This window comes from Acinonyx jubatus, chromosome B1, assembly GCF_027475565.1.
Source record: "Acinonyx jubatus isolate Ajub_Pintada_27869175 chromosome B1, VMU_Ajub_asm_v1.0, whole genome shotgun sequence".
In the NCBI taxonomy this organism is placed as follows: Eukaryota; Metazoa; Chordata; class Mammalia; order Carnivora; family Felidae; genus Acinonyx; species Acinonyx jubatus.
Window position 1 is genome coordinate 110,265,562 of NC_069382.1, and position 144,179 is coordinate 110,409,740.

Genomic DNA, 144,179 nt, shown 5'->3' on the forward strand with positions numbered 1-144,179 from the left:
AGACCGAGGAGGTCGAGTCACACGCCGGGAAGACGTGCCAGGCTCCCCACGTTCCCAGAAGTAGAGCCTGATGACAGTCCGGGGAGGCGATGAGATGTGAAGCTGCGTGCGTGGCCTCTCTCGGGGAGCGACTTGTGTCTTCCTCGCAGCCCGCAGTTTGTGTTAACGGCTCTCGGTGATTTTCCCAATTCCCTGGCGATGTCTTTCGTGGGAATTTAAAAAATGCCTACCCCTGGATGTTCGCAGGGTTTCTGACGGTTCCTGTAGACAGTGCGCGGTGTTGAGCGTTGTTAACCCCAAAGCAGTAAAGCTAGCCATAGGGGCAAAACCTCACATCCCAGCACCACTCCAAAGGTAGTATTTCCTCCAAAGGTAATATCGGTGTCTTTGTAGCAGTAACTGATGAGGAAGTACAGTTTATTCGTTCGTTTATTTTTTAACTTTAGAAGTGGTGAGAAACCAAGGCTTGGATGAGTAGATTCGAGTTCCAAGGACAGAGAGGTGCAGGGAAGAAAACATTTATTTGGCCCATTCCCAGCCTTTCTCTTGCACTGTCGGAGAGAGGGGTCCCCTTTGAGAAGATGACATGAGATTTGTTTCTCAGGTGGAAGACATACTTCTCTTTTCCTCTGAGAGTATTTCTGTTTGGGGTCACTCCTGACGTGGAGAGAGAAGGCTAAGTGAGAACTGGACTGCAGTTCATCAAACCTATCTGTCTTCGTTCAGGTTTTTGTCCGTGGTTTCATTCCTTACAATAAAATACTGCCTTAGATAATTCCTAAAGCAGCTTAACAAACTTTGGCTCTGAACTCCCGCAGGTTCCTTGGATGAAATGTATTTTCTGCTCGGAGCAAATAGTAAAAGAAATAGATATTTGGTTTCTGCAAGGTCACTTTGTAAAATCCTTAACCTGCCACTAGAGGCTGCTCTTCATTCTTACTATGTGAGGACTAACGTAGTGAAGAGGTTATTTTTTTCCCCACAGCAAGTGAGAAAAGTGGAAATTACTTTGGAAATTGCATTGTTTTCCCATTCACATTTTGAGGTCTTCCCCCCCCCCCGCCCATCACAGTTCTTTTCTTTCTATGAAAAACTTTATTATTGTTATTAGGTTTGGTTCCTATCAGTTGTGTTTGATGGTTTATTTTTGGTATCCAAATAGAGGATGAAGGCACTCTTGCTTTTGGCTTATGCTTCTGTATTTCAGCACAGTATGTGGTCCTGGGCTGCCTTAGGTCGCTGTCACTGAATTTCCTTTTTGCAGTTAGAAAACTCACTTTTATTAAGGCACAATTCATGACTAAAATGCATTGTGTCTATTGCTTTTCTTATTAGCCGTTATAGTGAATTAAATGGTTGTTCTCTTTACCTACTCTCTTTTTAATAAAATAAGGGATGTTCAGAAAGGACTTTTCAAATAGGCAAGATATAATTAGATCTCAAGCAAATACTGAATGAGTACAAGGAGAAGATTTATGAAAAGTTCTAACAGCTGATACAGGCTTTATCCCTCATCAAAGGCATATTGCGTCAAAAATATTTTAATTTCTGACAAGTGATACCAACCCCTTAAGTGTCAGATGGCAAAGTATTAATCTGCAACATGAGACTCAAAGTAAACATTCAGCCTTCCTACGTAATATACAAGACCTGCCCTTTTTGACTTCCAAATATTGTAATTTGCAAAAGGGACAAATTTTAGTGTTTATTGAGCTCCCGCTATGTGCCAGTACTTTGCTAGGTATCTTATGTGTCATTATCTCATTTATCCTTACAACAGTCTTATGAAGAGATATTAGCACCTTTTTTAAAAATGAGGAAATAGGCATAGTGAGAAGTAACTTGTTCAGAATTCAACAGCTATCCAGGGGTGAAGCTGAGATCAGATCTGGTCTGATGCCAAAGCCCATCCTCTTTCAACTCATCACAGTCCAAGAAGTGGAGCAAGAACAAAGGTGGTATTAAGAAATCACTCACAGTTTTCATAAATAATTACAGAATTTTATTTTCATTAGCTAACTTCCGTACTTTATTCAGATATCCTTAGTTTTTATCCAATGCCCTTTTCCTGTTCCATGATCCCATCCAGGATACCACATTACATTTAGTTGTTGTATGTCCTCAGACTCCTCTCGATTGTAACAATTTCTCAGACTCTCATTGTTTTTGAATTTTTAAATTCATTTTTTGTCATTATTTTTGACAGTTTTGAGTACTGGTCAGGTATTTTGTAGAATGTCCTTCTATTACAATTTGATGTTTTTCTCATGATTAGCCTGGGATTATGGGTTTTGGGAGGATGACCACAGAGGTGAAGTGCCGTCTCATCACATCATGTCAAAAGTACATACTGTCAGTATGACTTATCACTGATGTTGACGGGGAACACCTGGCTGAGATAGTGTTTGTCAAGTTCGCCCCTTAAAGTTGCCTTTTCTCTACCTTAACCTGCTGTACTCTTTGGAAGGAAGCCATTGTGCATAGCCTGCATTTAAGGAGGTGGGGAGCCATGCACCACTTCCCTGAGGGCAGAGTATCCACATCAATTATGTTGGCTTCTGCACAGGAGATTTGTTACTCTTCCTCCGTTGTCAATTTAGTTAATCAGTTATTCATATCAGTGTGGATTTGTGGATATTACTTTTATACTTTCGGTTATAATTCATTATGGCTTCATTTATCAAATTAGTACATCTTTAGCCATTGGGAGGCCTTCCACTTGGCTCCTGTGTCCCTCTGACATTCCCACACGCCGTGAGGTTTTTTGTTTTGTTTTTGAGCATTTCTTTACTTGCTGGCACTAGAAGATTCTCCATGCTAATCTTGTATATTTTCTGCCCTAGGCCTAAAATCAACCATTTTTCCAAGAAGCCCTGGTTTCTTTTATTAGAAAATAGTATTAGAAACCAAGATATGGATGCTAAGGTGCTCAGTACCACTGAGCTGTCATTGCTTCTAGTCTTTGTCAGCTGACAGGTAAAAGAAAGAATGTGTATATACTGACTTTTCTATATACACACATCTATAAATATCTTTATTTGTAACCATCTGTATCTATATTAAGCTAAACATGAGTTCATACTGATGCCTGAAACTCTTATTCCTTATTGCCTCAAAATAAAGACCTTCCCTTCCCCAACACCAACATGAAATATGAAAATAAAAATATCCATGTGAGAAAATCTAAGTACGACAGAACCTGAATTTAGGGTAGATTCTGGGGCATAGTTACATGAAGCATGAATTTGGTGAATACGAATAGATCAGATACCAGTTGAGCACTGAGACTTTTCTCAGCTTTGTGAATCAAGGCCAGCCGCTCTAAATCTACATTTCATGTTGATCCATTCTACTCTTGTTTTATGACTGCATATTTGATTTAAAAGTTTAAACTATCATACTTTATATACAGTCATTGACTAATCCTACTGGGTCCAGAGTATATTCTATCACTTCATATTTCTTAAAAAGGAGGGAAACAAGCATAGCGCTTTACTTACCCCAAATTAAGCATTTATTAGTTTACCAGACATTTTGTCCAATTTTTTATAGCTTTCTTCTTGATGAACTTTATGTTTAGACTTTTATAAAAAATCAGAGCTTATATTCTCTTTATTATTATGTTGTGGATAAATCTTTTAGGAAAAACATACATTTATTTGAGTTTTTATTGATCCTTCGACCTAGACCTTTAATTCCTTAGATAGGAATCAGTTGCACCCCTCAGGGATAATATTCGTTATAATGTTGACATCTATCCTTCCAATTATAATACATCTGCAATTTATCTTAAAGTATTAATTGCAAAGATCTATTGATTAAAACTATAGATTTTACAATGCTTTATCAAGAGTTGGGTGTTTTTTTTTGTTTGTTTGTTTTTTTCCTCCCTAAAAGGACATGGCTGAGGAGGAAGCTTGCCAGTATTTTCTTTAAACCTTTTACAGGCTTAAACAGCTGGAGCTATGTTCTACATCCTGTAATTTGGGGACCTTAATAATTAGCCTAGGTATAGAGTAGATAGATGCAAAATTATTTATTTGGGAAAATCTCATCTTTGCACAATGGTTCTAATTTTGGAGTAGACTTCTATTCAGACAGCTGGTTCTCAGCTATCATAAGAATATGTCACCATTTCCTTCAGTTCATCTGACAAAGTAACAAAAGAAAAATCTGTACTCAGACTCAGTACTGTTTTTTTTTTTCAGACTCACTACTATTTTGGTAAAACATCAAAACTCAGTTGAAAATAGTGTTTCTGAAATTAAGTGAAGAATATGGCCCATTTCATTTGTCTAGAAGTTCTAAAATTCCAGATTAAGCCAGATATAAATTAGCTGTCTACTGGATGGACACTATTATTTCTGCTTTCTGTAGAATAGAATTGTTTTAATTGAGAACTGACTTTTGAATTTAGCAAGGTGACCTCAACAAGCACAGTTTTAGTGGAAAGCCCTACTAAAATGGGCTCAAGGGAGAAATTTTAGATGAACCTACATAACTCTGTTTTGTTTTTGTCTTTTATTCTCTGATAAAAGAAGCCATGCCAGTTTTTAGCACAGACCTTGGACATAAGAAATGTTCTATAATATTGGTTGAACCAATAAAATGTCTCTAAGAGAACAAGTATAAGGATTTATCTAAAGGGGACCCTAGTAGTACAATTGCTAGGTCTATGGCATAACCATTTAAAATCCAATACTTTCTGCTAACTTCTCTAAAATAGCTAGCATAGACAATCTTCAGAGAAATTTTGCAATAAATAGGAGAGATCTGGAAAGAGAAATGGGGCCAGTGTGTGTGTGTGTGTGTGTGTGTGTGTGTGTGTGTGTGTGTGTGTGTGTGTATTTTTTTTTTAACTTTTTGGGGAATATTAGCATGTTTCTCTGCTAATGTAAGAGCCCATTAGAGAAGAAGACACTGATGGTGTGAAAAAAAAATGGAGATTTAGTAGTGCAATGCTTTATAAAGTTGAGACCTAGTGCATTGGCCCTGGCCCTGGCCCTGGCCCTAGCTAGGAGTTCATCCATAATAGAAGATATGTTCTATCTTCTTTATGGGGGGGGGGGTATTTTTTAAAGTTTTTATTTGAATTCCAGTTAGTTAACATACAGTGTTATATTCGTTTCAGGTGTACAATACGGTGATTTATCACTTACATACAATGCTTGGTGCTCATCGCAACAAGTGCCTTCCTTAATCCCATCACCATTTAACCCATGGATATACTGTATTTTATATCAGTTGTTTCCATATTTTGACTATTATGAATACTACTACTATCAACATTTGTGTACAAGTGTTTGTGTGGGCATATGTTTTCATTTCTTTTGGATATATACCTAGGAGTAAAATTGCTGGGTCATATAACAACTCTATGTCTAATATTTTGAAGAACTGCCAAACTGCTTTCCAAAGCAGCTGCAACATTTTACGTTCCCACTAGTGAGGTATGAAGGTTCCAATTTCTCCATATACTTGCCAACAGTTGTTATTGTCTGTCTGTTTTATTAGTGCCATCCTAGTGGGTGTGAAGTGGTGTCTCATCATGGTTTTAATTTGTATTTCACTAGTGGCATATGATGTTGAGTATCTTTTCATGTGCTTATTGGATATCTGTATATTTTTAGAGAAGTGTCTATTCAAATCTTTAGCCCATTTTTAATTGGGTGACTTGTCTTTTTATTATTGAGTTGTAAGAGTTCTTTATACATTCTGTATGCCAGTCCCTAATCAGATATATAATTTGCAAATATCTTCCTTGAGGCTGTAGGTTGTCTTTTCACTTTCTTGATGGTATCATTTGCAGCGGAAATTTTTGAATTTTGATGCAGTCCAATTTATTTTTTCTTTTATTACTTGTGCTTTTGGTGTCGTATCTAAGAAATCATTGCCAATCCAAAATCACAAAGATTTACTCCTATGTGTTCTTCTAGCAGTTTTGTAGTTTTAGCGCTTAGGTCTGTGATGCTTTTTGAGTTAATTTTTGTATATGATGGAAGAAATGGGTCCTACTTCATTTTTTAATGTATATCCAGGTATCCCAACACCATTTTATGAGAAGGCTATTTTTTTCCCCATTGAGGTGTCTTGGCACCCTTCTCAAAAATCAAATGGCCATAAATGTAAGGATTTATTTCTGGACTGTCAATTCTATTCTGTTGACCTATATTTCTATCTTTATGGCAGTACCACATTGTATTGATACTGTAGCTATGTATTAAGTTTTAAAATTGAGAAATCTGGGGCAGCTGGCTGGCTCAGTAAGAAGAGCATCTGACTCTTAATCTCAGGGTTGTAGTTCAAGCCACACGATGGGTGTAGAGATTGCTTAAAAATAAAATCTTTAAAAAAATAAAATTGAGAAATGTGAGCTCTTCAAATTTCTTTTTATTTTTGAGGATTATTTTGGCTATTTTGTGTCCTTTGTATTTCCATACGAATTTTATGATCATGTTGTTAATTTCTGCCAAAAAAAAATAGGCTGGGATTTAATAGAGATCATGTTGAATCTGTAGGTCAGTTTGAGGAGGATTGCCATTGTAAAAATATTAAGTCTTCTGGTTTATGAGCCTGAGATGTCTTTCCATTCATTTAGATCTTTAGTTTTTTTCAACAGTGTTTTATAGTTTGAGGTGTAAAAGTTTAGACCTCTGTTACCAAATTTATTCCCAAGTGTTTTATCCTTTTAGATGGTCTTAGAATGACATTGATTTTAATTTCATTTTCAGATTTTTATTGCTAGTATATAAAAATGCAATTAATTTTTATATATTTACCTTGGATCCTGCAGGCTCTCTGAACTCATTTAGCAGTAAATGTGTGTGCATGTGTATTCCTTACAATTTTTTATATACAAGACCATGTCATCTGATAATGGAGATCATTTTAGTTTTTCCCTTTCCAATCTGAATGCTTTTTATTTCTTTTTCTTTCTCAATTCCACTTGCTAGAACCTCCACTACAATGTTAAGTAAAGTGGCAAAAGAGAACATTTTGGCACTGCTACTGACCACTGGGGGAAAGCATTTAGTCTTTTACCTGTAAGTGTGATTGTAGCTGTGATGTTTCACAGATGCCTTATATCAGGTGGGGGAAGTTCCCTTTAATTCCTAGCTTGTTGAATATTTTATTATGAAGGGGTGTTGGATTTTGTCAAATGTTTCTTTGGTGTCTATGGAGATGATTATGTGTATTTTGTTAACATGGCATGTTACACTGATTGATTTTCATAAGTCGGAACAACCTTACTTCCCTGGATAAGGTTCACTTGGCACTGGTCATGATCTTTAATTTTTTTATGTTGCTGCTAGATTTGGTTTGCTAGTAGTTTGTTGAGAATCTTTTTTTTTTTTTTAAATATATGAAATTTGTTGTCAAATTGGTTTCCATACAACACCCAGTGCTCATCCCAAAAGGTGCCCTCCTCGATACCCTTCACCCACCCTCCCCTCCCTCCCACCCCCCATCAACCCTCAGTTTGTTCTCAGTTTTTAAGAGTCTCTTATGCTTTGGCTGTCTCCCACTCTAACCTCTTTTTTTTTTTTTTCCTTCCCCTCCCCCATGGGTTTCTGTTAAGTTTCTCAGGATCCACATAAGAGTGAAAACATATGGTATCTGTCTTTCTCTGTATGGCTTATTTCACTTAGCATCACACTCTCCAGTTCCATCCACGTTGCTACAAAAGGCCATATTTCATTTTTTCTCATTGCCATGTAGTATTCCATTGTGTATATAAACCACAATTTCTTTATCCATTCATCAGTTGATGGACATTTAGGCTCTTTCCATAATTTGGCTATTGTTGAGAGTGCTGCTATAAACATTGGGGTACAAGTGCCCCTATGCATCAGTACTCCTGTATCCCTTGGATAAATTCCTAGCAGTACTATTGCTGGGTCATAGGGTAGGTCTATTTTTAATTTTCTGAGGAACCTCCACACTGCTTTCCAGAGCGGCTGCACCAATTTGCATTCCCACCAACAGTGCAAGAGGGTTCCCGTTTCTCCACATCCTCTCCAGCATCTATAGTCTCCTGATTTGTTCATTTTGGCCACCCTGACTGGCCAAAGGTGGTGACTGGCGTGAGGTGATATCTGAGTGTGGTTTTGATTTGTATTTCCCTGATAAGGAGCGACATTGAACATCTTTTCATGTGCCTGTTGGCCATCCGGATGTCTTCTTTAGAGAAGTGTCTATTCATGTTTTCTGCCCATTTCTTCACTGGGTTATTTGTTTTTTGGGTGTGGAGTTTGGTGAGCTCTTTATAGATTTTGGATACTAGCCCTTTGTCCGATATGTCATTTGCAAATATCTTTTCCCATTCCGTTGGTTGCCTTTTACTTTTGTTGGTTGTTTCCTTTGCTGTGCAGAAGCTTTTTATCTTCATAAGGTCCCAGTAATTCACTTTTGCTTTTAATTCCCTTGCCTTTGGGGATGTGGCGAGTAAGAGATTGCTACGGCTGAGGTCAGAGAGGTCTTTTCCTGCTTTCTCCTCTAGGGTTTTGATGGTTTCCTGTCTCACATTCAGGTCCTTTATCCATTTTGAGTTTATTTTTGTGAATGGTGTGAGAAAGTGGTCTAGTTTCAACCTTCTGCATGTTGCTGTCCAGTTCTCCCAGCACCATTTGTTAAAGAGACTGTCTTTTTTCCATTGGATGTTCTTTCCTGCTTTGTCAAAGATGAGTTGGCCATACGTTTGTGGGTCTAGTTCTGGGGTTTCTATCCTATTCCATTGGTCTAGGTGTCTGTTTTTGTGCCAATACCATGCTGTCTTGATGATGACAGCTTTGTAGTAGAGGCTAAAGTCTGGGATTGTGATGCCTCCTGCTTTGGTCTTCTTCTTCAAAATTACTTTGGCTATTTGGGGCCTTTTGTGGTTCCATATGAATTTTAGGATTGCTTGTTCTAGTTTCGAGAAGAATGCTGGTGCAATTTTGATTGGGATTGCATTGAATGTGTAGATAGCTTTGGGTAGTATTGACATTTTGACAATATTTATTCTTCCAATCCATGAGCAGGGAATGTCTTTCCATTTCTTTAAATCTTCTTCAATTTCCTTCATAAGCTTTCTATAGTTTTCAGCATACAGATCCTTTACATCTTTGGTCAGGTTTATTCCTAGGTATTTTATGCTTCTTGGTGCAATTGTGAATGGGATCAGTTTCTTTATTTGTCTTTCTGTTGCTTCATTGTTAGTGTATAAGAATGCAACTGATTTCTGTACATTGATTTTGTATCCTGCAACTTTGCTGAATTCATGTATCAGTTCTAGCAGACTTTTGGTGGAGTCTATCGGATTTTCCATGTATAATATCATGTCATCTGCAAAAAGCGAAAGCTTGACTTCATCTTTGCCAATTTTGATGCCTTTGATTTCCTTTTGTTGTCTGATTGCTGATGCTAGAACTTCCAGCACTATGTTAAACAACAGCGGTGAGAGTGGGCATCCCTGTCGTGTTCCTGATCTCAGGGAAAAAACTCTCAGTTTTTCCCCGTTGAGGATGATGTTAGCTGTGGGCTTTTCATAAATGGCTTTTATGATCTTTAAGTATGTTCCTTCTATCCCGACTTTCTCAAGGGTTTTTATTAAGAAAGGGTGCTGGATTTTGTCAAAGGCCTTTTCTGCATCGATTGACAGGATCATATGGTTCTTCTCTTTTTTGTTGTTAATGTGATGTATCACGTTGATTGATTTGCGAATGTTGAACCAGCCCTGCATCCCAGGAATGAATCCCACTTGATCATGGTGAATAATTCTTTTTATATGCCGTTGAATTCTATTTGCTAGTATCTTATTGAGAATTTTTCCATCCATATTCATCAGGGATATTGGCCTGTAGTTCTCTTTTTTTACTGGGTCTCTGTCTGGTTTAGGAATCAAAGTAATACTGGCTTCATAGAATGAGTCTGGAAGTTTTCCTTCCCTTTCTATTTCTTGGAATAGCTTGAGAAGGATAGGTATTATCTCTGCTTTAAACGTCTGGTAGAACTCCCCTGGGAAGCCATCTGGTCCTGGAGTCTTATTTGTTGGGAGATTTTTGATAACCGATTCAATTTCTTCGCTGGTTATGGGTCTGTTCAAGCTTTCTATTTCCTCCTGATTGAGTTTTGGAAGAGTGTGGGTGTTCAGGAATTTGTCCATTTCTTCCAGGTTGTCCAATTTGTTGGCATATAATTTTTCATAGTATTCCCTGATAATTGTTTGTATCTCTGAGGGATTGGTTGTAATAATTCCATTTTCATTCATGATTTTATCTATTTGGGTCATCTCCCTTTTCTTTTTGAGAAGCCTGGCTAGAGGTTTGTCAATTTTGTTTATTTTTTCAAAAAACCAACTCTTGGTTTCGTTGATCTGCTCTACAGTTTTTTTAGATTCTATATTGTTTATTTCTGCTCTGATCTCTATTATTTCTCTTCTTCTGCTGGGTTTAGGCTGCCTTTGCTGTTCTGTTTCTATTTCCTTTAGGTGTGCTGTTAGATTTTGTATTTGGGATTTTTCTTGTTTCTTGAGATAGGCCTGGATTGCAATGTACTTTCCTCTCAGGACTGCCTTCGCTGCGTCCCAAAGCGTTTGGATTGTTGTATTTTCATTTTCGTTTGTTTCCATATATTTTTTAATTTCTTCTCTAATTGCCTGGTTGACCCACTCATTCGTTAGTAGGGTGTTCTTTAACCTCCATGTTTTTGGAGGTTTTCCAGACTTTTTCCTGTGGTTGATTTCAAGCTTCATAGCATTGTGGTCTGAAAGTATGCATGGTATGATTTCAATTCTTGTAAACTTATGAAGGGCTGTTTTGTGACCCAGTATGTGATCTATCTTGGAGAATATTCCATGTGCACTCGAGAAGAAAGTATATTCTGTTGCTTTGGGATGCAGAGTTCTAAATATATCTGTCAAGTCCATCTGATCCAATGTCTCATTCAGGGCCCTTGTTTCTTTATTGACCGTGTGTCTAGATGATCTATCCATTTCTGTAAGTGGGGTGTTAAAGTCCCCTGCAATTACCACATTCTTCTCAATAAGGTTGCTTATGTTTATGAGTAATTGTTTTATATATTTGGGGGCTCCGGTATTCGGCGCATAGACATTTATAATTGTTAGCTCTTCCTGATGGATAGACCCTGTAACTATTATATAATGTCCTTCTTCATCTCTTGTTACAGCCTTTAATTTAAAGTCTAGTTTGTCTGATAGAAGTATGGCTACTCCAGCTTTCTTTTGGCTTCCAGTAGCATGATAAATAGTTCTCCATCCCCTCACTCTCAATCTAAAGGTGTCCTCAGGTCTAAAATGAGTCTCTTGTAGACAGCAAATAGATGGGTCTTGTTTTTTTATCCATTCTGATACCCTATGTCTTTTGGTTGGCGCATTTAATCCATTTACATTCAGTGTTATTATAGAAAGATACGGGTTTAGAGTCATTGTGATGTCTGTAGGTTTTATGCTTGTAGTGATGTCTCTGGTACTTTGTCTCACAGGATCCCCCTTAGGATCTCTTGTAGGACTGGTTTAGTGGTGACAAATTCCTTCCGTTTTTGTTTGTTTGGGAAGACCTTTATCTCTCCTTCTATTCTAAATGACAGACTTGCTGGATAAAGGATTCTCGGCTGCATATTTTTTCTGTCTAGCACACTGAAAATCTCGTGCCAATTCTTTCTGGCCTGCCAAGTTTCAAAAGAGAGATCAGTCACGAGTCTTATAGGTCTCCCTTTATATGTGAGGGCACGTTTACCCCTTGCTGCTTTCAGAATTTTCTGTTTATCCTTGTATTTTGCCAGTTTCACTATGATATGTCGTGCAGAAGATCGATTCAAGTTACGTCTGAAGGGAGTTCTCTGTGCCTCTTGGATTTCAATGCCTTTTTCCTTCCCCAGTTCAGGGAAGTTCTCAGCTATTATTTCTTCAAGTACCCCTTCAGCACCTTTCCCTCTCTCTTCCTCCTCTGGGATACCAATTATGCGTATATTATTTCTTTTTAGTGTATCACTTAGTTCTCTAATTTTCCCCTCATACTCCTGGATTTTTTTTATCTCTCTTTTTCTCTGCTTCCTGTTTTTCCATAACTTTATCTTCTAGTTCACCTATTCTCTCCTCTGCCTCTTCAATCCGAGCCGTGGTGGTTTCCATTTTGTTATGCATTTCGTTTAAAGCGTTTTTCAGCTCCTCGTGACTGTTCCTTAGTCCCTTGATCTCTGTAGCAAGAGATTCTCTGCTGTCCTCTATACTGTTTTCAAGCCCAGCGATTAATTTTATGACTATTATTCTAAATTCACTTTCTGTTATATTATTTAAATCCTTTTTGATCAGCTCATTAGCTGTTGTTATTTCCTGGAGATTCTTCTGAGGGGAATTCTTCCGCTTGGTCATTTTGGATAGTCCCTGGCGTGGTGAGGACCTGCAGGGCACTTCCCCTGTGCTGTGGTGTATAACTGGAGTTGGTGGGCGGGGCCGCAGTCCGACCTGATGTCTGCCCCCAGCCCACCGCTGGGGCCACAGTCAGACTGGTGTGTGCCTTCTCTTCCCCTCTCCTAGGGGCGGGATTCACTGTGGGGTGGCGTGGCCCGTCTGGGCTACTTGCACACTGCCAGGCTTGTGATGCTGGGGATCTGGCGTATTAGCTGGGGTGGGTAGGCAAGGTGCACGGGGGCAGGAGGGGCAGGCTTAGCTCGCTTCTCCTTAGGTGATCCACTTCAGGAGGGGCCCTGTGGCAGTGGGAGGGAGTCAGATCCGCTGCCGGAGGGTTGGCTCCGCAGAAGCGCAGAGTTAGGTGTGTGCGTGGAGCGAGCAAGTTCCCTGGCAGGAACTGGTTCCCTTTGGGATTTTGGCTGGGGGATGGGTGGGGGAGATGGCACTGGCGAGCGCCTTTGTTCCCCACCAAACTGAGCTCTGTCGTCCGGGGGCTCAGCAGCTCTCCCTCCCTTTGTCCTCCAGCCTTCCCGCTTTCCGAGCAGAGCTGTTAACTTATGACCTCCCAGAGGCTAAGTCGCGCTTGCTGTCGGAACACAGTCCATCAGGCCCCTCCGCTTTTGCAAGCCAGACTCGGGGACTCTGCTTGCCCGGGGAGCCGCCCCTCCACCCCGGCTCCCTCCCGCCAGTCCGTGGAGCGCGCACCACCTCGCCGCCCTTCCTACCCTCTTCCGTGGGCCTCTCGTCTGCGCTTGGCTCCGGCGACTCCATTCTGCTAGTCTTCTGGCGGTTTTCTGGGTTATTTAGGCAGGTGTAGGTGGCATCTAAGTGATCAGCAGGACGCGCGGTGAGCCCAGCGTCCTCCTACGCCGCCATCTTCCCCTGATATTCCTGTTGAGAATCTTTGTGTCTAGATTTAAAAGGGATATTGATTGGTCTGTAGTTTGGGGGGTTTTTTCTTGTCAGGTCTTTGACTGGTTTTAGTGTCAGAGTAATAATGATGTCATAGAATGAATTGAGAAGTGTTCCCTCCTCTTCTATTTTTTTGCCAGAGTTTGTGAAGGATTGGTGCTAATCTTTCTTTAAAATGTTTGGTAGAATTCACTAGGAAACCATCTTATACTGGGCTTTTTTTTCGTGGAAACTGTTTTATTGCTAAATCAATCTCTTGTTATAGGTCTATTCAGATTTTCTATTTCTTCTTGAGTCAGTTTCATAGTTTGTGTTTTTCTGGGAATTTTTGTATTTCATCTAAGTTATCTGATTTATTGGCACACAGTCGTATATAGTGTTCTCTTCAATCCTTTTTATCTCTGCAAAATTGGTAAGTAGTGTGGCCCCTCTTTCATTCCTGATTTTGGTCATTTAAGTGTTCTCACTTTTTTTCTTGGTCAGTCTGGCTAAAGATTGTCAATTTTGTTCTTTTCAAAGAATCAACTTTTTGTTTTATTGATTTCTTCTATTGTTTTCTATTCTTTGTTTTGTCAAACATAAATAGCTGAAGTAAAACCAGTGAATCACCAAGGTATTAAGTACAATGTATTGTGTGTCTACCAAAAGACAGTTTGCAAACTGGGCCACTGAAACCAAAGCATGGAATGAGGTTCACGGGTGTATTGTTACAAAGCAGCTTATATAATAAGAAGACAGTGGCTGTTTATTCTTCACAGTGATTGGTTATAATATTAGAATTTTTTTAAATGATAGGGGGTTGGTCAGTAGTTACCTCATATGAACCTTGGGAAACAGTTTAAATTTTGCTTATGATTTTCAGAGGCATAGGCAAGAAATGGCCCAGGTCAAGTTAGTCTTTTAAAATAAGCTAAATTAAGCTTTATTTGTACAACTTAACTGGTTTTGTCTGCTCAGGGAATTTTCAAGGCTGCTCTGTTTGTTTTTCATTTTAACAACCGCCTGCTTTTGGTCATTCTATCCACAGGCTGAGAGTATGACCAAGCAGTATAGTGTTATTCCCATTTACCACCAGTCAGGCTGGAGAATCACATATCTCCTATTTCTGTTAGTTGAGTTGTCAGGCTGGAGGACCATGTAGTGATCATTTATGTGGCTGTTATTGATTTCATCCAGTTGTCTGATCCTAATGGATACCATTTGGCATGTAAAGGACTGCCAACAGACTTTTAAAAACCTCAAGAGTATACACATTAGAGAAGTTAATATGGTAAGTACACAAAAAACAATAGCCAAGGATTGAAAAATCTCCTGAAGCACAGATTTCCAGGAGCCAAGATTTAACCAATTAAATAACTCAAATTGGTTCTAATTTTTTAAAGTTGGCATTTTTATGGAAACAAAAGAAAAACAAAACTAACAGTTTGAGCAAATTATAAATTCAGTTTCTGAATTTAGAGAGTGGTCAGTTGAGAAAACTTCTAGGTGTCAGGTTCTCTAAGCATCTTTAGATGGAGTGACGTCAAGCAGTGACAATCTGATAGGTTTTCCTGGTTTGCAGTTTGAATTGCCCTGGTGATCTTTCTTTTTCTTTCTTTATTTCTTTATAAGTTTATTTATTTATTTTGAGAGAGAGAAAGAACAAACCAGTGGGGAGGGGGAGAGAGAGGGAGAGAGAGAGAATCCCAAGCAGGCTCCTGGCCATCAGCACAGAACAGGGTTCAAACTCACAAACCTAACTGTGAGATCACGACCTGAGCCAAAGTCAAGAGTCAGATGCTTAACCAACTGAGCCACCTGGGTGCCCATTCCCTGGTGATCTTTCTGAGTGCTACTAGCAACAGACATGAAGTTTGTCCACACATGAGCTATTGTGATGATTTCTCTGAAGGTTATATCAAGTGTCCAGCATTAATTGCATGGCTTTGAGAAAAGAGCAGTTTTAGTTTCCTGGAGATTCCAAATGGAAAGAGTGGGAGAAAATGGGAAATGTTAGTTTGCAGAGTTCTAGCCTATTATCCAGTCCAGTTTTCCAGTTACAAAACAAAACCTCAATTAACAGCACTAGAATCTGATATCAACAAAGGTGTATGACTGAAACCTAATTTTTCTATAATCATTCCCATTTCTTTCAAAGGCAACCATAGTAAGACTAATTTGTTTACAAATTGAGTCTGGTTTCAATAAACTTGGCCTTATTACTTATATTAGTACAACAAATAAAGTGATAAACTGTAAGCTCTTTTAAATCTGTGTTGCTGGAATTTTTCATAAGGAATTTCAGATTGGACTTTTTAAAGCCTCCTGAGGCTAGGAATCCAAGCCAAGGACTTGTCTAGTTGTGTCCTGTTGCAAAGAGAACAAATTCTTACTGAACTTATGCAAATACATATATTGTCATGAAAAATAATATTTATTTAAAAATTTTTTAATTTAAATTCTAATTAGTTAATATACAGTGCAATATTGGTTTCAGGAGTAGAATTTAGTGATTTATCACTTACATACAACATCCAGTGCTCATCACAAGTGCCCTCCTTAGTACCAATCACCCATCTAGCCCATCCCCCACCCACCTGCCTCCATCAAGCCTCAGTTTGGTCTCTATTGTTAAGAGTCTCTCCCTCTCTCTCTTTTGAAAAATAAGAATGTTTAATAGAGTTTCTAAATACTCTATTAGAATAGAATCAGGCAGGGAGAAAAGGATAAATATTTCAACCTTCGTTGCAAAGATCCACTTTCCCAAATTTCTATGAGTTACACATAGCTTAAAAGAGAGGAGAAAAGAGAGTCCTTTAAATCTGGAAAACAGAACATTTAAAAATTAGCAACATTTTAAATAAAGTCATAAAAATTATAATTATCTTTCTCAGTTCATTCAGTCTTATTAATTCTTGTTTTGCTCAGTCTTGGGTTAGCAGCTTTATGAGTCAATCAGTTTTCCATTAAAGTTTTAGAAATTCTTACCCAGCTTCAGTGTCACAATCTTCAAGTTATCAGAAACCTGCATTTTAGAGTGCCTGTCTGGGTCTTTTCCATGAATCTCTTTGAAGATAAAGCATTTTTGCTGGAACCCTTTTGCAAAAACATCAGAGTAAAACAATAACTGTATGTAAATGACAAAAGACTTAAATAGCCGTGGTTAAAGATATGGTGAGGGTTCACATACACATACACACAAAAAATGATGCAGTTGATAAGTAAATTTGGTTATTTTTGCGATATACAATATTTTAAGATGATTAGAATTATGACTGATAACATTTACCAAGACATATCAAATTTTTAAGAATTTCATGTAATTTCGGGCCGCCTGGGTGGCTCAGTCGGTTAAGCGTCCGACTTCGGCTCAGGTCACGATCTCGCGGTCCGTGAGTTCGAGCCCTGCGTCAGGCTCTGGGCTGATGGCTCAGAGCCTGGAGCCTGCTTCCGGTTCTGTGTCTTCCTCTCTCTCTGCCCCTCCCCCATTCATGCTCTGTCTCTCTCTGTCCCAAAAATAAATAAACGTTAAAAAAAATAAATAAATAAAAAGAATTTCATGTAATTTCTAAAACATTTTTATTAATGATATATACTTATGTTACTATAACCCACGAAAGTTAAACATTACTTTTTATTTGACAGTGTTTCCCATTCAATTTAACACATCAAATACACCTAAATAAACATTTCTGTTTCTACTTCATGCAGAATTTGATTTGGGGAAGTTAAAAACGTCAAAAGATTAAAAACACTTAGTCAAATAGGATATAAACAGGTCATCATGAAACAATACTAAGTAATCCATTCAACCAAAGTGACAATAAAAGATTTCAAAGGCAAGTGTAGAAAGCTACATAGTTGTAAAAAAGCATAGTTCTTTTAATAGAGAAGAATCGGTTATTTTTTTAAGTGATCACAGACTTGATAAAAACAATGTGAAGCACAGGAAATATTTTCATAAGACACAGAATCTTTGTTTCCTAGGCAGATTATATTAAAGGTAAAGAATTTCTTATTAACAGCAGACCAATAATCTAAAAAAACCTGTGATTTTAACAGAGAGAACACCAAATTCTAATTTTGCCCTAGTGTACTTTTAATATTAAAACTCTCCTTTTTAAAAAAAAACTTAAATAAATCTATTACAATTTTATTTAGCTTGACTACACATAAAGTTCCTTTTTCACAAACCATCTGCAAATTACTATGTCCATTCAGGTTTTGTCCTTTTTCTTTCTTCTTCTGGAACAACCATTTTACCTTTACCAAAACAAAAACAAACACAAAAACACCTGGAACAAAAAACTATGTCCTTCATACCTTTACTTATCCGAAAACACATTCTATTTTCCTGACCCATGTCTTTTATTCAGTTATTTTCTTTCACCCTTATTATTTTTGGTAGCTTTAATTACATTTATTAATTAGAATTTTTAACCCTTAGAATCCTTAATTCCTAATGAAAACTAAAAAATAAGAAACTGCAAACTGACAAATATATAAACATATTTTATAATTTCTAAAAGTACACTCTTCCTCATAGTACATTTTCCAGTGTAGTACAAAACATGTTTAGTTATAGACCCAAATATCTTTTGTTTCTCTGAAAAAATTAAAAAGTCAGAAGTAGATAAACTTATGTTTAGCATTTAATGTTTATCTCATTTGGAAATGATTTAGTTATGCAATGAATATCCATTATTCAAAATCTTTATTTTATTTACATTTATTTAAATTACTTGTAGGGCACATGGGTGGCTCAGTGGGTTGAGCATCCCACTTCTGTTGGGGTCATAATCTCACAGTTGGTGGATTCAAGCCCCATGTAGTGCTCTGTGCTGACAGCTAGGAGCCTGGAGCCTGCTTCGGATTCTGTGTCTCTCTCTCTCTGCCCCTCTCCCACTCATGCTCAGTCTCTCTCTCAAAAATAAATAAACATTAGAAAACTTAAATTACTTGCTTTTAGCAATTATTCGTGGATTAGACATTAAACAGCTAATCATTATCTTAAATTATTTTTCTTGTTGACAAATTTTGAAGGTATAGAGACAGGATGAGCTTATTTGATTAGTAAACCTAGGTAGAAAAGTTGTATGTGTGCATTACATTTTAATATTGACAACTTTAAACACATTCCTGTTTTTATTAAACCAACAAACTTATACTAGCTTTTATTTATCAAAGATTATCCCAGATCATGTAAACTTGAAAAACATTTGGGTTAGTTTCTATGTTTCTGAGACTATACTTGATTTATGTAAACGCTTAACTTTTCTTTAAGCCAATTAAGTAGAGCTCTTTACAAATTAATTTTGGCAATACTATTCAGAAGTAGAAAAATATCACATATCTGTAACATACATACATAGACATACATAAACATATAGACAAACAGAGATCTTATAGCTTTTGTTTTAAAATTTCTAGCCATGTCTCAAGTACAAAACTCAAAAGAATAGTTGGATCCAAATTGTGTTTCTGGTGGATGGACCAAATAAGGTTATGCTCAGATGGCCAAAGAGTTTTTACTAAAGATTTTTTATTTGCATGCTGTAAGGATCCTTTTAGAGATGTTTTTTGAAATCATTTTGTTTTTTAGAAGCTTCTGCATACCAAAGAATGCATTCCATTGTCTCTGAGATGTTTGGTATCCTTTCTTTTAAGGGTGCCCTTTAAGGTGGACTTACCTAAGTTAAAGATTCCCCATAGCGGCCACTACAATTCCAAAAGTTCACCCATTTTCCAAAAAGGCCCAAGATCCTGGTCCATAGACCAGGTAGAATCCAACTTTGCCTTCAGATTCCCTAAGACCTTTTAACTATGAGTGGCTCTGTTTACCAACAACTGTTCTGAAACACGTTTTCCCCTCTTTTGAACAAAATAGGGGGACTTACCAAGAAGCTTCAACAAACAAAACATAGGCATGCATAATAAAGTTGGAATGCTCAAAATGCAGAGAGAACAGAGCTCAGATCCAAGAGAGATCCTCAGATTCCAGAGTCAGCGAGAAAGTAGTGAGAGTTCAGCGGCTCTGTGGGTACCAGCACTCTTTGCTCACTGGGCTTGGAGTCATTTGGGGTCTTCTTTGTATCTCACTTCCGATGCCATGAAATGTCCAAAATTCATAAGTAGCAGAAATAAAACCAATGAATTACTGAAGTAGCAATTAGTAAAAGTTTATTGTGCACACATCAATAAGACAATTTGTAAACCGGGAGCACTCAAATCAAAACATAGAATGAGACTTGGGTACAGTATTACAAAGCAGCTTACATAGAAAGCAGTAACTGTTTATTCTGCACAGTGATTGATTATAATATTAGAATTTTCTTAAGTGATAGGCAATTGGTCAATGGTTACCTCATATCAACTTTGGGAAGCAATTTAAATTTTACTTTTCATGATTTTCAGAGGCATAGGCAAGAAATGACCCAGGTCAAGTTAGTCTGGCAAAATAAGCTTTGTCTGACTAAATTGGTTTTGTCTGTTCACCGAATTTTCAAGGCTGGTCTTTGTTTTGTTTTTTTTTTTTATTTTTTTAAATTTTAATAGTTTCGTTTATTACTGTTGTAATTTTTACTATTTCCTTTCCTCTAGTGGCTTTAGTTTACTCTCTTTTTCTAGTTTTTCAAAGTGGAAGCTTGAGTTATTGATTTGAGAGCTTTCTTGTTTTTAATATACATGTTCATAGTTATGAATTTCTCTCTGAGAACCTCCTATACTGCATCCCGTAAGTTTTAGTGTGTTGTGTTTTTGCTTTCATTCACCTCAAGGTATCTTTTAATTTCTTTTGTGATTTCTCTTTTGATCTATGTTATTTAGGAGGTGTGCTGTATAATTTCCGCATACTTCTGAATTCCCCAAATTTCCTTTTGTTTTTGATTTCCAAGATAATTTCATTGTGATTGGAGAACACACTTTCTGTGATTTCAGTTCTTCTAGATTTATTGAAGCTTGTTTTATGTCCTCACATGTGGTCAGTCCTCGAGAATGTTGCCTATGCACTTATGAAGAATGTATATTAAACAGTAGTTGGGTGCAATGTTCTATCCATGTCTGTTAGGCGCATTCATTTTTAATAACTACCATTTTTGTTGTAGGACAGGAAGCTTTAGACTTTGAAAAATAAAGACAGCAGCTCTTTGGTTGAGAGGAACACTGACTATATAAGTTACATGTATAGAAAATAAGAAAAGCATTATGAGTTACTCTCTAAAAAAATATGTTGCCTTCATTTCCATTTCTGGGCTTTATCCCTTCTTAGGGTATAGGATCACATTCTTTTAATTAGACAAGTAGGCAAGGATTCAAAGATACAGAACGAGGCTTTGCAGTTGACAACTCTTTTCCTTCTTATGGAAAAATAACACACTATAAAATTAAAAAAAATTAAATTGATATCTGTCATAAAAATTAAAATTCTCCCTAGGCATTTGAAAACATAATATGAGGGGCACCTGGGTAGCTCAGTCGGTTAAATGCCCGACTTCAGTTCAGGTCATGATCTCACAGTTCCTGAGGTCAAGCCCCACTTCCAGCTTTGTGCTGACAGCTCAGAGCCTGGGACCTGTTTCAGATTCTGTCTCCGTGTCTCTCTGATGCTCCCCAGCTTGTGTGCACGCGCGCTCTCTCTCTCTCTCTCTCTCTCTCTCTCAAAAAATAAACATTAAAAAAATATTAAAAAAATAAAACACGTAACATGCTTGAATTAACAAACAAGTATCTTATAAGCTGTGGGCTTTATCCTGCTTCATTAAACAGTTTTTTTCCTTCTTCATGTATTTTTTTAGCTTTTTCCCTCAGTTTCTCCTTTCAGTTTATTTGCAGGAAGGGGAAGTGGTTATTTTACTTGTTTTTCTCATGACCTTGGAAGTTCAATGATTGATTGCTAAGTATAATATTGGTCTTAGTTAATAGGGCTGTTATTTAATTTTTCTAACTCTGAGTTTTCAAGTGGAGAAAAAAATCGTTATGGGAATATCAGAAAACAAATTAGAGACTTTCTTCCATTTACATGCTGATATGTGATGATAATTTATGACAGTTTTCTTACTTTCCCTTCCTTTTCAATTAAAGTGCTTCCTTCCTCTCTCTGTATCTCCCTTCTTCCCTTAATTTTGCCTCCCTCCTTCCCTTCCTTCTTTCCTTGCTTTCTTCCATCCGGTAACAATTGTTGACCCTTTCTATTAGGCTTAACAATGTTTATTTCCTTAACATTCTCTTGTAGCTATATAACTTTTCTTGAGAGAATGTGAGGGAACTCTTTTCATTGAAAGTAAGAGAAACTCAATTTAAACTAGTTCAAATGTAGAGAAAATTTATAGGTTAATTTTTTCTTCAAAGAACTAGGGGATGCCTAAATACAGACAGATTCAGAGGCTCAAATAATGTAGGCAGGATTCTGTCTCTTTCCTCTCCTGCTCTGCTATTTCTGCTTGGCTTCTCTCCATGTGGTAGCAAGATGGCCAAGAATGGCCAGGAATCTTCTGGCTTGGAAACCCCAGCAGAAAGAGGACCTCTCTGATATTCATGTATCATAACCCCAGAATATGTTAATCTGCTCTGCTGTGGTCAAGTGGCCACTCCTGAGCTTACCATTGGTCATTGGGATGGGGCACCAAGGTGGGAAGGGTGGGAGGTGGGGGAAATGAGGCACTGTGATTTTTAGTTCTGTCAAGATCACATGGAATCCTGATGATGAAAAATGCAACTTAAGAACCAGCTTCATCTTTGAATGAAAATATAAGGATCTTTTGGAATTAATGATGCAAATTCTTAAATCTGGAAATAGAAGCAATTTTAAGGAGACAAAAGCACTTGGTGGAATGAGCATTGTCAGTACCCATTGCAGAGAATATAGGACTTTCTCATGAGCCAGTACTACTGTTTAGTGGGTTTACTGAAGCTCCAAAAAGGGAAGACAACTTTTTTGGTAAAGCATTATTGAGATATAGTTCATATATCATAAAATTCAACCTTGTAAATAGTATTACAATTCAGTGGTTTTCAGTATATTCACAGACTTGGGCATCCATCACTTTATCTAATTCTATTTATTTTAAATTTTTAAGTAGGTTCCACAGCCTACGTGGGACTTGACCCTGAGACTGAGTCCCATGCTCTGTGGATGAGCTAGCCAGGTGCCCCACCATTATCTAATTTTGGAACATCCTCATCATCTCAAAACAAACAAACAAACAACAACAACAAAAAACCATTACCAATCACTTCCCATGTCCTCCTCCTGAGCCCCTGGCAACTACTTATCTACTTTCTGTCTCTACAGATTTACCTATTTAGGACATTTCATAAAAATAGAATTATACAACATGTGGCATTTTGTGACTAGCTTCTCTCATTTAGCATAAAGTTTTCAAGTTTCATCCTTGTTAAGGTATATATCATAATACTTCATCCCTCCTTGTGGTATAGTCACACCACCTTTTGTTTATCCATTGGTTATGAATGATTCTGTGAATATTCACGTATCAGTTTTTGTGTGCACATACATCATCAATGCTCTTGGGGATGTTATTAGTAGTGGAATTGTTGGAACATTTGGTAACTCTGTTTAACATTTGAGGAACTGGGGAGGTCAAGTTTGATGCTTTCTCAGTGATGCATTCTAATATGCCTATGTATCCCAACACAAAAGGAAAATACACTGCTCCAATTTTTCCCCCTTTATTACAGATATGAATCTGTTTCAAATACTGCCTATCATGATTTTTTCCATGTTCTAAAACTCCTCAAGGCTAGAGTGGTCTCTTACAGGGTCAATCCAGTCCACTAGTCTGTGTCAGACAAAGGACCCAGCTTAGAGCTTTTTATATATGAAGGACAGTGGGCAGAAAAAAGAACACTGGGTAAAATGGAAATACAAACCAAAACAAAATCTGTAGTCCACTTGTATCACTCAGGGCTCAGTTCAGAAAGCAGAAAAAGATTGAATACAAAGAATTAGACACTCATACATCACTAAAAGGGCAGGAGGAATAGAAGTTAGAGGGTCAGTGCTAGGCTTCTGGTTTCAGGGTTGCATATCACCACCTCTCTGACCCAGAGATCAGAAACTGCTAGTATCACCCAGAAGTGAGAAAACTATGAATGTCTCATCAGTGCTTCCCTGCATCACAGCGATGGTAAATACACAGGGACATGGAGTTCAGAAGCTGCCAACTCACATCTACCCCAGAAACTTCTTTCCCCTGCACTCTCTTGGAAACAGCCTCTTCTCTCTTTTCCTTCCAAGCCTCATAGAAGTGTATATCACTGGCAGAACGTAAATCATGCAGAAGCCAGGGAAGTACAATTTGTGGCATCCCAGCTTGGTAATAGAGGGGGATGAGGACGGAAAAGATGATAGAAATGAAGGCACAGTGACAATAGACAATGTCTTTTTCTTCCAGTTGTCTTCTAAATCCATTCCTGAACCTAGGACAACCAGTACCTAAAACAAGGCTTCTCATACAATAGATATTTTGTAATTAGTTATTTTTTAAATGTTTTTATTTATTTTTGAGAGAGAGAAACAGAGTATGAGTGGGGGAGGGGCAGAGAGAGAGAGGGAGACACAGAATTGGAAGCAAGCTCTAGGCTCCCAGCTGTCAGCACAGAGCCTGACGTGGGGCTTGAACCCATGAACTGCGAGATCATGACCGGAATCGAAGTTTGATGCTTAACCAACTGAGCCACCCAGGCGCCCCTAAATATTAGTTATTTGAATGAATATATGAATGAATGAATACTTTATTCAGCCTTCTCTTCATCATCAAGACTTTCCTCTTAACGGTCTTTGAATGTCTGTAGTCTCCTTACCTGTCATTTAAGGTGGCTAAATAATGCCCATAGCATTTATTCGCAAGTTTAATGTTGGGCAGTAATTCTCAACTGGGGAGATCTGGCCTCTTACAGGACATTTGGTCATGTCTAGAGACATGTGGGCTTGGGGGATACACTACTGGCAACTAGAGGCTAAAGGCCAGGGATGCTGCTAAACATTTCACGGAGTACAGATCGCCCTCTGCAACAAAGTATTAACAGGCTCAAAAAGGCAATAGTGCTAGTGTTGAGAAACACTGGGTTGGAGTACAGAATAGAGGGGAGAAAGGGGGAAAATAATTGAATGCAAAAGGAGGGAAGAACTAAATATAAGATTAGGGGCCAGCAAACTTTTTTGGTAAGGGACACAGAGGTAACTACTTTAGGCTTTTTGTGGGCCATAAGATCTCTGGTGGCAACCACTCAGCACTGCGGTTGCAACAGGAAAGCAGCCATACTCAATATGTAAATGAATGCCTGAACTTGTGTTTCAATAAAACTTTAAGGGCACTGACATTTAAACTTCATACAATGTTCACATACCACAAACTATTATTTGTATTTTTCCCAACCATTTAAAAATGTAAAAACTATTTTTAACTGTAAGTCTTACAAAGATGAAAAGGCAGAAGTTTTCTAACCCCTGATAGAGGAAGGACAAGGTGAGAGAACTGGAACAAAAATAACTATGGGAGAGTATCACATTAGTTTAGTGTTCATACTAGACAGATTAGGCTAGCTTATGCTGAGGTACAGACAACCTCAAAATCTTAATGGTTTACAATAACAAAGGGCATTTCTCACTCACAATGCAGGTGCACTGTGTGCCGGCTACATTCTGCTCCGTGTTGTTTTCATTCTGGAATTCAGACTAATAGAGGTGCCTTTATCTGGGACATCACTGGATCTGGTGGCAGAAGAGAAATGGAGGAGGGGAAACCATGTGCCAGCTTTGGACATTTTTGACTAAAATCAACATCGTTCTTACTCATATTTCAGCCAAAGTAGGTCACACACCCACGCTGGACCATGCTAGAGATAATGAGATCCTCTTTAGGGAGGGGCAGTGACTGTGAACGACAGCATAGTTTGACACACTGCGTCTCCTTAGTGCCTTCAGTTGCTTAGGTTTGGTTATTTTTGAACCCAAGTTGACTGTGTTATGCAAACTAGTGTCTTAAGTGGGGACTAGGAGATACCATAATAATGACAATAAAAGTGTCTAGTGTTTGTTTATCCAGTGATTATTTCCCATACGTTCATCCTTTACATGCATTTTTGCATTTAATCCTCACAATAACCCGTTGAGATAGTCATTATTTTTATCCCTTTATAGATGAGGAAACTGAGCAATAGAGAGATTGAAGGTACTTGACTACCAAGTAGCTGAAATTCAAATCCAGAGCACTCCAGTTATAAAGCACATGTTGCTTTTCTAACACTGGGGTTGAGGACAAAGGTTCTGATGATAAATTGGCAAGATTCAAATTCTGGCTGGTGCCAGACACTACTTTAATGACTTGAGCAAGTTCTCCAACTTCTCTTAGTGTTTCCATCTATAACATAGGACATTAACAGTATCTACCTCATGGGGTTTTTATAAATTTAAATATAGAAATTAATGTATGTGGAGTGCTAGTATTTAAAACAGTGCTTGGTTAAAAGAAAAACTTTGCTACTGTTATTAGTAATGTTTTGAAAAGCTCCACTGGTCATTCTATTCCCCTACTTCTGTTCCCTCCTTATTCTCAATTTCCTTTGAGAATTGTGGCACTGAATTTTTGTTGCCACCTTATGTTTATTTTTCGACTTACACTTTACCAACATGGAGGGTAAACTATAGGAATACCATTGCCATCAACCTAGCTGTATACCTCTGCTTCCCAGACCTTCTCCATCTATCACTTTTATGTTTATTATTTGAATTCCTAGTTTATATTCATGTGGGTACATAGCAGTGATCTGGGATACAGTAGACTGCCTAGGTCAAAGGTACTAATACCGGCCCTGCCCCTTGCTACATGACCTTGCTGATCACTTCTTCCAGTTAATTTTTTTAAAGTTGATGGTTTACTGTGTTTTAATTTTGGAAACATACTAATTTTCCTCCCTTGTGAAAATCATGACAAACCAAGCAAGCAGAGTAGTAAATTGTTCTTGGCATAGGTCTATCGGTCGTCAGCCTTTTAAAAACCAGATGCTTATTGGAAGGGCCCAAAGGGCTAGTGGAGTTATTATGACGGAGGTGTACACATTTCTTTTTCACGTGGGGTAAAGAAAGCTAAGCAATTGATTCTCCATTGTGGTGCTTAAAGTGGAAGGACACAGAATAACTTCTAGGCAAGTTGGAATTTATTTACCATCGCCCTCAAACTTACATTTTTCTTTAAAAAATTATTTATTACATAAAGCAGGAGGATAAACCATTCCACTCCTTATTTGTCCACTTGAAACAATACATAGACTTGAACTGCTGGTTTTGATTATGATTAATCTGAAGTTAGGGTGTTAAGCCTCATGAGGATAGTGGGACTTTCCTGATGATTTATGGTGTTAATGTGTCTTTTCTTCTTTTCTTCTTCTTTAAATATTTTTAAAGTTCTGGTCTGGAAATTTCTTTTTTTTTTTTAATCTTTTTTCCCCCAGTCCACATTTGAATTTGCCAGTTTAGCTGCGTAGATTGAGAAGCAATAATTATGAAAGAGCAGTAGGAAAGTTTACAAAATTTGGGAGTATTAATGGAGGCACATTATTATGTAAGTAAAGTCAAAGCTAAGATTTTCATTGTTCTTATATGCTTGAATTATCATCAGACCAATCTTAAATTATTTTATATTTCTGAAGGTCCCAAATAAATTTAGATTTTCTAGATATAGCAGACTGGAACATAGTCATTTACCTTCTTTTCTGCCTATTGGACTTACATTGTGGGTCCACTAGGCACCAAGTGCCATATTAAACATATTCCTGCCACCGGCTTCTACAAAATTGATGTCTTTAATCAAGTCACGAGCATAAATTTGATCGGTGCTATTCTGTATGGATTAGGATCTAAGGGCTTATACATAAAAGTTGTAAGAAGAAATATCCTCAGATATGCAGAGTCATGCTGGAGATATACATGGGTTTCCTCATTTTCACACTTAGATTGCTAGGTTAGATCAAAGCTAAATTCTAATTCCATTTAGTTTTATGGAATAATCAGCCTTCTCTCTTTCCTGACCAGTTTCCAATTATTTAGCCTTTTTCCTCTAAAATCCATGGAGCAAAGTTAAGCACTATCTTCCCTCTAATTTCATAGCATATTTGAAGGAGCTTTGTAGGGAATGGAACAGGATGACAGAGTACCAAGCATGAAAAAGGCTAGGTTCTTGAATCATATTTGCCTCATGCTAAATTATTTGGGGAACGCTACAATCATTATTATTCGAGAGTAAAGTGACACTGGAAAACAATATATTTTTTCAAGTTAATCATTCAGATTTATTTTAGAAAGGCAAAGAGAGTTCACTTGTTGATTTTATAGTGAAGGCAAAAGCCATTTATTTGGCTAATTCATGCAATCCTTGAGTAAAATTTAAACCTGGGTTACTTTTTAGGATTTAAAGGAGTAGGACACATGTGAATATAATGATATTAGATATGTGTAATTCTGAATAATAAAATAAAGATTAAGATGGTAATTTTGGTCCCTCAAGTACTGGTATTTAAACTTTAAAAATCAATCAAGAGAGAAGATTAAGTGGTGTTTCTTTGGTACTAAAAATGTAAAGCTAAGACCAAATTGTTCTATTTTCACAGATTTAAGATATAAAGAATGATATTTAAAGACATTAAAATGGCTATTAAATTCTCTTCAGTTTGCAAAGAATCTCCTATGAAGTACACTTAGAAGAAATCCCTGAGTACATTAACTACTCTATTAGTATCTTCCTCATAAACAAAGAAGAACAATTTAAAAGTTTTGCAAGACATATAAACACACTACTTAGCAAAAGCAGTATCTGGGTATAAGACTCCCTCCATGGTGCTTCTAAATTAGGCCACCAAATGTTTAACAGGAAAAACAACAGATTCACAAAATTAAAACATGATATTTGAACACATTAACCATTCTTAGGTAAATCCAAAAACCATTGTCTTATGGTGTTTCTATTTTGTTTTAACCACTCAATATTGTTCTTCACTGTTTCCAGCACTTGCTGCCTAGGTTTTTCTCCTGCTCCAGCTTCTGGATATTTTTTGAAAAAGCTTTCCATCTAGAAAAGAAAGGGAAATAATGAAGAAAGTCATTTTAAGCCCAACTAGTCTTCAAGACTTTTACTTACAAACTGGATTGGTTTCTTTCTTCCCTGGAAATTCATTCTTATTGTACAACACTGAGGTACAGTCTTGGTGCATCGTTTAGATTAAGCCCATCTCTTACATTAGCAGTCATTACTGTACTTCTGGCACCATGTCAAGTCAAAGGAGGCTCTGCCATATTGGAGAAGGAGAAGCACACTAAATTGCTGGCATGTCCTGCTGTGCTTCTGGGGCTTTCTCTGTTTCCTATGCATTCCCCAGGCATTCCCTGGAAAACCTGGTCTGTGGAATGATGGCTTTCCTTATTAGCCTTTCACTTCAGGAGTCTGGAATATGTTAATATACTCTCAATTCACTTATTAAGGACTTCCAATAACATCTCTTTTAACCTTCGTTCTATTTTCCCTCTTCCTTCCAAAGTCTTTCCCCAAATTCAATTATAGTGTTGTTTGCTACTTACAAAAATGAGAATTCTTTTGTTTCTTTCTAAATTAATTAATTAATTAACTAATTAGTTTTTGAGGTGGGGAAGGTGCAGAGAGAGAGGGAGCAGGCTCTGCACTGGTCCATGAACCATGAGATCATGACCTAAGCTGAAATCAAGAGCTGGACACCCAACTGACTAAGCCATCCAGGTGCCTGAATTTTGTTTCTTAATACACAGAATATTATCATTCCAACATATAATATGCAGATACTGAAAATTCATACGATCTCTATTTGTCCAACATTAATAAATGTTTTTCCTTCTGGGAACTGAGATAATTTGAAACCTAAAAAGTCTTTAAACTCCAAAACTATAAAGGGGTGCCTGGGTGGCTCAGTCAGTTAAGTGTTGGACTTCAGCTCAGGTCATGATCTCATGGTTTGTGGGTTCAAGCCCCACGTTGGGCTCTGTGCTGACAGCCTGGAGCCTGCTTCAGGTTCTGTGTCTCCCTCTCTCTCTGGCCCTGCCCCACTCACACACATTCTCTCCCTCTCTAAAAAATAAATAAACATTTAAAAAAGTTTAATTCCAAAACTGTGAATTTTAAGAGGAATCAAATCTTGACCATCTTATTCCAGGCTACATTTACTAGGGGACACATACTATCCAAGCTTTGGTAAGCCAAAAGGTAGCCTTCTAAGCCTCCCAAGGTCTCAGCTTTCTCCACTTTTAAACTTTGTTTCTTGATTATTTGAATGCTTTTCAGTTTAGAAAAAAATAGGTACACATTTAATTAGATATAAGAATTATTTCTTTCTCCCTGTCTTCTGAGACCCGAATAGAGAAAATGCCATTTCTGTTTGAAACAAAGAAAACAGTTAAATTCTTTCTTCCTGGACAAGTCCAGAGGGATTTATGTTCATACCTGCCAGAGCTGCAGTTCGGTGTTGAATGGTTCTGCTATGGTGACAATTCTGCCAAGGTTTCTGTCATTGAGTGTGTATCTAAAGAGAAGTTTAAGGAAGTAAAAGGGAATATAAGTGCCTAGAACTTTAAATCATTTCTCTGGATGTAGACATCTGCTTTTGATTTGTGCGTGTGTGTGTGTGTGTGTGCGTGTGTGTGTGTTAAAGTAATTTGCAGAGTAAGTAAAACATAGAAACACATTTAATTTAATATTTCTATTCAGGAAACATTCTTAGTAAATCCTTCACTTTTTTTGTAGACAGATCCACAACACTATCCCGGATGTGGTAGACTGCTTGCTGTATTCCCCAAATCTGTTCTTCTTTCCTGCACTGTGAGAACCCGGATAGAGATTACATTTGTCAGCCTCCCTCATAGCGAGGTGCAGATGGGTGGCTCAGTTCGTATCAGTGGAACACGAGCAGAAGCGGTATGTTCAACCACTGCCTCCTTGCTTCGGTGAAGGAAAATCGCTTGCCTCGGACTTCTTTTTCTCCCCTCCTCCAACCTTCAACCACACCAATCGGATAAGGTCCTATGTCTCATAGAGTAGAACTACTTCAACAACTTAGAATGCTCACTTCAGCAGACTAACGTGAGAAGTAATTACGCATATCCTTTAACCTGCTGCATGTCTGTATTTTCTATACAGCAGGGTAGCTCTAGTCACCTTTATTCTGACAAATACTCCGTGCATCTTCCCGCAGGTGCAGAAATTTGAATATAAGCTATTTCTTCTTTCAAAAAGCTCTATTAGCTACTTGCATACCATATTGGTCTATATTAGCCTATATGATCTATATTAGACTAAGCAAAGACACTTACAGCTAAGTGCAAAGATAGGATTTTAGAGATGATACTCGATTCCTTTCCCTTTTGCACTTTTTCTCTTAAAGAGCAAGGATCAGAAATTTCCTTACAGACCGTAATATGAATAATTATGATACAGGTAAAAATCTCATCACAACTAGTCACAGTGTAAGAAAAACAACCACAAGAATTATGTATTAACTTTGAACCACTGGAATGCCAGAGAAGAATAAAAGAAAATATATCACTATATAGAGAGGTAAACAAATGGTAGGAGAAATTCTACACTTAAAAATTATCACATAACAGAAGCAGAAACCATGGAGATAAAAACTAAGATTGTTACACACATCTTAAAAATTGTTTATACTAAAATTCAACCTCATAAAATTAAGTCAAAATTTGTTGTTTTGATGTGAAAAGAGCAAATATTTTCACTATGTAAATATTTCACTATACAGTTCTTCACTATACAAATACATTTCACTATATAAATTGGTAAAAGGGAGAAATATACCAACGTGAAATTATCAAGGAAATGAATCCACAGTTTGCAGAAGAAACATAAAGACAAAATATGCCAATGGGAAAAAACATGAAATGTTCTAATAACTAACCATTGTCAGTGTACCAGGTCCAGTGCCACCAGACCATCAGATCTTCCTTTTCCTTGCACTTATTTTCTTATATAGTTTTGATTCCTTGGTCTACCATTTTCAACAACATTTGTTTTCCTAAGCCCTAAACTCCCTTATAGTTTAATAATTTATTTCCAGCAGAAATCCAGCTTTGGAGAAAATCAACTGCCCATTTCCTCTGTGTTTGCACCAGGTGGCTAATCTGTCAAGGACGGTCACCCAACTTTCTTCATAATGTTTCACTAAAAATTCATGAATATCAATCTTAAATGGACCCTCCACATTGACAGTCCTCCTACATTACCCTGCTCAATTCATTCTCTTTATCCTTGAATTACTTTTTTCAAGTGTTGTCACTCTCTTCCAACCTCCAGACATTCTCCTGCTTTCCTCCCTCTCCAACAAAGATGACCTTGTCTTCTAATCCACAGAGAAAATGTATAGTAACTCCTACATCTTTTAGTTTGCAAATGTACAAAGATACCTAGTTTTCTTCTACCATCTGTGCATTGGCTCCGACTTCTCTCTACTTAAAAACTTTATTTTTGAAAGAATCTTTTCTGGGGGCGCCTGGGTGGCTCAGTCGGTTAAGCGTCCCACTTCGGCTCAGGTCATGATCTCGCGGTCCCTGAGTTCGAGCCCCGCGTTGGGCTCTGTGCTGACAGCTCAGAGCTGGGGGCCTGTTTCAGATTCTGTGTCTCCCTCTCTCTCTGGCCCTCCCCCGTTCATTCTCTGTCTCTCTCTGTCTCAAAAATAAATAAACGTTAAAAAAAATTTTTTAAAGAATCTTTTCTGTACTACATGTTAAAGCTCTCATTCTTCACTGGGTCTTTCTCATCAGCTTTAAAATATATTAAACATATTAAAATGATCTTCCACATAAAGAAAGAAAAAACTCCTCTTCCTTGATCTGGCATCTCTCTCTTAATATCCTTTTTTCTCACCTCCACATCCAGAGTTAACTTATTTTTTTAAAGAATTTATTGTTATTTTTCTTTAAAAAAAATTTTTTTTAACGTTTTATTTATTTTTGAGACAGAGAGAGACAGAGCATGAATGGGGGAGGGTCAGAGAGAGAGGGAGACACAGAATCCGAATTTTTGAGACAGAGAGAGACAGAGCATGAATGGGGGAGGGTCAGAGAGAGAGGGAGACACAGAATCCGAAACAGGCACCAGGCTCTGAGCTGTCAGCAGAGAGCCTGACGCGGGGCTCGAACTCACGGACCGTGAGATCATGACCTGAGCCGAAGTCGAACGCTTAACTGACTGAGCCACCCAGGCGCCCCAAGAATTTATTGTTATTTTTGATAAATTTTTTAATGTCTATTTATTTTTGAGAGACAGAGTGTGAGTGGGGGAGGGGCAGAGAGAGAGGGAGACACAGAATCTGAAGCAGGCTCCAGGCTCCGAGCTATCAGCACACAGCCGGATGCAAGGTTTAAACCTGTGAACTGTGAGATCATGACTTGAGCCAAAGTCGGACGCTTAACTGACTAGGCCACGCAGGCGCCCCCAGAATCAAACTTTTCAAAGAGTCCTCTACATTTCTTGTCTTCATTTTTTCACCATTGACTGTTTTATTAACTTGCTTGAATTTAGGTTCTGCCCTCATCACTCCACTGAGAAAGTAGATCTCTAGAGTTACTAATAGCTCTTATGCCAGTAAATATAATGGGCATTTTTTGATCTTGGATTTACTTTAAACTTAAATATTTAAGCATTTGACAAGGAACTATAACTTCCTTGAAACCATCTCTACTTCAACATGTCAAAAGAGACTCAAAGGCATCATAAATAGCAAACTGAAGCCATTGTTCTCCTTCTACAAGCCTTATGTTTTCTAGAAATCTAGGCACTATCTTTGTCCCCTCACGACGGTCCTGTTTCTAATTCACCAAGTTCTAAATGTTGTTCCTATCTCTTCATCTTCATCATTACATCCATCGTCCAATCTGCCACTACCTTTTGCTGGGACTGTTCTAGTAGCTCTCTGACTGCTTCTCTCAAACCCACTCTGGCCCCTATCTAGGTCTGTGACTTACTACCAGAGCTTTCTTTTTAAAGTAAAATCAATCATTTCACTTTCTTACTTAAAACCCTTTAGTGGCTTATCATTGCTCTTATAACAACAGCCCAAATATTAACCTAACCCTGCAAAGGTTGGCCATTATCTTTTTACTTTTCTGATAGTAGGCATCCAGCCAAGAGTGCTTCACCTCCTGTTCACATAAGTCACTCCCACTTTTCCTTTAGAATTCAGCTCAATTGTCACTTCCTTGGGGAAGCCCTTAAAGTCCAACTTCCCCTGACTTGGTCAGTTTCCCTTTTACATTCTTTCAGTGTACATAGAACCTCTCCTATTTGTAGTTATTACAGGTTTAAGTATACATGTATTAGTGTGGTTCTTTAATTAATATTGGACTCCATCACCAGATTCTCAGCTCCATGAGGACAGAGAACCAGGTATGTTTCTACTATCGTATCTTCAATGCCAGGCACAGTGCCTAGCACATAATGGATGTTACACAGTATTTACTGGGTGAAAGAATTATATTTAAAATGAGATATCAGTTTTTATATACTCAATTAGCAAGGATAGGAGTAATTTTTTTTCTGGGTGACAGTTCTGCCACATTCATCACAAAGTTTGGAACAATTTTATGATCCAACATATGGAGATTAGCCAAATAAACTAAGATGTATCTACACATTGAAATATGATTGAGCATTAGAAATAACATTGAAGAGGGGTGCCTGGGTGGCTCAGTCGGTTAAGCAGCCGACTTCGGCTAAGGTCATGATCTCGCGGTCCGTGAGTTCAAGCCCCGCGTCGGGCTCTGTGCTGACAGCTCAGAGCCTGGAGCCTGTTTCAGATTCTGTGTATCCCTCTCTCTCTGACCCTCCCCCATTCATGCTCTGTCTCTCTCTGTCTCAAAAATAAATAAACGTTAAAAAAAATTAAAAAAAAAAAAAGAAATAACATTGAAGAAGCATACTTAAAGACATGAAAAGACATCCATGATATAGGATGATGCAGGGGAAACAGCAGGTTATAAAATCATGTGTATAATATGATTCCATTTTTATAAATAAACAGCCATAGGAAAATAACTCAAGGAAACAGTGGTGTGACAATAAGGGTTATTTCTAAATGGTAGAATTATGAGTGATTTTTGCATCCTTATTTTTGCTTATCTGTATTTTGTGCAATAAAATACATACTCATTTTATAATAAGAAAATGGGGATTTAAAAAAGGAAAATCACACAAAAAATAAAAATGATAAAAATAAAAAAGGAGAATCACACTAAGTTGCTGTAATGATATTCTATAGATTCAAAGAAAGTCTGTTAATTAGAGATAAGAACACAATTTTTCTCAGTGACTTTCTATAACTCCTATAATATTCCTCTTCTGCTTTGTTCCTAGTGACTATAAATTAAAGAATATTTTGGGGAACTAGCAATGGAGAGATTGAGTAAAGACTGAAACTACTTGTATAAATACTAAAAATGTCAGAACAAAATATGTTTATCCCAATAAACCAACATCACATAGCCTGTAGCATTTAAAGGGAAATATGCTGTATATTTATCCTATTAATTACTTTTAAAACTAAAATAAAGATTTATCTTAAATATTTTGAAAATAATATTATGTAACAATCCTCTTCTTGGATTTAATATTTACATAAGTTTTATCATATAATTCAAAAGAAATTATTTCATGTTCATAAAACTTTTAATTAAATTCTAATTAATTTTTTTTTGTTTGAGGCAGTCTTTAAATAGTTACAATCATGTCTCTACTGACTTAATTTTCATCCATAGTCATAAATTAAAATCAAACTCTAACACACCACACTACTGACTTACTAAGTTCATTCCCCTTCACAGTTTCATCTAAGACCTTACTGGGATAAACAAAATCAAAGAATAATTGCTGAAGTATCCTTGGAACTTTTTGGTTAAGTCTCAAACTAGAAAGGGCATTAGTGATGTGGCCATCAGTTGTCATAAAAGTCATATGACAAACCCTTTATAAAAAAGCAGCTTATTTATTTTAGGATGACAATAAATTGTTCAGGATCTTAGGCAGGAAAACCACTCATTCGAATTCTGGAAAATATTCAAGTTTGAACATATTTGTATATAGCTTGCTCATTTTTGTTTAATTTATCCTATCCAATTTTAGTGGGAAAATTCTATTTATTCAAACTAACCATAATTAATATTGGGTGTTATTTTTGTGTTCACCATGTGGTTGTAATATAATTTTATGTTTGAGTCTATGTGAAATAATGCCCCATGAGAATTAGATCATTAGACTATGAAGAAATATTAAAAGCCCTGGGCAAGGGTTTTGGAAGTAGCACTGGAAATAGTTTATCATTTTTTTTTTAATTTCAGGATTAGGTCTAATTTACTTTAGGACCAGATGGTTATGACTTTTATGACAAAGTAACACCTGTTTTTTTCTAGTTCTTAATTATTAAGAGGAATGACAGTGAACTAATTTTTTAAATGAAATATGCATTATTTGAAATCAATCACACTAGAACTATTCAAATAGGCCTTGAGAAGTATTATATTTAATAAACAATAAGGGAATGGCCACTGTATTATGCAAAATGGAACATTATTTACTTATTTTTTTATAATAATTCAAAAGTAAGCACTTTTTATCTGCATAGGTTTCTTGCAGCAAATGCCAAAAAAAAATGATTTATGGTCTTTTTGATTAAAACAAAAAACTCAGTACACATCACTAGGCATATAGTAAGCAAATGGAAGGTACTAGCTTGCATAATATGAAGTGTTATCTCCAGATAACAACATGTTCCCAATAGGTAGATTTATTAATTCCATCATGCCTTTCATTGAAATGGTTATACACAGATGGACAGGCATCACAGGCACATGCACACGCATCAGTCAAACTTCATAGAGATGGAGCAGTTCCATTCAATAATTACAAGAACAGAAAGGGGAAAAATTCATCACAAATAGGCAAAAGCAATGTAGGGTATTGGGGCTGAAACATACAGATACAATCTGGATCTCAGAAGGATAAGAAATGTGAAGGAACCTAATGGCAGTCTGATGAATGATGGGGCAAAAAAGAGAACAGAAAATTTTCTTCATAGTTAGTATCTCTGATAAGTCATTGTCAACTAGGTAGTGCTGATGGGAAAACAGGAGAGATTAGGAGAGGATAACGGCCCATTTCCCACCGTGGGGATTGCACACAGTAAAGGTCTTTTGGTCAATGTTTGCACATTTATTTGGGATCTATTTTTTAATGGGAGTAAGCATTAAATTTAGAAGATTAGCACCAAGAATGGCAACATTTCTTCTACGTGGGGCTGAAGAAATAAATTTGGGAAAGCATCCCTTTAGTTTGACTTGTTCTCTTGTCCTTTCTATTTCCCATCTTAAGATTGCTATTGCCTGGGAAATATAGGTCCCTTTTTAAGAAGTTTTCAAAATACCTAAAGTTTAATTATCTGGTCAAGGGAGATAAAAATTATCATCCATATAAGCTCAGTAAGATATAGAGCTACAATGTGAACCTAGGTCCAGAAGTTCTCACTTCGTTTTCATTAAATATTAATCGAGAATAAATATGTGTCTGCAATTATACTAAGTGCTAACACAACAGGGAGATTTATATTAACTTATTTTAACCAAACTAAAAATAATACAATTTAGGCATCTCTCCAGATTTCAGAACTCTGTAGATCAGTTAAAACAATAACTTCCAGAAAAGGAATTAGGCCTAAAATTAACTAGTATATTGCTTCCTTAGGAGGAAACTACCATGATTCTTTACTTCTAATAATATGCCATTCCAGATAGTGTATAGATGTCAGAGAAAGCACAGCAAAAAGAAACAGAATATGTAGATGATACCAAACAAAGAGAACAACAGACCATTAGCTGATTATCCCACCTGTTGACTAGATAGTCCCAGTTGAGTTGAATCCAATTCCAGGCCATGGTCTTCCCATAGCTGTTATATGAGATATATCGGATGACTGTAAACACATCCTGAGTTTTAATAAGATTTGGGTCCTTGAGAAAATCCAAATATCTAAGAAAATCCAAAGAGAAAAACAATTCAAATTTTAGCTATTAACTTTTAAAAATTAACTGCATTTATTGAATAAAAGCACTTCACCCACTTTTTATCCCACTGGGGGAAAAAAAAGGGAGCCAGTAAATTAAGGGAAAGTATTTATACTTTTATTTTCTAGAGGATAATAGTCACATCTTATTTGTTCTTCTTTAGATTGTAGGAAACAACCTTTTAACGTAACCTATATGGTTAGATTAATTACCTATAATTATAGTATAATGCAAATAAGTCCAAGATAAATTAAGCGACCAAATCAATAGATTTTTTATTAACTTTATGCCATGGCTGTACCTAGAGGGCATACCTTGACATACTCTAGACCAGTGAACTTCCAGAAACTGCACTTTAGTGGTGGTCCTGAATTTTTGTGTAACTTATCTTTTATCCTCTAATTCATAAGAGTTTTAGTAAGGCATGTAAGCACTTGCTAATTTTCTCATCAGATAGAACAATGCCATCAAAATAATGGATCAATATCATGTTTTATGGACTGGCAAAACGATCAAGTTCTTGATAGACTATTTTAGGGCAGCGAGAAGGAGAATTGGCATCTACTTTGAGATAAGATGGTGAAAAAGTATTATTGGCTCTGCCAGGTGGATACAAGGCGTTGCCAATAGTCCTTACAAATTGGGTATTGCATTGTAATTTCCCATTTATACTGTGCCTCTCTCATGAGCTATAAGCTTCTCAAGGATAGATATCACATCTTATTCATTTTTATTCCCACAGTTTATAGACCTATATATAGAAAGGACATCCTCAGTGTTGGTTAAATGAATGAAGTAAATAACTCAGAAACCATAACTATACAACAAATGAATGAAGACAGATGTTAGTTGATTTGGAGGCATAGGTGTAATGGGAGAAGATTCATAGATGGTCTTCAAGCAGTCTTTCTGAGTGGAATATAAATGTGTGTGTGTGTGTGTGTGTGTGTGTGCGCGCGCATATTGTGGCAGATACTCCTTCTCTGCTGACAGAAACAATTTTGTTCTGGGCTTGGATCAAGGTATCCTTAATCCTAGGGAAGTAGGTAGGCTCCTACCCCAGCCTCAGAGTATGACGATGGCCCAAATCAGTCAAAGGAATTCAAGTTCTTCCTAGTCAGCAAATGATCAAGTGGTAGACCTAAAGTACAACCCAGAATGATCAAGTGTGATCCAGTTCTAGTTATGAGGGGAAGTGGAGATAATTCAACTTTAGCATAAAAGAAACTTGTGAGGAGAAACTCTTTGCTCTTGTTCTGCTTTCACTTAACATATTTGTGTGAAGACAAAATACTTGCAGCTCTAGAAGTTATGAGACATCCAATATGTTGAGGATGGCAGAATAGAAAGAGAAACACCCCAGGTCCTGGATGAAAATATTGAACCACTGCTCACAACTAGAAACTGCCTACTTCCAGCATGTTTTCATGTGAGGTTACACTTCTTTATTCCACTCTTACATGGATATTTTGTTTCTTGCTGGGAAAATATGTTTTAATAGATGTTCTCGGAAATGTATCTTACTTTAATTAGCATCTTAAAGTGACACATAAGCCATCAAATGCCATTCATATAAGTGAAGAAAAAAGTTACCTGGATAGAAGAGTAACATTCTTCACTGATGCTAATCCATACAGTAGTTTTTCTTTTTCCTGAGCTAATGAAGTTTTCTGGTATTGATCAAGAGTATAGTTCCATGAAGTCTCATTACCAGAGTTCTGCATTCCATACCGATATACCAGAAGCCTGAGGTTTACAGGAAGCCTAGAAGAAGAAACAGTGTTTCAGAGGTTTAAAGTCTTCATTTCTAAGTTTGAAGGCCTCTAGAAATGAACACATGCTGGACAGTCACCTTACAGTCCCACTCAGCCACTGCTGAAATAATTGGGTAGCATTGTCCAAAGCTTCTCGATCTCCCATCTTGCACGCAAGCCCTAATACGGAAGCACGTAGTAACCTTAAAAAACAAACACACACAAAGCTGGGGCCTTGAGCACTTTTTAACATGTTTTAACATACACTGACAAATAATTAAGTGAAAATTTAAAAATGTAAGAAATAACTTTGTAAGGTGGTCTCCAACATCATTCCATCCCAGGAAATCTCCAATGGGCTTCACTTGACTCTGGAAGTATTCCTGAAATAAAAGCACCATGTACAGTGAGTAAGAATTTACTGTTTATCAAGTTTCTTAATAATTATAATATAAAGCCCCTGTTGTAATCTTCTTTCATACTAGTCCAAAGAACTTTGGGTCTCTCCTTAGGGAAGGGACGTATTCAGTTCTATCACATTGCAAATTTGCTTCAGTCCTGAAGATAAGAACATCCTGGGTGATTCTCTAATGTTTTGTAAAACGTTGGGTAAGCCCCTTTTAAGCTCTACTTTTTAGTAAACATTTGTGATAAGTAGAGTAACACCTGACCTACCTACTGCACTAAGAAGATTAATCAAGTACTGATGACATTAAAATAGTGATAACTAATGTATGTATATTGCTTTTGGATTTACAAAGGGTTTTTATTTTATATGGTCTGCACTATCCCATTGCCATGGACAGTGAAGTGCTGACATTCCTATTGTATGAAGGAAATGAAGATTCACAAATATTAAAACATTTGTCCAAGTTATTGCATTTAGTAAGTAGAAGAGCTACAGATTTGAATCCAGAATTTCCTTAAAATCGCAAGTGACCTAGCAAAGTGTGTCAGAAATCACAAAACAAAGTAATCAGAATGACTAGCCCATCATAAACTCTCAACGTGGAAATAACAGCAGTAAGAATAAGGAAATATAATGTTATATTTTGGTAAGAATAAATTCATTTTAACATTGACAGGTCCATTAAAAATAAGATCTAGTTAGTATCTTGTCTATTTTAACTAAAATATTAATTCTTGTATTCTTTCCAACACTAAAATATATCATTATGTGGTATACTGAACCAGCAAAACGGACATACTTCAAGTTGGAAAAAAACAGAGATAGCATCTCTTTGGTTTGACTAGTCATGTCATTGTACTTTCCTTTCATTTCACTTGGCAGGTCGATGTGCTTTGGAAGCTCCTTCTCTCAGAAATCTCCCTACTCTTCTAATTGCTACACATTTACTTTCATAAGATCTAGCATTAACATCACCTCAATCACAGGGTAAAGCTCTTTATCATCTTCAAACATGCTAATGATATAGGTTACGGCTGAAATTGCTCTCTGCCATGGTAAAAAATCTTCTTCCATTCTGAGATACTTGGTCAAGTTTAGAGCCATCTTATAATCCAGAAGTTGAGCTCTAAGGAAGAGAAAAAAAAAAACAGTTAATTTAAAACCATAGACTAGTACTCATTTGACTGAAAGTACTCATATGGAAATCACAGAATTCAACATTAATGAGAATCCTTCTATTAAACAATTAAGAAAATGGATTTATTTGGGGGGGGGCAAGTCAAAGAGGTTTGTTCACATGATGCATTAGTGCTTTCATACTTTCAGTAGTAAAGTGGAAGACAGAATATTGAAAAGTACATTTGAAAAATTGCTGAGGTAAAATTTTGGATAAAAGCCATTTAGCTATGGCTAATATTGATGGATAGACATAAGCTGATTGTAATATACATATGTACCGTGATAAATATATCTTATGGAAATTACATTTGATGTGAAGAAGCATGAATGATAACACTCATGAATTATGAATACTTAAAACATTCCAATTTAACTTATATTGCCCATTAAAACATCTTTTTCATATACTTCCAAGTAACACTAATAAATATAGATTTTGTTCTTCCACAAAATCTGAAGTTTCTATTGACATTTCAAAGTTTAAAGAATCCAATTTCTTCCTCCTTAAAAGGGATTCTAGAGTCTTTTGAAATACTGTTCTCAGAAATCTGTTATGCCTCATATTTTAGACTAGGTTTTAAAAAAGAACCTTAGATGGGAATCCTGTCTTTTCAAATTACATTTTGAAAGTTTAAGTTAAATAATAAATGTTAAATTATTGAATTAGTAATATTGATGTGTTGGTTATTATGTTTGAAATTATTTTGTGAATGAATAAGACAGTAAATATATCTTGATTTCTTCCCAAGAGTTTGATTACAGGATGTACTAATATTGGACAGATAGAGAAGAATACAAATCTTTGATATCATTTGATTTACATAATGAGATATGATACACAGCTTGTTTTCAGTTCAGAGAGTTGATTTCCCCTATTTTCTCAGTTCCTGATCTTATTTAGAAGGAATTATATTTTGAAGCTTTCAACCTCCCTTAATAATAGTATAAATAATATGGAGAAATGGTGTGTTTTATTCAGAATGTTGGTTAAGTAAAAAAAAAAAAATGTAGAATTTTGTGTTGATACTTGAAACTTGAGAATTTTCTAATTTTAATGATTCTCTATTTTCCCTGGTGGATAGAGCAACAACCATGTCCAGTTGGTGATTTTTTAAGGTGGTTATGAAGAATAGTTGTTGCTCTGAGGATCAATTTAGCGAAGAGGACAATGAAAGTTTAGGAAGGATGACAGATTGTTTGGTCAGAAGCCAAGTGGTCTGTACATTTCAGATAGGTGAAGATTGGAAGGAATGAGTCTTGGTTACTAAGGCCAGAAGAATTGGCTAATTAGGTAGCATAAGTAGAAGTAAGAAGGGAATACTATGTATTCAAATGTTGAAAATCAATATCCTATCCCATTGCCTTATATTTTCCAACATGCTTGATAGCTACGCAACAGTTCCATTTTGGTATCACTTGTTTTCTTTAAGTCTGAGTCATATGGTTAGAACGCTGGACTGGGAGTGAATTTTTGCTGATTATTATAGGGATGACATTTTGAGAAATTAGCCGATGCACCTTTCTTTTTCCACAAATTATGTTACTCCACAGCTCCTACTGGTATTTGATAACTCCAGAGGAAGAGCAGCATCATTTAACGTTTATTTATTTTTGAGAGACAGACTGAGACAGAGTGTGAGCGGGGGTAGGGCAGAGGGGGACACAGAATCCGAAGCAGGCTCCAGGCTCTGAGCTGTCAGCACAGAGTCCGACACAGGGCTTGAACTCATGAGCCCCGAGATCATGACCTCAGCTGAAGTCGGACTCTTAACCTAGGTGCCCTGAAGAGCAGTATCATTTAGAACTATGATTCTCAAATTTGAGCATACATCAGCAACACCTGGAAAGTTCATTCAATCACATACTCCTGATTTAGCAGGGGTTCTGATTTGGCAGATTTGGAGTAGAGCCTAAGAATCTGAATTTCTCACAAGCTCCTAGGTAGTATTGATACTGCTGGGACCACATGTGAAGACCTGCTTTTGAGAACAAAGTCATCTCTAGTGCCCTTCTCACATCCCCTTACAGTCCTGTGTTGGCTCACAGCTGCCACCTTCTTCAGAGACTAGCCCTTGGCCAAATACAGCCATCCTACCTAAAAGGTTATGCAATCCCCGCCCCTGGCCATTGATTTTAGGATTCAGGAATAAAATAAGCCAACTTGTTTCCCTCAAGTTGGACCCACTCTTCAGCACAATTCATAGCTTTCTAGTGGAATCTAGCAAAGTGGAATCGAACATTCAACTGACTGAGTCACCCAGGTGCCCCTGGATGATTTTTGAATAAAGAAAATTCTTAACCACATCTGGCTTTCAGAAATGCTGTATGTCTATGGATTTAACTAATGGAATTTGAGACTCAAATTTGCATAAGAATGATATCCTAGGTTGAGTTCCCTTTCTAGAAATAGAGTATGAAATGTGGGTTAATGTATGTGTAGTTTATTGAGAGAGAACTCTCATGAGATAGGGAGTATGAGAAACAGAATGGGACAGGGATAAAAAGCTAAGCCATAATATGGTCTCAGGTCATGATCTCAGGTTCATGAGATGGAGCCATGCGTTGGGATTTGCACTGAAAGTGTGGAGCCTGCTTGGGATTCTCTCTCTCTCCCTCTCCCTCTGCCCTTCCTCTGCTCACATTCTCTCTCTCTCTCAAAATCAATAAACATTAAAAAAAAAATCTTCCATCAATCTAGCAGAAGCCTAGCTTGATGGACTTAAACTGTCCTATAATCCAGAGAAGAGGGAAGCTAAAACTTAAAGTTTCCACCAAACTCAATGGCCAAGAGGACAAGCAGGTCTAATGAGAGAATTCTTGCTCTCCTATCTTTGGCTAGGGCAGCCAGGAAGTTTGGGGAATCCTGTAACAAAGGGTTTGTTTTTGCTTCCCTGGATGTGACCTGGAAAGACAGCATAGTCCTCAGAGAAGCTGAGGTAAGCATAGTGTCTTGCCAAACATTACTCTTTACTGGGACATTAGAAACAGTTCAGAGAGGTGCCTGGGTGGAAGGAACTGACCTCATGTGCTGATGTTCCCCCGCAAAGCCTTGGGTGGTGTGGAGAATTTCAAAAGTTCCCATGTGTCTGATCTCTCAGGGTTCACTTGCCAATTAAATTCTAATTTCTGGCTTAAAACAGTCTCTTTGCAAACAAATAGATCCTTTTTGGAGTCTTAGTTGATTACTTCTCCTTCTTTAAAAGGGAGTCCATGGGCGGTGTTGGGGTGGGGGGGAGATTGGGAGGGTGAGGTTGCTTATCCAGGTCTGTGTTGTGCTCTGGTCACCTCTCAAACACCTATAAAATGGTAAAACTAGTGACCTAGAGATCTGTAACCTGGCATAGCTGATGTTCACTGGCTGTCTTTATTTGCTAACCTGCTCCTCACTTCGGATGTCACAGGAGCCACTGCTCTGTGAAGCCTGGCTGAAATTCTGTCCACATCATTAGCTTAGGTGGCCCTTTAAGCCATCCTTTCTGCCCTTCTTCACCTAGAGACCCCTGCTCCCGCCCACTGGCTAGCTAGCCAGTACTCTCTGCTTTCCCTTATGTTACTCTTCACCCCTCTCCTGGCTGTAGCACAGAGTGGGCCACAGAGCACAATATAAGCTACTGAAAAGGAAAAACCTACGGTAACAGGTGGACAAAAAAAAAAAAAAAGGATTCTTTCTGTCTCAGTTTTGGCAAGGCCCTTGCCTCACCCCCCTTGGCCTAAATCCCAAAGTAAGATTCAGGCCCACCAAATTGGAACTAACATGGTCAGGATAGATTTTTGTGATTCTTAGCTGATAACCCACCACTAGCCTATTACAGGCATTGGAGAGGCTAGGGGGAGAGAGGCATTTTAAAAGAAGCCTTTAGGGGGCCACCTAGGTGGCTCAGTCGATTAAGCATCCAACTTCAGCTCAGGTCATGATCTCACGGTGTGTGGGTTTGAGCCCCGTGTCGGGCTCTGTGCTGACAGCTCAGAGCCTGAAGCCTGCTTCGGATTCTGTGTCTCCCTCTGTCTCTGTCCCACCCCCACCCACACTCTGTCTCTTTCTCTCTCTCTCTCAAAAATAAATAAACATTTAAAAAAAATTTTTAATAAAAATAAAAGAGGGCTTTTGGGAGCGCTGTCAGTGTCCTGTGAATGTTCTCCTTCCACAGGGCAAAGAGGGATACAAGAGGCTTTTCCGCTTATGTCAAGCTTAGGAAAAGAGGCTTTAATGAGACCACTTGATGAGATTTACCTGTGTAACCCGGAGTTTGGAGGCACAGTGGCCTGGTGTCTGATACCCCAAGAAATCTAAAGGATAAGAGACTATGGTTGACTACTGCTCTGGCCTCACAGTGAAGAGATAAGACTGCATGGGGTGGCCCATCCTTCCAGACTATGCTGGGAGAAAAGATATATGAATACTTCCTGTGGAGCAGAGGTGGTTCTGAGGTTTTCACTTGCTCACCTCAAGGAACTGCAGGAGAAAGACTCTTAGCAATAAAAATGGGTGTGGATGGCAAACACCCGAAGAAAACAGCACACAAGGAAAAGACTCAGTATTCAACATCTACGAAGTTCAGACAGCACCAAATGGGGACAGTAGGTCAGGCTCTTTCTTCCCTTCACCTGCTCTCCCTTCTGGCTCTCCTTGCCTTAGGTCTGAAGGAGGCAGAGGCAGCCCAGTAAGGGGGGGAGAAGTAGAAGTTCCATGCCCAACAATGGGGAGGACATCAAGCACCTTGTTCCTGCTGCAGGTAGCCAGCCTACAACCTGCCTGAGTTGGGGGCAGGAAGGAACTTTAAAGGAAGTTGGTAACTTTGATGGTTTTACTGGACTGGCCATCTACTCAAACTGAGCCTGTCTGGGGGACTTGAAGCGTTGCAAGAATTTTTATTCCTTGTCTTAGACAAATGTACCCATCTGGATATTCATCCAGGGCAGTAAGAGTACTGGCTCCTCAAATTTGGGGACAGGGGAATCAAGAATGCATTTATTTTTAGATGTGCTCTTTTAGTCCTGCTTATGAAACATGATAGTTACATTTCTCTTTGAACAACCGAGCGGAACTGCATGAATTCTTATCCTACCCCAGGCACTTACCTGTGTAACTCCTTTTTTCTCCCTAAAGCTTCAGAGTGATCTGAATGTCTTGTGTGTGAATGTGATGTGTTTCTCCTTTTTTCTCCCTAAAGCTTCAGAGTGATCTGTACCTGGCTGCAGTCAACACTAGTGGACTCTGTTTCCCTGAGTCTTGTTTTCCTCATGTGTTACAGAAAGAAATTGGGTGATAGCTCAATAGCCCAGGTGGTAGCTCAGGTATTTTCCAGATGGGTTGCTGTGTGACTCTACATACTTTTTGGTTTTCAGATTTGTTTCACTTTCTTCCTTTCCTTATCTCTTCAAAATTTTACGGGGCTGTGGCCGAGGAGCTGAGCAAATGCGAGAAAGTCTTTCAATTCCATGAGTTATTTGCTTTATACACAGTTCCCCAGAGAGAGCTGTTCAAGAGGCTTTCACTTCTTAAAGCAAAAAGAACTGTCTGCATTGTGTTGTGATGGGAATTAAACCATAAAGAAAGATACTGCCATTCTGTGTAATTTCTAACAGCCAAGAAGATGCCAAGCTTTGGAAACGGTCATGATGCATTCAGAGGAGAGTTTCCCCCAAAAAGAATTCTTAATGGTTCTATTATGTTTTAAAATATTATCTTCCTTTACCACTTAATTTCCCAGGCCTGTGCAGTGTCTGGGACAGTCAAGCGGTACGCTTTAATTAAGTACTTGCTACAGGCCAGACATTGTTTGGGGCGCTTTATGCACATTATTTCATTTATTTCTTACAAGTCTCACCAGGTCACCTCCATTCTACTCAAGAGTCAGAGAGAGGTTAAGAAATTTACTTAAGGTTATACAGAACCAAGATTTTAATCTGGTTCCCCAGCTCCTTTTTTAGCCCTACTCATTCCCTCCTTTAAAACTGTCGAGAAGGTTTTCTGACTTCCAGTGTATTATCGAGGAAGTCTGTGTAAAATAGTTCTCTCATTCCTTTAATGCTGGCATACTATCCCTCAGGTATGTATTCAGCTCATATTTAATGAGCTTCTGCCATGGGCCAGTCACAGGAGCTGGGAATAAAATACACCGGGAACATGATCTGGGCTCCTACCCTCACTAACTTACAGTTTGGTAGCTTGGTAGGTGAGATGGACAATTAATAAGAAATGACCATATCATATTGTGGTGAAATACAGAGTCCGCAAAAGGGACACCCAACCCAGACAAAGGGGCCAGTGAAGGCTTTTTTATGTCTAGGATGAGGCCACTACAAAGCCACGAAACCAGTGGCTGTGTCCCTAGCTCCTACAAGTATCAGAAATTCAACAAATACCAGTTGAATTAGTGGTGTTAGACTACTTGAAAACAAAACAAAACAAAACAACCCTCAAAGGTACTGTGGTTACTACTCCTCCATTTCCCTAATATATGTTGATGATTTTTTTTTCTAAGCGTAGGTTACGTTCAAGCCATGGGGAAAAAAAAAGTCAAATTTCTTAAACGGTACCTTAGTTCTGATCAATCCTAGAGCACCATGTTTCATTCTTTTTACCTTGATTACTTCAAGATTTGACAACTCTGGCCATAAAATGATACAATGGGCTTAGTTAGGCTCATAGAACTAAGTTAATGAAATACATTGTAATTTTATTAAATCAAATTATGCAAGTGCACTTTTGAGCATTTGCAAATGTCACTCCTAATTAGCTCAAGGGCTCTGGTATAGTCAAACCCTACTCAAAGGTGAGTTTTTGTGGGTCTGATAAGAGCTAATATCAGTATTTGGGCTATGAGGCTTATATGGGTTTTTAAAAAGAGAGTTAAGGAAAACAATAATGTTATAAATAGTGGCTTTGGATATTTTAAGCTATAACTAATACTTGAACATTGTTGCAACTCATTAAGAAAAGAGATTTGGGATACAATCCATAGTATTTTAAATAGTCTAAACTCATTCCAAAATTCACCTTGCCAAGGCAAAAGCATCATCGATAAGACTTGCGCGGTCAGCAGAAGAAAACCCCTGGGAAGAAGAAGAAAATGAGGTAAGAAGCACAATTTCTAAAACAAAGAATGTTGAAAAAAATTAATATCATTCAAGCTGTTGTTCTTAGAACAAAAATAAAACAATTCACAACCATTGCTACTCTTACCTTGTGGTTGAAGGAAAGATTGGTAGCTATCCATTCCCAAGTTGGTACTTCATAATTTACACGATAAAACCCAATATGATCTGGGTTTATTTTGAGAAAAACATTTCCAGCAGGATTAGAAGAGTTCAAAGTGATTCCTGTGGTAGTAAATAAACACTAATGAGAAACATGTTTGCATATACTGTAAACACAGAGAAATTAGGCCCAGAGGGTCAGAAGAAAAGAAAAGAAATATCAGCTCAAGGAGTCAAGTTTGATTTGGATCCAAAGCCCCAAAGCCTAATTCTTATTTAGTTGCCTAATTTTAGAATGTCACTGTAGTACGTGAGCTGAAAAAGAATAACTTATGTAAATAAGCGTCCTGTGATTTGTGACTTATACTTCTTACTGGTAGTAGCTTGCCAAAGGAGTGAAATAATTCTGTGCTTGTCAATCCTTCAATAAAAGTAAACAATGCCCAAAGACAGAGTGGTTCGTGCTTCTGGGGGTAGTCTGCATATTTCTAATCGTGATGGATGAATTACACAAAGAATATGCACTGGGCAGCCTGGGGAGGCGATAAAAATGTAAACATTTCAAAGAATACTTTATTTATTAAAATCAACATTCAAATTGATGGAAATGGCTATTGCCTAGCAGAACAATGATTTGAGCATCAGTAATGCTTTTAAAATGTCAAGAAGGCTCGCAATAGAACTGAAATCCAAATACAACATTCTTGATTTTGTAATCCATTTCATACTTGCTCTTCCAATTTTATTTATCTTTGTAAAGTCTTCTGTTTCCTTATTTCAGTTGATCACATCAATGCTTTTCAGCAATGGATTTGCCAAATGAACTCTCTTTCTAAAGTAGCATCCAGTATTTACAGAGGGCTCTAGTATATAGATTTTAGAAGCTCAGCATTGAAGGAACAGAGACTTAAGTGTAAGATAAAAAAAAAAATTCACTTAAAATAATAGCTGTGGGGCGCCTGGGTGGCGCAGTCGGTTAAGCGTCCGACTTCAGCCAGGTCACGATCTCGCGGTCCGTGAGTTCGAGCCCCGCGTCAGGTTCTGGGCTGATGGCTCAGAGCCTGGAGCCTGTTTCCGGTTCTGTGTCTCCCTCTCTCTCTGCCCCTCCCCCGTTCATGCTCTGTCTCTCTCTGTCCCAAAAAAATAAATAAACGTTGAAAAATAATAGTTGTGCTCTGACACGACCAGTATTTATTTGTTAGTGTTACTCCTATACTCTTTAATTCATACACTCTCTCGTTTGCATGGACAATATGCAGTGTAAGTAATGGTGTGAGAATAGTTAGTATATTTGAAAATTTTCAATTTTAATGTAGTGAGGATGTAGGATGTGATATCGGAAAATAGAAGATGAAGCTGGAAATAAAGTCTGGCTCTTCAAAGTACAAGAACCACATGCCACGTGAAGGACTCCGTCTTCTGAGAGACAGAGAAGATTTTTAAGCAGGGAAATACCATGCTCACGTCTGTTTCATAGAAAGATACCTTTGCTAGTGGTGTGAGAGAGATATTGGGAGGAGATTTAGAGTCTCCTGTAATAACGTAGGGCAAGGGGGAACAAGGGCTTACTCTAATGTGGAGGCAACGAAAAAAGAAAAGGAAGTGATGCATTCAAGAGACACATCACAGGTTAAAAGCAACAGTTGGTTTTCTTGATGTGGAAAGTCAGAGGAGAGGAAAGTGGCTTGCATGATTGGATAAATAATGATGTTGCCATTACGGAGTAGAGGAAGATGAGTTAGTCTGGGAGGAAAGATGATTTAAATTTTGGAAGTGTTCACGAGGGTTGGAAGATCTCCAGGACGCAGTAGTTTTTCATAATACATGAGTAAGCTCTTCAGCAAGACAATACTTTTTTTTAGGAGCGTTCAGAGGAGGTACTTGACAAATTATAAACCTTTACCTCACTCACGTAGTATTTATCTTTCTTTGTCATTCTCCCATGGACAGGTTGTTGAAAGGAAGCTAATCTTTTGGCAACCGTACACTTTGGATGTTTGGATCTGGAGGAGAGCCTCTTGCTAAGCACAGAGACATATGTTACAGGAGAAAGAGCATGAACTTTCGAGTCTGACAGATCTAGGATAAAACCCTTGCTCTGTGACTGACTAGCTGTGTGATCTTGGCCAAATCACTTGACCTCTCTGTGTCCCCAGTTCACCATAAGGGAGATAGGGATAAAAATCCCTCACAGGACTGTTGTGAAGATTAAATAAGATAACATCAGTAAAGCGTTGGTCACACACTGATTTGTCCAACAGATGGTAGCCATCCTCATTATTATGAAAGGGGATATGGCACAGTTCTATAAATAGCAAGGCAAATATAAATAACATTGAGAAGTTCCTGGCAATCCATCTAAATACTGCAGTATTTTAGTGTGCTTTATATATACCTAGTTAAGCCTGTCTCGGGTTACTGTGATTTTTCTCACTTTATAGATGAGGAAGCTGAGATCCAGGAAGTCAGTAGTTATGGACTTTCCAAGTTCATGCTACCTTCAGAACAGTTGTCAACAGCAAAAGACTGTTGGGTTGTTTAGTTGCATAGTGAAGTAAGTAGGACTAAAAATACTGGTGGCCATTCCCCGCGGCACATGGAAGTCAGGGCATATGTTTCCTTTCCTTTCTCCACTTACCATTATTATTTTTTTTTTCTGATTTTAACGGTTGTATGTGTTCCTTACAGTTCCAAATATGTATTTGGAAGATAACAAAAAAAAGCATAATGAAGAATATAAAAATTACCCACCACTAGTTAATGTAATACTTATTTCTACTGCATGTGTGTTGTCTATATATGTGCATAAACATGCACACAGTACACATAATGGAACTTTGCTGTTTTTAGGATTTGTAATCCTTTTCATTTAAAAGTATATTTAGGGGGCGTTTGGGTGGCTCAGTCTGTTAAGCAACCGACTCTTGATTTGGGCTCAGGTCATGATCTCTTGGTTCAGTTCATGAGTTCGAGCCCCGCATCAGGCTCTCTGCTGACAGCATGGAACCTGCTTGGGAGATTCTCTCTCTCCCTCCATCCTCCCTCTCTCTTTCTCCCTCTTTCTCTGCCCCTCCCTCACTCTTGCTTTCTCACTCTTTCAAAATAAATAAACTTTAAAAAAAAATGTATATTGTAAACACCTTGAAATTTTGTTTTTTATGCAGAGATCCCCCACTATCAGGGGGAAAGTAATGCATTCCTGTGAAACCTTTCATAAGCTGAAATGACATAGAAGAGTATCTCCCACTTTCTAAAAGTCTGTATAATACCACTTTGTTTCTACAAAGGATCTACGTTAGTACCTGTTTTTGCTAACCGAAAGAAATCCAAAGAGCACGTTCATTTTTATAAAAAAGTCATTACCATACCAATATAGGTCTTGTTTTAACATGAAATGGCAGAATATGAACTTTGAGAAAGCACGGAATACCTGTATGTGAAATGGAAATTTAATGGCCACATAACAACCTGTCATTCAATTTATAAATTGTCTTGTTCTGTTTCTTGCTAGTTTTATGTATAAAAGTGTTGCATGAATTCTTTCTAGGTAGGAGTTCTCTCTAGAAAATTCCCTTTTTCTTTTATTTGTCTGGATGGTGGAGAAGACGGATAATTCCTTTTTCACAATTTCATCCAGGGGCTAATTAATTTCAATCCAGATAACTTCAGTAACAGAACTCATGTAACAGTTCTTTAATACAGGCATACCTCACTTTATTGAAATTTGCTTCATTGTGCTTTGCAGATACTACCTTTTTTTTTTTTTTTTTTTTTTTTTTTTTTACAGATTGAAGGTTTGTGGCAACCCTCCATGGAGTGAGTCCATTGGCATCATTTTTCCAAGAGCACTTGCTCACCTGTGTCTCTGTGTCACATTTGGGTAATCCTTGCAACATTTTAAACTTTTTCATTATTACTGTACTTGTTATGGTGATCTGTGCTCAGTGATTATGACTCACTGAAAGCTCAGATAATGGTTAGTAAATGTAGCAATAAAGTATTGTTTTGATTAAGGTATATCCATTGTTTTTTAGATATAATGCTATTGCACACTTAACAGACTACAGTATAGCGTAAATGTAACTTTTATGTTATGTAGTAGGAAACCAAAAGATCTGTTTGACTTCCCTTACTGCTATATTCACTCTGTTGTGGTAGTCTAGAGCCAAACCCACAGTATCTCTGAGATGTGCAGGTATACCATTTTATATAAATAGTTATAACAAACTTTAGACAACTAGACTATCAAGCTTGTGAGAGTTTGATAATTGTAGAGAAAGAAACAATTTTCTTTAGTGATGTAAATGCTTTGTTGCATTGAACTTTTTTTTAAATTTTTTTTTAACGTTTATTTATTTTTGAGACAGAGAGAGACAGAGCATGAACAGGGGAGGGGCAGAGAGAGAGGGAGACACAGAATCTGAAACAGGCTCCAGGCTCTGAGCAGTCAGCACAGAGCCTGACGTGGGGCTCGAACTCACGGACCGCGAGATCATGACCTGGGCCGAAGTCGGACGCTTAACCAACCGAGCCACCCAGGCGCCCCTGTTGCATTGAACTTTTAAGCAAATTCTTTCTCAGCGTAAAATGACAGTTTGTGCATCACTTAATAGTAAAACTGCTGAAAAATACAAAAGTAGTAATTTTTGACTAATGACACACAATTTACACTTGGGGAGCTAAAAATTTCTAGTAGGATGCAGTATCAGAATTTAGAGTCAAGGAAGAAAGCTTTACTCTCTTAAACTAAGATTAACATGATCTATTATAAAATTGGTTGGTTATACATTTGTGGTAAAATTTTCAACAAATCACTTATTTAAGAAAATATTAATGATTGTGCTAGTAACAATTATAGAGTCCCTCCTAATCTCAGCAAGTGGCTTAAAGAATCTCCCTAAAAAGAAAGGTGTAGTTTTAATATGTAATATATAATAAATGGGAATCTAGAAAATGCAACCTGGCTACCATGATGAAGGATTATCACTGGTGATGGTTTTGTTGCTTGGAAAAAAATCATTGCAAAGAAGAGTTGGGTAGTAAAGATCTGTCAGTGTGTCTCAGTCTGCCTAGGGAAGCAGGTGCACCGTTGAGCTGGTACATGTGTTTCATATCTTTAACAGATTGCCTCCTATAGAGAACAGTGTATGTGGCAGAGGTCTATTGGTGATTTACCACACTCCTCTCTTCCTCCTGGGTATACAGCTAGAGTATATTTATTAGCCTCCCTTGCAGTTAGGTAGCAACATGGGACTGACATCTGGACACAAATTGTGCGCAGAAGTAATAGATGCACTTCTAGACTTGGTCCTTCCATTATCTTCCTCTGTCTTCTGGTCAGATGCAAAGACCTAGCAGAGGAGTCGAAAGTTCAGGGGGTTGGTGGAGCCATAAGAAGGAGAAAGACAGGATTTCTAAGTTATTATTTGGGAGTGAGCCACCTAGAAGAGACGGCAGGTGAGGAATACCTCCATTGTACTGTTGCATGAATAAGAAACTTTTATTGCATCAAAATAGCCTCTAAATACAATAATTAGACTCCCCTGGTTAATGCAATATATAAAGCTATCACAGCTTGATGAAATCTCTAAAATAATTGATCTACCTTAACTCTCTCTTTACTCTTATTAAGTAAACTTTCTTCCTGGAAAGAGATACCTACTTAGCTGGCATGAGTATTCTGGTTCACCTTGGCCAGTATATTTTTATTTGTATAAATTAACAAATTAGCATTCTTATATGTTTGCTTTGTGTGAATAAATCTTTCAAGATTTGGTTGACCAGGGCTGAATTGATGAAACTGAGCTTTTGAATCTGCAAAACTGAATTCATAATGACTGAATCAAAATTCAAACATTCCAAGAGGCTCAGCTTGAAAGAATGAAGTCTCTCCTTCTTTCTCTTTGTGATTAAATTTTAAAAAATATACACCCATAATTATTTTGATATGAAATATACTTAAATATAACTACCATAAAATTCTAGTAATATTCTATTTATATGTAGTCAAAATTTGGCTATCTAAACCATCCAGAATGTATTCTCAGACCTGAAAGATTTATGAAAACAGCTAACACAAAGTCATTACCATCTCTTATGGCCTAGGAGAAACTTAGGCCATTACAAACACCTATCTTATTTTTTTTTTTAACGTTTATTTATTTTTGAGACAGAGAGAGACAGAGCATGAACGGGGAAGGGTCAGAGAGAGGGAGACACAGAATCTGAAACAGGCTCCAGGCTCTGAGCCGTCAGCACAGGGGCCCGATGCGGGGCTCGAACTCATGGACCGCAAGATCGTGACCTGAGCCGAAGTCGGCGCTCAACCGACTGAGCCACCCAGGCGCCCCCAAACACCTATCTTAAAATATTATGTTTTAGTAGGATTAGTTATCTGGCATCATGTGATGACCTTCAAGTCTTCTAAATGTTAGAAAGCAGCATATTAAAAAGAAAAAAGGGGGTATACTACTAAATGTAGGTGCACTGACAAAATAGTAGGCAGTACTAAGGATAGAGGCATAATTAAAGTATACACATAATTAAATATACATAACTAAATATACACACGTATCCTCTAAAAGCACAGCAGTCTGAAGGCAAACAAGCCTTCATGAAGCAAGGGCTTACTAAACTCTTAGTAAGTCTTAAGTTGTGCACAGAACCTCATTGGGAATAGGGTGGTTTCCTGACCTGTCATCAAGGAGTTTGATGTATAGATTGTATCTTCAAGGAGTTTATAATTTACTTAAAAAAGAAAAGACAGAGCATATGGATGTTAAATAATGATATTTAAAATATAAAGCAATAATAGTAGGAATAAGGAAGGATTGGTTAAACTGATTGCACAAAACATACTATAAACAGTGAGAAGAGAGATTATGCAGGGCAGGTTAGAAGAGCCTGAGAAGAGTCTGTGATAGAGGTCCTCTATAAATTACATGTTAAATTTTTTTCATGTTTAAAATATCATGTGCAACACAAATGTAAATAGAAGGCCTTGGGGGAAGTCCCAACATTGCCTGGGAAATCTCTAACTGATGAATCATCAGAGAAACCAAGAGGAGGGTGGTAGGGCTGGTAACCTGAGCTGATTGTCCATTCAGTGCACTTGGGACGTGTTTGTCATCTGTGCTCTGAGTTGAGAACTGAAGATGTCCTTAAACAGGAAACAGGAACTTATTGCATAGCCTAAAAATGGAGCAGGCACTTTGAAGTAGGAAGAGATGTCTAGTTTGCTTCTGGCTAAGGGAGCAGTCATGATTCTGAAATTTCAGATAAAGACATGTTTGTCTTCAAAGCCCTGTAAACATTAGAGCCTCTCCATTCATTCTTTCACTTATTCATTCAATAAACAATTACTGGGTACCTGCTGAATATATAGAACAACCACAACACCAAAACCCAATAAGCTCTATTTCCTTAAGAAATATTCTATGGGGAGGGGAAAGACAGCTAAATCAATAGTTATAGCCACACAAAAAAATGTGTTCAATGTAAAGACAGAGGGATACAGTTGCTGGGAGAGCCTTCTGCCCTCACTTTCCCACTAGCATTCTCTGTCCAGAGCACAGTTCTTGTCTACACTTGGTCAATCCTATCATCCATTTAAACACTACTTCTACCACCCCTAACTCTCAGCCTAGATGTCCTTTTCTTTAGTAAACTTTCCTGAACCCCCAAATCTGGACTGGTGCTTCCTTCAGTGAGCCCCCGTGGCCACACCAGACACTTAGGACACATATTTGCCTCGTCTGCACCTCCCCAGACAGTAAGCACGGAGAGGGTAAGGATTTTTTTCCCCCTCAGCATTATCTCCATGCCTACCACTGTGTCTGGCACATAAGTGAGCTCTCAGTAAATACTTGCTTGAAAGAACTAATTAATTAATAAGGATTAAATTTATTATTCATATATTTTGTCTACTAAGTACATAATTCATGTAAAAAATGTTTATTGTTAACTCTTCAAGTTTATTTTACAAAACACCTGAGTAAGCTTAGTTATCTGGAAAATTCACTTTTACAGAAACCTCATTCCATGAAAATGCTGTTAGCATAGACAAATTATTCATGCTTTTAAACCTGTTAACAGCAAATCAAGAAGCTGCCAAAGCATTCCTCTAACCCTCAGTTAACAACAATGGTAACCAATGGCAAATATATGTAGTAATATGTTAAACCAAATTCACTGAGAACTTTCCAATAGAATGGTAGCCTCATTTTGTGCTTTATCAGTGGTATTGTACATTTTAAAGTGTCTCTTTTGTCTTTTCCATTTTCCATTGACACATGCTTATGAGTAAGAAAATGGTCAAAAAGCAGATCACAAAAGATAGAGTTCAGTATTCAAGTAAACATAATCATATAAAAAATAGTAAGACAAAATGGCATTGATCTGGGAAGTCTAGAGGAATTCAGGAGGAATGTTGACCGTAACAATCAAAGTAATTGTTAGTATAAATGATCAAGAGAAAGTTTTATAGCAAAAGCAACAGAAAGGGTGCTTACCTTGACAGTAACAAAGCTGGTAGAATTTATAGTAAAAATTAAACCCACACACACACAAATTTATAATAAAAGTAAAAAACCCCAAAGGTGAAAAAAACCTACTGCATTCACAGAAAAATTTGTACACAAATGTTTACAGCGGCATTAACAGCTAAAAAGTAGAAATAATCCAAATGCCCATCAACTGATAAATAGATAAATGAGAGGTCATATATCGATACGATGTGAATATAATTCATCAGTAAAAAAGAATGAAGTATTGATACATGCTATGACATGGATGAACCTTGAAAACATTATTCTAAATGTAAAAACCTAGCCATGAAATGCTACGTATATCATTTCATTATAGGAAATGTCCAAATAGGCAAATCTATACAGACAGTAGATCCATGGTTGCTTAGGGCTGGGGTATAGAAGGATAGAGGGATTGAGAGCTAAAGGGCATGGAATTTATTTTTGAGGTGACTAAAGTATTCTACACTGGACTGTGGTGGTGGTTACACATACCTGTGAATGTAATAAAAAACACTTTAAATGGGTGAATTGCATAATATGTGAATTTTATCTCAATGAGGTTGTTTTAAAAAATCAACCTCCTGGAAATTGGATGAAAATTTACTTGTTAGGGGAAATCATAATTAATATTTTACACTATTTTGTAGGAGCAAATATGTAAATAAAGGATAGATTATTTACTTTTATCCCTAAGAAGTCACAGGGAGAGTCCATGCCAAATGCTTTTCTGAAACAAAACCTGCATGGGATGGGGTGAAGAAGAGTATCATTTGTCTTCTAAAAGAAATGATTTTGAAAGGTAAAACAAGTACAATGGTAAAAGTATAAAAAGTAGCAATCTTCTAGGATGCCCTATTATTTTTTCAGCCATCTGAAGGAGAGAACATGAGATAAGGTCTCCTTGTTTTTATACTACTAAATTTTTTCAAGAAAGGAAAAGACAAACCACAGGGGATAGACTATAGAAACATATTTCCAGTTGATTTAAGTTAGCATAGTAGCCACAGCTGGATTTTAACACAGGTACATACCAAGTAATTCATTTAGGGGGATGGATGGATGGATGGATGGATGGATGGATGGACAGATGGTTGGGAGGGAGGGAGGGAGGGAGGGAGGGAGGAAGGAAGGAAGGAAGGAAGGAAGGAAGGAAGGAAGGAAGGAAGGAAGGAAATAGATACAGATAGTGCTTTGAGCTATTGGTGACAATTTACAACTTAGAAAAGAATTTGGAGTCATTAAAAATTCTAATATTATACTGAATTGGAAAAATGATAGGTCTAATTTAATGACAGCATTTTAAGAAACCAGGCTTGGTTTTAAGAAATTCCATGACTTACTTCTCTGTTCTAAAGGAAAAATAGTAAAGTTGAAAAAGAAGGAAGAAAGGAAAGGAAGGAAGAAATGAGGAAGGGGGGAAGAAAGAAAGAAAACTTATGCATTAATCATCCAATGACTGGGTGCATGACACTTCTCCTTGGGCATGGGTATTTGTTATTAAGTCATGGTAAATCATTAAAAAGAATATCACAAGGTGGAAAATTTCTCATTATAGATAAGAGCTTGAATTCATTGATAAATTAAGAGTTCTGTTTTAGCTGAAATTTACATTATAAGCTCCAGATTTATTGTTGCTTCTTTACACTTACATTAGTTTAATGTGGTATATTAATGCAAAAAAGAAATAAATCAATTGATGAAATTTACCTCCTGTTTCTGACCTGTTGTAGAATGTAATACTTGATACATTATCTTCAGTCCATTTAACTGGAATATTCCATCTGTAACTAAAGTTTTTTAAAAAGGAAAATTTAACTTTTATTACTAAAAAATAAAAACATTTCCCAAATAAAAATTAAAAAGCAATAGACAAGCATATTTTCCTCATAAATGAATATCCAGTGTATAGGATACAATTAAAACAATTAATATAACACTCTTTAGAGATGAAGATAGGCTATATAACTGCTTCCAATTTCTATAAATCTCTAAAATTTGGAACTTTGTATCAACAAATTAGCTAAGCATGATGATTATTTCAATAAAATGTGTTGAGGCTTTGGAATAAAGATATTGCATAAATGTAACTCATTATATAATAACATTGACCATTCACACACATACTTACACATACTCTAATATGGTTTGTTTCTGTCAAGGAACACAAAGCATTTTTCAAATTCAGAAGACAATCTTAAAATGCCACAAAGGAAATAACACATTTTAGAAATTATGTTGAAATTCAAATTGTAGCACCACCATCATCCCTTAAAGATTCTCATGCTCTTCAAATATCTCCTATTTTACATATGAATCAGGTGTGCTGCAAAGGAAAAATTATCAAACATGTTTCAGGGTTTCTTGGTGTTCTCTTTAGTTAATATTTTCTTGTGGAGCAGGGTGAAGAGGTTATTTTTGTCCTTTGGTTCCATATATACTTAACGTTTTATTTTATTTAAAAAATTTTTTTTAAATTTATTTTTGAGAGACAAAGTGAGGCAGAGCACAAGCAGGGGAAGGCCAGAGAGAGAAGGAGACACAGAATCTGAAGCAGCCTCCAGGCTCTGAGGAAGCGGTCAGCACAGAGCCTGATGCGGGGCTCAAACCCACAAACCGTGAGACCATGACCTGAACCGAAGTCGGTCACTTAACCAACTGAGCCACCCAGGCGCCCCTATACATAACATTTTATTATTGAAATCTCATAAAAGAGGTCTTAAAGTTTTTTGATTGTTCTCATATCACGTACCATCAATCAGAAAATACAACAGATCTAGAAAGAAGATGAATGTGTTTGGATTTGGTTACCAACTCAAAGTTCACCTTGTTTTTCTACATCTGTGATCATTCAAGTCTCTAACAGAGAATGGGGAATGATACTTCTTTTCAATTTATAATAAAATTTATGTAATTCAGGGAGAACACATTTTGCCATCTCCATGAAAGAAGTAATCCTTTGTTTTATAACTGTTGAAATGTTTTATGGGATTGAGTTGTCACTAGCTTTTTTGAGGATTTTATGGCTGTGGAATGTTTTGGGTTAGAAGTTCCATAGAACCCACGCATAAATTGTTTCTTGGGTCGTGTAGCAAAGATTGTCCCCTTGAATCCCTTTGTCATTTTTGTACACCCTAGATTCCAACGTGCTCTCCTAGCCAACAGCCAAGCACCTGGGGCTGTCTGTCAGAGAACTGCCCTCTAGCTGCCAGAAGGTCTTTTAAATTTACATTTGGGGATGCAGCCCTTCGCCAATGACGGATGGCAGGAGAATCTTCTTTGCCCCATCTGTCAGGACCCCTCTATAACAGGATCTCCACAACTTCCCCATAGGGTAGCTATCCTCTACAGCACCTGCTTGATATTTCACTTTTGCTGCTAGACCTCTCACTGCCCACTCCTTTCCCAGTCTTTCCTAGAAACACTTCCTGAGGAGTCGCTTTCACTTGAATCATCACCTCAGCATCTGCTTTTAGGGAAGTCAACCTAAAAGTGATCCCTTGTAGCTTCTCAACAGATAGACAAAGAAGCATTTGGTAAAAATCACACTCTACCTACATGTTTCGCCCTTCCACCACTCTTCTGCTTTGGTGTTGCCACATAAACGAACATTTCTTTCCCTCCCTTTCCCCATTGCCGACCTGACTGAAAGAACAGAGTGCGCAAGTGTCTGGATGCCCTGCGTGCACAGTCAAGACTTCACATTTTGACTACCTCCTATAAAACATGGTCTCTGAGATGACACTGTGCCCAAAAGTGGGCATAAAATACACTACTAAGTTATGTACAAACGTTGCTCTGAAGTCTGTAAGAGAATCATAAGACTAAAAGGATTGAGGGTTGAGGCTTTATGATTTTACAGGTTTAGAATCACCTACAGGATCTAATGCAATCTGAGTAAAATAATAGATTTGAGTACAAAATGTCAAGAAATGAAAATTACATAAACGGAATGATGGGAGTCTCCTACAGGACATCTAAAATTTAGGAGGATCAGATTTCATTTTGAAAGGTACAATTTACTTTTTTGTATCTAACAAGATCTGGTAGTATTAAATATGGCCAATCTAATTTTCACTAAAGAAACTGACTTTGCCCCCAAATAACACACCTACTCCCATCTTCCCCCTGTTTAACGCTGAGTGGACTGCCAGAGACATGTAAGCTTGCCTGATGCTTGAGGCCGTAGTGTTAAAACAATAACTCACACATGTGTGTAAGTTTATAAAGATTATAAAGTTTCTCATAAAAATTCCCTCATCATGAAATATTTAAGCAGTGAGAAAAGGGAGAGGGCCATTCAGTTTATAGTACAGCTTATTCAACCACATTTTTTACTGGACAGGAATATATCTGAACATAGAGTAAGGTGAACACTAGGGTTGGAGAAAGAGCTAATTACCTTCTGGGGGGATGAGGGCATATGTTATGATCTAGTTTTTTAACCAAGTGAAAAATCATGAAGGATCACTTTTGATAGAATGTCATTTTCTCTCCTATTTGTTCAGGAGCTATTATAGATTTTTAACAAATGTTCTCAACAGCATAGCACATAAGGTTTTTCCTATGCATATATAACTTTTTTTATTTACAAAAATGGATCAAGTAGATTGACTTTATAATAAGCGATCACTAAAAATCATGCATCTGTGAATCTAAATAAAAAACAGTATCTGAAGGTAGAAATTAAATACTAGAGAAAAGTGTGAATGTTAATATAGTTCCATGTTCTAAATCTTGATGAATACAATTTAAAGATTTATTATAACTCAAAAAGTGAAGACTTGATAAAATATTCATTTCATTTACTTGCTAATAAATTTTTGTGTTTGTGTGGAGAGAAATCCATAACCAAGGAGTAGTTTAAAAAATGCAATCCCACCGTTTTAAAAACAGTGTTGGGTATGTCTTTGGCTTAACAAATCAGTAGATACATATGTCAGAAGAGAACAAGTCCTATGAAGCTTTCCTAGTGGAAGTTTGTTTCTCCAGAAAGAAAAAATTTTTTTTTAATTTTAATATACAAAAGCTATTAAATAGCATATTAAATATGGCCCATCTAATTTGCTAGAATATAAAACAGTAACTATAAAATAAACAGTTTATAGTTAACAGAATGATCACAAGTCATTATGTTGATTTTTGTAACTGAATTATCACCTAAGTCAGATCTAGGTTTCAATTCATTCATATATTATGAAGAGGAAAGAGTGAAAACAAAGCTTTTCTAGCCTAATCTTTCCTTTCCAAAATAAAGAAAAGATAAAGAAGTTTATACTGACACTCTCTGACTGATCTCACTTGGTCTAGGAACTCAAATTTCCTTTGTTTTGGCATGAACTATTAATTTTCTGCATTTGCATACAGCAAGATACCCAGTCACTCTGAATTTCATTTATTGTGACTATCTGACTATCTGACATTTCCAGAAGCAGAGTCTGATAATGGGTCTCAACAAGGTGAGCACCACTGGCTTTCTTGATATTCTTCCAGTTCAGGTGCCAGCCAAGATCTTCAAAGTAGTTACTTTATTTTTTAATTTTTTTTTCAAAGTAGTTAGTTTAATAATACTGGGTGCTCTTCATTTTCTGATGCCTTGTACAGAAAGTCCAATTTGAATTTTGGCACTTTGAATTTCTGGAAACACCCGAGTGTGTTATTTATTAGTGTGACTTAATTTTCAAAGCCCTGAATCGGAAGCCAGAAAATAGGTTCTGTTACCCACCATATACAGTACGTGTCATAAGTGTGTCTCTACAGATCTTTCAGTTCTCTAGAAATTTGGTTAGACCACTGTAGAACAAGATGAGAACAGTATTCTAAACTGGGATTTTTACCTGTAAATTCATCCAATTCAGTTCCCTGCATAGTGTTTACTCTTTAATGAGAAATTGTAGCTCAACCCAATCTTTGGAACATTTGCCACACCCCTCCAGCCCATGCCCACTCTGCTAATGCAGACCCCATCTTCTGAATCATCTCCCACGTGAGTCACTTGCTACAATTATCATAGTAACTGGCCTTCCTGCTTCCACTCTTGCCCTGCTCTGATCTATTCTCTATAACGCAGCCAAAGGGGAATTTTGAAAAACGTAGAGGTCATCCTACCAATTCTCTCTCTCTGAAGTCCTTAAAGTTGCACACTATTGTTCAAAATCTTCAGTGTGGTCTGCGTGCCTGGCCTCTGCTTCTCTCACCACTGTGCCCAGTGCCTGTCTGCTGTTCAGTTTCTTGGAGCCAGACTGCCCATGTTAAAACCAGAGTTCCATCACTTATACTCTTTGCGCCCTTGAATAGGTTATCTAATAAGTTTCAGTCATTTGTCAATTTCCCCACCTGTTATAATAATAAAATACTCTAAAGTGCTTAAGGTAGTGCCAGCTACGAGGAAGGAGGGAAGATGGCGGCGTAGGAGGACGCTGGGCTCACCGCGCGTCCTGCTGATCACTTAGATTCCACCTACACCTGCCTAAATAACCCAGAAAACCGCCAGAGGATTAGCAGAACGGAGTCGCCGGAGCCAAGCGCAGACGAGAGGCCCACGGAAGAGGGTAGGAAGGGCGGCGAGGTGGTGCGCGCTCCACGGACTGGCGGGAGGGAGCCGGGGTGGAGGGGCGGCTCGCCGGCCAAGCAGAGCCCCCCGAGTCTGGCTGGCAAAAGCGGAGGGGCCTGATGGACTGTGTTCCGACAGCAAGCGCGACCTAGCGTCTGGGAGGTCATAAGGTAACAGCTCTGCTCGGAAAGCGGGAAGGCTGGAGGACAAAGGGAGGGAGAGCTGCTGAGCCCCCGGACGACAGAGCTCAGTTTGGTGGGGAACAAAGGCGCTCGCCAGCGCCATCTCCCCCGCCCATCCCCCAGCCAAAATCCCAAAGGGAACCAGTTCCTGCCAGGGAACTTGCTCGCTCCACGCACACACCCAACTCTGTGCTTCTGCGGAGCCAACCCTCCGGCAGCGGGTCTGACTCCCTCCCGCTGCCACAGGGCCCCTCCTGAAGTGGATCACCTAAGGAGAAGCGAGCTAAGCCTGCCCCTCCTGCCCCCCGTGCACCTTGCCTACCCACCCCAGCTAATACGCCAGATCCCCAGCATCACAAGCCTGGCAGTGTGCAAGTAGCCCAGACGGGCCACGCCACCCCACAGTGAATCCCGCCCCTAGGAGAGGGGAAGAGAAGGCACACGCCAGTCTGACTGTGGCCCCAGCGGTGGGCTGGGGGCAGACATCAGGTCGGACTGCGGCCCCGCCCACCAACTCCAGTTATACACCACAGCACAGGGGAAGTGCCCTGCAGGTCCTCACCACGCCAGGGACTATCCAAAATGACCAAGCGGAAGAATTCCCCTCAGAAGAATCTCCAGGAAATAACAACAGCTAATAAGCTGATCAAAAAGGATTTAAATAATATAACAGAAAGTGAATTTAGAATAATAGTCATAAAATTAATCCCTGGGCTTGAAAACAGTATAGAGGACAGCAGAGAATCTCTTGCTACAGAGATCAAGGGACTAAGGAACAGTCACGAGGAGCTGAAAAACGCTTTAAACGAAATGCATAACAAAATGGAAACCACCACGGCTCGGATTGAAGAGGCAGAGGAGAGAATAGGTGAACTAGAAGATAAAGTTATGGAAAAACAGGAAGCAGAGAAAAAGAGAGATAAAAAAAATCCAGGAGTATGAGGGGAAAATTAGAGAACTAAGTGATACACTAAAAAGAAATAATATACGCATAATTGGTATCCCAGAGGAGGAAGAGAGAGGGAAAGGTGCTGAAGGGGTACTTGAAGAAATAATAGCTGAGAACTTCCCTGAACTGGGGAAGGAAAAAGGCATTGAAATCCAAGAGGCACAGAGAACTCCCTTCAGACGTAACTTGAATCGATCTTCTGCACGACATATCATAGTGAAACTGGCAAAATACAAGGATAAACAGAAAATTCTGAAAGCAGCAAGGGGTAAACGTGCCCTCACATATAAAGGGAGACCTATAAGACTCGTGACGGATCTCTCTTTTGAAACTTGGCAGGCCAGAAAGAATTGGCACGAGATTTTCAGTGTGCTAGACAGAAAAAATATGCAGCCGAGAATCCTTTATCCAGCAAGTCTGTCATTTAGAATAGAAGGAGAGATAAAGGTCTTCCCAAACAAACAAAAACGGAAGGAATTTGTCACCACTAAACCAGTCCTACAAGAGATCCTAAGGGGGATCCTGTGAGACAAAGTACCAGAGACATCACTACAAGCATAAAACATATAGACATCACAATGACTCTAAACCCGTATCTTTCTATAATAACACTGAATGTAAATGGATTAAATGCGCCAACCAAAAGACATAGGGTATCAGAATGGATAAAAAAACAAGACCCATCTATTTGCTGTCTACAAGAGACTCATTTTAGACCTGAGGACACCTTTAGATTGAGAGTGAGGGGATGGAGAACTATTTATCATGCTACTGGAAGCCAAAAGAAAGCTGGAGTAGCCATACTTCTATCAGACAAACTAGACTTTAAATTAAAGGCTGTAACAAGAGATGAAGGACATTATATAATAGTTACAGGGTCTATCCATCAGGAAGAGCTAACAATTATAAATGTCTATGCGCCGAATACCGGAGCCCCCAAATATATAAAACAATTACTCATAAACATAAGCAACCTTATTGAGAAGAATGTGGTAATTGCAGGGGACTTTAACACCCCACTTACAGAAATGGATAGATCATCTAGACACATGGTCAATAAAGAAACAAGGGCCCTGAATGAGACATTGGATCAGATGGACTTGACAGATATATTTAGAACTCTGCATCCCAAAGCAACAGAATATACTTTCTTCTCGAGTGCACATGGACCATTCTCCAAGGTAGATCATATACTGGGTCACAAAACAGCCCTTCATAAGTTTACAAGAATTGAAATCATACCATGCATACTTTCAGACCACAATGCTATGAAGCTTGAAATCAACCACAGGAAAAAGTCTGGAAAACCTCCAAAAACATGGAGGTTAAAGAACACCCTACTAACCAATGAGTGGGTCAACCAGGCAATTAGAGAAGAAATTAAAAAATATATGGAAACAAACGAAAATGAAAATACAACAATCCAAACGCTTTGGGACGCAGCGAAGGCAGTCCTGAGAGGAAAATACATTGCAATCCAGGCCTATCTCAAGAAATAAGAAAAATCCCAAATACAAAATCTAACAGCACACCTAAAGGAAATAGAAACAGAACAGCAAAGGCAGCCTAAACCCAGCAGAAGAAGAGAAATAATAGAGATCAGAGCAGAAATAAACAATATAGAATCTAAAAAAACTGTAGAGCAGATCAAGGAAACCAAGAGTTGGTTTTTTGAAAAAATAAACAAAATTGACAAACCTCTAGCCAGGCTTGTCAAAAAGAAAAGGGAGATGACCCAAATAGATAAAATCATGAATGAAAATGGAATTATTACAACCAATCCCTCAGAGATACAAACAATTATCAGGGAATACTATGAAAAATTATATGCCAACAAATTGGACAACCTGGAAGAAATGGACAAATTCCTGAACACCCACACTCTTCCAAAACTCAATCAGGAGGAAATAGAAAGCTTGAACAGACCCATAACCAGCGAAGAAATTGAATCGGTTATCAAAAATCTCCCAACAAATAAGACTCCAGGACCAGATGGCTTCCCAGGGGAGTTCTACCAGACGTTTAAAGCAGAGATAATACCTATCCTTCTCAAGCTATTCCAAGAAATAGAAAGGGAAGGAAAACTTCCAGACTCATTCTATGAAGCCAGTATTACTTTGATTCCTAAACCAGACAGAGACCCAGTAAAAAAAGAGAACTACAGGCCAATATCCCTGATGAATATGGATGGAAAAATTCTCAATAAGATACTAGCAAATAGAATTCAACGGCATATAAAAAGAATTATTCACCATGATCAAGTGGGATTCATTCCTGGGATGCAGGGCTGGTTCAACATTCGCAAATCAATCAACGTGATACATCACATTAACAACAAAAAAGAGAAGAACCATATGATCCTGTCAATCGATGCAGAAAAGGCCTTTGACAAAATCCAGCACCCTTTCTTAATAAAAACCCTTGAGAAAGTCGGGATAGAAGGAACATACTTAAAGATCATAAAAGCCATTTATGAAAAGCCCACAGCTAACATCATCCTCAACGGGGAAAAACTGAGAGTTTTTTCCCTGAGATCAGGAACACGACAGGGATGCCCACTCTCACCGCTGTTGTTTAACATAGTGCTGGAAGTTCTAGCATCAGCAATCAGACAACAAAAGGAAATCAAAGGCATCAAAATTGGCAAAGATGAAGTCAAGCTTTCGCTTTTTGCAGATGACATGATATTATACATGGAAAATCCGATAGACTCCACCAAAAGTCTGCTAGAACTGATACATGAATTCAGCAAAGTTGCAGGATACAAAATCAATGTACAGAAATCAGTTGCATTCTTATACACTAACAATGAAGCAACAGAAAGACAAATAAAGAAACTGATCCCATTCACAATTGCACCAAGAAGCATAAAATACCTAGGAATAAATCTAACCAAAGATGTAAAGGATCTGTATGCTGAAAACTATAGAAAGCTTATGAAGGAAATTGAAGAAGATTTAAAGAAATGGAAAGACATTCCCTGCTCATGGATTGAAAGAATAAATATTGTCAAAATGTCAATACTACCCAAAGCTATCTACACATTCAATGCAATCCCAATCAAAATTGCACCAGCATTCTTCTCGAAACTAGAACAAGCAATCCTAAAATTCATATGGAACCACAAAAGGCCCCGAATAGCCAAAGTAATTTTGAAGAAGAAGACCAAAGCAGGAGGCATCACAATCCCAGACTTTAGCCTCTACTACAAAGCTGTCATCATCAAGACAGCATGGTATTGGCACAAAAACAGACACCTAGACCAATGGAATAGGATAGAAACCCCAGAACTAGGCCCACAAACGTATGGCCAACTCATCTTTGACAAAGCAGGAAAGAACATCCAATGGAAAAAAGACAGTCTCTTTAACAAATGGTGCTGGGAGAACTGGACAGCAACATGCAGAAGGTTGAAACTAGACCACTTTCTCACACCATTCACAAAAATAAACTCAAAATGGATAAAGGACCTGAATGTGAGACAGGAAACCATCAAAACCCTAGAGGAGAAAGCAGGAAAAGACCTCTCTGACCTCAGCCGTAGCAATCTCTTACTCGACACATCCCCAAAGGCAAGGGAATTAAAAGCAAAAGTGAATTACTGGGACCTTATGAAGATAAAAAGCTTCTGCACAGCAAAGGAAACAACCAACAAAAGTAAAAGGCAACCAACGGAATGGGAAAAGATATTTGAAAACGACATATCGGACAAAGGGCTAGTATCCAAAATCTATAAAGAGCTCACCAAACTCCACACACGAAAAACAAATAACCCAGTGAAGAAATGGGCAGAAAACATGAATAGACACTTCTCTAAAGAAGACATCCGGATGGCCAACAGGCACATGAAAAGATGTTCAGCGTCGCTCCTTATCAGGGAAATACAAATCAAAACCACACTCAGGTACCACCTCACGCCAGTCAGAGTGGCCAAAATGAACAAATCAGGAGACTATAGATGCTGGAGAGGATGTGGAGAAACGGGAACCCTCTTGCACTGTTGGTGGGAATGCAAATTGGTGCAGCCGCTCTGGAAAGCAGTGTGGAGGTTCCTCAGAAAATTAAAAATAGACCTACCCTATGACCCAGCAATAGCACTGCTAGGAATTTACCCAAGGGATACAGGACTACTGATGCATAGGGGCACTTGTACCCCAATGTTCATAGCAGCACTCTCAACAATAGCCAAATTATGGAAAGAGCCTAAATGTCCATCAACTGATGAATGGATAAACAAATTGTGGTTTATATACACAATGGAATACTACGTGGCGATGAGAAAAAATGAAATATGGCCTTTTGTAGCAACGTGGATGGAACTGGAGAGTGTGATGCTAAGTGAAATAAGCCATACAGAGAAAGACAGATACCATATGGTTTCACTCTTATGTGGATCCTGAGAAACTTAACAGGAACCCATGGGGGAGGGGAAGGAAAAAAAAAAAAAAAGAGGTTAGAGTGGGAGAGAGCCAAAGCATAAGAGACTGTTAGAAACTGAGAACAAACTGAGGGTTGATGGGGGGTGGGAGGGAGGAGAGGGTGGGTGATGGGTATTGAACAGGGCACCTTTTGGGATGAGCACTGGGTGTTGTATGGAAACCAATTTGACAATAAATTTCATATAAAAAAAAATAAAAATGTTAAGCATGAAAAAAATAAATAAAGAAAAAAAAAAGTAGTGCCAGCTACTTAGTAAATACTTAGTAAGCATTGCATATTATATGTGTAATGCTACTCCCCGCCCCCGCCCCCTCCCCGGCCCAGGGCCTTCCTACGTGTTGTAGTTTCTCTTCTGAACATCCCCCATGGTCATCCCCTCATATCAATTTACTTAGCTTAAATATCACTTCTTCAAGAAAGTCTTCTGTGCCCTTACCTATTCAAGCATACCTCCTGACCCATTAATTCAGGCTCAGTCTATCCATGGATACACATGACAGGAGACAGTAGTTACTCCCCAATGGAAGCTTGTTTCACAAGAGAGAAATATTTTTTTAAGTTTTCATATCTAAATAGTCTCTAGCAGTATTAAATGTGGCCAGTATAATTTATTAGAACATAAAACAGTAACTGTAAAAGAACCAGCTTATAGTTATTCTGGGACACCTTTGTCACACCCTATAATTCTCCTTCCTCATGTTATCTTAATTGCTACTGAATAATTGCTCTTGTGATGATTTACATATAAGTAACTTTTTGTGTATAAGATCAATGAGACTATTAAAGAGGAGATAAAGAGGGCAAAGGGCCTTTTCGGTGGAAATTGGGCACTGAAGATTAGAGACCAGCTGAAAGTGACCGTGGGTGCAAAAGTCTCTCTACCCAAACCAAGTATTCAGAAGTTGAAAGATGGGACAATAAAAATTGGCATGGGCGATGAACCTGTTGTGGTAATCGTTTCACAATACACATAAATCAAGCCATCATGTTGTACATCTTAAACTGATATATGACATCTGTCAATTGTTTGTCAATGATATTGGGGGAAAAACTGGCAAGGGTGACATTGGAATGATTTCCAGGGAACTAGTGCTACACAGTGTTGTTCCCATTTATCAGGATGCTGTCTAGGAGCAGGCTTTTCTGGGTAATGGGGGGCTGAGATGATATCCCCAAAGTGGTAAATCCAGGTTTTTGTGGCCAGCCCCATACCAGAGCTCCTGAGATCCTGATTCCACTCTCTTCTGTTGGGAGAGATTGGCATCCCAGAAATGTATACAAAAACAACCAAGTATACAGAAATGGACATAATATTAAGATTTTTTTTATACAAGCTATATTCATATAAGTGTGGTAAGTGTGAAATATTTGGCTGTTTGCACATTTTGTCAGCTTGTACAATATTTGTAGAATCATTCCAATTTCACCCTTGCCAATTTCTAAAAGTCTGGTAAAGTGAAGAGAAATAACATATTGTATTTATAATTTTAACTGAAATTCTTAGGATACCTTAACTCAGTAGTCATGTTTAAACGTCTTGAAAACTCTGAGTTTGTAAAGTTAAAGGTTTGATTCTCAATATGTTGAAAATGCCCAATAAATTTGGTATACAGTATGAATTTTCATTACATTCATAAAAAAACATATAGGTATGTTTTTAAAATTTGATTTATAAATCCGTGTCTTTAGCTGTTTGTATTTTGAAATTATAAATGAGATTTAATAAAATTTTAAGTAGTGATGTTCATAAGTTACTTATAAATGATATATGCAAGAGAATTTGATTGAGTTTATAATTGCTGTTTAAATATTCAGGAGAACTTCATTTGTGCAGTTTGTAAATAACAAACATTCTTAGCAAAAACCGGAAGAACTGCTATTGGAAGCCAGTCTCCTTTTCCACCCTTCCCACAGCCCAGCCCCTCTTGGAAACATCCCCTTCTAAAAATGCTTCTGGGGGCGCCTGGGGGGCTCAGCGGGTTGAGAGTCCGACTTCAGCTCAGGTCACGATCTCGCGGTCCGTGAGTTCGAGCCCCGCATCAGGCTCTGGGCTGACAGCTCAGAGCCTGGAGCCTGTTTCCGATTCTGTGTCTCCCTCTCTCTGACCCTCCCCCGTTCATGCTCTGTCTCTCTCTGTCTCAAAAATAAATAAATGTTCAAAAAAGAACGTAAAAAAAAATGCTTCTGGGGTGCCTGGGTGGCTCAGTCAGTTGAGCGTCCAGCTCTTGATGTGGCTCAGGTCATAATCTCATGGTTCATGGGTTTGAGCTCCGCATCAGGCTCTGCACCGACAATGCAGGGCCTGCTTGGGATTCTCTCTCCCTCTCTCTCTGCCCCTCCTCTGCTCACGTTCTCCCTCTCTTTTTCTCTCTCTCAAACAAATAAATAAAACTTAAAACAAATTTAAAATGCTTCTGGATTTTATTCTTCTGACGTCTAATTCTATAACTCTAGCTTTTAAAGTTTTTTTTCAGATAGTATTTATTAACTCATCCATGCGAGAGGGTGATTTAGTTTACTTATACTGCTTTCTCTTCCATTTGCCCTTTAACAGTCAAAATTTAGGGAAGTAAAATTATTAGACTTTCTCTAGGTTATAATTGTTCCTTTACAGTAGTAGAATCATGTTGCCATTTCCTGTTTCATAAATTTCAGTGTTGCTACTCTCTCCCAACTGTAAAATAGGAGCAAAATCTCCTACTTTACAATGAGGAGAAACTGTAGGATATCCTATGGAGTTCTGGTAAACAAACAACTGGCTCTTGGGGGACCCGGGGAGCAGAATGCAGTATTTGCTAGTTTCCATTAATTCAGTGATGGATTTTAAGCTACCAGCATAATGGTGCTGAGTTGGGATTCGAGTCAGCACCAGCCCACCACTGAATTACTATCCTGACACTTTCTGCCACCTTTCCTTCCTCTTCCACCTCATTTTCTCTGCCAGCCTTTTTTTTTTCTTGTTACAATGTTAAGACTGTTTATATTTACAATCTATTCTGCCACTGTAACACAAGTTTTACATGTTGTTCATTGTTGATTATGAAAGTTAAAAGCCAACAAGTAACATTTATGAAATTATACTGTTGTATACGTATGGTTGTCCAAGAGGTGGGTTGGAGTTACATTTCTTTCTCTATGGGCTGATATCTTGGCCCCCTGAGTCACTTAAATAAAAATTTACCCTAACAGCCTGACATAAGAGTCAAAAGGACTCCTTTTTATTGTATGGATTGTCAGTGGCATAAAATTATTCTACTGGTTTACATTCTTGGATCACAATTTTTACATACAGCCTTGATTTGGTTTCTCTAGTTTTCTTCTTTACAGTTGCCCAACTGATGGGCATTCACAAACTCATAATCTCACCGTTTTCTCAACCATACTTGCTTTCTCATGGCAATCACCTACCTGAACCCAGCGTCCTGCTCTTATGCATGGCACTGCGAGCCCCCTGGGTCGCTATTGGCCAGCATTTCCTTTCATGACTTTCCTCTGTTGGATACAATGTTTCCTGGATGTGTTTCTTCTCTTTCTGATTTTTCGTATTTTTTCTCTTCTTCCTCCCCTGGGATGTACGTAGCCTTAGTAACTTTCTAAAAAGTGCTGTGTAGAAAGCATTTTCCGGAGTTGCATGTCTGAAAATGTCTTTGCTGTTCATTTGCATTTGGTTTAGTTTGGGAAGAGAATTAGAAGTTGAAGATATTTTTTGCTGCAACCATTTTAGATGACTGTTCCATTTTCTTCTTGCATTCAAGGTTGCTGTGGACAGGTCTGATGTCACTCTAACTCATGTATCCTTGTTTTCTGGAATTTCATGAGAATGTAGCTAGGTTTTTTTTTTTTTTTTCCTTTTTGTACTGTGACCTCAATGGGGCTTTGTAATCAGAATACTTGTGTCCTTTATTATTTGTCCCTCAAGTTTCTCTGTTTCCTTTTTTGAGAGACGTCTGTTAGTTGGGTGCTGGACATTCAATATTTGTCTTCTCTTTCATATTTGTCAGTTCTCTGCGTTTGCCCTATAACTATAGAGAATTCCCCAAATTTCTTGCCACTTGGTCTATTAATTCTTTGACAACCACAAATTTAATCTTTCAGAGCAATTCTATATTCCAAGTTTGTTTTTTCAAAGACCTCTGCTCTGAGCTAATGAGTGTTAATAGCTTCTTTGATCTCTGAATGTATTTCATAAACTTATTTTCTATTTCCTCAATTTTGTTCTTACAGTGACAGGTTTTTGTTTGTTCAACCTTTTATGCTTTTAGATTTTTTTATGTGTCTTGTGATCTTAATTGCCCATTCATATTTCAGGAAGAAGGACTAAATTAATTATTCTTGGTGTCCTGTATGCAACCCCTCTGCTTTTGAGGGGGAAGGTATATTTTTGAAACAGCCTTTTCCTCTGGACAGAAGTCCGACTGGGAGCTCTGAGCATGTATGCAGGGAGCTGACAGTTCCAGCCCACCCATCCTACAAATGCCATGAGAAGGAAAGCTGTATTCTGGGCATCCTAACCAAGTGGAAATCTTTAGTTCTCCTCCACTGTTTTAGTCCATTTATTTGCGGGGGGGGGGGGTGGGGGGTGGGGGAGGTGGGGGAGGGGGTAGAGTCTTTGGATTTTTGCCTTGGGTCATTGCCAGACTTTTGGCAGACTTCTAAGAGCTCCAAACAGAGGAAAGGTTGTTAGTAGATGACGGGAAAGTGGAGTGGGGGTGTGTCTGACTGGCACAATTGTCCTGAGTCTCGACTTCAAATTAATTGTCCTATTTTCAGCCTCACTTCTCACTCCTGTGCTTCACTCTTCATGCTGACAGTCAACCCAGAGCCTGTCTAGGGATAGGGAAGATGTTTCCACCTCTACAGCAAGTCCCTTTTTATCTGGCTTCATCTTCTTCAGTTTGTTTGTTTTCTATCAATATTTCTCCTTCTGGCTTTCCTTCTAGAATCTATATAGCCCCTCCTCTTTCTTTCTCTTATGAGTTTATTTCTTTTAGCACTTCTTTATTCGGTGATTCCTGGGAAGAACAGGACTTGGAGGCATGTGTTCAGTCCACCATCTTGAACCTGGAGACCATGGACCTATGTTTGAATGCTTTTGATTCCCTAAAGACATTGTGCTTTAATATTATCATCTATCAATCACGTACTGGAGACTAAGATCTAAGCAAGTGGCCAGTATTTCCATCAAATTTCTGCTTTTTTCTTCAAATGCATTTTAGATCCTTACCCAAGAGCTGAATGTGGCTCAGAAGAATTCGCTTTTGAGTCCAACAGAAAACGTTTCTGCGTGATGTTCCTCATATCTTTCACATTAAGTACAGGATAACCCATCTGTTTGGTCCATGTATCCATTACTTCTTTCACTGGTAAATTACTTGCCTGATATTAAAAAAAAAAACAAAAATGAGGAATAATTAACAAATTAGGGAAAATAAAGGGATAGAATAATCAGATCAAGAACTGATTGATAAATCATATGTTAATCAAAGAAATACTTGGGGATAGTCTCCATACCTCTTCAAGTGCTCTCCAAAAATGCTCAGTTTTTGCATTCCCAAATTTGTGTTTTTTCAAGTAAATCTGTATGTGAAAGATAACAAGTATTTTAGAAATCAATGTATGCTTTTCTCATACTTCCACACATGAGCTGAATCCATCAACATATTTCACTCTAATGTATAATGTGGCAAGTGTACCTGCAATAAAAATCAAATGACACACGGCATGCAAAACATTTTGTAACCTATAAGAACGTCAAATAATTTATTTGTAAAGCACAAGGAATATTTTTCCTTATTAATGATGTAGCTTGGTTTTTAAATTTTTTTTTCATTTTTTATTTTAGAGAAACATAGAGTGTGCAAGCAGAGGAGAGGGACAAAAGGAGAGGCAGAGAGAGAGAGACAGAGAGAGAGAGACAGAGAGAGAGGGAGAGGGAGAGGGTCTTAAGTAGGCTCAACGCTGAGTGTGGAGCCAGACGCAGGGCTTAATCCCATGACCCTGGGATCATGACCTGAGCCGAAATCAAAAGTCGGATGCTCACCCGACTGAGCCACCCAGGAACCCCTAGCTTGTTCTTTTTTAATAGTCTAATGGGCTTGTGCACAGGAAAGGAAAAGCTTAATTTTTTTTCAGGACAAGAAATATGAGATACTTAAGGGCAGTCAAGTGTTCAGTAAATAGTCAACAGTCCATAACATTTGTGATCCAGTATGAAGAAAGACCCATAATTCTATGATCTTAAGTTAGAGCTGTCAACCTGTCACCACTGGCTACATCCCTTGCCTTCATTTATTAGTGATGTTTTCTCATCTCAGACACTAGATGACCCCACCACACATGAATGACTGAGGCAATATGCAAAATATGCAAAGATAAGACAGGTGAGCTTGTCTCTAAGCCAGGGCTCAGCAAAAAAAAACCCTTTTTTTTGTAAAAAGCTATATAGTAAAGATTTTAAGGTTTGTGGGCTCTATAATGCCTGTCACGACTACTCAGCTCTGCCTCTGTAGCACAAAAGTATCCATAGATAATGTATAAATGAATAACCAATAAAACATTATTTATGCATTCTGATATTTGAATTTCATGTAACTTTCATGTGTCATAAAATATTGTTATTCTTGTGATTTTTCAACAGTTCAAAGTTGTAGAAATGATTTTGTTTGCAGACCTTAGCAAAATGAGTGGTGGGCCAGATTTGGCCTGCAAGTCGCTGTTGGTAGACTCCTGCTTTAAGGAAATGGATATACAACCTTTTGAACAGTAAGAATGATAATGATGATCCTGATCATGAATAAATTTGGGAAATTATTCGCTTTAAAGAATGTCTTTACTCTTCAAATGGCTTTAAAATATGAATTATTTTTAACTAGAAAGCTCTCCCCTTTAATGATTTTGTTCACAGAATCTCTCTATACGTGAGTTTTCAGATCCAATGTGGTAGGTCCCTAAAGAAAATCCCCACTTTTCTCCTAGTCTCATAATTGGGTGCCACTTACGCCACTTCTCCTCTGTTGCTGTCAGGAATTGTCCCATGTAATAGGGACATCTTTGGGGCACCTGGGTGGCTCAGTCGGCTGAACATCTGACTCTTGATTTCAGCTCAGGTCATGATCTCATGGCTGTGGGATGGAGACCTGCATTGGACTCTATGCTGGCTGTGCAGAGCCTGCTTGGGATTCTCTCTCTCCCTCTCCCTCTGCCCCCCCCCCCCGCTCACGTCACTCTCTTTCAAAAAATAAAATAAAATAACATCACTTTCTTAAGTGTTTCTTGAGCCTCCAAGGAATAACAAGTGGTTGACTTCGCACATGACATTTTCACTCAAAGTGACTATAATTTTCAGGAGGCACTGTGCCTCAGTCACATTATCTTCTAAATTCCTTTCTTTTCAGGCATAGACAGATAAAACAATATTAGCAGCCAGCTCCAGGAAGCCTGGACTAGGGTTGCGACCAGTTAGGAATGCTGCCTTTGTTTTTGTTCTTTTGATTAGGTCACTGCTCAGCACTACCACTGGAGGGCAGGCAAGGGAAGGGAGAAGACACGAAAGGTGCTCACTGGATATCAGTTTTAAGCATTTGTTCCAGAGCTTTGCACAAATCATTCATTCTAAATAAAATAAATGGATACTTGAGTATTAGTAATGAATTGTAACCATAGCTACCTGTTAATGAAAATTTCTAGTGAGTAGTAGCTTTTTAAAATTAATTTAGAGGAGTTTATTTGTATAGTCACAATGCCTTGAGCTTAGAAACATGCCATCTTGGAATTAGAAGGGACTTTAAGTATTATTTAATACAACTCACATTTTGGGGGGTGAAGGAAACAGGTGCCTAGAGAGGCGATGAGATTTTTCTAAGGTAACTTTGAAGGAATTCTGAATCCTTAACCATCTGTGTGGTTTCTGTCAGTGGTGTCGTTATTGTTACTGCTTTTTAAACTGCAGTCTCTTGCTTCTTCCGAACTATAGGCTACATAGACATTTATATAAACAGTATATTAAAAGACATCAATTTTGAGGTGCCTGGGTGGCTCAGTCAGTTAAGTGTCCAACTCTTGATTTTAGCAGCTCAGGATCTCACCCTCATGAGATGAAGCCCCAAGCTCCATGTAAAGCTCCGTGCTGAGTATGAAGCTTGCTTAAGATTTTCTCTCTCCCTCTTGTTCTCCCCTCCCCTGCTTGTGTGCACGCGCGCTCTCTCTCTCTCTTTCAAAAATGAAGACATCAATTTTATTTTGTCTAGATTACTGCATTTCTGAATACTCTATATTGAGAAATTCCTTTCTTCACCTTGAATAGTCACAATGCAGTCGTTCCACTCAAAATTTCATGATGACCTACATCCCCCAATAATAGTCCCTCATTAGTTGGGTTTGGTGTGGTAAGCACAAAAGGAAAAGAAGACTGTTTCTGTTACTAGTATCCCAGGAAGGGAAAGGACAAGTTGCAGCTGAGCCATTGCTGTCCCATCAGGGCTATTTCTTATACTAGGAGAAAAAGAAAGGATGGATATATTTCTCAGCTTGATTTCATGACCATATACTGTTACAAATTCCCCATTACCTGTTATCATTTCTTATGCACAAGCGCAGCCTTAAAGATTTTCCAGGTGATGGCTTTGATCTTATTCCCCTTCACTACTACCTACTTTGAGGTCTGAGATAGGGTTTGGGGGAAGGTGATGAGCTTGAAAGAGAATAGACAGCTGGCCATCCCCAGATTTAGTACCACACTTTGGTCAGCTAATGAAGAGTCACTTTGGTCAGAAAGTATTTGCTAGGGAAAGATCTTGAGCAATATCACAGATTGTGCAATTTAGGGGCAGCAAACATAGAGTGATGCTAATTCAAGTAAAGACACTATTCAGATACTTGAATGAAGTAAAAGAATGTTCCAATTGGCTTGAGAGCTTATTGAGTGTGGTCTATACTGATCATATGCTGTTTTCAGATATTAGCTAGTGTTTGAAGATTGTAGGGGAAAAGTGAGTGTTTTAGTGGCTAGTGGGTTGTGTGTGTGTGTGTGTGTGTGTGTGTTAATTTATTCCACAGCACTATGATGGCATGAAAAAATTAATATCTATTCATTCTAGTTTGGTTTCTAGCTCCATCTGTAGTCACAGGGTAGAGGAAGACATATTTCACTTGAGAAATATTAGTTTTAGATAGGACTAGATTTTTAATTAATTATACCATAGATACCAGGCTAAAGGAAATATGAGAGTATTACTGAATTATTAGAATAGCTATTCACTTTTAAAGACTCCTGGTACATCTCTAGGAGTTGCTTTAAAAATCATTTAATTTGAAGTCAGCTTTGAAAATTCCAAGAATGTGTTATCCATCAGTTTCATTTAGAATGAAACTATGCAAATGGAATTTTAACTTAATTTTTAAAAAATGAATTGTCTTTGTTTTTTTCTCTGTGTTGTTTCTTCCAGACCATTCATTCATTTAAGAAGCACTGTTTGGATTGTCTATCATGTGTAATGCAGTCTACTAGGGACTGGAATATATACAAAGATACAGAAGACAGAGTTCCCCACTAAAGGTGCTCACAGCGAGAGAAGATATGATGAAATGCGACTTTGAAGCTGGTGGAAAAGTTACAAGGTGTTCTAATGTACACATAAGAACAGGCACACGGCTTCTCCCTTTCTTCCAGTGTCCACAGAGAGTATTTTATTAGTAGACAAGAGGAGTAAAATGCATTGATGTACCCCCTGAATATCGCCTAAGTCTTGGTCTTGTGTCTTACGTAAATAGTCACCTAGGAACTTTGCCATTGGGTAAAGAGACTGTTTCTTTTTGGGATGGCATAGAGACTGCTAGATGCCACGTAAGAAGGCTTGGTGGTGGTAAGAGCTGAAGGAATAGTGAGCGGACATTGTCCTGGGGAATCACATCCAAAAGGAGTACTGGTACTCTTTGGGAAGGCTGGCAGGACGCTGCTCTGACCTGTTTTCTACGTTCTGGACCGGCAACCTCAGCACCACTGCTCTGCCTAACCACCCGGGGCCTCACAGTGGGGAGGATGGAGGAGAATGGGAAGAAGCAGGAAGACAATTCCGACTCCAGGCCGAATGGGCCAACCTACAGACAGGACAGTTACAGGGACAGAGTGTAGCCACACTGATGCCATTAAAACCCTGAGAGATTTGGCTTAGGTTTTCTAGAAAAACAAAAAAGAAGCTGAAATACCCACTGGGGCAGTATGCCTAAGGGGGATGTGTGCAATGCTCTTGAAAATGTATTACCATTTCTGCTTCCAAAAGGAAGCAGGCCCTCTTTATTCCTTGACTCTACACATTCCTTGAATGTGTGTATTTGCCACTTTGAAGTCCAATAATAAGGAAAAAGTCCTTGCATGAACTATAAAGGAAGACTTTTATAGATGCACTTAAATCTTTATGTCATGTCACTATGGACTGAGTTGTGTTCCCCCAAATTCATACATTGAAGCTTCATCTCTAATGCGATTGTGTTGGCAGATGGGGTCTTTGGGAGGTATTTAGGTTTAGATGAAGTCATGAGGGTGGGACCCTCATGATGGGATCAATGCTTGATGATAAGAGGCACCAGAAAGCTCTCTCCCTCGGCTATGTGAGGACACGGGGAAAGGCAGCCATCTGCAAGCCAGGCAAACAGCCCTCTCTAAAACAGGAATCTGCGGTGCCTTGGTCGAGACTTCTCAGCCCCCAGAATGGTGAGAAAATAAATTTCTGTTGTTTAAACGACTCAATCGATGTATTTATTATGGCAGCCTAAGCCAATACACATGTAAAGGATATCAAAAATAACTAAGGACTCCATGTAACTTCTCCATGAAATTTCTGCTAAATGGTAATTAGAGGTAACAGTGTGGGCACTTCACTGGATGTGAAGTCACCTTTCTGTGTTTTGCTGTTTAATCTGTCCCTGCGTAAGGAGAGGAAAAAATAAAAGAGGAGTAGTTCCTTGATTAATCACGTACCGACATTCATCAGCCACGGACCGATGTGCCTCATGCGTAAAACTATTAAAAGTCATAAATCATACCTGACATCCTTTTTGAAACTTCGCTGGGGTTATCCAGTCTTCAAGCATCCTCAGAATGGAAACGCCCTATGGTGGAAAAGAACAGCAAATTGAACTAGTAAAAGATACCAGTGACCACTGTCGTGACTAGTATTTCATGATCATATGTGTGAGATTATCTCTTCAATATGACTCCACTAAATTACTTGGCTATAGCTCCATGGTTTTAAAATAAAATAGCATTTGGCACACCTCCTGTATCTATGCTTCTAAAATAACAAAAGGTCAAGAGTAGTTGATAAAGGGGCCATCATTTCAGAGACTTGGGGGTTAAATAATTATTGCACTTCATCAAATGAACCAGCAGATGGAGCTTTTCTAATGAAAGAGAACCGTTAGAAAGACTTAGAAAACTCTTATTTTTCAGTGAATAAGGAAAGTAATTCCATGATAAAATTCTGGCTACTTCTTAAATTTATTTCAATACTTTTCAAAATACTACATTTTGTGGAAATAGTTGAGGAATTATCTGGTCAAATAGTTTAATATAGATGTATCATTTAGGTATAAAATCCTTTTCAAAAGTAGTTCATCTCATTTGGTTTTATTTTGTCTGAAGAATCTAATGAATACTTCTGCTCTCTACTTTCTCTGCACATGTTATAAGATTAATACTAAAATGCACTATTGATAAATTTTTATATCCATTTTCAAGTAACTTGCTGGAAGAACATGTGCTTCTCCTCATCTGTTAGCAATTTTTACTGCAATTTATTAAGTATAAATTATTTTTGCACAGAGAAGACTAAAGGCTTAGAACATTTATTTCTGACCTAGTGTCTTAAACCCATGGAATATCTAGGACTCGGAAAGAAACCGATTTAATAAAATATAAACATCTCCATGTGAGTAATTAGAATATCCTGTAAGTGGCCTAGAAATGTTCACTTTAACAGAAATATAAAAGAATCATTAGCAATATGAAAGAAAAATGAGAAAAGAAGCCTAAAAAGATGCTGTGGGAATGACAGGGAAAGCCAAAATTATGATGCTATAAATTTGAAGTAGCCATCTATAGAAGGCTTTTCTCACGTAAGCCATTTTATCTAGTATTCATTTTAATAATTAAAATATTTTGTCTTAAACAAAACTAGGCACTATCCAGAATAACAAACTGTATTCATTTCCAGTGGCTTTTGAGCAACTTAGCATAGTGGGTAAACCTTGAGCAGCAAAAGGGAAATAACTACATCATGCTGCATGCAGGCATGAATACATTTGGAGGAGGGGCTGTAGGAAGGAAACACTGTGGGAGAAAATGGGTCGCTGCAGACCTTCAGTAGTTCTGCAAAAAAAAATTTCTTGGATAAAAATGCCCCATCTGCAACATGCTAATAACGTCATCTTTATGTCTTATATAAAAATGGATAAAAGGAATTCCTTCCAACTGAGTTGGGTTTCTGACCTGTTTTCCTGGAAGCACTAAAGGATTCTATAGAAAAGATGTCCCCATATATGGCGTTTTCCAAAGACCACATAGCAGAAAAAGAAGATTCACTCTTTTAAAAAATCAGATAAATGAATTTTAAATTTGAAGCTTAAAGTGTACATGTTCAGTTAGAATGAGAGAGGCTATAAACAAAAGTGAAGGGAGAAATCTTTCAAAGTCTGATTCAAAGTCTTGTGACAATGACCAGCATTGATCGTTTTGACCGAAAAGTACCAACTACTGAATATTCAGCATCCAGAATAAGTTCCACACTGTTTCCTAAAGCCCATGAGCATAGTCTAACCTTCTTACCGTTTTTAGGCATTTACTAAAAGTCACTAAACAGGAAGATGCTCACAACAATGTCCTATCTTCCCCACCTTGCTATAGGATATTCCATCAAAGACAGACGTTATTTCAGCAGGAGTTGTCACAGTGACAACAATTGGGTGCGAAGACGTCAAAGAATCGTCCTCTTGTACAGGTAACACGTCTTCAAGTAACATCTGATCTCTCTGAAACGACACAATGCACCAAAGAAATACAGCGCTTCCTCTATACTGGTCCATATTTCAAAATATCAGTGATATAAAATTGGGGGAGAATAAATATAAATTGCTCAAATTACTTAAGACAAGCGTTAGGTGTCCAAATGAATCACATGTTGCACTGATTCATCTGCATGGATTCCATTCCCTTCTTCTAGTATAATTCCTTTGACTCCGCCCCCATGTGACAGGCCAAGAAGACACAAGCATCTGTGAATTCTGTCTCTGCCACTTCTGTGTGACTTTCGGACATGTGCCAAGCTTTTCAGGCCCTATTTCCGCACCTGTGCAATGGGCATGTTATCGCCTCACACCTTTGTTCTCCGAATTAAGTGAGGATACATGTTGATCTGCCAAAAACTAATGTTCGGGATTTCTTTTTTTCAGTCAACTAATCATTAGAATTTGGATGATTCATAATTAATCAAAGAAAATATTAGCTTTTGCCATAGTTCATCATCTTCTCATTCCAATACTATGTTTTCTTGGCAAAATACAGTGGTTGAGAGGTCTAGCCATCTAGTCAGACTTCCACAGCTCATAACTCAATTTTTGCCATTTCCTAGATACGTAGGTTTAAGCAAGCTCCCGCACCCATCAAATAGCGATAATAATGGCATCTACTTTTTGGAATTGTTAGAGAATTCAATGAGATAATGCGTGGTAAGCATTTGGCATAGTCTCTGGTGGAGTGAAACCCAACACATTAGCTGCTATTATTATTTTGATTCATAATCAATTAGATTCTGAAATCTCATTCTGTTAAATCATTACTTAAAGAAAAATCAAAAGCCTTATTGGTCTTCTTTTATTAAAAATATTCCCCAAAGAGGAGCATACTATATTTACATTTTCCAATTTTGTGATTTCCATTTATAATAGACAAGGTACTATTGTCAAGTGATGACTGCCAATCAAGGTAATTTTGATCTGGACTTAAAACTTTGTGCACCTTTTATTTTATTTTTTTTCCAATATATGAAATTTATTGTCAAATTGGTTTCCATACAACACCCAGTGCTCATCCCAAAAGGTGTCCTCCTCAATACCCATCACCCACCCTCCCCTCCCTCCCACCCCCCAACAACCCTCAGTTTGTTCTCAGTTTTTAAGAGTCTCTTATGCCTTGGCTCTCTCCCACTCTAACCTCTTTTTTTTTTTCCTTCCCCTCCTCCATGGGTTTCTGTTAAGTTTCTCAGGATCCACATAAGAGTGAAACCATATGGTATCTGTCTTTCTCTGTATGGCTTATTTCACTTAGCATCACACTCTCCAGTTCCATCCACGTTGCTACAAAGGGCCGTATTTCGTTCTTTCTCATTGCCATGTAGTACTCCATTGCTTTGTACACCTTTTAGATGCAGAACGCATTCAGGTCTCAGGGTCAGGAAATTTGACTCTAGTCTTAGTTGTGCTACCAATTTTCTATGTGAGATTGGAAAGTTAGATTACCTTCCTGGGCATCAGAGTTTTCACCTGTAAAGTGAAGCTCCACTATTATGGTACTTATCAGGCTCTCTTACAGTCTGTCTTTTTATTTATCTGTCCCCTCTACCCACCATACCCTTAACTGGGAGCTCCTTGAGGGCAAGAACTATGTTTTGTTCAGTTTTGGATACTCTGTAGTGTTCACTAAAGATAGAAGACTGAATGAGTGGATAAAGAATGAATGAATGGGGGCAACTTGGGTGGCTGAGTTGGTTAAGTGTCCTATTCTTGGTTTCGGCTCGGGTCAGGATCTCACAGATCGTGATTTTGAGCCCCACATCAGGCTCCATGCTGACAATGCGGAGCTTGCTTGGGATTCACTCTCTTTCCCTCTCTCTCTGCCCTTCCCCTGCTCATGCTCTCTCACTCTCTCTCTCTCTCAAAATAAATAAATAAACTTAAAAAAAAAAGGAATGAATGAATGATGATGAATGGGTGAATAAATGAGTTGGACCATGTGATTAAATTTCACTTAAGAACTGCATACTAAATTCTTTTGAAATTTCATTGGTGTTTTGAAATACTGAATTGGAATATTAAAATGTTATATATATATATAAATAAAAATATATATATATATGACAACAATTTAAAATGTTATACTTTCTTGCGATACCTTGATATAAGTATGGCATCAGGATATTTTATACAAAATAAAGGACAACATATTTTTTCATTTATATAGTTTAGTTTCAATAAATTACAAAAATCAACAATTTTCAACATATATGAGTGATTCCCAACTAGTGGAAAGTTTGTCCCCCAGGGAACATCTGGAAACATGTGGACACATTTTTGGTTTTACAACTGGGGAGGGAGGGTTACTTGTATCTCTATATGGGCCAGGGATGCTCTTAAATATCCTACAATACACAGGACAGCCTCCACCATTATCAAGCACTCCTGAATTATCTGGGCCAAATGTCAGTAGTTCCGTGGTTGGAAAACCCTGATGTAGATTAAAAGTTCTAAAGCAGGAATTGTTGCAAGTTAACTTCTTCATTTTTTAAGATAGCTTGTAGAATCCGCCAAAGGCTTCAAGTTTGTCTTTTTATTTTTTCCAGTAGAGGGCGGTAGTCTTATAGTACACAACTTTCTGTAATTCTCTACTTTTACACATCTACACATTTACACTTTCATATATACTAACAGACAGGCGTACCTACACCATCTAAATAGAGATAAAGACAGATTTAGCTTTTCAGAAAAAAATCTTTAGGGTTCACAGATGCCTTTGTTCCAGGCCCCTCAGGGACATAAGGTAGGATAATGGTAGTTACATGTATTTTTAGCCGCTTTTAAGCTTACAAGAGAGAGAACAATGTTCTTCTTTTATAGAGGAGAGAACCAACTCAGGATACATCACTTGCTCAAAGTCACATTCTCTGTAACACTAAGTTTATGCTCTTATTTCTTTACCACACTATTTCACCATAAGGTAAGTGGTTTGCAAAATGAGAGATTTTTCAAAGGACTAGCACTACAGACACTTAAATATAGAGCTGCATTGCCTAAGCTCACTATTTTTTTTTCTTACTTTGACACATGTTATTAAGGGACTCTATCAAGGATATCCTCAGACTGGGCTGGTCAATTGCTCTCCGAGACCTCGGCACTCACCCTAAGCCAGATAGAGTTCAGTGGAGCTGACCGATTCTACTCCATACACACAATGGGCTTGGCCCCCCAGTTCACCATTGCACCAGGCCCCTGACTCGGGGACATTGCCATTGTGTACAGGTCTCAGTCACTTTCATGAGGAAAATAGACATTTGGAGCTTATGTGTTTAGGGCTCACCATTTGCCACTCTTTTTCTGCTTGGTTTACTCCCAGGAACTCAAAGAAGGAAGCAAAGCCTTCATTCAGCCACAAGTCTTCCCACCATTCCATGGTCACAATATTTCCAAACCACTGGAATTATAAGCAATAAAGAGATGGTTAAATTTTTATGCTTGTGGTAGAGAGGCCTAGACAATTTCAATACATTTATTTGTCCATGAAAATGTCACTTGACACAGAAGTGGCAGGCATTGTACTTAATTAGCATTTATTTCCTGCATTATTTCTCCTGATTTTTTTCCACTTCTCCTGATTTTTAAATGATCTTAAATTCTCTTTCGTTTATTGCCTTTATTTTAGTATCATCGGGACTATTTAAAGTCATAGCAAAGACTCCTGTATACTTACTACAAGCAAAACAATGTGTCTTAAAAGGTTTTTATGGTAAAATATTTAGTAGCACTAAGAAAGACTTTCAAGCAGGATTTTCTGGTTGGCCGTTTTTTATTTGTCAAGTTATAATTAATTTCAGTTATTCCTATGGTCTTAAGCTACTTTAAAAAACAAGCGAAAATTTGAGGGGCATCTGGGTGGCTCAGTCGGTCAAGGGTCTGACTCTTGATTTTGGCTCAGGTCAAGATTTTGTGGTTCGTGGGTTTGAGACCCGCATCAGGCTCTGCACTGACAGAGCCTGTCTCCCCCTCCCCTGCTTGTGTGTGCACTCATGCTTTCCCTCTCTCTCTCTCTCTCTCTCAAAAAAAAAAAGAAAAAGAAAAAGAAAAAAAAAAGCTGATTTGATGCTAAGATTCTATACCTGATGCACAAGTTCATGGGCAACCACACTGGCCACCCTCTGCCGGTTTGATGAAGCTGATTCCTGAGGGTCATAAAGCAAATTTGTTTCTCTGTAAGTGATGAGTCCCCAGTTCTCCATAGCCCCGGTGCCAAAGTCTGGAATAGCGATTTCATCTATGGAAAAAGAAACAGTCCCATGAGAAATACTTCTTTGCATTTGTTTATAACATTTCTTACCAAATTAAGTTCTTTGGATGAATGTGTTTTAAAAAGGCTAAAAATAATTTCTTAGAATAAAAAACAATAATCTATTTGTGTGAACTATTCAATCTTCATGCACTCAAACTTTCCAGGGAATGTTTCCTGTTGACTCCAGATATCAATGTGTCTTCTATTTTCCAAAGAAGGATACTAATGGCAATGCTCTTTTCAGTCCTCTATAATTTTATGTCTTTGTCTCTGTCTGTACTTCATTTTTATTAGAAGTGCAGGGCTTCGAAGTACACAGAGATATATTTCTATCCAGGCATGCAGAATATTAGAGAATATAAAATTCCACTTTTTCCCTATTTCTGTACAATTTATCAGCTCGATTCCCTACTAATTGAATAGGGTCCCATCCATTTGTGTGCACTAAAGAAGTTGGGTCAACACGAAATAAACTGTATTCTTTCTCAATTCTCTTCCAGACCTACCATGTTGGGTTCTACCAGGACTTTCTATTCTGTATTTTTGTTTGGGCCCATAATCTTAGATATAATGATAGGAAGAAGCAGTGCTGATCAGTTCCATGTCAAATCGCAAAACGGAAAATGTTGAGCTTGATTAGTGGACAGGATGCAATTTCTTCAGTTAATGAACTATAATAAAAAAATGTAATTTCTCTATTAGCACCCAGAATTTCAATGATTCTAGTTAAAATAAGGATTCCTAAACCTTTTTATAGAGAATGAAAAATGGGTATATTATCTTCAATAAAAATCAAGATTACAGCAGTAGTTTTCTTTTTGTGTCATCGTCATTCTTAGGTTTGGCTATTTTGTCACAAGAACACCCACTTAAAGGGTGAAGAACTACTCCCTCCAAGGACCAATATTTTCTATAACATTATGGAGTATAATTTGTACCTAATCTTTGAACAAAAGGACTTTTTTTGTGACCTGGTTTCTCTAGTGAGTATTAACGTTATAATTAATGAACTCTAGTATAGTGTTTAATAAACACTACACTAGAGATCAGGAGGGAACAAATGCAGAAGTCATCTGTAAAAAAAAAAGTCTAGGAAACAGTTAATTCTGAAAGGGTTGAAATGCATTTTAAAGTATAAAGAAGGAGTAAGGGAGAATGAGGAAGAGAAAAGGAGCAGAGAGAATAAATTTCTAAGAGCTCCACTTCCCACTTTATCCTGGGTGGTACAAGTGAGATAAAGAGAGAAGAGACTTTTAAATTGATGTGCTTAACATTTTATTAAATATTATTCTGATTTTGATGAAAAGTTGTTTCTCTTCCTTTCTCTCTGTAATAGTTGGGAGCTGATGCCATTGAAGAGAAAACGGACCATCTACAAAGGTGCTCAGAGCCACAGCTATTCCCACTCAGAGAACCTGGTTTCCCAGTCACTTTGCACTGCTAATTTGTTAAAGTACAGGCATAAATTGAAATGGAGAAATAAATTTTGGGTTGGTTGGCGTTCTTGTTGCCTCCATTTTATCCCTACAGACATCTATATGGATGTTTCATTTAAAGTCTTTGCAAATACCACGCAAGCTTACTAATAAAGCATTTTTGCTGTTGGTAGAAGTGTCATATCCATTTCGATTATAGCCTTATTTTTATTTTAAAAAGAAAACGTTCCCCCCCCATTAGAAAAAAAAAAAAAAAATATATATATATATATATATATATATATATATATATATATATATATATATATATATATATTTCTTTCATTCTAACTGCTGGAGAATCTAGAATTAGTCTTGTCCAATGGAAGGACGGGAAGAACATAGGACTCCGATAGCATCATTTATCTCTTTTAGTTATGAACTCATTGATGGGAGAGCAGCAATGTAAGCTCTTGGAACAGTAATGACTTTGAAATCAACTAATCTAGGTTGCTATTTCTGGCTCCATTATTATCAGCGTCTGCAGTTCCACACAATACTTTAATCTTTATTTGGAAGTAAAAGTCTTTGCATTTAACAGGTAAGAACAAAGTATGGACATTACTCTTGGAGGAATCCAAAATGCGTCTTTCAGGGTCTAGTAAATATTAGACACATATTTTAGGCATATAATAAAAAGACTAAGGGGTGACTATTAACTGAAAATGCTAAACCTGGAGGAAATGATTTAACTTAGGTGAAAGCAAAGGCAATATTAAAAATAAGAAAATAAAAAATGAGTCTCACCTAATTTAGGAAGAGCATAATCCATAGCAAAGTATTCTTCAAAATAATCAAACACAATTTTAGTTATGGTTGCAGCATATTCAGCTGTGTGCTTTTGCTCTGGCTGGACATATATAGTGAGCTATTAAACAAAACACAAAAATTCAGTGAAAAGTATTCTTTGTTTGATAAAACACAAAAACTATGACATATAACACAGTGGAGAGAAGGTGAGCTTTGGGGCCAGGTAGAGACTTGTTTGAATCCCAGGTCTTTATGGTTTTGGACAAATCACTTCACATCTCTGAGACTGATGTGTAAAGGAAATTATGCTGTATAACACTCTGAGTAATTTCAATAACTAGAAATTATGTAAGTCGCAACAGTTGGCATAGTGTCCAATATATTTTTTAAATGTTATTACTTTTTTCTATTTAGAACATATATTCTTAATATCTATGTGTACCTATTTTTCTATCAATTTCTTTCTCTTTCTCTGTGTGTGTGTGTGTGTGTGTGTGTGTGTAATCTGCCTTTGAGGAAATGAGTCATGTGATTTTCTCATCTAAAGAGCCCTTAGATACATTTTTTTTGCTTGCACTATTCATTACTGTCCAAATTACCCTTTTGATATTTTAACTATTTTACTCCCAGAGTCTAAAATATAGTGATTCAAAATTTTCTGAGAGAGAGGCATCTTGACAAACTACATCAATTCTCTATTTGTGTGCCTATGACATGATTTACAAATCAAATCCAAGTATAAACTTTTTACCCCCCAATTTCAAGCATGTATGACCCAGAATAGCCAACACAATATTGAGGGAGAAAAACTAAGTTGGAAGATTGATACTACCTGACTTAAAGACTTACTATAAAGCTATACTAATCAAGACAATGTGGTATTAGCAAAAGAATAGACAAATAGATCAGTACAACACAGTAGAGGGCCCAGAAATAGACCCAATAAAAATAGTCAAATGATCCTTGACAAGGAAGCAAAGGCAATACAATGGAATACAGATCATGTTTTTAACCAATGGTGCTGGAACAACTGAACTTCCACATGCAAAAAAATGAATTTAGATACTGACCTTACACCCTTCACAAAAATTAACTTAAAATGGATTGCAGACCTAAATGTAAAAGGCAAAACTGTAAAATTCCTAGAAGATAACATGGGAGAAAACTTAGATGACCTTGGGTATGAAGATAACTTCTTGCAACACCATGAAAGAAATAATTGATGATTTGGACTTCATTAAAAACTTCTGGTCTGTGAAAGACAATGTCAAGAGAATGAGAAGACAAGCCACAGACTGGGAGAAAATATTTGCAAGAGACATATCTGATAAAGGACTGCTACCCCAAATATACAAAGAGCTCTTAAAATTCAACAAGAAGAAAACAAACAAGCTGATTAAAACATGGGCCAAAGACCTTAACAAACACCTCATCAGTGAAGATACAGAGTTTGCAAATACGTTACACAAAAAGATGCTCCCCATCATATGTCATCAAGGAGATGCAACAGTAAGGTACGACTGCACACCCACTAGAATGCCAAAATCTGGAACACTGACAACAACAAATGCTAGCAAGGACATGGAGTTCCCATACATTGCTGCTGGGAATGCAAAATGCTATAGCCGCTTTGGAAGACAATTTGGAAGTTTCTGACAAAACTAAACATACCCTTACTATATGATGCAGTAATTGTGCTCCTTTGTATTTACCTAAAGATTTTAAAACATGTCCAACAAATACTTGCACATAAATGTTTATAGCAGCTTCACTCACAATTCCCAACACTTGGAAGCAACCAAGATGTCCTTCAATAGATAAATAAACTGTGGCCCATCCAGACAATGGAATATTACTCTGTGCTAAAAAGAAATGAGCTATCAAGCCATGAAAAGACAGGGAGAAACCTTAAATACATATTACTAACTGAAAGAGGCCAATCTGAAAAGGCCTTGTACTGTATCACTCCAACTATATTAATTTTGGAAGAGGCAAAACTATGGAGACAATAAGGAGATCAGTAGTCGCTAGGGGTTAGGAGTTGGAGGAAGAAGGAAATATGAATAAATGGACCACAGAGGATTTTTAGGGCAGTGAAAGCAATCTGTAGGATATAACAATGATACAAAAATAACATTATACATTTGTCCAGATCCATAGAATGTACAACGCCAAGAGCGAACCCTATGGTAAACTATGGATTTTGGATATTATGATGTGTCAATGTAGGTTCTTCTTTGGTAAAAAAAAAAAAAAATGTACTATTTGGAGGAGTGATAGTGATAATGGGGTATGGGATGCATATGTGGGGGCAGGAGGTATATGTAAAATCTTCATACCTTCCCTTCAATTTAATTGTACACTTAAAACTTCCCTAAAAAAAGTCTTTTAAAAATAACTTTGAGCAATTCAAGTGAAGCGTACTTGCTAAACTTATGGCCAGATTCAAAACCCTCAAGTAAAGCAAAATATGCAGTCATTTGGTAAATCCAATCCCATCTACCTAATGGCACAGGTGACCCATAATTTTAAAAAAGGAAAAAAGAAAGAGAAATTATGCCTACTTTCTTCCTTTATTATGCCAAAAGCATTGCTCATTTTGGTATTCTTATAGGCACGGATCTTGAGCCACTTTTTCTCAGCTGTGAACAACAGTGGGAAGATCCAATAATTTAATGGACAAATACCAGAATGCCTGGGTGGCTCAGTCAGTGAAGCATCTGGCTCTTAATTTCGGCTCAGGTCATGATCTCATGGTTAGTGGGATCGAGTCTCGAGTCAGGCTCTGTGCTGACAACTCAGAGCCTGCTTGGGATTCTCTCTCCCCGTCTCGTTCCACCCCTCCCCCACTCATGTGCGCGCACACACACTCTCATTTTCAAAATAAGTAAACATTTTGTAAAAAGCAAATAAAGGACAAGTACTGAAAGAGCATCCCTGAAATTACCAGTGCTGGTTCACTGTTCCCACATCCACTGGGTCATTGACATTCTTGCTTTATTTGCAAAAGTAAAGATGTGTTCATCTTCATCTCTAAAGGCAACACTATTCACACAACTATCATCGCAACATCCTTTGAGGTTTGTTTTTGTTTTTTTTCAGCTGTCAGGATAGATGATACATTTTCTCACTGTCTTCTCTTTCTATGGAAACAATGACATGCATTTTCCAAGAAGTTCAGTGAAACTAAGGATCCAGTCGGTGGCCACTGTACAGAGCAGAGGTAGTTGCCCCCTGTGAAATCAAAACTATCATGACTAGACAGGATGGCTCCATTAGATGCAGAAATTCTGAGAATTTTTCATCTGTGAATTAATTAGGGTGTCAAAACTCCCTTAGAATTTCTACTACATCTATTCTCATTAAAAAACTTCAGGAAGGTAGTTCCACCATGACTTCCTCCACTGTTATTGACACCCTACTTCTGTGCCACACATAATGTTTGAACAATGAAACGTTGAGAAAGAGGGAGAAAGAGGAAGAAGCGATAACAGTGAGTCCCTAGACTCACCGTTGAGAGTTAAGAGGAAGAAGAGATAACAGCGGGAACCCCAGGTGGAAAATGGGGAAGAGAAAGACTGTGCTCTTTGTACCAGATCTTCTTTCCCATGCTAGTGGATCAACTCCCTTTAAGCACAATGCTTCTGAGACAACATATTCTGTTTTTTCTCACTCTCCAGACTTCTGTTGGTAGATTGATATCAATGTGGATTCAATGAATGAAAGTAGTCCTTTCTTCTTTTGTTTCTGAGAAACTCAAGCCCCCAGAGGTATGTTCTGTCTTCATAGTCTAACCAGTCTGAAGATCACATGGGATCCATGACCCTTATTTTGAAGGGTCATCGATCATATTTTATGACCATTGCTCTGATCAACTGAGCTAAGCAATCACAGAATATACAGATTCACACATTAATCTGGTAACATAACCAGCCGAAGTTTATCTACAAGCGTGTCCTATCTGCTATATATAAAAAAACCATATTCTTAAAGACGGCCAACTGCCAACATGGTGTGCCATTTGAAGCTTCAAAATCCTCTCATGTGGCATCCATTTCATAGCAGGTCATCTGTGATGTTCAGATTTGCTGATTCAAGCGTTCTTCCCTCTGCTGCTGCCTTCACTCGTCCTCTGCTCAGCCCTTCCTGCTCTCTGACCTTATCTTCAACTCATGCTCCATCTGTATCTCCCGCTCCTTTCTGTGGGCTTTAGTAAAGGTGGCTAGCCTTCCTCCACCATCAGCCACCATCTGTCCATGACAGAGTTCAGGAAATTACCCCGAATTGTCATCACTTTGAAATAATTGCCATCTTTCTTGTTTATGTGTTTGCTTTACTGTGATGATTTTTTTTTAAGTATATGACTGGCAATATTGAAACAGCTTGGAATGAGAAAGAAGAGATGCGTGCATATTCTTTCTTCTTGCCTTCTGAGTCATATATCTTTTATTATTCAAGGACTCTATTAAAGGTCAAATATCAAGTTTATATATAAGCTTTACAACCTTATATATAAATACAAAGTTTGTAAGGCTCTAAGAACCTAATTTGTATGCATATATTTAGTTTGCAGAGGCAGCAAGTTCCCCAAGTAAATTAAATGACCAAGGTATACCACTGTTGGATACCATGAGTCATATCTCAAAGTACTGAATCTATGGAGCTAGTGTCCGATTTAAAGTCTGTGTCTTCTAATGCATATATTCAGCTGATTATTCTTTTGGGAAGAGTGATACATCTGAGTTATCGTTGTTGTTACTTTTCTCTGATCATATGGGAACTGCCTGTAAAGAAGGCTTGCAGAGTTCTTAATATTGTCCCTTTCATTCAAGGATCTCCAGGAATTTGAGAGGAGGAATTTATGTCCATGAGAATTAGGAACCTGATTGGTTGCTGCCATTTCCTTTATGTGTCATCATTATGATTAATCATTAGTCCCACGGAGTACTTTAAAATTTCCAGGTAATGGAAGAAGCACTTTCCATGCAATGTGTCACTCTATGCATCAATTCTGTGAATCTGAGACTATTAACAGTAATAGAATATAATATTTTGCATCACTGACAAGTTTCACTACTCCAGTTTTCACAATGATAAAATCCAAAGAGTTCTGAAAATATAAAGCTTTTTATGTGTTCAGAGCAAACTAATTTTGCAGACTCATCTGACCTGAACAAATGATAGTTTTTTCTAATCTTTATTTTTTTCTCACCACAAAAACAGTGCTGCAGAAATTAGTATTTCTCTTTGACTGTAAGGTGCTGCCCCAGATCCTGCTGTAGTTATTCAAAACTATGCAGTATTTGTACCATTTGACCTTCACAAATCAGAAAATTGCTGAATTTTAACATGCAACTAGCCACATGGTTTTAGAGAAGAATTGTAGACCTCTACATCAGACTTTACAGTTTGAAGGGTTTTAAAAAGAAACTTCCTCGTGTGTACATGAGACCAATGAAGACTAGGGCGAAACTGACTAGGATTCAGCCCAAAGTTTGGTCTTTACTGTATCATACTGCCTCTTTTCTCTACCCTAAGAATGAAACCTGACTTTCCCTAGCTGCAAAATAGGAATAACAGCACCTATCTTGTGTGGTTGTGAACATAAAATAAGCTAGTATATGAAGCAGTGTCTGACACGTGAGAGTTTTATGCGTCCTATCGAGAAGACTAGTATCATTGCAGGTAATGTACTGAATTATTAACCTCTGTGATTTTCTTTGTCTGCACTTCCTTATAGGTGAGCGATATCCACATTACCAGTAGAACATTAAGAGAATACAAGGGGGAAAAAAGTGGAGTTTTTCACTTCCAAAATAGGCGTTTCGTGGCCACACAATAAACTTGAAAGCCAAAAGCTTTTGACTTGCAAAAGTCTCATTAGAAAGGCTTTTAGGGACTGCTGGGTGGCTCAGGTGGTTAAGGTTAAGCGTCTGACTCTTGATTTTAGCTCAGGTCACCATCTCACTGGGAGATCGAGCCTGGCATCAGGCTCTGTACTGACAGCACAGAACCTACTTGGGATTCTTTCTCTCCCTCCCTCTCTCTCTGCCCTTCCCCTGCTCATACTCTCTAAACAGACAGTCAGACAGACAGACAGACATAGAAAGCAAGCAAGCAAGCAAACAGCTTTTTAGAAAAAAAGCAAAAGGCCAAGAAAAAAAGCAAACCATAGAACTTATGCTGTAACAATGGACTGGAACGAGAACAGAGGAAGGTCCAGACAGCTTTCCCTCAAAAAATTACAAGAGAGTTACTTGTGCCAGTTCATTTGAGTCAAAATGTAAGTTGTTTGGTGCCTGATGATTACGACTGCTGCAGAATTTTCTTAGAACAAAAACCAAACATTAAAGAAGTCTAACTTACCTCATAGAATTTTATATTTTAAATTAGTATTAGGTTTATCTTTTTGTAAATTTAAATAAAGAATATGAATCATTAGCAATCTTCTATGGCTTCCTGGATTGAATACATGCTTTGGGGGAAGATTAAGAGCCATTAATTTCGAATAGCCCTTCCAATAAAGGAAGGCATCTTTTTAAAAAACTCATAAAAATGTTATTGAAATTAAACTCATTCTGAAAACTTTACAAAGCCACAGCAAACACGTCTTTTTAAAATAATAAAATAAACCTATGTCAAAAACAGCTCTGAGGCAGAAAATTGTCATTAGAAGGACAGCTGCTACAGGTAAGATCCACTGGCGAATACGACAATGAGTGGTCAAAGTTTTAAGGAGAAATAGGATACGTACATAACCTTTAATTATCTCTCCCTGTGTATACTTATTAATTGCTGAGGTGGCTATAATACATATCCATAAATTCTTTGATAGTCCTCCCTCCAGGAAGTGGAGTTTAATCCCTTTCCTCTTGGGAATGGGCTATACTTAGTGATCACTTGTAACAGATAGAATATGGAAAAGAAAAATAGTAATTTATACTAGGGAAACCTGGCAGATACCACCTGAACCAAATGACCAAAGTTAGCATCACCAGCAATAAGTTGTGTTGATAGCATGTGTCCCCTGATATGATCTAATGAGAAGTGTACCTTTTCTCTGAGGTATTTTCCCTCCAAATCCAAAACCCCACTCTAATCATGAGAAAACTTCAGGGATATTGAGGGATATTGTACAAAATATCTGACCAGTCCTCTTCAATAATATCCAGATTATTAAAAACAAGGAAAGATGGAGAAAATGTCATAGACTAGACAAAATTAAGGAGACATCATGACTAAATACGATGTAGTTTCATCTATTGGATCCTGGAACAGAAAAAACACATTAGTGGAAAAACTGGTAAAATTAAAATAAAGTCTGTAGTCTAGTTAATAGTTTTATACAAATGCTAATATCTTAGTTTTGATGAATGTATGATAAATCGTTTTGTAAGACGTTAACTTTGGAGGAAGCTGGGTAAAGATTACATGGGAATTCTTTTGTATCTTTGCAACACCTGTACATCTAAAATTATTTCAAAATAAGAAGTTTAAAAATATAGGAGTATGAAAACAATAAAACTTATTTCTAAGAAGACTATTTCCATGTAGGAGAATGCATAAATTAAAATCCATGGCATAAAACCAAAAACTGCTCTAAAATATAAAGTTTATTTTAAAAAGCCCCATGATATACATATTCCCTGCCCTCAATCTTTCCAATCCAGACAAATGGACCAAGCCAGAAGCAAGTAAGAAGACACAGGCAGTAGGAAGGATTCATTCAAAGGTATAATTCTATTCAGGAATCATCCTATAACATTTTGGAAGCAGGCACAATACAACCTCTTCCCCTGAGTCAATCAAATTAATATGGTTATAGTATAAAATTAATTAAATGGACAATACCAGCCTCTCTTAGTGAGTAGTCCCCCTCAACTTCCTCCGTCTGATCATGAAAGCCAAGGAATTTGACTACAGTTGAATTAATCTCTAGCAAAGTAACTGCTCCTTTTTTGCACATCCCTCTTTACAAAAGACGGAGGTCAAAAGCCCAAAGAAACCCAAGTCCTAATTAGAACTTACTGTTTCTCAGGAACGGGGTCACTCTTACCATTTAATTTGTCCTGAATTTGGTTCCTGGAAGACTAGTGCCAAGCTAAAAAGTCTAGCAAAGTTATTGAGGTCATAGGTCAAATGTACTTCAGATGGCATCACAAAACTAATAACTTAGAATGATTTTTATATATGGTAATATAGGCAATTTTCCTTTTTCCTTTTTTTTTTTTTTAACATTTATTTGTTATTGAGAGACAGAGACAAAGCATGAGCACGGGAGGGGCAGAGAGAGTGGGAGACACAGAATCCGAAGCAGGCTCCAGGTTCTGAGCTGTCAGCACAGAGCTTGATGCGGGGCTTGAACTCACAAACTGTGAGATCATGACCTGAACTGAACACGGACACTCAACTGACTGAGCCACCCAGGCGCCCCTAATTTTCCTTTTTTCTACTTGCTTTCTTCCAGCCACATTTTCTATAATGTATGGGTATTAAACCTATAACTTAAAAATATATTCATAATCCACGTTGTTGTGGATTTGAAAATGGAATGCAATACAGCCCAATAGAAGACTTTGAACTAACCTAAGAGGTTAATGACATGTTTATCAAGGATATTGCTTCCCAAAATTTGATTCCTATATAAACAATAGAAGTACATTTTATTGATAGTTTGGGAATTAATTCAAAAGTCATATAATCTCTACATTTTGTACTAATTGTTTTTCTAGAGTAGAATCCAGTGATTTCATTTTGTTTTTTCATCCCCCATAAATTATTTATTTTATAACTGGAAGTTTGTACCTTGTGACCCCCTTCACCCATTATATGTACCTCCCACCCCCTCCTCTGGCAACAACCAATATATTCTCTGTAACTACAAGCCTGTTTTCTTGGTTTGTTTTTATTTTTGTTTTTTAGCTTCCACATGTAAGTGAAATCATACAGTGTTTGTCTTTCTCTGACTTATTTCACTTAGCATAATGCCCTTGAGATCCATCTATGTTGTAACAGGTGGCAAGACTTCTTTAATGGCTGAATAATATTTCTGAGTGTGTGTGTGTGTGTGTGTATTTATACGCTTGTCCATCAACAGACACTTAAGTTGTTCACATATCTTGGCTATTGTAAATAATGCTACAATGCAATGGAAAAAAGACAGTCTCTTCAGCAAGTGGTGTTGGGAAAACTGGACAGCAATATGCAGAACAATGAACCTGGACCACTTTCTTACACAATACACAAAAATAAACTCAAAATTGATGAAAGACCTAAATGTAAGACAGGAAACCATCAAAATCCTGGAGGAGAAAACAGGTAACAACCTCTTTGACCCTGGCCATAGCAACTTCTTACTACACATGTCTCTGGAGGCAAGGAAAACAAAAGCAAAAGTGAACTATTGAACTTCATCAAGATAAAAAGCTTCTGCACAGTGAAGGGAAGAATCAACAAAACTAAAAGGCAGCCTACAGAATGGGAGAAGATATTTGCAAATGACATATCAGATAAAGATCATATCCAAAAATCTATAAAGGACTTATCAAACTCTACACCCTCCAAAAAACAAATAATCCAGTGAAGAAATGGGAAGACATGAATAAACATTTTTCCAAAGAAGGCCTCCAGATGGCTAACAGACACATGAAAAGATGTTCAACATCCCTCATCATCAGGGAAATACAAATCAAAACCACAATGAGATACCACCTCACACCTGTCAGAATAGCTAAAATTAACAACTCAGGAAACAACAGATGTTGGCAAGGATGCAAAGAAAGGGGAACACTTTGCACTGTTGGTGAGAATGCAAACTGGTGCAATCACTCTGGAAAACGGTATGGAGGTTCCTCAAAAAATTCAAAATAGAACTACCCCACAACCCAGCAATCATACTACTAGGTATTTTTCCAAAGGATACAGATGTGCTGATTTGAAGGGCCACATGCACCGCAATGCTTACAGAAGCACTATCAATAATAGCTAAATTATGGAAGGAGCCCAAATGTCCATCAACTGATAAATGGATAAAGATGTGGAATATTACTCGGCCATCAAAAAGAATGAAATCTTGCCATTTACAACAATGCAGATGGAACTAGAATGTATTATGCTAAGCAAAAAAAGTCAGAGAAGGACAAATACTATGTGATTTCACTCATATGTGGAATTTAAGAAATAAAACATATGAACATAGGGAAGGAGACAAACCATAAGAAACCCTTAAATACAGAGAACAAACTGAGGGTTGCTGGAGGGGAGGTGGGTGGGGGGAATGGGCTGAATGGGTACTAAGGAAGACATTTGTTGGGATGAGCACTAGGTGTTATACATAACTGAAACCATTATTACACTATATCTTAATTAACTTGGATTTAAATAAAATTTAAAATAAAAATAAATAAAATATAATAATTAAATTAAATTTTAAAAATAATGCAGCAATGAACACAGGAGTGCATATATCTGTTCAAGTTAGTATTTTCATTTTCTTTGGATAAATACCTGAAGATATTACTTAAAGATTTTACTGACTTTAAAACCCTGAAACAATCAACTAAACCTGAAAAAGTCCTCAGGAGATTTCTTACCAACAGAGTTATAAAAAGTCTTTCCATAAAAGGCTAGCCTCAATTATTGCTAAATTTTATTTTTCAGGACTGAATCAAAATGCATTGCAAATAATATTCAATAAAGGAAATATACAAAGTTAAAAGTCTTTTGAGCTACCTTCCAAACTCAGTTACCTTTCTTCTTAACAGTTTTTTTGGGATGAATCCTCTATTCCAATTTTTCTCATGAGCAGCAAGGACATTTTAAGCATAATGAATGGTTCAACTACTAATACCTGCTGTGTAAATAATACCTGCTAGTAAACAATTCAGAAGAATATAGGTCTGGATTCTATGTTTATTGATATAAAGGAACTTTTGCCAGAATGGTGAACATACCCAAGGGTTTAATCAGGGTACTACTGATTGTTGATTGCGCAATATAATCTGATTATGAATAGCAAGTGATTAATGTACCAGAATAACACTGTCAGAAGCAAAGTATCTTTTGATTCATGAAATTTCTACTAAAAGTATTGTATTACACAAAAGCTACCTAGTTCCATTTTTTAAAAACTGAAATAGAAGTATAGGGACTTTGGGTCAAGATAGTACAGTAAATTAAAAATTTGATGTACCCCCACATACTGAAATGATAGATGCAATGGAAAAATGGAAAACCCACAAGACATATCAGGACTTTAAACAACATAAATGTCTCCATGAACTTGATAAAAATACAAAGCAGATGGCAGGACTGAAGCCATAAGCTTATTGGTAATTAGTAACGGGTTACTGGGGATCAGAGCCAGATTATGCTTTAGAAATCATGTTTTATTTTAAACTTGAACTACTGATTTCTGATTGTTTTCTCATAGCTTTCCATTTTATGGTGATCATATCTTCTTGAATCTGAGAGTAATAATTAAAGGTTGTACAGGTGAGAAAGTTTAATTTTTTATGGCTTTTTTTGGAATTCTCTTTAGTTTCCCCAATCATTACTATTGGTCCCCAGAGTGTTTTTTTGTTTATTTGCCTTGGATTTTCTTTTATGTTGTTTGTTTTCCTCAGGTGCCTGTTTATCTTAAGTTGTCTGTTCAGCTCTAAGAATGTAGTACTGAGGCTGGTTTGCATTTCCATTGATGTCACATTTAAGTATATTTAAGTAGGTCGGTTTCCCCTTAATTTTTTCTAGAATGGGAGATTGTACTGGGGTACCTGTGCTTGAGTGTGAACTGTTAGATTTCAATTTAGAGTGAGTGGGTAGGAAAAGCCAGGCAGGGAACCTCTCAAATGCCCATGAGGCAGAATTTACCATAAATTGGCATTCATACTGGATGCCTTGCAAGTTCTCTAGTAAGGGTTCTGTCTACCTTTTGTAGAAAACAGCCCTACCAGGTTTTGCAGGAGGGAAAAATCTGGTTGCCTGTCTTCTGTAGATGGGGTGGAAGGGAAGGGCCCCTACTTTGTTTAGCTCTATGTTTCACTTTCACTGAATTCTCCCAACCCAGAGACTCTGGGAAGTGTCCAAAGAGATTACAGCATTCTGTTTCCCTTTTACCAAATAGATCATCAGAAAGCAATATATTATGACAATATTCATTTCCCACCCAAATGGTGAAAACTTAACCAAATTTACAACAGAATAGTATGCAGTCAGCTTTGATATTTAAGAAATATTTACCACTCAAAGATACCATTGGGATCTTCTGCCAAATTGTATTTTCCATTATGTCATCTAAAACCTTTATACAAAATCCACCATTAGAGCTCAGCTAACTAACTGGTATGGGCTCTGATGACTCATCCAGCCACTATCACACCTTACAAATAAATATCCTTGGTCAGAGGACCAGGTACATTGGAAATGCAAACTCACCGTCACTATAGGAAATAACTCCAAGTACGCTGTCGGTTGCTGATGAGTTGACTGCATTTTCTTTTTCTTTTTCTTTTATTATTATTATTTTTTAAATGCTTATTTATTTTTGAGGGAAAGAGAGCATGAGTGGGGGAGGGGCAGAGAGAGGGGGACAGAGGATCTGAAGCAGGCTCTGTGCTGACAGCACACAGCTGGAGTTCATGAACCATGAGTTCATGACCTGAGCCGAAGTCAGACGCTTACCCAAGTGAACCACCCAGGTGCCCCTACATTTTCTTTTTATGCAGTTACATCATCACTAGTGAATTGTTTAAGCCTTCCGCTTTGCCTTGTCATTTCCACCCAAAATTTAAAAAATTGCCCAAAAAGCAATCATTAGGTTTTTAAAAAAATTGGTGTAGAACACACCTGCACATGATGAAAAACATTCATGCAACTGAATTGCAGGTGATGAAGAAAGCACCTGCAGATAAAAATTCTATGACTGTGAGGAGTCTGTAAGAAAAACCAAGCTGAACTACTGCTTTCACCTCTATGTTAAGCAGGAGGAGTGCCAGCAAGGACATTCAGCACAATATAGAAAAAACAATTTCCTCTTTCTAGCAGCATTTCTTTCTTACCCCTACTATTATCTATTAGCCCCCGGCAGTGCTCTTTACCATGACTGAAGGTCACATCAAAGCAACACGTGTGGCAAGGGATGACAAAATTCATCATGATATACAACCCCTTTGAAAAGGTGTTAGGACATTCCCTCATTTGCTATAATTTGGTTACAGTAAAGGCAGCATGCTGGAAACCACGCTCGACTCCTACTATACTAACATTAAGGTAAATTTCCTTAGGAGATAGTGTCACAGGAAATGGAGGAATTCATCCCTTCCCTCCAGTGATTGGTGAAGAGGTAAAGATATTTTCAGAATATCATATTTCAGAAGGTTTAGCAGCATACAGTATCCACCACTCGCCAGTTGGGTGATCTTGAGCAAATTACTTAAACATATTAAGTTTCGACTCTCTCATCTGTAAAATAGGAGTGATGATTTTTTTCCTTATAAAGTTATATTGCAAATATATATATACAAAATAGATAGCACAGAGGTGGACTAATGGAAAGAAAATCAGATTAAGCAAGTGTTTAGGGCATGAGCAAAATGGGAGCCTTCAGAATGAGAAGAATAATTAGGTAAAAGTATTTGTGTTTTCAAAAGAAAATTATTGAATTAATCATCTTGATTTCTAAAAGCTTATTTATCTCTTACACTGTAAAAATATGCTTTTTGACACTTTGTTGTTATCTTATTTTGAATTGCATATAGGAATGGCATCACAAACTTTGAAGGATATTCATCTTCCTATGGTTTCCTCCTTCCTCTCTGGCCTCCATTCAGGACCCCACCCAAACACATATACTAACCACTTCACTAAACTGGGCATGCTCAAATATTTTAATATACTTGTGCTGATATACTTGGGAGCTAGCTTTAGATTTATAGTGAATTTTCCCTTTGAAAGAATTCAGAACTATTCATTCCTATGTCTGTCGTGTTTATTTTTCACATGTGTCCTTTCAGCTTATGATTTTCTATGTTTTCAGTGCATCTATCATCAAGCTCATAGACCCTGATGACGAATGGGCTTTCCTAGTCTGTTAATTTGGGGGGGGGGGAGGAAACATTAAAAAAATAGAAAATTAATCACAAATCCCTAGGTAGGAAATTTTTAAAAATATAATGGGACTCGGGGCACCTGGGTGGCTCAGTCAGGTAAGGCTCAGGTCATGATCTCATGGTTCATGGGTGCAAGCCCCCCATTGGGCTCTGTGCTGATGCTGTGGAGCTTGCTTGGGATTCTCTCTCTCTCCCTCTCTCTCTCTGCCCTTCCTCTGCTCTCTCGCTCTCTCTCTCTCTTGAAATAAATGCATAAACTTAAAAAAATAAAAAATATATAATGGGACTCACAGGTACTCCCCTTTTAGATATTCTGTCAACGCGGTCAAATTGATGTACAGCAAAGCACACCAGGTAGGTGCTCATAGGGACGGACTTCTTGAAAGTTGTTCTATTCCATTTATGGTCCAGTGACTCTTCTTTCTATTGAAAACAAAAGATAATCTTTTATTTATCAAAAGATCAGTCACAGACAAGACAAACAAATGATTCCTCCAAACCTGGAGTTTTAGTCAGAAGTCCTTTGTCAAAGCTTAGGGGTAAAACTTCCTCTTACCTGTGAATGGTGACATTGAAAAAGACTAACGGAAATGGCACTTAATTTTTAGACCTGTGAAAGAGTGATTGAACTCTACACTGTACGAGGTTTCTCGGGGAAAACACAACTTTGACTAGGATATAGGAATTCGTTTGTCTTTCTACATTAAATATACAATCCCAACCATGATATTTGAGGGGATAGCAGATCTGTCAATGAAGAAAAGGCTAGTGCCCAATGCCTCACACAAAGGAAGAACTAAGCAAATGTTTGTTCAGGGAGGGCAATTGCTGTACCAGGCATAGCAGGATGTTGGGTTCGCTTTTCCATCTCTGATGCCTACATCAAAGACCCAAGGTATCATCACTAAAGTCACTGTCTTGATTATCACGGACAGAAGAATTTCATTACTGATGCCACTACTGACTCCCATCTGTCTGGTTTTCTGCCCATGCCAGCTTTGCCTTCCTCTTCCCCAATCACCAGGCCTAATATTCCATCCACATATACTTGCCCAATTCGTGCTACCCACTGTTTAAATATTTCCATGTGCCTTGTAGTCATACAGTAAGTCACCGCAGTGGGAAGCTTTCAAAGGGGCTTAAGTGAGGAAGGTTGGACTAGAATCAATGCCTCATTGACAAGCAAGCATGGGTGTGCAAGTGCTTGTAGAGAAGTATCTGAACGCCAGCAAAGTTACTCTAGTAACCACTACTAGTGAGAACTCCTAATGACCCAATATCCTTCTTCTTCCAGGACTATTGTCTGGAACTAGTAAGAGGTGAAGAATATATTCTGCAAAATGAAAAGGTCCTCTGAGAGGTCTTAAGCAGAAGTTGGTAAGGTTTGCATCCTTTCTCCTCCCACCTGCCCTTCCCATCCCGACCAAACATTGAAAGGATCTTTTACCCTGGCCCAGCCTTTTGGGTCAGTGTGCCAGACTCTTTCAGTTTATCCTTTTCTCTTTCTTCTCCAGTCAGAGCTCAACTGCTCAGGTGCCTGACACCAGAATAAAACACATTGATCAACTAATTCACATTGCAAGGCATGGATAGCTGACAATTTACTTTTGAACCCTCTTAAAGCTTTTGTTGGTTTTACTTTGTTCTTGCTTTTCTGAGGAATACTGGTCATTAAGGGGGATGAATTTCAATGATGACATTTCAGACAGTGGATCAGAACAATGGCAGATATAATTTAAGCAGGGTTTTTTTCTGGTATCAGTTAGAGGACAATTATATATAAGGATGAGACTGACCCTTTTATGTGTCAATATATGTGCATTTATTCTATGTATAAGGTACAATAATCCCCAACCTTAGTTAGCTGCATTACTCTTTCTGTGGTTGAGGGGCAGTAATGGAGGAAAAAGTCTTATGCCAGTAATTACACAGACAGAACTTACTGGAGCCTACTTTTTTTTTTTTTTAATTTTAACATTTCATGATCACTGTTTGTTCACTAGAAAATCTTTGGGCATGAGTTTCCTTGGAGTTGGCTTCTTTACTCCGATATTTAAGTGATGGTTTTCTGCAGCAGGTCAATCTTAAACACTGGGCTTCTATTTATCTGAAAATCAAGAATAGGCACTGGGCCCAAGAATATTTTTAAGCCTCTAATTCCATGCGTTTGCCATTAGTCTGTCATGACTAGGGGGTTGTTTCAGTTAAGCAGAGCCCAGCCGATGAGGGTCAACTGTATTCACTCTTGCTTGGAACCCAACCATGGCTTCTTGACTAGACTAGGATATGTCAGGTTAAAGACTTCTGGGACTCCAAGAAAAGAGATTGTCAAAATGAATTTTCAAGCCTCTAATGAACTATGAGGGCACATTTAATTTTAGAATTCATTGGGTTCTCTCATAGTAAATAAGATAATTTACCTGCTATTTTAAACAGACGATCTGCAGAAACAAAAAAAATTTTAAAGGACTTACCTCCACTGGCATATTTGAAATTGCCCTATATTCTTTGAGGTGGGTGATGGATATCGTATAGGTTGCCTTTTTGTTGGGCTCATCAAAACAAGGGAAGGATTTCCTGGCATCTGTTGGTTCATGATCAGTGGCTGCTATGCTCCTTAGAAACAAACACACAAACAAAATACATGTCACCTCTTCTCACAGTCCCTGTGTTTCTATTCCCATAGAAAAAGTCAACTATGTAATTACAGCTGCATGTATTTATAACTACTATGTAATTATATTGCAGGTCTTAAAATGACCTTCTAGCCAGAAAACTATCAAATAGTTGTCAAAGCCTTTCTTGGAATTTTTAGGTTAACAAATAAATGAAAATCTGGAAGTTTCCAGATTTAGATATTTTATATGAATAGTTTGATATTTTGGTGCCATAACTAAAAATCTGTGAACTGTAGATAAGCAAAAATAAATCCAATTATGAACTGTCACTTTTTCCACTCAAAAGCCATCAAGCAACAAGTAGATAAACAACAAAGCCGAACTCAAGGAGTTGTTTCTAATTGTCCTTCTGAGAGTGAACAGCTGTGTCCTGTCACAGAGCAGAGGAGTATCTTCCAGAGTCCCCAGCTCCTGTCCCTAGTGGCACATTCTTTCTTATTTATGTTGCACCAGGGACAGACTCCAATTTCATTTCTATGCAAAGGCAGTGCTCTGAGTAATCTCCCAGGTGAAATAACCTTTGACCAGGTGGAAAACCTGCTTTTGAAAAAAGAGCATTTTGAAAAGCAGGAAAACCCACTTTTGAAAAGAGCATTTTTTATGGCTCTAACTAGGCAAATGCCTTTGTAAATTAAAATGTTAATGTTTAATATTTCCATCATTTCAAAGTGGAAATAACATTTTTTTCTGAGTAACTGCTCAAAAAATCAATGAATATATACTTTTTAAAGGTAGTTATATCACAGTAAAATATTGCACACTTGCTCATTAGAAGAGTAAGCAAAGTAAAAAGCATAAAAGAAAGGGAGGGTACAGAAATGTTGACATATTTGTTAATAATTTGGGTAAGAAAAATATTTTGTCCTTCAGGCATATCATAAAGAATATGAAGCTAAAGTATTAGATCATTCATTCATCCAATATTTATCAAACCCTTTCCTTCCACACTCCTTACCCACCCACCCCATCCCTCTCCCTGCCGTACACACACAAACACATTTGCCAGGCATTATTCTAGGTGCTGAGGGAAAAACAAAGACTAAATAAGCACATAGGAGAGTGATAAGAGGTATACGGAAAATAAAACAGGGGAAGTGACAGAGAAAAACCTAGGAAAAGTTGTGGGCACCGTTAGGTAAAATAGTCAGGGACAATCTCTTGGAGTAGGTCATGGTTTACTGAGGTCTGAATGATGAGAAAAAGCCAGACAGGGGAAGCATAAGAAAATTGTATCCTAGCAGAGAGAACAGAAAAGTGCACAGGCTCTAGAGTGGAAAAGAACTTCATGTGGTTGAGGACCTGAATGGTGTCCAGTGTGGCTGAAAGGTGTCCGCTGAACTAGAGGGACTGGGGCCAAAGAAGTTTGGTCAGCAGAGGCCATGCTAAGAGTCTGCATTTCATTTTGGCTTAAGGATGTATTATATACATTAATTTATCCAAAAGATAATATGCCATAGGTCAACATCCACATATAAGAAATATTTTTTTAATTTCTTAAAAAAAAAACAAAAACCTCTCTAGATATAATAATTTCCTGTTAAAAACTCAGCCAAGGGGCGCCTGGGTGGCTCAGTCAGTTAGGCGGCTGACTTCGGCTCAGGTCATGATCTTGCGGTCCGTGAGTTCGAGCCCCGCGTCGGGCTCTGTGCTGACAGCTCAGAGCCTGGAGCCTGTTTCAGATTCTGTGTATCCCTCTCTCTCTGACCCTCCCCCGTTCATGCTCTGTCTCTCTGTCTCAAAAATAAATAAAAACATTAAAAAAAAAAACTCAGCCAAGAAAACTAATCTGTAAAAAGTAAAACCAGAAAAGTGGCTGTCTTTTGGGAGACTGTTGCCTGAGGGAGGGAACTTTCTTGGATGACTGAAAAAAATTTCTATCTTATTAGAGATATGGGTAACAAAGACGTGTGCATTTGTCAAAATGCATTGAACTGTGTCCATTAGATTTGTGTGTTTAACATATGAACATTTCCCCTAAAAATAATTCTAAGTGAATACTCAGTTCCAGTAAGTAAGTTTGTGTTTTCTAGTGGTATGTGTTAGCAATTCAGAAACAACATTCTCTGTGTCCTAATGGCTTGAGCAAATGAAAATAAATAAATAAATAAATAAATAAATAAATAAATAAAAGAGGATAATGGAAAGCAGGTTTCTCACTTTTGGGGAAGAGGGTTATAAATCTGGAAAGGGGAAAGACTAGAATGTCTCTCCATATTCAATTATAATTGCAGGTTTGGTATAAATTCAATGATTTTTGTGTGTAGATATAGGTAGGTGGATATAAAAATACAAACTGAGTTCTCTCTGCTGAGCGGGAGTAGCAGCACTGACAAGCTTGGAGCAAATGAGCAAAGCTAGTTCCCAGATGATGAGTTCTAAATACCACTCCCCACTAAAAGGAACCAGGACTCCTTAGAGAAATGGCCAATTCCAGTGATGAATCAGCAAGAGTCCAAGATGATCCTGGAACGTCTTTGCTTTGCCCAAAAGTAAGGAAATTCTCAAAGAACCATGGGAACGAGTCAAAAGGACACAGCGGCCCACTTGAGTGGACTACCATGGTCGAATATGCAAGAATTAGAATGTCAAAATTAATAATGAAATTATAACCCATTGACTAAAATAAGAATCCATGAATCCTTACTCTGATATAGATACAGATATAGATATTTATGGGTGGTGAGGAGAAGGGAAAGTTGTGGTTTTTTTCCACACATAGATTGCCTATTAGTGATTTTAGGAGGAATGATGGCCTTAGAAAATCGTCAGTGGATGCCAAAACATATGCGTGACAGTTTGATGAGGAAAGGTGTATCTGAATGGTTTCAAAGAATCTCTGGAAATTACTTACAAAGAGATAAATTGTAACTTTACAGTGGAGGAAGTATTAGGTACCACCTTAAGCAAGTGATCAATGACAGCATCACTAATAATGGTCAAACCAATGGAATCTGGCTCCTGATAGGATTTCCTGAGAGGGACACAGCACCACTTCTGTGAAATGCCTGACCCAAAAAAAAAAAAAAAAAAAAAAAAAAAGCTTAACCTGCATTTTTAAATCATGAGGAAAGTCAGATAAACTAAAACTGGGGGACATTCTCAAAATAGCTGTACTCTCCAAAAATATCAAGGTTATGAAAGACAAAGAGAGGCTAAGGGACTGTTCCAGTTTGAAGGAATCTAACAAGGCATAACATTAAATGTAATGCATGCATTCAGACTGGATACAGGACTGAGATAAATAGCTCAGAAGGACATTTTAGGTTAATTGATGAAGTTTGATTATGACTGTGGATTGGATAATCATATTATATCAATGTTAAATTTTCTGATTTTGATAACTGCACTGTAGTTATGTTAGAGAATGTCCCTTAAGAAATATATACTGAATGTTAAAATGTAAAGGGAAATAATGTATCAAAATACTCTAACGGGAAGGGGGGGGCATGAGTGGGAGGGGGGTAGGACAAAATGTTAACATTGGTGAATCTGAGTAAAATGTTTCTAGGAGATCTTTGTACTATTCTTGTAATTTTTCTGTAAGTTTGAAGTTCGTTCAAAATAATAGTTATCCTAAAAAGCTTCAAGAATGTATTCTTCAACAGAGGTAATTCCTGATTAGTTTTGTGATGATAATAGCTTAGTCAATTGAAGTTTCTAATACTGTTCACAGTAGAGAATTACAAACACATCAGGATATAAAGAAACCTGCACACTTTCCCAGGGTACTAAGGTTTTATAATCAGCTCCACCAAGCCCCAGCCCCATGTTTAGTTAGCTGCCTTTTCTTCTGAATTCTTCGGGCTTCTGATTTCTTCCAGAGGCAGAAGAAAAAGAAAAATCACTCTCTGCAAGAATGTTTCAGTTTAGTCACACCTCAGAAATAAGCCAGTTAACTAATTTGGGAATAGGAGTGGGTTGGGGGGGGGATGGGGCGGGGGGTGGGGAAAGAGAGAGAGAGAGAAAAAGAAAGAAGGGGAGAGGGTACAGGGGCAGGGTGAGGAGGGAGGAGGGAGTGGGATTCCACTGCCCTAAGCAATAGCCATTGGTAGATTTTTAAATGCTCTGTTTCAGTTTCTGCTCTGGGCAAGAGCACATACACCCCCCCCCCCACCCCCACCCCAAGCACCCACAGAGAGAACTTTCAGTTGTTCCTCACCTTCTCTCTTTAAAAGAGGCTGTGCTTGATTGTATGCAAAAAATCCTTCCCTAAATTAGGGTATCTCAGACTTGCCTTTGGAAATGGAACAGAACGGTGTTGATGGTGTCACTGGGTGCTGTGTTTGGTCTATCTTGGTGGCCCTATCAGTGAACGTTAATCACACCAAGTGTAGCTCAATTATAGTGACCTGTACTTACACTGATGTAAGGTAAAGTGACACTCAACAAGCAGAAGGGCTACAAAATGTGTATTGTTTTCTGGCTTATTCCCCATGATTTCATGGGGAAAACCCTCTTCTAAGAGTAAAAATTCCTAGATTCCAATCCTACTTCAGCCCTTTAAAGTGCGATCTTGTGCAAGTCACAAAACATACTGATTCTTAGTGTCCCGATCTATAAAGCCTGGTAACCAAAGCACATCTGTCCCCATCACAGGGTTATGTGGGGGTAATAAGGGATAGATCACGTGTAGTAATATATTTGAAATTCCCTTCATATTTGCATAATGGGATTAGGATACACCTCACCCTATTTCCTTTAACTCTAGAAGGCTAACTATGCTGTATGTTAATGCACTTTCCACAATGAACAGACTTCAAAATTCATTCATTAAACAAGAGTATCTGTCCTGGAACAAAAGTACTTGGTATATAAATACTGTAGGCAACATAACAATATTTTTCAATGGTAACTTGTTATTTTTTCTCATGAACTCCTATAGAACTCAAAAGCCCCTATTTATATCTGCTAAATGTCATCCAACGTTACTGAAGTTTTCTAAATACATGCAAATTTTAAACAAGGTATAGAAGATGCAAAACAATTTTAGGTCATACCTTCTTGGGGGAGGTTTTACTCGGTGATTAAAACCTCTTCTTTTTAGAATCAGTTGTGTTGTGCTGCAAATTAATGGGGAAAGCCTGGCTAAGTGCACGATGTGTTCAGGAGTGACTCGTGAGCATGTCCTGAATAATTATAATGCCAGGCAAATGTGCTGAGCTAAACCATTTTTCCGTAGGGGCCTCTCTCTATGTCATGTTAATAAGTCACTTACTAGACCAGCACATTAAAAATACAATTCTGTGCAGCTTATTAATTCACAAAAGGGAAGAAATCCCTCTGACTTCTCAGAGTACATCAGATCAAGGTGACTTTAGAGAAAGCTGGAGGAAGAGGAGGTGAGATGCAAGTCACAGACCAGTTCACTCTGAATCTACTTAAAAAAAATTTTCCTTGATTACCTCATATATCATCTGGCATCTCCAATGAAGACTCTCAGGCTATGTTCAGCAATTTAGTAACTTAAACCAGCAAAATAAATGGCAAGATCTGTGTGAAAACCCTCAACAAAGGCCTTCTGATGGAGACAAGGCAGCCACAATTGCTAAGAGGCTGTGCAGACTAAGGAGAGGACTGCAGAATTAAATAGGGGAGCTGATTAGCACCAAGACAACCCATCTAGATTATTCAGACTCCAACATATTTTCATGGTGGTTTGAACGAACCAGTATTTTTTAAATGTATCATGGTTTAGCTTTGCTTTCTTTTTTATTTATTTAGTTTTGAGAGAGAGAGAGACAGGGAGAGAGAGAGCGAGCACACAAGTGAGGGAGAGGCAGAGAGAGAGAGAGACAGAGACACAGAATTTGAAGCAGGCTCCAGGCTCTGAGCTGTCAGAGCAAACACCGATGCGGGGCTCGAACTCGTGAACCATGAGATCATGACCTGAGCCTAAGTCAGGTACTTAACCAACTGAGCCACCCCAGACACCGCACCAGTTAATTATTTAAATGTATTTTCCAGTTGCTTTTTTTCTATGTAGAAGACATTCAAGGTCAAGTAAAATTTGTTTCCTTGCTTCCAAAATAAAGGAAATTACCATGCCTCCTGCAACAGGCAACAAGACCAAAAATAGATATATTGTTTATTGATAATAGGTATACTGATAGCTCAACATATCAGTCTAAGAATATAATGAACAAACTGACCTATCACTAAAACTTCAAGATTAAACCTACAAATGAGTACACATCTCCATGCATGTGCAAATATATCATACACACACACACACACACACACACACACACTTAACTAGAACCATCTCACTGGTTTCTTTCTTTTTTTTTTTTTTTAATGTTTACTCAGTTTTGGAAGATAGAGACAGAGCACGAGCAGGGGAGAAGCAGAGAGAGAGGGAGACACAGAATTTGAAGCAGTCTCCAGGCTCTGAGCTGTCAGCACAGAGCCTGACGCGGGGCTCAAACTCATGAACCATAAGATCATGACCTGAGCCGAAGTCGGACACTCAACCGACTGAGCCACACAGGCACCCCTCACTGGTTTCTGTTTTGCCATGTTTTCACATTAATTCCTAATCTTTCTTATAAGCCCTAACCTTGTGCTTCAGACTTATGTATCCAAATGCCTATTGGACATGTCTTCCTAGATGTCTGATAGGCATCTGACAACAAAGTCATGACCTTCCCCCCCAAACCAGGTTCTACCATTCTATTTCCAGTATCAGTTAAAGGTGTGAGCTATCAGATCGGACATCTGTGGCATATTGTACACATAACTAACTCACCTCTTTCTCACAGTCAAGCAGTCTTCAAAGCCTGATCATGTCACCTCCAAACGATTTTCTCCACTGTGTCCTCTTCTGTCTGTCCTGAAATCACTGTTCTACCTGATCCCCATCTTCTCTCTCCTGGATCACTGCAAGATCTCCCATGTGCCCCCACAGGGACTTAACTCTTTCCCTCACCATCCACCTAAATAGCTGCTAGTTAATTTTTCCTACATGCCTGCCATTAGCTAGCCTTTCTTTCCCACGCCCCGCAATGAAATTTCCAGAGTTATCTCCAGCTCACCTCTTCATCTAAACCTCTCCTACAAGCTAATTTCTTTTCCTCACTCTGCTTTTCTCACTTGTGCCTTTCCTTTTTTATCTGCTTTTATGTTCTTGCTTGCCTCTGCCTTTTGACATCCCACCATTATATCAGAATTCAGCTTCAATCCTAGCAATGCTGTGAATACCCAGAAAACCCAAACTAGCCTCCATCTGTCCCTCGTGTAAATTCTAATTGTAATTCCTGCTAATTCCAATGATTCTTAGTCCTTGAAATATGAAGACTGCAGTCCTAAGTTAAAAAAAAAATTTTTTTTACCAATTCCTCTTCCTTTTGAGGAGATGGGGAGAAAAGGAACCCAGAAAAAATGTCCGTCCTGACTGAGTGGGAAGACAGAGAGGTTACTGGTAGACGTTGGACTGCATAATGGGAAAAGGGCTCTGGCTATGCAGCATGTCCCAGCATGTGCCAGAGGACAATAGTCATGTGAGAGCCTACATAAAAGTGCTTCTTTATATTCATTCAGTAATATCGAAGTACACTGTGTGCTAGACAGTGAACAAGAGAGGGACAGCCCTGCTCTCAGGGACCCACAGAAGATTTCACAGCCTCACACAGTTGGGAAACTTAATACTCCAGAGATTCATGGCAGTCTCTAGAGATTCATAATGTATGTTATTCTATAAAAGTCTCTCAGAAGTTCCATCATTAAAAAAAAAAAAAAAGGAAACACATTTTTTTTTTTTTGTATTTAGTATTATTGCCCAAACTAATTTGGCCACAGAATCCCTCCCCTGATTTTGTTCTGGAAATATCTGTTAATATCCTGTTCAACTAGAACTCTGTGGAACAGCAAGCTGGGAAATGCTGTGTAAGAGTAGCTCAAACACCAAGAAGGAAATGCTGACCCTTAGAGAGAAGAAAACAGTATACACTTTGGAGACGAGAGTAGAAGGCAACTCTGTTTGGGAACAGAACCACTGGAAATGCTTGCTACACAACACAGTGAGAGGGTGGCGGGTATTAGCGGTATGCACAGAAAAACATTCCAAAGGTTCTGACCCTTTTAAAAGTAGTTTCTTCCGATCACAAGGAACAGACCAGAAAGTAGGAAAAAGTGACTTTTAAGTTTCTCAAACTTTCTTCTCCTAAGCCTCACTATAGCTCTGTCCCCAGCAAGATGACAGGTGGGTATTAATGCCAGGGAGCTCTAAACTGACTCTACCTTCTTCTCCAACTCTCCTCTTGCCTCTGAATCTGAGGGAAAGCAGCCCAGACGGTTGGTTCTTCTCTGTGACATTCAAGTTCAAGTCCTGGTTGTATATGCAGAAATCAGGAAATGTTGGTTGCTACTGAGCACACTCGTGTTGAGTTTGCGTTGTGGTGGCAACGATAATATCCCAATGATAATATGTAACAGCCAGTACTCAGTCCTGGAGTTTAATTTTACAATAAGACAGAAGAGGCAGAAAATATCATTGGACTGTATACTTAAAAAGCGTACTGCTATGATGGTATTTTAAATTGCATGTGCATCAAATATCACGCAGCTCGCTCTATAATATGAAAGAAAGATGCTGCTCCCAATGAACTCACTCCTGCGTCCTTATATGGACACTGTGGATGAGAACCCCTATAGGCCTGCATTGTCAAAATGTTATGTAGAGTCTGGAATAAAAAAATGTATGGACTTTCCTCATACGCTTGATATATTTCAAAGCAAGATAAACAAAAAGGGGTCCATTTAGTCTAACTAAGGCTCCTGAGTACGTGCCAGGACTGTTTCCAAACCATGTATGCAGTGAAGAACTGGCAGCATCCTGTGTAATGTGATAGAGTCAACTACTACTGATAAAAGCAGACAACCTTGGGCTCCCAATCCTCCACGAGAACCTGAGCCCCCCTATCTCGCCAATCTTGCTGTAACTTAGATTTGCTGAACAACAATCACAGACAGCTGAGTTTCAGAATAGCGGCTCTCGGGTGTATATATCTTACGGTAAAATTACCTGGCCAGTAAAACAATCCAGAGTTGAATGAATACTATATATGTTCGCACATAGTGCTTTTTTAAACTTGTGAAATACATAACAGAAAGTTATTAATGGAATCTTGTTCCATCTTTGTTGGCCTTCTGTCGTGCACAGAATTTTTATAATATTTTGCTGGCTTTACTCAGATGAAATCTCTATTGTTTTCTCAACCCAAGAAACAATTTTAACGTCTTAGCAACAATCACTTAAAAGTTTTGACTTGTTTTCACTTTAACTAATGAATTTTTAGCATCTCTTGAAAGTGAGTATTCTTCCAAATACTAGGCCTTCCCCCCCCCCCCAAATTGGAAAGTCTAAAAACTCATTTAATCACTAGCGAAGGTCAGAGAAATAGACACTGTTACTCATCATTTGTGGAAAGGAAATCTGGGAGAGATCTTTCAAATTCAGTTTGGAGGCACATGCACACACGTGCACATGCCTTATATATATGCATATGTGTGTATACGTACACACCTGCATACATACATATGTACTTTGTAGTTTGGGCCAATTTCCTAGGAAGTTTCCTATAGAAATATTAGAAAGCGTTACACATATTTTTGTAAGGATGTTATTACATTTTTATGGGTATTTATTAAAAAAGGTAAAAGAGTAGGAGAAACGTCAATGCCCAAATTTAATGGAAAAGTTGATTATATTCATATAATCAATGATCATGTATCTATTAAACCATCTACAAATCACGTAAAGGGGGGATATATTCTAAAAGCTTGTTACATGATACTAGGCACAACATAAGGCCATGTTTATCTGTGCTCAGAAAAAATACTAGAAGAATACCTACTTAAATATTAACAATGACTATACCTGAGTGAGAGCAATTTTCTCTGGTTCAAGTGTTCTGCAGTGAATGTGTGTCATTTATGAAATAAGCAAAATAAATGTTACAAGTTTCTCGATATATTTGTACTCTTTGACCCAGCAATTAATTCTATTTTATTGGATATCTCCTAACATAAGGAAATAAACAGATATATACTTAAAGGCTTACTTACAACTATGGTCTTTTCTGACTTGTTTATTGTAATACTGAAAGCAACTTAAATGTCCAGTATTAGGAAACAGGGGTTAAATAATAATGCACTATTATTAGTGCATTGCTAATATTTAATTTAGCGCATGCTGAGTCTTTAAAATCAGATTCTTGAAAATATAGAAGAATGAGAGGAAATGCTTATATGAAGTTAAAAAGGTATGTAGATACATAGACATAATATGATTACAATTTGATTGCCTAAAAAATATTCATTAACATGTTACCAAAGTTACCACTGGATGTAAAAATTCTCTTTATTTTTTTTTATTTTCCATCTTTATAATTTTCCATGCTTTCATTATTTTTAATTTTTGTAAGGAGAAAAAAATGTCAGCCAAAAAGAAGCTTGTTTTATTACTAACGATATTAAGATATCATATCTAAATGAGCGTGCTCTCCAAATATTTTCTCAAATTATCATTTCTGCTCAATTTACTAGTGTACCTCACAGTAAGACAGAGATACTTAAACATTTCATTTTAGTCCCTGGGTCTCTCTGACAAACAGTAGGAGGAATTTTGACCAAAAGGCTTACTTTGCTCCAATGGTTTCCAAGATGCTTAAAACATAGGGCAGGGATATTCAGTGGGCTGGCCCGGACTCACATTTGTGAATGGTGACACTTAATCATTTACTTGTCAAGGATCCATGTAAGGAAGGTCAAAGCAGTTTCAAGTTCAGTGATACCTCAGTACAGCTTTCCTTCCTGATGCAAGGGCCACACCCACAGAGTGAAGGGTTTTTTTTAATTCATTGAGAGAGTTTATGCCTTTAACATAGTTCTGGTAATAGCATCTGATTGATTGTCAAGGCAAGTAACCATCTTTGCTAAACACGGAAATGTACAAATACGTATACTAATTACTTAATATATTTTTATGTCTTTAATTACTTAATATATCTTTTATATTACAATATATAGTTTATGGCGCATTACCATTGCATACTGCATGATGGACAATAAGCCCAAAGATTTATCCGTGTGCTGCCACTAATGGGTGGACTCAGTGAGTGTTTATTAAAAATTTATCAGTGAAACATGGTTCTGGCCATTATAAAACAAAGACATAATCCTGCCTTCCTTCCTAGATACAGACACAGAGACAATTCCACGGATTCTACATACTCTTTCAACATCTTTTCTCCAAAAAAAATACTCAAGATTATAATTGACATTTACTGACTTTCACTTGAATTTAGTGCAATACATTTTTTAAAGTTCAGTTTAAAATCACTGTCCTACAGCCCAAGACTAATGGCAGTGAAATTTGCCAAACACGTGTAGTTTAAAAATGTGAGGTAGTTTCTGTAGGTAGTTTCTGCATTCCGACAGGATGCAGTACATTATGATTTCTCCCGATGAAATAAAAGAGTTACACTGATTTTTTTGAACTCCATGCAGCTCACTCAATACTTTCAAGTTTTAGGACAGGCTTGGAAAATACAGCAGGGCATGGGTTTTTGTCTCCCAGGCGAACAGGCAGAATTGAAACCAAGTTTAGAAAACAATCAGACCAACGAAACAATTAAAAAGTGGGAAGTGAAAAGGAAAGGAAAAGAAATGAAAAACAAGTAGGCGAGCCGAGGGTAAAGGAAGCAAAAGTTAATATTTACTTGATCTGTCCGTTCTCCACGTAAGTCGTTCTGTAAAACCCCACGAGCGAGCCGTTCAGCCAGCCGGCGAACTCCATGGTCAGGAGATAGACATCCTGGCCACTGCTGGGTGCAATCTCCTCTCCCGCCTCCACCACCACGTACTCCTGCTTTTTGTACTCGAAGCACCGCCTGACTTGCACCTGCTCCCCCGAGGGCCTCCTCAGCTGCGGGAGCCGGGTGAGCCTGGTCTCCCGCAGGTGCAGCCACAGGTGCCGGGTGGGCGCGCTCACGTTGATGGAGATGGTCACGCTGCCTGTGTACGTGTCCTCCTCCAGCAGGGGCTTCACCTGCAGGTCGTAGTGCACTGGGTTGATGAAGTCCGGCAGCCTGAAGTTTTTCCAGTCTCCACTTTCATCTTCGCTGGGAGGGCAGACCCTCTGGTCCTGTGGAGGGCTCTCGGTGGAAGGAGAGTGGGAAGGAGCCGGAGCTGTGCCCTGCCCAGCGTCCCCGCTGGAGTGATTCGACCTGGTCAAGCCCACGGAAAGTCCTACTATTAATCCTACCCCCACCACCACCGCACAGATAATAGCCACATGTTTCGTTTTAATGCAGTATCTCTTGGAGGCCTCTTCCTCCGCAAAGTTCATTTTTGTTTCCAAAGTCAAATATTGCACATAAAAGGATGTTAAATTTAACTAACTAACGTCAGCTGACTTCCTTTTTAAATTGTTAGGAATTCCCTGGCTTGGCAGCCTGTGTTCCTTTTTCCCACACCCCTCTCTGACAGCCTTGCGTCTTTCCTCTCCCCTCACGTTCCCCACCGGCCACTGAAGGATGAAGGCGGAAACCAGGGGGTGGGATAAGGGCTCCAGAAGACAGGCTGAGCTGGAGGAAGAGGACTGCCGAGAAGACTGTCACAGCTCCCCTTATAAACGAGGCATCCCCACCCCACCCCTCCTGCTCAGGAGTGAGTTAAATATAAAGTAGGGCTTAGCTTATCAGGGAACGGGAGGATGAGTCTTTGCCAAAGCTCTGTCAGCAGCTTTCAGAGAGAGGGCGTATGGAAAAAGAAGTGTGCTTGCGATAGGAAAACTCAACCTTTGCTACTGGGTCTATGGCTTCTTCCTGTTGTGCTCACAGTCTCTCTCTCCTCACCAGAGGGCTTCTTGAATTTCAGCTCTTTAATCAGGTAGCTTGCCAAAGAAGCTGTTTTCTTTTCGGTTCCCCCCCCCCCCCTCATGTTAGGAAAACATTCAGACTCTGCCTTTACCGGAGTCATATCCTGGGCTTGCATGTTCAAAGCGATACCTAAATTCAAGGACCATTTAGGTGCTCAGTAACTATTTGTTAAATTGCTGGGTTAACAAAGCATAGCCAGGTTGCCTGAAATCGGTTCAGTATAATGCTGGATAGAAGGAGGGAGAGGAACACAAAATCAGCCAAAGCAGTACTACAGCTGAAAAGCATAACAAGAAGTAAAAATAATAATAATAATAGTAAATAAAATAAAAAGGAAAGGATTGAAAGGACAGAATGACAAGGGAGATAAACTTGTTAAGTTAGATAGCTAAACTGGTGTAGATAAACTCCTCTCTGTAGTTTGCCTGTGAGTGAGATTGGCTTCATTAGACTTCAAAGTGTGGATCATGTTTGGAGCAGATTCCAGATGTGAAAGCTGGCTTGTTGGGAGATCCATTATCTGTGCAAATCTATCACCTCTGAATGATAAGGTCAAGATGGAAATCACAGCAGAGACCTGAATGTTTATGAGTAGCTAAGGTGTAGACCCCAAACCACCTCTAATAATAACAATACAATAATAATTATCAAAAATTTGAGAGCTTTCTATGTGCCAAGCACTCTGCTAAGTACATTATCGAAGCTATTAGTGAAGTCTTCCGACAACTCTGTAAGGTTGGTACTATTTTGATGGCCATCTTAGAGATGGGAAAACTGACATTTAAAGAGGTTAAGGCACTTGCTCAAGGTCACACAATCAGTAAATAGCAGACTTGGAGCTTGTACCCAAGTTGTCTGAGTCCAAAGTCCATACATCTAACTACACTGTTCTTTTACTACCTTCTATTCTCTCAGAGCCTCCAGATGGTAACATACATTGTAAATCTCCAGACAGGATATACTATTGAATAATTTCTACATTTAACTGGTGATGAACATTTTTAGTGAGGTAACTTTTGTGGGACTTGTGTTCCGTGGAACTCCCTGAGAAATGGTACTTTATACTGTTCCAACGTACCAACTAAACAAAAGGGCCGGGGTAGGGGGGAGACTTTAAAAGCAAGGGAGTCCATTTTGCTCTGTACATTTCTATTGTTTTCTTATAAAATAGTAGTAAAAATAGAATTAAAGGGAAGAGGGATATATTTTTCTAGATTACAAGTTCATCTTGTGTTTGTTAACTTCACATTCTGAAACAATCCTAGACTTTTTAAATCATAGTGTGTTTAATTTTGAAAAATCAAATCCCTGTGTTTTAGCCCTTAAGAGACCCCCTTTTTATTGGAAAGATCACCTGACATTTCATTAGATGAAAGGGAAAATGTGGATCATATTTATCTCAACATCATGACTAAAATTAAAAGTATTTGGAAGAATGTACATAAAATCGTGTTAAACTGGAAGCATTTCTAAAAAGTCTCAGCTGAGGCAAACACACCTGAAGCTCTTAAATTCAACCTCATCTAGAAAGACAGCAATGTTACCACCAGGCCCTATGCTTGTGGCTAGATTGAACAAAGTAGATAATAGACTTTTGGGATAAAGTGAATTTAAGGGGGATTAAGAATGGTCAACTGCTGGGGCGCCTGGGTGGCTCGGTCGGTTGAGCATCCGACTTTGGCTCAGGTCATGGTCTCGCAGTCTGTGAGTTCGAGCCCCGCGTCAGGCTCTGTGCTGACAGCTCAGAGCCTGGAGCCTGTTTCAGATTCTGTGTCTTCCTCTCTCTCTGCCCCTCCCCCACTCATGCCCTGTCTCTCTCTCTCTCTGTCAAAAATAAATGAACATTAAAAAAAAAAAAAAGAATGGTCAACTGATATAAAACTCTCCCCCGTTCTGCCCAAAATTCCGCCACATGGGACCCATTATTTAAATGTAGTATTTTTGATAGAGGAAATGAAATACCTTAAACCCATGTATGTAGTGTGTGTGCATACCCACACGCACCCATTTGTGTAAATTTTGAGTCTCAGCCCCAGTTCTTACCACAGCATCTTGGTATCAACCCGTAAGGGCTGCCTAGACCCCATGAAGGGCACTGCATCTTATCAGTATCACATGTTAGAGGGTTGCCTGATGTTGTAGATATAAAACATCCAGCCAGCTACGTGGGGATAGCAGAGCCAGCATGTGCACTGAACACATCTAGGAACAAATTATTAGGGGTTACTAAATACAAAGCCCCTAGCTCTCATAATTTGATGACACTGCACTTCATTGCAGTAGCACTTGCTAGCCTTCCTCTCCTTGACACTGAAGTATCGAGTCTGTGGCAGGAGGCTCTTGATCTTGAAAGCCAAATCTAAGCCACAGCAACGGTCAAGGGCAGCCACTGATGGAGGAGAGAGAGAGACAAAGAGAATCTATTCCTACAAGGAGACCAATCAACCATCACTCACCTAGATTAAACAGTTTATACTGATGAATCTTGTGTTGAAAAATCTGCATTAGACATAGGTAACTTGAAAAGGCTACCTCTGGTCAGTTTCCACTTAGCAGATTCAAGCCAGTGGAGTGAATGCAAAGCCATTCATTATGGATCGTAGACCACACTCCCCCTGCCCATACCTTTTGACAATGTGTGTTATCATTTTGTACCCAGGGAAGTAAGTCCAATATCTGTCCCCTATAGAGCATAAGTGTTCATTGTTTGCTTATCGAATAAACAAATAGATAAATAGAATGGAGGGTAGAGAACACCAAGGATCCAGAATGGGAAGCGTTCATGGACATAATATGCCAGAAATGTTGAGATAAAATAAACTCAGTTCAAATTTCAAGAACAGTCAGAAAGAAATTCCCTAGAGGTGAGGACATGGAAATCATACCTGGTCTTGAGTAGGTAAGGGACTTCCTGGCTAATTCCTTTCCAGAGCAGGTAGACTGATGCAAGAGACCCACTATAATACTGAATAGACGATGTGTACCTCCCTTTTACACTTGGAGCTTTAATTTAAAGATTTTTTTTAGGTCCCAGGAATTACATGTACTCCAGAGACTACTGGCACTTGTATGGACATAGGATGCTGCCAACTCACCAGAGAACTAGGAACAACTCCAAAAATGTCAGTAATTAATACAACAGTGTGACTATTTGTCTAGCTCTTTACTCCTATTAGTTGATCAGAGCTGAACTCCATGGTTTAGCAGAATAACAGGCAATAATGACAAGCTAGAGTCATGACGGAGGAAGCAGAATCTGCAAGTCGGGCTGTATAACATAGGGAACAGGGAGGAGGGGAACCCGTTGGTCTTCGCCTTGCCACAGGGTCACTCTTATCAGGCATGTCAATTCTATAAACCCATGGTCAATCCAGGCATTTCCAAATGGTAAAGGTTTCACTAGAGTCGAAAAAGGAGAGTGACATTGCATATGACTTAGCTGATTGGGAAGGCTAAACCCATGCTGGTGATGTTCACTGTGACCTTGGTCAGTGATATTTTATTTCCTATTCTTCATATTTCATTTGGCCTCAGCAAAAGTTATAAGGGGTTCAATTGGTTTTCAGATTAAGTGATCTCAACTATCTTTTTCCAACAGCTGAAAATAGCTGCACATATCAGGACAGAAAATGTTCAGCATGCCACACCGAACTTGGGTTGGCCGGTCATAATGAATTTGTCCAATGACTGGCACAATATGGAGAACTACACTGCAGTGAAGATGAGGAAGAGGAGAGTGAAAAAGACGGTCAAGAGGCAAGGAAGAAGAGAGGGAGAGCGGAAGAAGAAGGATGTTTCAAAGATAATGATGAGAAGAAACCTCCAACACGTACCCAAATGTAATTCAATATAAATATTGAATTTATTCAATTTATTTGATATTTTAATAATTTTTAATAATTTTATTTTAATAATTTTAAATAAATTTTTATATTTTAAATATTTAAATATTTTAATTAATTATATTTAAATTTTTAAATATTAAAATTTAAAAATTTAAAATTTTAAAATATTTAAATAATTTTAATAATTATCAATTTATGCAATATAAATATTGAATTGAATTCAATATAAATCCAAATGTAACTCAATATAAGATAAAAATCAATGAAACAACAGGCTTGTGTCCTCTCTATTCCGTATTGTTTCCGGACTGATTCTGGATGGCCTTCTGCAGGTTTTTCTGGGATACACAGATCGTGTTCATGAAGTCCCCACCCACGTGACCCACGGGCACCAGGGTTTCGTGAGTCACAAGCAACAATCTTTTTGTTTCTTTTACTCGTTTGGATTGCCCCGGAAAAAATCAGTTCACTTTACCCACCTCTCAAAAAGTGTCTGCAGGCCACTATTCAGTCATTCAACAAATATATATTGACTCAATAAATATTTAAAAATTTTTTCATTTTTATTTATTTATGTATTTATTATTATTTTAGAGAGAGAGAGCATGTGAGTGGGGGAGAGAGGCAGAGGGAGGGAGAGAATCTTAAGCAGTTTCCACACTCAGTCCACACTGGGATCAATCCCATTAAACCAGGATCATGACCTGAGCTGAAATCAGGAGTTGGACGCTCAACTGACTAAGCCACCCGGGCACCCCAATAAATATTTAATTTTTAACAAAAATTTACTGGACAAGGAATTCTAGAATAAACTTTAAAAGATGGACTTTTTTTTTTAATGGTTATTCTTGAGAGAGAGACAGACAGACAGAGCACAAGCAGGGGGGAGGGGCAGAGATAGAGGGAGACACAGAATCCCAAGCAGGTCCCAGGCTCTTCGCTGTCAGCATAGAGCCCAACACGGGGCTCGAACTCACGGACCAGGAGATCATGACCGGAGCTGAAGTCAGAGGCTTAACTGGCTGAGCCACCCAGGTACCCCAAAATATGGACATTTAAAAAAATTTTTAGTATATACTTCTAAAAGCATGTGTTTACACCCCTGCTTTGTTCTTAGAATGTAGAGATTTTGAAAATATTCAGAAAAGCAAAGAAAATAAACCAAAAGGGTTTATTATTTCTGTAATTTTAAACTACTTTTATATTGGCTTCCCTAATGTGCAGTAATACACTGGGCGACTGTGGTAGGATAGAGAAGCAACAAAAGAAAAATAATAGTGATAATATAGGCTAGATTTCTGTTGTTCTAAGAATTTCAAAATTATCTTTATAAATTTTCTCAGTGCACTAAGCAATGGCTGTATATTCTGAGTGTTAAAACCTCCTAGAGTTCTTAATTCACTCAACATTCCCTTCCAGTCTTTGTAGTGTCAAAATTCTTGGCAATATTTTCTCTGTCCCTTCTCTCCTATCTGCAGAAGTCTGCAAAAAATCATGTTAATGTAGGGAAAACATCTCACCCAATGTTCTTTGAGTCTATGAGAGGGCCAAGTGAATTATACTAGCAATGATGATTTGGGAGCCTGTTTGCCAGAAAAATCCTAGTAGATCCATTCTTCATCTTCAGGAATATCACTTATTTCTTTCAGAGGAAAGGACTATAATTTTCCAATTTTTATTTATTAACATTGGTTTGAAGATCTCTTTATTAATTACCACATTAATTTTATCAAATAAAGTTGTCTTTAATTGTTGTTTCCTTTGGGAGTAAAGACTTGAGCTGCATTAAAATGATCAAAGTCATCCTTGGGGGAACAGGGATGTTGTTTCTCCTGTTGGTGCTCTCTTTTCTTAGCATGTCTTCTGGTTTTTGTTTATCACTCTTTTCAGTATGCTTTTGTCTTAAGCATTACTCTTGCTCACAAGAGTTACTGAAGCATTACTCTGGCTCACTGGCCAGAAATAGTCACATGACTCCCTTTAAAAGCCAAGAGGCTGGGACAGGCAGGCAGCCAACAACCCTACCCTTCAGGAGAGGGGGGTGCATCTTTGGGGGTCAGCTAGCCATGTCTGCCCTATGCTGTCCTCCCCTCATTGTAGGATTTATTTTGCTGCAGTATATTTCACTGCAGTAACTCAGAAGAAGAAAAAAGGCCATCCATAGATGAAAAATACTGTGCCAATTGCTGTCAACATTTTTATAAAGACCTGAAGGCCATAGCCAAGGCAAGGTGCCTTCTCTCTTCACGTTCTTATAAAGATTATTCAGCTGTGTGCTGATAGTTTATGCTTATTTTTCATCATCACTGCTCTGTATGTCTATTTCAACTTGATTGTTTTCTGAACAGACTTGTACTGGGAGGGGAATATATTTTTATTTTGCTTTCCAAAGGTCATTCATTTTATTTGCACTTCAGACTAATGTAGAAACAAATGTAAGTAAATGTAATTGCATTCAAGTGGAAGGAAAGAAGAAGAAAATGGAATGACCCGGAACCAACCTTCATGGTACATACTTGGGACCAGATGTCTTTTATTTGCTGTCTTTTTAATGAATCCAGCAGTTCTGTGAGTTAGTTATTATGAGCCCCAGCTGCTACTTACCACACCGTGCTGCCTCCAAATGTAACAGAAAGAATTTAATACTATTTGTGGGTTAGTCCAGACTCCTCCATGAATAATTTTGTATTTTGGTTACATTGAGACTGTGCAGATCTTGCAACCAGCCTGGGCAACAAATCACAATATTGTTTCTAAGAAGCAATGTACTACAAGGTCCAATATATAAGGTATGCTTATTTATCTGGTCTTCCAACCTATCAGGTCATCGGGAGTGCCCCTTCCTGAACATGTGGGGTGGCTCTTGCATTACTTTGTGCCCTCTAATGCCCTGAGGGTGCTCCTCCCGCCCTGGGGTGCTGAGAAATTGGTTTGGTGATCTACGTAGTATAGGTACCGTCTAGCTTATTAGTTAAATGATGAGAAATATTAGCCTAGTGAAAGAACAAAAAATAAGCATAAGAGTTGTGCCACACTAATGCTGTTTAATGCAAACTATTTGTTATTCTATGTTTCAAATAAGTCATGGATTTGAGAAGCTGAGTGAGTTATCATCTCAGAAGATTTTAATGAAGCTGTTTCATTTTCCTGATGATGGATGGATCCTGTGTCTCAATTCCAGCATGACAGACATGAAGTAACTATACCCGGATCCATATCCAGAAAGTCAGCCATGTGACTTTCCCGAGGTAACCCTGGCTATCAGTTCAAGTCCCCATCCAATCTGTGATTTCAATCGTAACATTTAACATTCCATCCTGCATCTCTCTGAAGGGCAGCATTGCTCATTTGTCCTAAGCGCTTATAAAACTATGTGCATGATGAGTGTGCGTTGTTCAGTATAGAAACCCCAATTTGCTTTGTTGCTTTCCTTTAGCAACTGAAACTCAAGACTGCCAACCCTAAAGCAACAGTGTCCGTACATGGCAATAAGACACGTGGAGATTTAGCTAACAATTTTATCAAGTTGACTGTTGTAGATATTCAAATCTGATAATAAGGACAAAGTTACATTTGAGATTTAAGGTAATTGTGGCTTATTGGCAGTGACTGGCTAATTGCTCATAAAGCACATTTCCCTTTCCTTCTGGGTTCACAGTGGCGCCAACACTTTTAAGCCTTCTTTGCTGTGGAAATGGAATGCCATGTTAGCTAATAGAATGTGGAAAGGAATGATAGTATTCTCTTCAGACCTGGTCCGTGAATACCACCTGTGTGACCCCACACTCTCTCTTCTTTGGCCTGCCAGCTAAATGTTGACACCCAGGGAAATCTGAAGTCATATATTGAAAATGGAAGAGTCACAAGATGGAAAGAATCTCAACTTCCCAATGATCACATACCCCTTCCCAACTCCATACTACCAATGGACCCTCCTACGAATAAGAAGTTAAATTCTATTTATTAAGCTATCAAAAGTTGAAGGACATATCCTCCAGCATGATTTTAACTAGTATTCTTTACCATACATAATCATTTTAATTGCTGAATTTTTACTTCAGGCTGCTGGTTGTCAACCATGAACCATTTTGCCCTCCCCTCAGGGCACATCTGGCAATATCTGGCAACATCTTTGATTGCCAAGACTCAGGGAGGGAAAGTGAGGGGATTTCTATTAGCATCTAGGGGGTAGAGGCCTTGGATGCTGCTAAACAGCCTACAAAGCACAGGACAGCCTCCTCGTGCATTAGCCAGTCCGACTGTCAATGGTGCTGGGGTTTGGCACCTGCTTTATACTATATCTACACGCCAAACATAAATATAATTAAATATTTTATTAACTTCATTATATGCCTTATTCAGTATTCCTCTCATGCTGTTTTGATTCATTTCTGTTCTTGTGTTGGTTCTGTGATACACTGATAGCTTTGTCAACTCAATGTCATTTGTGCAAAGCTTTAGAATCTATTTGTCTCTCCACCATCATAGCCTCCTCACCCAGTCCTCCCTCCCTCTACACTATACTATTTTCACCACCAATGTGTATTGCCATGTCTCCAGCAAGCCTCACAATATCTGGCATAGAGTAGGCGTTTATTAAATGTTTGGTGAATGAAGACTGAAGACGTATAAATAAAAGCACCGGAGGAAAAAAGAATGAACCATTCCTTGCCCTCAACCCTTCTCTCCCTCAGCATCAATGACACTACATTGCTTTGGTTTTTGTCTCCCTATTCTGTCTTCTTAAGGTTCTCTCCTCTTTTCCCCTAAATGTAGTTCTTCCACAAGTCACGCATTTTTCTTTCTTTCTCTTCCCCCTTGTATTATTCAGTCACCACATCTGTTCAGAAAACTCCCAAATTTCATCGCCAGTCCCAATTTTCTCCTGAGATTCAAGGTCAAAGCTATGCCAGTCTGTGTGCACTTGGGTATCCCACCATCACCTGTAATAATTTGTCTAAAGCTAAGTATCATCACTCGCCACAAAAACATTGTACCTCCTCCTTCCTTTCCGTGTTTGGTTTATGAGAATGACAATTCTTTATTGGTATTAGCCAAGACTCTTCCCTCCCCCTCACATACTGCTGAATGGATTGTAGCTGCCCGACAGCCTCGGCTTCTCTTTCCTGCCTCCCTGCATTTGGCAGAGCTTGTCTTGTGTGGCTTCAACTCGCCATTTTCTTGTTCAGATTTTAAAAGTCCAGAGCAGCACTGATTAATAGAAGGCATGATGTGAGCCACAGATGTAGTTTTCCATTTTCAGTGGCCACCTTAAAAAATGAAAAAGAAACCAGCGACACTAACTTTAGTAATATATCGAATTCACACAATAGGTCCAAGCATTATCATTTCATGTACTCAACATTTAAAACTGAACTCAATATAAAAAAAATTAAGGACCCATTTTACATTTTCTTCACGCTATCAAACTCCAGTGTATTTTAGGTTGGCAACACACCTTAATTTGGACTAGCCACATTTGGGGGCTCCGTACGTACATGTAGCTAGTGGCTACTCCAGTGGACAGCACAACTCTAGAACTTCAGGATTGTATCTCTTGCTGTTTTGGGTTCATGGTATCTGGTACAATGTCTGGCACATGTGTTCAACTAAAGAAACTAATTTTACTTTCATGGAAATTGCTTTTCTTTACTCTAAAGTGCTGTGGAATGTGTACAGCACCGTCTTTCTAAAAATTTTTTACATTTAAATTTAAATTTTTTAAATGTTGTCCATTCCCTCCCAATCTTCTCTCCCACATCCCCCCACCCTGCCCATCCTGGGCTCTCTTTTGGGCATCATTTAACATTACTCCTTCCCTAGGAGATTGTTACTTACAACGTGGGTCACAGGGCAGTACATAGCAAATGTGCCTTATTAAGCCTTTATTGAAGACATCTGACAGGCAGATACACATGCAGATAGAGTGAATGTTTCACATTTTAAATCTGATTTTTCTTTTTTATTAAAGAAAAGCTTTATGAAATTTTTCTGTGTAAAATTTATTTTTTCCTTTCTCAATCCCACACAATACAAAATACACAGCAGCCGGAGTAATGTTTTTAAAAGGCAAGTACTCGGGGCGCCTAGGTGGCTCAGTCGGTTAAGCGTCCGACTTCGGCTCAGGTCACGATCTCGCGGTCCGTGAGTTCGAGCCCCGCGTTGGGCTCTGGGCTGATGGCTCAGAGCCTGGAGCCTGTTTCAGATTCTGTGTCTACCTCTCTCTCTGCCCCTCCCCCGTTCATGCTCTGTCTCTCTCTCTCTCTCTCTCTCTCTCAAAAATAAACATTAAAAAAAAAATTAAAAGGCAAGTACTATTACTTCTTCCTTAAAACTCTCAATGAATTCCCAATGCAATTGAAACAACACTGAAACTCTTTTTCCATAGCCCGCAAGTACCACAAGTTGTCTTTTCATCCCCTGGGGTTCCATCGTCTAGAGCTTTCTTTCTGTTCCTTTTTTTTTTTTAAGTTTATATATTTATTTTTAGAGAGAGAGAGAGAGAGGGTGCGAACAGGGGAAGGGCAGAAAGAGAGAGAGACACAGAATCTGACGCAGTCTCCAGGCTCTGAGCTGTCAGCACAGAACGCAGAGCCCAAGTAAGCGAGGCTCAAACCCAGGAACTGGGAGATCAGGACCTGAGCGGAAGTCGGAGGCTTAACCCAGGAGCCACCCAGGCGCCCCAGGGCTTTCTTTCTGTTTCTGTTTCCTGAGCACTCCAGAGTCCCATTTCTGGGCTATTTCTTTAAAACGCATTTCCCCAACACCTTTGCAAGTCTGCCTCCTTCTTGCCACTCATGCGTCATCTCCAACGGCACTTGCACAGAGGCACTTTGCTGATTACCTTAGTGTCATTCTTCCTGCCATTCTCCCTCCTTCCTCACACTTTCTATCCCATTATGCTGTTTCCTAGATTCCACAACCTTCTCTGGACCTGGAGCTGTTCCACTTAGTTATTCATTCATGTGTATTGTCTGTCTCCCCAACTAGAATGTAAGCTCCACCAAGCGGGGACTTTTCCTTGTATCCCCATTGCTAGAAGTGTGCCAGGTACACAGAAGGCACAAAATAAATATCTCCTGTTTGGGGATCTAAACAAAAATTGGCTTTAAACAATGCACAGTACCTGTGCCTTGTTTTCTCCCTCAAATGGTCACAAGATCGACTCCACATAGCATAGGAGCGCACCTTCCATCTCTACATAGAGAAAGCCTTTTCTCCCGGTTTCCTCAGCTTCTCACTGTCACCATTCTCAAACTGTCGGCACCTTGCCAGGTAGCCACCAAAAGGGCAATTATCCTGATTCCACTTTCCCTTTCTGCCTTTCACCAAGTTCCTTGAGAGACTTCCTTATTAGTTTCTATAATGGAATATCACTTGAATCAATGAATCTCAGTGTTGTCCTTTGGTCTACAAAGGTGAAATCATGGTGCTATCTTCGTAGGGCTTGGGTTTGTGGTTGAATTGCCACTTAATCTGTCACACCCACGCCCTAAACTTGAATCAGAGCCCTTGTCTGCAAAGCTGGTGTGAGTCTGTTTTAGGCCTTGGGTCAAAATGGAAATTATGAGCCTGGTTTCATTAGCATCAGAGCCTACCCATTTTTTTTTTCTAGTTTGTCCTAAAACTTTATCCAACCATAACTTATTTAAAAATAAAGGCGAATATGTTTTTCATAAGAATATGGCAACTTAGGCTGCAAAGCAATTTTAGGTATAATCTCACTTACCGATAAGGAAACTAAAATCAAGGTGAGATTTAGTAACCTTCCAAAGGTCACTAAGCCGGATGAGGAAAGAGCCACATTTAGACATCCAGCCCAAGGTTCTTCCCACTACATTTAATAAAATTCTGTGTTTATTATTATAAGATTAACCATTTTGCAATATTTAATAATTTCTTCTCTGTCACAGTACTTGGCACATAGAAGGTTATTGATAAATTTGGCAATACATGAATGAACAGTTAACATGAAGGTTTAAAAACATTTTTGTGTTTAAATGTTTTTAAATGTCCATACTATCCAAAGCAATCTCCACATTCAATTCAATCCCAATCAAATTGCACCAGCAGTCTTCTCGAAGCTATAACAAGCAATCCTAAAATTTGTATGGAACCACAAAAGACCCCGAATAGCCAAAGTAATATTGAAAAGAAAACCAAAGCGGGAGGCATCACAATCCCAGACTTTAGCCTCTACTACAAAGCTGTAATCATCAAGAAAGCATGGTATTGGCACAAAACCAGACACACAGACCAATGGAATAGAATAGAGTCTCCAGAATTGGACCCGCAAATGTATGGCCAACTAATCTTTGACAAAGCAGGAAAGAATATCCAATGGAAAGAAGACAGTCTCTTTAACGAATGGTGCTGGGAGAACTGGACAGCAACATGCAGAAGAATGAAACTAGACCACTTTCTTACACCATTCACAAAAATAAACTCAAAACAGATGAAGGACCTGAATGTGAGACAGGAAACCATCAAAACCCTAGAAGAGAAAACAGGAAAAAAACCTCTCTGACCTCAGCCGCAGCAACTTCTTACTTGACACATCTCCAAAGGCAAGGGAATTAAAAGCAAAAATGAACTATTGGGACCTCATCAAGATAAAAAGTTTCTGCACTGCAAAGGAAACAATCAACAAAACTAAAAGGCAACCAACAGAATGGGAAAAGATATTTGTAAATGATATATTGGATAAAGGGCTAGTATCCAAAATCTATAAAGAGCTCACCAAACTCCACACCCGAAAAACAAATAATCCAGTGAAAAAATGGGCAGAAAACATGAATAGACACTTTTCTAAAGAAGACATCCAGATGGCCAACAGGCACATGAAAAGATGCTCAACGTCACTCCTCATCAGGGAAATACAAATCAAAACCACACTGAGATACCACCTCACACCAGTGAGAGTGCCTAAAATGAACAAATCAGGAGGCTATCAATGCTGGCGAGGATGTGGAAAACTGGGAACCCTCTTGCACTGTTGGTGGGAATGTAAACTGGTGCAGCCACTCTGGAAAACAGTGTGGAGGTTCCTCAAAAAATTAAATATAGATCTACCCTATGACCCAACAATAGCACTGCTAGGAATTTACCGAAGAGATACAGGAGTGCTGATGCATAGGGGCACTTGTCCCCCAATGTTTATAGCAGCACTTTCAACAATAGCCAAATTATGGAAAGAGCCTAAATGTCCATCAACTGACAAATGGATAAAGATGTGGTTTACATACAGTGGAATACTACTTGGCAATGAGAAAGAATGAAATCTGGCCATTTGCAGCAACGTGGATGGAACTGGAGGGTATTGTGCTAAGTGAAATAATTCAGACAGAGAAAGACAGATACCATATGTTTTCACTCATATGTGGATCCTGAGAAACTTAACAGAAGACCATGGGGGAGGGAAAGGGGGAAAAAGTTACAGAGAGGGAGGAAGGCAAACCATAACAGACTCTTGGATACTGAGAACAAACTGAGGGTTGATGGGGAGTGGGGGAGAGGGGAAAGTGGGTGTTGGGTATTGAGGAGGGCATCTATTGGGATGAGCACTGGGAGTTGTATGGAAACCAATGTGACAATAAATTATATTTAATTAAAAAAAAAGGAATTGGCTTCAGTTTGGAATAGTGGTTATAATGTCTTGGTGTTTTTCATTTATCTGCATTACTGCATTCTTTTAGCAGTAAAGCATAAGTTGACTGTTACACACAACAATTTAAACAATATTAACTTATATGATTATCTGTCTCTCACATGCTTCATTTTGCAATCACTTCTGCCTGATGAACACCCTATGTGATATGTCTCCATCTTAATATTAATAATGGAACATATAAAAATCCACTTCTGATGTGAACAGTAATGTTACTTCATTTACTTACTGGTACTTAGTTCTAAAAGGGGAATAAATTACAATGGGATTGCCAGATTTAATTATCAATACTTACTTTTCACATAGAAATGGTTTTAAAATATTCAGGCACTGGAATAATAAAAACAAAGATTTGGCATTATATCTTTGAATGCTCTCTTCCCGTACTCACGGTATTTGAAAATTTACATGATAAATGTGAGAAAAAATTTTAAGTTGACATTAAATGTTGGATGTTGTAGGAAGTGGAAAATAAAATAAAGACTTCCTGAAATTTCAATCTGAAGAGTAATTATAATGGTGACGATAACTCTATGGAATAAAATGCCAATCTTTGTTTAAGATGTTTTGAAGCTTATGCTCTAAATTTTTAATGACACAGTCGAGCCAACTCCAGAAACGGTCTCATAATCTGATCACTTATAAATAAGCCCTGCAGTGGGTGAGCGCCTCCCTCCTGCTCCAATTGGAATACCCACCCCGCACTCCTCACCAGCTGTGCACGCCCTTGTCCAACTTGCCCCAATTTGCCTTGTCCTTTCCTTCCCCATGGGCTTAATTGTCTTTATTTCTTCAATTCCATGTGTCTTCATTTTCTCTAGCTCTATTAAAATTCCTCTTGGTACGTGCAGAACATTTTTGCTCTTCTGTGTCCGGGGTGGGGGAGGGGAGGAGTAAGCAGCATCCTCTCTCCGCTTCACTGGCAAGCAGTCCCGCGTTCAGCAGTTTTCCAAGCATCCAGTCTAGAAGATCCTTCCACAGACAGCAGAAAAATGATGCTACCAGTCTGGCCTGAACATACACAGCAGTTCCGGAACAGCTTTGGGTCTTGTCCGTCAGTCGTGTTCACTGACTCGGGTAATGATCAGAATGATGGGTGATTCCTCGCACTATTTCCTACTCAATGAAACGGTTCCCACCTTGTGAATGATGGCTCTCCTTCCTCGCCTTGGTGGAGGTTAAGAGTCTGCAAGCAGTTTTGTGGGACTGCCACAGCTTGAGAACCAGGAGCATCTGGGACTCACCGGTCTCTAGGACTTAATGTTTTACCGTTTCGACTGTGAGAAATGCAGAATGTCATAATGGTTGCCGCTTTCCCTTTCTTGAAACTCTCCTTTACCTCTGAAGGTGATCTGGTGAAATGCAAGTTCTATGGAAATGAGTCAGAATGGCTCTTGGGGAGGGTGTAGCGGGGGGGATTCAAAATCTGTTCATTGAAATCCTCTCAAGCTCAGCATAAGCCTCATTTTTTTCCACGAGGCCTTTTTAAGCCATGCCAGCTAGTGACTGCACAGCCTTTTGAGCTGAAAAACGTTTTTTTTTTTCTCTACCACATATTTGATTACCTTTGACATTTCTTCTATTGCCACGTGATATTGTTATTGACCTCTCCTTCTCTCGTGCTACTTTTAATAAATATGTGACTTATTTCCCTCCTAGATCACAGGCACTTTCATGTCAGACACTTCTATATTTCTCACAGCATGTAAAGCTGCCGTTCTTGTGAACTTTCCTTAAAAATTTAAAGATGCATTTATTTTTTTAAGTCTATTCATTTAAATTCAAGTTATTTAACATACAGTGTAGTATTGGCTTCAAGAGTAAAACCCAGTGATTCATCATTTGCATATGACACCCAGTGCTCATCCCAACAAGTGCCCTCCTTAATGCCTATCACCCATTTAACTCATCCCACACCTACCTCCCCTCCAGCAACCCTCAGTTTGTTCTCTGTATTTAACAGTCTCTTACAGTTTGCTTCCCTCTCTCTTTTTATCTTATTTTTTTCTTCCCTTCCCCCATGGTCATCTGTTGAGTGTCTCTAATTCCACATATGAGTGAAATCATATGGTATTTGTCTTTCTCCAACTGACTTATTTTGCTTAGCATAATATATGCTAGTTCCATCCACATTGTTGCAAATGGCAAGATTTCATCCTTTTTGATCACCGAGTGATATTCCACTTTATACATATGCCACATCTTCTTTCTCCATTCTTCAGTAGATGGACATTTGGACTTTTCCCATACTTTGGCTATTGTTAATAGTGCTGCTATAAACATTGGGGTGCAGGTGGCCCTTCAAATCAGCACATCTGTACCCTTTGGATAAATACCTACTAGTGCAATTGTTGGGTCATGGGGTAGCTCTATTTTGAATTTCTTGAGGAACCTCCATACTGTTCTCCAGAGTGGCTGCACCAGTTTGTATTCTCACCAACAGTGCAAAAGTGTTCCTGTTTCTCCACATCCTCACTAACATCTGTTGTTTCCCGAGTTGTTAATTTTACCCATTCTGACCAGTGTGAGGTGATATCTCATTGTGGTTTTGATTTGTATTTCCCTGATGATGAGTGATGTTGAGCATCTTTTCATATGTCTGTTGCCCATCTGTTATGTCTTCTTTGGAAAAGTGTCTGTTCATGTCTTCTTCCCATTTCTTCACTGGATTATTTGTTTTTGGGGGTGTAGAGTTTGATAAGTTCTTTATAGATTTTGGATACTAACCTTCTATCTGATACGTCATTTGCAAATATCTTCTCCCATTCTATAGGCTGCCTTTTAGTTTTGCTGATTGTTTCCTTCACTGTGCAGAAGCTTTTTTATCTTGATGAGGTCCGAATAGTTCATGTTTGCTTTTGTTTCCCTTGCCTCCAGCAACTTGTCTAGTAAGAAGTTACTATGGCTGAGGTCAAAGAGGTTGCTGCCTATTTTCTCCTGTAGGATTTTGGTCATTTCCTGTCTCATATTTAGGTCTTTCAGCCATTTTGGATTTATTTTTCTGTATGGTTTCCACACCATTTATTGAAGCTACTGTCTTTTTTTCCATTGGATATTCTTTCCTGCTTTGTTTAAGATTAGGTGACCACATAGTTGTGGCTCCGTTTCTGGGTTCTCTATTCTCTTCCATTCATCTATGTATCTGTTTTTGTGCCAATATCATACTGTCCCAATGACTACAGTTTTGTAATGCAGCTTGAAGTCCAGGATTGTGATGCCTCCCGCTTTGGTTTTCTTTTTCAACATTTGGCTATTTCTGGCTATTTCCTTTGGCTATTTCTGGCTCCAAAATGTATTTATTTCCATGTGGGTGAGTCCGTGGGTTCTTGCAAAATATGGTGTCTGCTTTAGAGGTGCCAGAAACTGTAGCTTTTGTAAGAACTCAGGTGGAAAGCAGGGTGTTTCTTTTTTTTTAACGTTTATTTATTTTTGAGACAGAGGGAGACAGACCATGAACAGGGGAGGGGCAGAGAGAGAGGGAGACACAGAATCTGAAGCAGGCTCCAGGCTCCAAGTTGTCAGCACAGAGCTGGATGCAGGGCTCGAACTCGTGAACCGTGAGATCATGACCTGAGCTTAAGTCGGACGCTTAACTGAGCCACCCAGGCGCCCCATGGCAGGTGTTTCTTAAATCAGTGTGTCCTCATGCGTGGAAGGAAAAATAAATTCTCTGTCTTCCTCTGATGGTCCCTACAACTCTACTCTGGAGAATTACCCAGGCTTCATAAAGGCACAGGCTGGGCTGCTTTATCGCCACATAAAATATGGATAGTGCAATAAATCTGGCAAATGTAACCAATATTTTCAGCAGGAGTATGCTTGTTGGCTTCATTCCACTCCTGAGGTACCTCACACTGTGTTCCCTTTTGCACTGCATCCCAGATACACAACTAATAAGCCAGTCTATGCAAAGTTCCAAGGCAGAAGGACCTGATATATTTATTACATTCTACCAAGTATTGTCCTCTCCACGGGTGAAGTTGTTGAGAAGGGGTGGGTACAATTTTAATTTTGTGTGGGCGAAACTTTTCAAATATGATGTCTGAACCTGCTGTTGTTATGGAGGAAAGATTTCATAAGAATCCCATGGGCTTATTGGTGGAACAAACATTGAGACCCCAACCCAATGGCAGCACCAAGAGTAGGGTTAGCCCCCCCCCCACAATCTCCCTCATTCTTTGATAGAATGTGAATTTTTTTCAGTCTTATGTAAAATACTATGTAAACACAGCTTTAGGTCTTTTCTTCTAATAAGATTGCTATCTCTCTTATTCAGACAATCTCAAAACATCACTCCTTCAGATCTTCCTTTCCAAGATGGAAAATTTTTGAAGTCTGCCTGATATTCAAAATTGGGTGGATTTACACTTTCGTCCAAGACTGACTAATAGGCACTGGATTTATGCTTCCATCTGAAACTATAAAAAATGGGGAGAAAGGAAATACATGATTTTCAGGACAGCAGACATCAGGCAACTTAGGATAGTTACCCTTGCAAGAGAGGAAACAAGTTAGATGAGCCCATTTTTTCCCCAGAAAAAGTGAGTTTCCAGGCCGTGGTTCAGAGAAGGGGAACACAGGAGGAGCCTAACAGATTCCAGGTGTTGAAAAGATGGAGCTAAGAATCCAGGAAGCCAAGGCAACTAGAGGTCACAGGGCAGGGTACCAAAGAGGAGTGGGAAACCCAGAGATCTACAGTGTGTCCCCCTGACTGTGTGACACAATACTCGGTGTATCTATGTAAGGAAACTGTTAGAGACAAGGGAAAGAACCAGAGAGGATAATACAAGCACACATAGGCTGGGTATAGTTCCTGAGTGTCAGTCAAATGGGAAATCTCTATGTGCACAGGGCATTGGATAGATTGAAGGGTTTAGTCAGAGCCATGGGAAATAATTAGCCAAAGACTAAACATGGCTTTGGTCTCATCTGATAAATCTTAAAAACAAGACCCAGAGGATCGAAGTGTTTTCCTACTATCTTAACTATATCCCAGAACAAAGCTCAAAAATATTGATAGGAATACAAAAATATCCAGCACTCAACATGATTTACAACACCTGGCATCCAGTCAAAGATTGCTAGGCATGCAGAGGAGTGGGAAACAGGAACGTTAGATGGATGAAAAATCTATCAATTAAAACCAGAACTGACATACATGTTAGCAATAGCAGACAAGGGGCACCTGGGTGGCTCAATTGGTAAAGCGTCCAACTTCGGTTCAGGTCATGATCTCACAGTTTGTGAGTTCAAGCCCCGCATCGGGCTCTGTGCTGAGCTCAGAGCCTGGAGCCTGCTTCAGATTCTGTGTCTCCCTCTCTCTCTCTGCTCCTCCCCCACCTGCTCTCTCTCTCTCAAGAATACACAAACATTAAAAAAATTTAAAAAAGAAATAGACAAAAACAGTAAAACAATTATTATAACTATATTCTGTATGTTCAAAAAGTTAAGTAGATGTGGAAGAAGTAAAAATAGCCAAATTGAACTTCTAGAGATGAAAACTACAATGTCTGAATTCAGAAATACACTGGACAGGATTAATGGTAGCTCACACATTGCAGCAGAAAAGATCAGTGAATTTGAAGGCATGACAGCAGAAACTGTCCAAAATTAATGGATCCATGTGCTCTGACTAGGTCAGGGAAGGGCATGGAAGGTCCTAGGGAAAAAAGTTTCTATGAAGGTAGAAAGAGAATTGGTGAGCTGATCTGTGCTCCAACTGTGTAGTCAGGGGGAGCTGTAGGTTTGGGTTTATGGCTGGAAGACATTAGTACCACTCCCAGATTAGTCATCCATTTCCATGGGGTGGGAGTGTGGGACTTTCATATCTAAAGGGCGGTAGTCTGAGTGACATTAAGAACTGTCACATTTGAAGCTCAGACCAGTGTTAATGCTAATACATGTGGCTTGATGATGGCTATCCTTTCTTGCACCTTGAAGAACGACTCTGGTGATTGCAGCCACCACCATGAAGGCACCAGTAACATGATCCAATGCTGGCTAGGATTAATGGAGACTTTCCTTAGACTATACAGGTTTTAACTCCATTAACATGTAGAAACAGCGTAGCACGTTTTAGACACCCAGCTTCTCACAGCATTTGTGGAGCTTGTCATTCTCAGAGACAGAACAATCTGAGTTCTGATTCTAGCAGCAAGCCAAAGGCAAATATGGCTGGTCTTTCATAATAAGTAAGCATCCTGTGAAATTCTGGAATATATCAAGGAAGGCAGAACCTAGCATAGAAGAGAATCGATCTTCTTGTTAACGTGAGCGTGAGTGTTATGTTTTTGAATGCTCCTGGGGGTAGTTATTATGTGTGCAATTGAAACTTAGACCCTCCAATTGCAGAGGAGAAGTCAAAGATGTGTCTGTTATCTCTTTATCTGCTAAAGCATTAGTAGAGATATGTACCAAAATAAGACAAGAACAAATAGTCCTGGAATAGATATTTTGGGGAAATCTGCCCCATTTAAAATTACTTACTTGCAGATTTCACGTGATGAAACTTTATTTGTACTTTCTTTTGCGAAACCTTACAGTTCAAGCACATAAACATGATTTAGGACCTATTACACAAAGGTAGCTGTAACTATGTAAAGCCATGTAAAACATTAGATCTAGAAGAATGCTTTCCCCTAAAGTGTACATAAAATAAATGAGACTAAGAGGGAGTGGGAGGAAGAGATTGCACTAATTTGAACAGAACTGCCCATGCACACAAACCCCAAGAATTCCAACAGTTTGTTATTTTCAGGTAAATCTCCTTCCGAATATGTAGTCTCCTCTGCTCATTACAATGGAAATTGTACCCAACCATTTTGTAAATTAAAAAAAAAAACCATATCCCCTAATTATGATTTATATAATTATATATAGTTCTATAGTCCAAAGCAAAAATGTCAACTATACCTTCCTTTTACTATTTTAAAAAATACCATTCTTAATATATCTTTTGTACTCAAAGGATAGCTTTCTAAGTGAATAATTTTAAGAGCATGAGAACTAAAAAGACATTAACTTGGCAAATATACTATGTTTGAGAATTCATGGGTCTTGGTTCTTTGTGGGTTGTATTTTTAAAAGAAATACCTTTTCAGTGAGTGTTCTTGAATTATGACACTTTCAAACCAAATCATAAAACACTGCAGAATTGGAAATAACTTTTTAAAATATGTTAATTCAAAAAAAATAAAATTCTCAGGTAATTATATACTTGACCTATGGCTAGTATTTCCACATATACAGATTATGCTTAAAAAATCAGACAAATGACCACCCTACACTTGTCAGAATGGCTAACATTAACAACTCAGGCAACAACAGATGTTGGCGAGGATGCGGAGAAAGAGGATCTCTTTTGCATTGTTGGTGGGAATGCATGCTGGTGCAGCCACTCTGGAAAATAGTATGGAGGTTCCTCAAAAAACTAAAAATAGAACTACCCTACGACCCAGCAATTGCACTACTAGGCATTTATCCAAGGGAGACAGGTGTGCTGTTTCAAAGGGACATATGCACCCCCATGTTTATAGCAGCACTATCAACAATAGCCAAAGTATGGAAAGAGCCCAGATGTCCATGGATGGATGAATGGATAAAGAAGATGTGGTATAGATATACAATGGAGTATTACTCAGCAATCAAAAAGAATGCCATCTTGCCATTTGCAACTACATGGATGGAACTGGAGGGTATTATGCTAAGTGAAATTAGTGAGTCAGAGAAAGACAAAACTCATATGACTTCACTCATATGAGGACTTTAAGAGACAAAACAGATGAACATAAGGGAAAGGAAACAAAAATAATATAAAAACAGGAAGGGGTACAAAACAGAAGAGACTCATAAATATGGAGAACAAACAGGGTTGCTGGAAGGGTTGTGGGAGGGGAGATGGGCTAAATGGGTAAGGGGCATTAAGGAATCTACTCCTGAAATCCTTGTTGCACTATGTGCTAACTAATTGGATGTAAATTGTAAAAAAAATAAAATAAAAAATAAAAGTAGAAATAAAAAAATTTAAACATAAAAAAATCAGACAAATGAGCATTTCAGATTTAAAGGAAAACTAAGTACTCAATTTTCCATGCTTTTCTTGTCATCCTCAATAGGGTGAGAGCCTACTCATTAGTAAATTGCTTAATAGGTAAAAATAAATAATGACATGAAGTATATTCAATTCTCTTGGCCACTTACTAAGATTCAACCCTAATGTACTAAGTCAAAAGTGGATGTAATATTGGGAAAAATAAAAATAAAAAGCTAAGGGAAACAGCTTTGATTCACTCATGGGAATATGACCAAGAAACCAAAACAAAAATCATAATTATACTTGTTAATTTGCTTTACTTTAAAATGTTAATACAAACTATTCCAAGAGATTATGCCTTACTGCTCCAGAAAAAATAGCATCCTGAAAATCATACAGAAGCAGGAAATTGTACTAAACAGGCAGCTCTCCCTAATGAAGTATTCCAAGCTTCAATACCAACATAAACTTTTTTAGAGTATCAAGGTGAAAGTCAGCCCACGATTTCTTGTGAAAGCCATTCTTTCCCCTGTATATGAAAATACCATTTATCAGAATCAGAACCACCAGAAAAATACTTTTCAAGTCTGTTGTTATTCATGTAATATGGATAATAGTGCTAGTTACATGAGTTTGATGTCAATGTATTGCCCAGTCTACATAGCCACTTCTAGGGACCAGTGCCAAACAGCACTCGGTTCTTAACATTTTTGGGGGCACCTGGGTGGCTCAGTTAAGCGGCCGACTTCAGCTCAGGTCATGATCTCACAGTTCGTGGGTTCGAGCCCCGCATCGGGCTCTGTGCTGACAGCTCAGAGCCTGAAGCCTGTTTCAGATTCTGTGTCACCCTCTCTCTGACCCTCCCCGTTCATGCTCTGTCTCTCTCTGTCTCAAAAATAAATAAACGTTAAAAAATTTTTTTTTAAATAAAATAAAATAAAATAACATTTTTGTGGGGATCTCAGCTTACATTTAATAGAACTTAAGGGAATTTCTCAAACTTATCTCAATAAGTCAAGAGACTGAGGACTGGTGATGCAGAGACACCAAGAGTCTATTTACATCTGGACTGAATGACCTCTTTGAAAACATTTTTCTTAATGCTTATTTATTTTTGAGAGAGACAGAGACAGAGTGTGAGCAGGGGAGGGGCAGAGAGAAAGCGAAACAGAATCCGAAGCAGGCTCCAGGCTCTGAGCTGTCAGCACAGAGCCCGACGCAGGGCTCTGTGCTAGATCATAACCTGAGCCAAAGTCAGACACTTAACCAACTGAGCTACCCAGGCGCCCTGGATTGAATGACCTCTTGAAGCAAAAGTCATCGTAAGGGAAGAGAGAGACCTCAAGTATATTCTAGCCCAGTACTCCACATCAAGAGAAGGGTGATTTCTGAAGACAGCTGTGTCTGTTGTTTGACTCAGGTTGCCCACCTTGACTTTTGGCTGAGGCCATGCAGTGACAGAGAGACAGAGAGGCCTGACCCAGTTCAGCACTCTTGCTGACAGGGTGGGACGTCTGCCAGCAACAGAAGATTTTGCCAGGGATGGCGGCACCGACCCCGCTGGGTGTTAGTGTCTGTACCTGCAACTGGGCATAAGGACCAATGGCATGAGAGGGTCAGCAGTAGAGTACTACACCATCAACAGCCAGTGCCTTCCTGAGGCTTGGCCGATTGAGGGGCCGTAACCATGGGGACCAGAACAGAGCAGGAATGTTAGAGAAAATGGTGGCTATGACGCAGCAGCTGAAAGTCCTATCTGCACGGGTCACATGCTTGCAAATTCCTAGATATAACTAGAGGACTTTGAATGGGCCTGAGGGAATCCAAAGAGTGGGTTGTGGGAAAATACTGTTTGCAATGAGGCACAGACTGTAGAAACAGGCTGTCTGGGTTTAAATCTTGCTTCCGCTGCTTGTCAGCTATGTCAGCAAATTAATAGTCGGTTTTCTCATTAGTAGTACTTACCTACCCCATCAGGATGTTATGAGGGAGAATGAAATAGATTCTGTCTGCACAGGAAACTGTCACAATTTTGCCTCATTAGGACTGTGATATAGCCAACTGTGCTGGTGAATCAGAATATGAACTTTTGGTGATTAATGTCCCTTCACAAGCACACATTATTTTTTTCTCAAGCTGTTTTATTTCAGTTTACTTTAATTTGGGCATTGCGAAGACTTGCATTGTAAACTAGATCTAAAATAGAGGTTTTGCTTTCAATGACTCCTTTTATTTCTGTTTCTTGTTTAGCATGCCTTTTGCTTCTCACAATGTATTTAGGTAAGGATAAGGAAGTTATAATGATATAAAGGTATACTATGTTTAAATCCATATCTGTATCCATATACACATCTCTGCTTCTCTCTCTCTCTATTTTCAGTCTATATCTTTTCACACTGTGAGCCATTGCTGGCAAGATGATTGCAACAATTCTCCTGTACCTCTATGCTTGCCTATTAGTGTTGCAACTTTGTGTCAGATTTCCCATCAAGAGGTAGGGCTTACGTTTCCACCTTCTTAACATGGCTGGCCTTGTGATTTACCTTGACCAATAGAATGAGGCAGAAGTGATGCTGTGTGGCTTTAAGGAAGTCCTTGCAGAGGACTTCCAGAATGGCCAGAAAGAAGATTCTCTCCTCTCAGAGACAAGCTTAGCACATACTTGCCTCAAAGAGTAATGTTAAAAACTAGATACAATTTTTCAAAAATAATGATTTATTTCAAAACTATGGAAATTCACCACAGTTATATAACAATTTGAGGAGCATAGATTCAACAAAAATTACTAAACCACTGTACCAGCAGCGGGAATTTGTGAAGTTTTAGGCTGAGGCTGCATCCTTTCTGTATCCCATGTCCCATCAGCTTCGTGGCACAGAGTTCTACCAGGGCAGAACAGGCAGTGAAGATGGGCAGCCTCAGTGCCTGAGCAGACTGATTGATCTGAAACAGAATGCAGAAAAACACATGCCCACTGGTATTGATGATAATAATAATGATCTCTGGCAAATATGCAGGGAAGCCAACATTGCAGTTAGCCTGAGATCACACTAGTTGGAACAAGTAACAGATTAGCAGAACAGCAAGAAATTTAACAAGGAGATCTGGAAAATGAGATAGAATAGTGGGTCTTGGTAAGCTCCCATGTATTTCTAGGGCTCAGGAAGATTGCATTCATACACAAGGACATGCTTACACACTAGAAAGACTGGAGAAGGCTATCTGTCATTGGCTGAACATGGGGCCTTGTGCACGCAGAAAGTAAAATCTGGGGCAGACTTGTAAACTGCCTGTAGTTTCAAAGCATTCCCCAAGCCACATACAGGGCCAATGGCAAAGAGTAGAAGCCTCAAAGCAAACCTCTGACCTGTTATTGGCTGAGAGTTATGCTGATCCAGGGGAAATTCTAGGAAGCCAGATTTAAAAATAAAAAAAATTAAAACAAAAAAACAAACAACTAGTCAGAGACATCAATTTCCTGGGTGGGGGGGGGGAGCGGGCAGGGGGAGGGCTGTTCAAAAGCAAATATGAGCGGGCAGAGAAAAAGAATCAGGAAATTTGGAGATAGATCAATAGAAATGATCCAATCTGAAGAAAGGTTAGAAAAAAGAATAAAGAAAAATGACAGAGACTCTGAGACCTGTGAACATATTAAACATACCCCCATATGTGTAATGGGAGTCCCAGAAGGAGAGAAGAGAGGGAAAAACCCAAAATTTTGGAGGAAATAATAGCCAAAAATTTCTCAGATTTGATGCAAATCATTCCATATCCAAGAAGCCTGAAGAACTCCAAATGGGATAAACAGAAAGATATCCACATCTAGAGATATCATAATCAAGTTGTTGAAGCCAAAGGCAAGGAGAAAACCTTGAAAACAGCAAGAGGAAAACAACTAATTATGTACAAGGAAACCACATTGATATTAACAGTTGACTTCTCATTAGAAATAGTGGTGACCAAAAGGCAGTGGCATTACATATTTAAATTTCTAGGAGTAAAAAATCTGTGCCAGCAGGTGCCGTGCCAAACTATATGGGAGCCTGAGGCGAAATGAAAAATCCGTAATACTCATCTTGCTTTTGTTTGAAATTTTGACGTTTTGCTCATCATGGATTTTACTGCACCAATTTTGGTTTTAAAATATTGCATCAGAATATTTTTCTTGATTCCTGAGATTTTTGGTTTCCCTTAAATTTTGTGCCCAAGGTGAGTGACGCACTTGCCTCACCTTAATCCCAGTCCTAACCAGCAAAACCGTGTTTCAAAAATGAAGATGAAATAATGCATTCCCAGATGAACAAAGACTGAGCAAACTTTTTGCTAGCAGACCCGCATTACAAGAAATTCTAAGTCCTTCAGACTGAAAGGAGTAACACCATATAGTCAGTCAAATCCATATGTATAAAGAACACTGGTAATTACATAGGTAAATATAAAGGGCAGTATAAATACTCATTTTTTCTCTTCTTTTAATGATTAAAAGATAATTGGATAAGCCAATAATTATAAAAATGACATAAAGACCAAATATTGTGACAATCATAGGAGAAAAAAATGAGAGTAGGCACTCAGATATATTGGAGCAAGGAAATGAGATCAGACAGTTCACTAAAATCCACAGGCTGAAGTGAGCATCAGAAATGGTAAATATGTGGATTAATATAAAAGACTCTATGTCTGTCCTCTCTTCTCTTCTTTAAAAGACATAAAATGTACAAAGAAATAATTATGACCTATAAGACAATAATAGCACAGAAGAGGGGAGAGAGAATCTAGTTCCCTTGGAACAAAGTTTATATCTTTTATTTTCACACTCATGGAACACTGCCCATGACCATGATGACAGA

General features: G+C 38.3%; 1 protein-coding gene across 1 annotated transcript; it reads right to left on the bottom strand.

Annotated features, from left to right (window-relative positions):
• Positions 1 to 26,458: 26,458 nt before the first annotated feature.
• On the bottom strand, positions 26,459 to 117,531 carry ENPEP (glutamyl aminopeptidase). The gene is made up of 20 exons (XM_015081861.3): positions 116,625 to 117,531; positions 104,704 to 104,845; positions 102,521 to 102,652; positions 88,122 to 88,242; positions 85,730 to 85,884; positions 84,934 to 85,047; positions 81,480 to 81,614; positions 79,632 to 79,697; positions 74,103 to 74,168; positions 73,816 to 73,967; positions 58,178 to 58,257; positions 47,929 to 48,065; positions 47,743 to 47,798; positions 40,539 to 40,689; positions 39,464 to 39,537; positions 39,253 to 39,357; positions 38,994 to 39,164; positions 37,225 to 37,365; positions 29,782 to 29,860; positions 26,459 to 28,383 (listed from the first exon to the last, which is right to left on the bottom strand). The coding sequence occupies exons 1-20, from the start codon at positions 117,251 to 117,253 to the stop codon at positions 28,231 to 28,233; spliced, it is 2,859 nt and encodes a 952-aa protein (XP_014937347.2). The 5' UTR covers positions 117,254 to 117,531; the 3' UTR covers positions 26,459 to 28,230.
• Between the last annotated feature and the right edge of the window lie 26,648 nt (positions 117,532 to 144,179).

Coding starts and splice junctions, on each gene's coding strand:
- ENPEP (XM_015081861.3), bottom strand. CDS start 117,253: ATGAACTTTGCGGAGGAAGAGGCCTCCAAGAGATACTGCATTAAAACG. Junction 102,653..104,703: donor TTTCAAATATGCCAGTGGAG/GTAAGTCCTTTA, acceptor TGTTTTCAATAG/AAAGAAGAGTCACTGGACCA. Junction 39,165..39,252: donor TGGCTGAGTGGGACTGTAAG/GTGACTGTCCAG, acceptor TTCTTCTTCTAG/GCTTCCTGTAAACCTCAGGC.